We start from the raw sequence: 144179 nt of genomic DNA on the forward strand, positions 1-144179 counted from the left end.
AAAGCTAGATCCACATGTGGTATGTAATGCATAGATGGAAAGATGCCAGTCACCATTTGAATGGTTAGAAAAATACCAGCTAACAGACCAAAGCTTGACTACCCTTCTACCAGTCGATGTGCTATTCCCTCTTCTAGCACTTTAAAGTATGAGGGAATAGGGAGTCAGATAAACTAAATATTGATAAGGCCCTCTCTACCTTATTATCCACTTTGCATCACTTTTCCCCACAGAATTTTGAGGTGAGGTAGGGTAGGGAATTCTACCTACCAAATAATCAATCAAACATATTTTAGGGATGGGGCTGACCCTACAAATCTCTGGGCATGGCACCAGATTCTATATGTAACATGGGTGGTGGGTGGCCCCTAGCCCTAGCCCTACAATTTTATGGTCTATTTAGGTAGAATATTATGGTATGGTATGGGCCCTACTACTCTAAGGTCTTTAGAATAGTAGGGCCCATATGATACCTACTTAAAATGATAGCCCATAAAATGATAGGGGGCCCTATCCATACGATACCTAAATTATAGGGCCGGCCTTATCCCTATTCTAGAATTTTATGGGTATAGGCACACCTACCTAAAATTATAAGGCCTTATTATTTTAATGCATCTCATAAAATGATAGGGGGCTAGGGCCTATTATTCTACCATAAAATTCTAGTAGATAGGATAGGATAGGATTGCTATAATAGTAGGGTAGGGTAGGGTAGGGCCCATAAAAAGGGTCAAATCCCCCCCATAAAATGATAGGACATCCTATTATTTATAGGCATACCCACCATAAACCATAAAGCTATAAAATTATAGGGGTCTAGCCCCCCCATAAAATGATAGGCCATAAAATTATAGGGGGCTAGGGGTGTGTGCATAAAATTATAGGGAGGCTAGCCCATAAAATTATAGGGGGGCCACAACTTAATTAAGAGTTTGCATGTTATGTCTATATGGAAAGCCCTTGAAAACCATAAAATAGTAGGGGCTTAGAAAATAGTAGGGGCCTAGTGCAATGGGAGGGAGAACTAGAATTATTTTTGGGTCCTACCATGCCACTTATTAAGGATTTCTACTAAGGACCTACTCGAATAATGATTCGGATTGGTCCACATGCACCCATAATGATTCATATAAGAATTTCTCTCTAGATTCAATCTTAATTCATTAGTAAGGATCATTTGGACCACAAGTTGGGTCTTTTGTAGCCCATAATTGGGATTGGGTAATCATGGTACTAATTGGTGGATTTTTAGCTCGTTACTTTATAGGCTTTCTTTGTAATCGATAGGAAGGAAATTATTCTTTAGGATCTAAGGGTGCAACCACCCTAGGCCACCATTTTAGCACTCATAGTTGGATGTGAAAGAGAGGAAAATAGGTCACCCTTATCTAGGGTAGGTGGGTAGGCACTTTGAAGACTGGTTGAAGCAAGCCCTGATAATAGAATAAACTGGGCCCCCCAAATTTTTATAATTCATGCATGCATAGGTTATCACTTACCTTTTTATCCTTACCTAAATGAAATGAAGGTAAGGAATGAAATGAAGGTAAGGGAGTCCCCTATTATTATTATTGGTGATTGTAGGGCATGGGGCTTCCCACCCTAAACTAAGAGCAAGAGTTGGCATCTCCACTTGATAACAAGGAGAGAATGGCTAAATAGAACTCAACTTATGAAGAAGCTAGTGTGGTAGCTTGACTTGGTAATGTTGAGATTGCTAGTGGCAAACCTATAACAAGTAGTAGCCCTACTATTCTAAAGGGATAGCTAGTGGGAATAGTTTAGATCTTGGGAAACCCACTACCTTCCCACCACTTGGTTCTGCCAGCCACTTCCTTCTACCAAAAAGTGTCAATATCGAGAGATAGATAGGTTATGGACTATTCAAATAATGGCCCTACTATTCATGAGGGCCCTTTTTGAGATAATTGTCATTGCTCTTGTACTAGCTATTGAGTAATAAGTGCCTAGGAGGGATTTTAATATAGTTAGGGTAGGAGGGAGATGAGATAAAGGAGGGAGGGAGCTATCCATCTCCACAACCCTACCACCTACAAGAAGAGTTGGGAATTATTATTATTATTTTCAAGCCCTACTATTCTATGGTTGATAGTGTTATAATAGCCATAAGGTAGGCACATGTTTTACCCCAAAATTTTATAGCCTAAAATTTTATGGCTAGTTCATCAAAACTATAGTTTCCATAGAGACCTCCTACTTAGTTGGGGGGTTCGCTAGTAATAGAATAATATCCCTCTACATGAACTAGAATTGGAGTTTCCATAGAGCCCCCCTACTATTCTAATGGGTGACTATTTATTGGGGGGGGTAGGGGGTATGAGGGGCTTTCATCCCTACTATTCACAATTCTAGTTATAGTAGGCTAGGCATGTTACCCCACACTATATAGGGAATCTAGGGAGTGGAGTAGAGTGAAGAATAATCCCCCCATAGCCCATAAATTTTAGGGTAGGGCACCTCTGATGAATTCTCAAACTAGCCCTTTATAAGTTATAATTTTCCTTTGAGTCCTTGAACATTAACTTGAATTGTAGAATCCTCAAGATCTCCCCCTAAAATAATAGGCCACAATCATCAGACTAATCTCCCACCCAAACTGCCAAATCTCCCACTCGATGAAATATAGGTAGGGGCCCAATGCTAAGCTCTTGATACCCACTCTAATGATATACCATTAATAATAGTTTGTGGTGATCCCTACTATTTTATGGGACCTTCCTATTTTTGAAAAATGAAAAGATCGATTAGATCTAAACTAATCATGGGACCTAGATGGAGGGAAGGAAGAATAAACTAGAATGAGATTTTTGGCCCCACAATTCAATTTTAGGGATCAACAGGGCCTACTATAATTTCCCCATCCAAATTCAAATTAAATCACTCAATTCTTTATGGTAGGATTAAAAATATGGATGTTTCTAATTAGACCATAAATGGAGTTAGGAGAGGGACAAAATAGAGTGAAAAGCTAGCTATTGTCAAGTTGCATAGACAATATCTCAAGAAAAGGATGAGGAGCTCCTAGCACCCATTCACCATAGATAAAGTGGGCTCGCAATAGGTGGGAAAGGATTCCAGTGTCAGAATAGTGCCCTTCCTTCATATTATGAAGGCATTCGACCAAGAGTGCCCTCTCCTCTATAATCAACTAGGTAGGGATTATGTTTCAAGGATATATTCTCTCACACCTATGTGAGTTTCTATCTAACCACTTCCTATAAGCTCGTAAAATTTATGACTAACTTTTTCTTTCTGTCTTGGAAGGAAAAAGAAAGATGATGCTCACTTGAATGGATGCCTATAAAATGGTAGGGGATTAGAACTGGATGTCAAAAATGAGATCATTGACCCAACAGGGGTTGAGACGAACCAAAAGGGCTCATGGGCCTATAGCCTATAGAAATAATGGTGTGGCCCTATTATTTTAAAGGGATCTATTTAGGGGGACCTATAGCCTATAGAAACAATCTCACTACTAGTGTAGACGAAATTAGGAGAGAATAACATCACTGGGCCCACTATTCTAAGGGGATTCTAAGACTAGATTCTAGAAAGCATGCTCTACCCATTAGAATTGTAAGGTACTGTGTTTCCTAATCTAGTAAAGGGAACTCGAGAGTCTGCATCCATAATTAGATAATTGTTAATCTTAGTGGGGCTATACAAAAATGGGAGGGGCCATCTGAAAGATAAAAAAATGTGCCCCTTCCCCTTCCCCTTCTAATTATAGTTATAGTTATAGTTATAGTTGCTAGTTGAATTCTAACTAGATGGCCTAATGAGTTGACAATCGGGAGCTCCCATGTTCTTCGAGCATGTTACTAACTAAGCTATAGTTCTATCAATGGTACTAACTAGGAAATCAAAGATCCTTGAATACCATAAGAGGTGGCCAAATGAGTGAGGTGGTCCCTAGCTAGGCCTTTCCTAGAGTTTCCCACCCGTCTACCATTATATAGGCCCCTACTATTCTAAAGGGCTGGGTGGGAGGAAGATAAATGGAAGTTTCCCCACACGTAATTCTATGTAAGAAAGCTAGTAAGAATGCCCTCCTTCCAATACCCAAGAGAGTAGAACCATTAAAGGGCTTTCCCCTAAGTTCAACATTTTTAAGATAGGGAGACCATTGCTAGTTAGGCTTCAAAATTTTTATATGTGCTTAGGTAGGTTCACAAAAACCATATAGATCATAGCTAGATAGGTTAGGTGATATAGAGATAGGTATAAAGGGAAAGTCTAGGTTAGTAATAAATGGAATCTTATAGATGTGGAGATAGGTTAGGTTGCCCCAATTATAGCTTGAGATTGATACCTAGCATTAGACTTTGAATCCCCTACTATTCGGGTATGTTGAGGCAAGAAACCATAAAGGAATGCCTTTGTACAGTTTCATGATCTAATAAATTCCCTATAAATTTGAGGGGGTCTAATGGTGGGTACATCCATGGTGATAGATGAGAGGAATAATAGAATAAAGGGTAATGAATGCATGTAGAGGGCTGAACAAAGCTTATCCACTCTAGGGCCACCTTATAGTAGTAGGGCTAGTTTGAATGATGGTTAGGTTGAGACTCATTTGCTTTAGAAAATTTTCTTATTTTTAGAGCCCAAGTGGCCTCCAAATTGAGTAGTGCCCACTACCATTTTATAGGTAGTATAAGATTATCAATGCAGATAGATAAAGTGCCTATTGTAGATATGGAGACGAGGTGAGCTACAAAGCCCATTTAGTAGCCCATTTAGGAGAGCAAGTAAAAGATGTGGCTTGATAGAGGAGGACCAATTTTCAATGAGCTATTTGGTAGGAACCAAGATATTTCCTACTATTCTAAGGGACCATTTTGTTATATACATAAATTGGTGCTCATTGAGTTCTATATCTAGTTACCCGAGCAGTTTACATATGTTGTTGACTCAGCAATATGAGGTTCCACACCACTAGTCCCAACAACTTCTTCACCACCATAGGCACTTCTAGATTTCTTCATTACTGATCCTACTTCCATATCATGTTGATGAAGGGAATAATGTGGATCAATTTTCTAGACATCTGATAAAGGATTTTCCTCTCCTTAACTCAAGTACAGGAGAAAGGAAGGCATCTTCTTGGAGTGAATCATGTCAAGAATAACCTTGCATGTAGAGGTCAAGTGGATCGCATATCCTCTCCCCAGTTAATTGAAATGGATTTATTGATTCTGAGCTAGTGTAGAGAGATATTAATGAGCACAAGGGATTGGGCACAGGTTCTCATTCCAAGTTGATTTGAGTCTTGGTTCCTATCCTCTCTTGGTCAAAATGTGACTCAGGTTGAAATGCAACTAGTTCATTGGAGAACCCATAAAGTGTGAGGTGGTCATTGGAGGGGATTCTAGTTGATCTTAAAACTCTAGTTTCCAATGTAGAGGAGTAGGATTTCTGTTCGGAAATACTATATGCACTCCTCCTTCCCTACTAATCCTTCTCTACCACATTCCATGGAGAAGTTTAGTGCCTAAAATTATAGGGCCCTACTATTCTATGTGCCTCCTTCCCCCTATTATTTTGCCCCCTACTATTCTAATGGGGATTATTCCATCAACTCAAAGGCTAATGATTCTTTCTCTTCTAGGTGGATCCAATTGATAGCCTAGTTTGCTTGCCCCTCTACATGCATGCAGAGTAATTCTACCCTCATAATTAAATTAAATTATCTCATGTGGTAGAACACAAAGAAGTTGGTTGTTGGATTTCCCTGATAGTGAATACACCAGCTTGCATAGTGACAATGAAGATAGGGGCTACTTTTTGAATCATTGGCATGTTACATATATAATATGTTAAAGAACTATTCCCTATGCACCATAGTATAGGCAAGAGAAAAAAATCTCCCTCTTCATGTAGACTTAGTAGGTTAAGGGAGGAGGAGGAGGGGGTTGAGAGCTAGCTCAATTGATAAGTGGTAGTGGCATATGAGTTGGTCTTACCACCTATATTTATGCTACTGGGATATGCTAATGGATCTCTATCTAGAAATGGGACCATTTGGACCATACCAAGGTTGGGGCCCCTACAATTTGATGGTGCAGAGTTTGCTAGGATGTGTAGCCCTACTATTATAAAGGTAGGTAGAATAGTTAGGCCCTATAGACATGCAGTTCATGTGGGGATAAGAAGTATCATAGGCTTAAGAAAAATAGAACCAAAGATGTTAGATTGGAAGTAGATGCTCTCGAAGGAAAGCTACTTCACTATGGGAGATACTAGGCAAGGTGGCACCTATAAAAATGGTGGATATGTGATAGGGTCTCTACCTAAGAAAAATGGTAGTAGGTGGTAAGTCTTTTTTGCTCTTGATGAACTCTCTCATCGCTCCTATATCTAGCTTACCCTGCTCCACTACTTCTACCTACTCATTCGCTAATATAGGTAGTGCTACTCCACCATCTCTATCATTAGAAGATTTGGAATTGGGCATTATGTTGTTGGTGCTTGGGTAGGTCGCCATGGCCCCTTATAATACACAGGGGTAGGGGGAACTTATAGATAATAGGGCATGTGGGTGAGGGCCACCTAACCCCAATGAATTTGAGTGCTATAAATAATTCTAGTGCAGTGGGGGGAGAAACATACTATAGTTCCTACCACCTTATGCATTCACATGCAGGCCCCTACTATTCTATGGGTACTATCTATAGTTGTGGGTGGTTGAACCTTAGTCTACCACCCTAACTATGCATCCTCCATCCATGGGTATGTAGGGTGGGCCCCTATTATTCTAAGGGCCCTACCCCTACCCCCCTCTATATAAGTACCCCCTTTATATAAGTAAGGGTACAGGTAAAAGTAAAGGGAAAATAGTAGGGCCCTTAGTTTCCAACAATAGAATAGAGGGCCACCCAACCTTGTAGGCCCCTCCCACCTAGTCCCTATCTTTCACTCACCTTGCAAGACTGGCATTCTAGACCTGAGATTACCATGGAGATTATAAGGGACTAGCTAACAACATGCTAAAAAATAGGGCATTCCTTATAATAGTAGGCACTCCACATACTAGAGTAAGAGAGGCGCCTAACCATGCTATACACACCTCCTCTTTAGTTACTTGACTGTGGCAGGAGAGGAGAGTGGATCGATGTGAGCATGAACCAAATGGATAATGAATCAATAGGGGGCTCTATCCAATATTGCAATGTATATATAGATAAAAACAATTCCTCCACCTAATCCAATATTTATAGTTTTATTAGCAAAAAAGGCATGCCTTAGAATAGTAAGGTAGAATATTTTTGAGCAATGATAGCAAAGAGTTGGATAGGAATCTATACAAACATTGAACTCAAACTACTAGAGTTTTAGTTGATCTATTTCAATTGATGGATCAACCACTCTACCATGAACTGCTTCCACCTATGCCTCTATTACTCCTAAGATCCCCTATAGATAGTAGGGCATCATCTTGGGCAACTAGATCAACAAGTGCTTTTGCACTAGGTTAGGTAATTGAATCAATGTCTTGGCTCTACATCTAGCTCCATTGCTAGGTTAACACCAATGCCATTGCTTTATTTATCTACCTATGGAGAGTAGGGCAACTCTCACCTCTGCATCTAGATCTGCACTTTTTTGAAACATAGGCTCTAGAACTCTACATTTGCACTCATCTTAAGATAAATACCTAGCTACAACACCCTATATATCTTTGTTCACATCAACTTGTATAGTTCTAGCCCCTATAATTCTATGGGAACCCCAGACTAGATCTAGCAATATAACAAGTAGAAACTAGTGGAGGCCTTTTTCACAATAATAAGGGGAGGTCTGATATGGAGCCAGTGGTTTATCAAGTGAAACCACTACCAGTACTAGAGTAGGCAAAGGCATAGACACAAGTAAGAGGCCTATAGAAAGAATGGGTAGTAGTGGCCCCCAAAAAGATTATTATAGAGGTAGAGGCAGACATGACTAAGATGAGCATAAAAAGCATGAATTTTATTTTAGATTTATCATACAGGGTGGGCAATACCATTGAATAGTAGGGGAAATCCTATTTGTGAACAAGCAATAGCCATAGAAGCCCTCCCTATGTGTGCATGCATAGAGGGCCCTATGCATGCATAGGGAGGGTTTCTATTATATTTCCAATGTATGCATGAACTATAGAAAGTTGTAGAAAACTAATTCTTTAGAGGGGCATAGTTGGGGGCATTAGTCCACCCATGGTCCCTTTTTAGTCTTTTCCCTAAATTGGACATGTCATAATTATAGGGGGTAGGCTCCAATGCATCCTAGATGGTATAGGCGTAGGTGGTATAGGTTCCTCCCATAATCCTAAGTGATATATGACTGATAATTGTATGTTATGTAACTAGATCCAATTGCACTACCACACCTTTCACTTCTAGGTCTCAATCTAGAGCTATTAGATCTATGGCTAGATTTGGATGCATGCACCTATATTTCTTTCATGGTTTCCTTTCTCATTACCCTTTGATGAAATTTGTTACCTTCACCTTTATCACTGATGTCAGGGAAACTAGTGCTTAAAAGCTAGATCAACATACTTGGAACCACCATTTATCCCACCCAAACTGACACACATTGAAGCACTGGAAGGAAATCACCATTTATTTTCACATACCATCGCTATGGAATTTGGGTGGGTTTAGATTGATCTAATAGCTCAATTTGGAGCACCCCTACTCTATATAGCTATGAAGAGGGCTTGATCAGTCCTCAAGTAGCTTTTCATCTATCTGATCAACCCCTATCCATGCTAGCCCAACCAAGGTTGACTATGACTATTTGGTCCCCATCCCCATCTATCTATCTAGGAGGAGGGGGCCCTCTTAATACATTCTATGCTAGAAGACTAGCCATGTTGGGTGAGGGTAGTTAGGGTCTTGTTTAGTTGGGCCTAGAGTGATTCTAGTTTGCTTTATCACTACTATAATGGATGATGTGTGATGGATGCCAATCTGATCCATCTAGGACCCCCTATATAGACTCACTCTATATGGGATAGTTCTCACTGGGGGTGTTCTACTTTTAGATGTAGATAGCTAGGTGGGCATTACTGATCCTATTCCTGGGGCTGTGGGTGGGTGCTATTTTGTATAGGGGTGGGGTTTACTATGGGTAATAGGGTGAGCACTATATAGATTATATTAGAGATGGGTGGAGGCATCCTCTATTATCTATAAATGGGTGTGCACTAGGAGGAATAAATGATTGGGCACATGGAACTCTATAGACTAAGGGCCTATCTATACCCATAAAATTTTAGGCTAGGGTTGGGCCCATATACAAAATATAGGGGTAAGGTGTGCACCTTCTTTATTATTGTGGGGTGTACCTATTCTATATTATTGTGGCGTGCAGCCCTTCTATCCAACGTGCTCCAAATATCCTATTTTCTTAGAGAAATGCAAGGGTGTTGCAAAGGGTGAATGGGTTGGTAGGGTAATCAATCCTTTTGATTTTTTTCTTTCTATGAATAGATGAGATGTCTAGAAAAAATGAGGTAGGGGCCAATAGCTACTCTAACTACCTATGGATCCAGGGGTGCTATATCTTGAACTATAGATGGGGTGGAGTTTAGTATAGTTTGAGTTTCACCAGTGATTCTACATGCATCTCGACTGGTGCCCTACTATTTTGATAAGAGTGTGGGCTCTCCACTTTCTAGTCATAGTCATCATGAACCCACATAAAGGTGATTCCATAAATAGTTACATAACTATACTAGCAGCTAGGGTCAATAGCCTATACATATATAGGGCCCAGTTGATTGAGCAATCAATATGTTGGGTTGGGTTGGTCAAGCCCTATTGGTGCTATCTCTATCTCCCATCTAATTGAGTTCCTCAACCTCCTTAACTAAGTGCATTAATGTATATAGTCAGTTGAGTTCCTCTCCCCATATCCATAGTTGATAGAGGGGGAGGGGGTTAAGCCAAATCAATGAGTTCCTCTCCCCATATCTCTAGAGGGGGCACAAAGGAGCCATGTATAGATAGGGGGTCCTCTCCCCATATATTTAGAGGGGGATGAAGGATCCTATATATATAGGGGCCCTATGCATGCATCCCATCATTTCTTCTCTCACCCAATCAATAGGTCTACAAACTAAAGGCCATGAGATCTGCATAGTGCCCTCTACCTATGTCTATACCCATCAATTGGTCGAGCGGGTGGTGGTTGGCCATATATCTATATGGGGCATATCAATCCAATCTCTACTTTGATCAATAGGTTGGCTTTCCTATATACACAGTGGCACAGGGGCCCTCTCCCTTTTCTTTGATGCCCAACCAAACCACCATGAGACTATACTACATGGATGGCTCTCACCTCACTATTGGACCAAGGACTGAACTGTTCAAACTAATACACCATTGATCAAACCAAATGCATGGTGGTGTATGCAAAGGGCCCTACTATTCGTAGGGGTACTATTCTATGGGTTGGGTGGGCCCTACTATTCACCATGAGCCCCAACTATTTGCTAGGGGCCGACTTCTCCTACAGGAGAATGGTCAATAGCTTCATCTGGCATGTTCGCATGGATGTTGGTAACAAACATAACATGGGTTGCATAATCACATAAATGACCTTAGAGAACCCTATATAGTTCCCACCCACCTATTGTCTTGGCCCCGTAGGGGTATGCATGTAGGGGGTAGGTGGTAGGATAAGGAGACATGTTATGTAGATAATGGCAATTCATCTCATTGGTGAAGCAACATGTTTTGTTTAGTAAATCAGTTATTAAACTAAACAATAGATAGAAAGGGAAATCATCGTCACTTACTTGAAGGAACTAAAGGTAAGGGCTTCCCAACTTCCTTATATAATGTGGGGCCCATAAAATTCTAGGGCCTAGAATGTTTTTTTGGGGGGAGGAGGGAGTAGAAAGTCACAAGTATGCCTAAATATATTTGCATTCTTAATTCTATGGGCTTATTTTGCATGCAGGGGGGTCCCTACAACTTATCTATAGGGGTGGTATGGGGGCAGAGGGGTTAGTTGACTGGCTCTCTTCTATATGTAACATGCCCCCTACATTTTTAGTTTCATAGTAGAGCAATGGCATCATAGGTGCCCTTGGGCTAGCCAAACACCCTACCTAAAATTTTATACACTATGGGGGTGGTGTGTGATGCCCCTACTATTCTAAGGGGTAGTGTAGAGGCCCTTTACTATATAGGGTGCCCTATCTATCTTGGTAGGGGCTAGGCATAGAATAGTAGGGGTGCAAAGGCCCTACTATTCACCAAGGGTCATGATAAACACAAAGGAGAGGAGAGCTAACTATATGAATGATAAATATTTGGAAGTGCCTACTATGATTCATTGAATGCCCCTAGTTTGAGTATGATAGTGAAGGTGAGGGAAATGTCCCACCCCATTAAATTGTAGGGAAATAGAATTCATCAATATTGGAAAGGAGCCCCGTACTATTCCATGAGGAATTTGGTGAAGAAGAAGTGCCACAAGAACTATTGATAGGGTGGGGATATGGTGGGGATAGGGATAGGGATAGGTGGGTACACAACTAAGTACATGACCTATTAATAGATATGACCTAGGTACACAACTCTATATAGGTTATAGGTGGGTACATGACTATATAGTTAGGTGGGTACACTTAGGTGGGTATAATCTATGATCCCACCTACCTATTGACAAGTGGGTACGATCATTGTATCATGACTACTATAAGAGATGAGTTTTGATGATCTGATCTTCTATCTATCATTGTGGGATCATTGAGAAATGGATTGTTTTCAAAACTCTATCACTCTACTATTCTAAGGTCACTCCACCTATGGACTTAGAGAAGGATTAGGACTTGTTGGAGGGCTTATAAGCACTAGGAAGGCCTAGTACCCCACATATAGATAGGGGAAGGATTAGTACCCCATATATAGATAGAAGAAGGCTTCATAGCGCTAGAAACTCTTCATACTAGTTGGATGGCTTATAAGTAGTTCTAAGACTTACAAATAGTTGGAGGTCTTATCCATCTATATATATTGGGATGAAGGATTCATAGTAGTTGAAAGTTGAGTGTGCCCAATGACCCCCATAGAATAGATAAGCTTAATGCCAAATCACCCCCCCTTTCCTATTATTGTGTACCAAGGCCCAAATAGATATATAGGCACTCCCTACCCTAGGTATAAAAAACTGAACTAGAATTGTTGTCAAGTCACTGGTCATCATTTATACCTATCTATAAATAGTGCAAGGATTGGATACCAAGCAATATATATCTATAGGGGCTTTCATCATCAGTATGAGGATCGAGTACCTAGTATGAGGCCTACCCCTATATGTAGTGGGAGTAGGAGGATTGGGTGTTCAATTAAGAAGTTTTTGGTTAAGGCTTCAATGGTTACCCTATATATAGATGAGGATTTTGCTAGGTTGAGGCTTATTAACTTTGTTAGTAGAGGGATCAAGTTCCTAGTGATAGGCTTTCCTTATTGGTGATAGGATTGAGTGCCTAAATGGCTGACAACCTATCTATCTGGTGGTGGACACCATATTTAGTTTACAGGCATGGGGGCTTGGCCCTATACATCTAGAATAGATATATAGATGCACTCACAACTTGGGCTTGGGCCCAGATTGGGATTAGGATCACTATTCCTATTCCCATATCCTATAAATATAGGCTTTCAATTTGGGTCATTATTCACGAATTCAACTTAGCTCCCTTGGGGCCATATTTGTTAAGACTATGTCAACTATATAAAAATGGGTGATCATGCCATATTAGGGGGAAATGCCTTGCCTACCCTTGCCTACTATACCATAATCTTTGGGTCTTCCCATCCATATTGTGGTGGGTCTTAAGAATGATGGATGCCCATTATTAGGTATCTATGAGATAGAGAGAAAGGCTATCAACTATGGGGCATAGTATATAGTTGAATTGGCTGCCCCCTACATAGCTAGCTCATGATGAGTTAGTCATCAATCATTATTAGGTATCAAAGCATAAGCACAATGGTCAGTCATTATATTTGTTGAATGGTGTGAGAAGAATGATGGATGATGACTAATGACTTGAGTTAGTAGGTAGGTTGGTTCATAGGTTAGTCTGGTATCCCAATCATGGTTCATAGGTGTTGTCTCATAGGTTAGTCCAATCATAGGTGTTTGTCTGCCAATCATAAATCATAAGTTGGTCTAATGCCGGTTAGAATATTGAGTATCAATCTCAATCAATCAATCGAGTTCCCCTATTTATCTAACTAAAGAATACACCATAGGCGGCCTCCCCCTAGAAAAATAGGGGTAGGGAGTGCAATATATAGTTGAATTATATATATATATATATATATATGTGTGTGTGTGTGTGTGTGTGTGTGTGTGTGTGTGTGTGTGTGTGTGTGTGTGTGTGTGTGTGTGTGTGTTTATATTGTATTTTTTTGAGTGAGCAACTTTAGTATATAATTTGACTAGCACTATATAGAGATAGAGATAGCCCTATTCATTTAGAGTCTCATTGGCATTGGCACTCCCCACCCCTATATAGATTTAGATAGGGGGCCCTCTACATGGAGATTTCTCTTAAATATCTATCTGACCAATTGAGTCCCTATCATTTAGATAAGGGTCCTTACCCTCTCCAAATATCAATCTAGAATCTAGACATTCATTTGTATGACATAAAGAATAGAGTTGGTCAAGCATCTGAGTCATTTGATAGATTAAAGTAGGTAGTTCTATCTATCAAAGTAAGCAACACAATCTTGAAATGAGTGCACCTATCTATATCTAGCTAGTGCCAACTATTCTTATCCTTAGCATGAGTGTCTCTTTCCATCTTCTATCTTTCCATCTATCATTCTATCTTGTCATCTATGGATTTGAACCTTTACATGGATCTGATAGCTTTCTAGGCATATATATCTATCTGGAGTTGCACATTTATGTATGGAACCACACATTGAATAAGAACCATTCATTTAGGCCATAGATTGAGAACTACACCCGCACCCTATATAGATTATAGATATGGCTCTTGATTGTTTAACCCCCCCAACCCTAAGAACTACAAAAAATAACTAGAAATGCCCCCTGATGTGATAGATGATGGTATATTTTTGGTTTTATGATGTGCAATGGATGGGGTTATCAGTCTATAGTATCAGGACTATTGTAATGGATGATGCATCAAAGTATCTCAAGTCGAGAAATATTATGGTTACTGCAATATGACCAGATAGAGTTCAACTAATATATGGATAGGTTGAGTCATTCCCTAGAGTATGGTGGGCCATTTATGTAGTTATATTATCTCCTCACCCCTATGGGGTGGGGCTAGAATGGGGTTATTTTATTATCTCCCCTATCTAGACTACAATATTGCAAATGAGATTGATAGCCATAGGCCAATAGACATAGGAGACCGCATAGATGAGATGGGTAGATAGACATAGATAAAGCACATTGATAGGGTGGCTCTCCCTATATCTCTATATCTATACTCTAGCCTAGCTATAAGAGACAATAAGGAGTCCCTCCCTCTCCATTTAATCAATCTTATTGTCTCCTCAGCCAACTCTACCTGCATGAGCCAAATCCTGTAAGTATGAGTTAAGCCCTAGACTAGATGCAAAAGTGTCCTATCTCATCTCATCTCATCTCAATAAGTAAGTGCAGGTTGAGCCCTAACTAATAAAACTTCTCAATGGAGCCCTAACTGATCTATTAGATAGATAGGGGTCCCCACTCTATAGATCTCTCAAGAGAGCTATAGATGGAGCACCATAAGATATGGATAGGGCCCTTAAAATTATATACGGTTTGATCACCCATAGGTGCTATGAGAAAAAGAAAGAAATAAGATATATATCTATGGGGCCACCTCCCCCTCTACTCTCTACTATAGGTGGGTATATTGGCTATTTTCTATTGGCTATATATCAATATATTTCATATAGAGCTTCCATCACTCCACTATTCTATCTAGTTGGGCTTGCCCTACCTCAAGTCAAGTCAATGATTGACTAACTGTCTAGAATCACCAATCCAACCCCAACTTTGGAGGGAAGCTTTCTAGGAAATGAGGGTCCCTCTAGATATATGGCTAACCAAACCTCTATCTATAGTGAGTGCTAACTAGATGTATATACTACACCTGGCCCTCCTTTTCTCTCCTCCACCCCATATAGAGATTAGAGAGAGGGGGCCTATATGTCTATGGGGGCCTTAGGGCCACCTCCATTCACTAAATTTGATCTATATAGATGCAAATGTGACCTCTATTCTATATGGCACTATTCGCCAAAGGTTCATATTCATAACCCAACTGGCCCTAGGCTAGCACTACTTAGCTATGCCCATATCCCTTACCCTTATAATAGTAGGAGTAGGGGTAGAGGGTAGGATTCATTGATGTAGAGCCTAAATATAGAGAGTTCTCCTCCCCTATATATCCCTATCAGGGGGCAATGACAACCATATAATAGTAGGGGCTGCCACAAAATTGTAGGGCATAAACAACATAGATGACTATTGGTACTAGTAATGGATAAGCTAGATCAATGGCAAAGCTTGGTGCTGGTGGGAAGGATCAATGAATAGAATTGGCCCTTTAAGAATGTTAGGCAACCCTAGTTTATGCCATATATGCCTCTTTTCTATAGTAGGGGCTCTACTACTATAGGTTATTCTAGTGCTAGATCTATTACTTATGCTGGTGGTGGATCTAGGTCATAGACTAGGTCAATTAGGACTAGGTAAAATGCACTTGCTAGTATTGGATCACCCTTATGCTTGGGTATGCTATAGGTATTTCTACCCTTAAAATAGTAGGCTAGTTATGTAATAGGTGCTTATGGTACTAGCTCTAGTAATAGTGTCATTGATGGTGTTGGTCCTATCACTGGTCCTGCTATGCCCATATATTTTAGGGATGGTAGTGGTCTTGGGGAAAGATAAAATATTTTGGTTTTCTCCCCTCTGGTGCCATATCCATAGACATTATAGGTGATTATAGGGTTGTGTGCACATTTCATGAAGATTATAGTAAGGGTGAGTGGCTACAGGGATAGTTGGGGTCCCTACTATTATATAGTTGGCTGCCCAAAAAATTCTAAGTCTCTAATCCCCTAGCCCCCAGCTCCTAGCCCCTTAGAATTTTATGGTTTTATGGCCTATAATTTTATGGGGGGGAACACTGATATATGAGTATGGGGTGTCCTAGAATTTAATAAGGGAGCTAGCCCCCTATAATTTTATGACTTTATGGTTTATGGTGGGTATGGCCTATCATTTTATGGGGGGGACCTAACCCCTTTTATAGGCCCTATTATTATATTCCCTTTTATGCCTATCATTTTATGAGGGCCCCTAACCACCATAATTTTATGGGCTATAATTTTATGTTAGGTATGGTATGGGTATGGGGACCCTACATTATATAGGGAATCTACCTTTAGAACCATTCAGCCTACCCCTACCCTGCAAATCCTCTACATGTACCATTTAGAGGGTCATTGGGGCCATTGGGGCCCCCTTCAATGACTCTTGTGAATGTTACCAACCATCTATATGTAACATGTCATCTCTTCTCACATGAACACCCCCCCACCATTTGATAGGTATATAGAATATGAACCTCCCCTATGACAATCTCATGTCTAGATGCCCAATCCATTCATGCCATTGTCATGCCAAAAGCTATTGACCCTACATAAACAAGCAGTTGTAGCCCATAGCTCATAAAATTTTAGGCCCACATTTTCTACCTTTAGAAGAGTAGGGCCCATAGAATTATAGGGAAACCTATCCATGAATGATGGGCTTTCCTTCTGCATGAAAGCTTATGATGGCATTGTATAATCCTAGCTTTAGTATAGCAGTGGATGGAAAATCCCAATCACTATCACTCACTTCCCCATTTGTAGCATGCTCCTACTCCACAATGCTACCCCTAACCAAAAATAATAGGGGCTCCTTAGGTTGGAACACACCCTTGACTCATTGAATAGATACATTGATCCAAAACATTGAAGATATGACTAAATGATAGGCAGAATGCCCTAAGCTGAATCAAATTTTTGGCCTTATGATTACTTTTCATGGGAAGCTAAACATGCATATTATGTTTCCCCGCCTCACTTCTAAAGCATGGAGGTGAAATATTCACTAGTGCTAGGGGCAAGGTGGAAAGCAAGAGGTAGGTGTACTTAATATTGATATATGGGGAAGCAAGTGCATCTGGGACCTTACTTAACACCTTAGCCACCACATACCCTTATATCTAGTAGGGGGTAGGGAAATTATGTTTCAACTAGTGGATGTGCCCCAAAATGATTTCTTGTGTTGGTAATGGAAGTACTTAACATTTTCTAAAGTGCCTGTGCTTCTCTACTTACCCAAGCCAACCTTTTTTATAGCAATATTCTACCACACCATGAATGAGTGAGCTAATAGAAATGAGCTCTATACTAGATAATCCAATATAGAGATAGGGAACAATAGCTTTAGCTGAGCCCAAACATGTGCAACATGGAAAGTTCCCTACGGTTTCATTCTATTCATTTTTCCAAATAGATATATAGGTCTCTCATGCCTGGGACACAAAAAAACCAACCCAACATATATCACTCACTGCCAACTCACAAATGTTCTAGGGCCAATCTTTCATCCATTATCTAGCTTGTCCATCTCATTTCATAACATTGAATAGATAAACAATAATGCTTTATTTTGGTCCAATGTAGGGTGATGTCAGAAAGTAGGGGCATAGGGGTTCATTTTTGATGATTATGTTCTAGACCTCCCTATTATTTGGTTTCCTAGCTACACCCATTCTAGACCTTATAACAGTAGGGAAGTGAAACTAGTAGAGGGAAAATAAATAATAGGGGTTGTTCTGGCCTTGGCATTTGGTCCACGTTCGATCGGGCTTATGCAATTTTTTTAGCTGATCATTGCAGAGAATAAAAACAACACATTCTCACCTTCCACAAGGACTACATACAAATCATCACCAAGCCTAGCCATTCATTGGTAGTGACTCTTTATTCAATCTAATTGAATAAACCTATTCAACTATAGTGGTAATCCAATCATGAACCTTCCATCCATATATTCATTTTAAGTCAATTTGGTTGTCTCTATTTAGTAGTAGCAAGAGAGAAGGAAGCAGTATCAAGAACTAATCTAATCTGAGTGTGAATTCACTTGATCAATATTGATATCATTTAAAAGACCCAGTACCTATTAACCCACCTAGAACCCATTGCCTATAGAAAAAATATAGGATCCAACATCTACATTAGTTTACCTTGATTCACTTTACCCTTTAGTAGATCCATGTGGGTTGGTATACAAGTTGGGCCCTCTACTATATATCGCAAACTTGAGTAAGTCTCAAATTTGATAAAAGCACATTAGGATCGATCCCCATGCTTTGTAAACCATTAGAAACATTGTAACCACTTTACCACCTAGTGGAATTTTCTTGGACTTGCAGTGGATCTTTTTGATCAAGAAAATGACATTGATTGTGAACCAATCATACCACGATGGAAGGAATAGATGGAATCTTAGGTTCTTTCATCTATCTAAGATGCCTATGCCCTACCATTCTATAGGGATTGATAAAAGGACATAATCATTCCATTACCACATCTTGTCATCTTTTCCTTCTATAGTATCACATACACCTTTTCGATTTCATGTACTCTACATACAGGTACTACCTTTAAAGTAAGGTAAGGTAATGGATCCAAAAATATCTATTGTGCCTGGAACTGAATATACTACCCCTATAGATTATAGGCCTACTTTAGTATATGGGTGTTATTGGCAGTGATGCCCTTGCTCTTATGTCCTTTTTCATCCTTGCTACTAAAGCCTAAACTTAGTCAATTGCCCACTATTGCCTCCTATAGATTATAGGTCCAGAAAATGGGTGCTTCTACAAGATATGGATATACACCACTTGAATTGGATCTATTACATAAGCTACATTCACCTACCCTATTATTCTATGGGATAGGGTGGCCCTACTATCTATAGGCCTTTCAAATGGTAAACTACCTATGCCTATGCTGGTTTTACTATTTAAACTACTGAATCAATGGGTTCCACCCCCATATCTATGCTGGTTTCTTCTAGGTACCAATCTCCATCTACTAGACTTTTCCAAAACAACATTGGCTATCTCTATGTGTGAAGAATCCCCTCCACTACACCAAAATGATAGCTATGATAGAAAAAGGAATAGGCTCTAGATCTAGGAATGGAATTGTGCCTACAAAGTAATGCCCTTACCTATCATACTAAGGGAAACACTTCAACTATTGGATTTTGACCTTATAGGGATGTCAACTAGGATACTAACTTGAGTACTACTGCTTCTGCATGAAAATGAATGTTGCATCAACTATAGGCTAGTGGTGCCCTTATTTCCTATGATGGTAGCGAAGATGCTGCTAGGTAAGATGATAGGTATCAGAATAGGGATTTGGGGCATGATGTTGCTTCCCTTTTTGATCCTACATCCAATCAAGAAAATACAACTACTTGGGGTCCCACCTTTACTTTAGCTACTGATGATGGGACTGCATTTGGGACCAAGATAGGGCCATGTAGTTGCTTTGTGAAACTCCTATTAGGTCTAACTTGAGCTTATAGGGAGCTTCACAATGAACTATTTAGTAAATAAGAAGGAGCAAATCCAACCTAAAATTTTAGGTGCTCCCTTTTTTTTATGTGATACCAATACTATTGGGGATGAAACCACTCCTTTATCAAAACCAATTGCTATTTCTACTAGTAATACTAGTCATGCTTATAAACCATATACTACTTATGGGAGAGTGGATATATAGCTACTTCTTGCAATACTAGTACTTTCTATTATTCACTCCACTCCCCATAATACACCACCCATTCATAAGCTTAGTCAACAATAGAACAAGACATAAATTCTACTACTAGTACTAGTTAATTATAGTGTAGCTGCTATTGGGCATGATTCCTATGCCAAGTTCAAAACTCACTATGATGCTGGTTTGAAATAATGTGACACTTAAAATAGAGAAACAAATTCCTTTAAAACTAACACAACCTATTACACAACACCTACCTAGACTCTTCAACTCGGGACATAGCTTCAACTACAAGGAGGTAGTCATCTTTTTCTTCATTACCACCTAGAAGAATATGATTGACTCAACCTACAACTATAGGGATAATCCACAATGTTAGAGTAGTTGCAACTAACTCATAATACTACTATGGATTGTACAACTAGGAACCACATAAGACAAGGTAGTAGAGACAAAAGAACCACACCCAATTTTTGACCCAAGAGCAAACTGCCTCATAGGGCACTCACCACAAATGATTTATGGGACCATTCATCAATAAGTAGAATTATAGATAGTTGTACAACCTTAAAACTTAGGAACCTACATGGCCCCTCTATTCTATTGTTCATCCTACTTATTTTTAGGCTTATTGATGAATGGTCCACTTTTTAGGCCCAAGGTTACCAGTTGGGTATGACAATTACTACTTGTAGGATGATCCCACAACATATACAATAATATGAATAAGGGAAACCCTATATCCCAACCTTTACTTAGGTTATTTTTGAGAGATACCCACACCCCAAAACCTCACTATTCTAAGGCTCACTTTGATACCTTGGGGCACCCTCACCAAATCCCACCTCATTTATAGAGGAGATCAACACTTAGAAATAGTTTTGAAGCCCACCTCATACCTATAATTTAAAACCCACTTCATTATACTTGTTAGTCTATATTATTAGCTAGGAGCATGTAGTTTAGATTTGAACTCACAAAAACAACTTATATTTCATTTACCAACTGGGTCTACTTAGCAGGAAGAACAATTGGGAGCACAAAATTCAATCATCTATCACAATAGTATTTTTGTTGCTTTGGAAGGTAGAATGTTGACACCACTTCTTTCATCCATAAGTGGTAGGTCATCATCATCCATAAGTAGTAGGTCATCATAGAGATTCTATGTAGAATCTACAATATCATAAGCCATTTTTCATTGATTTGACTAATGAATTCAGGTTGCAAGTTGTTGAGACTAGTTAGTGGAGCTGTATGCCCATAGAATAGTAGGGTTCCCAACTCATTTAATTAATGTTCCTAGATAGTCAAATAGATAGTGATAGATGAATATACCTAGTCTAACTTTGATGATGGTTTCCTTGTCCCTATAATGGTATCTAATGATTGGCTCTTATTTGTGCCCTAGTAGCCCATATTTGACACCTGCAAGTGCTTGTCTATTAGCCCTACTAAGTGTTGCTCTAGTTCTTGCTTGCATAGTTTTTTCTCTCAAGGGTGGAGGTAGTGGTATAGAAGCTTAGGTAGGAAGGTTGAATAATGTTTTATATATTAATTGATGCAAGTGAAACTGACCAAAGGGAAGCTAGATGAAATTGCTATTTTTTTGGTCCAATAGTTTTTAGGTGCATCTATTGATTCATTTGGTTTTGAAGTAGAGGAAGCACCAATAAAGCTAAGCCATCTAAGCCACCATCTTGATGAACCATAAAAATGCCTGCCCACATATAAAAAAGCAAAGGTTCCAACACATAAGTCATAGCTATCAGAGCAAGCATCTAAGCTAGTTCTAGCTTTTGGCCTTGAACCATATCTATATGTAGATGTACATCCCCTATAGATAGTAGGGTAGAGCAGAGAGATAGCCACTATATTTTCTAGATAAATATGCACTAGAACTTGTTGAAGTAGTACTCTATTGGAGTAGAGGCCATTTCACCAATAATTCCTAAGTTGGTTGCTTGTAATCCCATTTACTAAGTTCTATGCAAGGTCACTATCTCACCCAACATCCTTGATAATTTGATAGCTCATAGTAAGTGAGGAAGAAACATTTGAGTCTATGTCCTCACCAGTTGATTGCCCAATATAGCCATTTTAGTAGACCTAGCATCCAAGGCAAGAGCATCAGGGGTAGAGGCAAAGTTTGAAAAGACTTTAAGGTACATATTTGGTTGACTCATTTTGTAGATGCATAATAACCTAGCTCTGGATCCCTATAGATAGTGGGGTGAATGGAACTTGAACCATGGGGTATGCTTTTTTTATTGACAGTTCTATAGGTTCAACTATTGTTGGTGTAGACTATTGCTACTTATAGGTAAACAAGTAGTGGCTCTACCTTCTTCAATGGGTAAACTCCTTATGGTATCTAGGATTGGATCCATAACTAATAAAAAAATTGCTGCTTTAACTTTCATAACCACTAGGGTTCAAATCATAACATACATTTTTTACTCAATCATGACCAATATCCTCCCCTACACTCTGGGTTTCTATTTGTTTGGCACTAGGTATTTGGATGGGGGATGGGTAGTAGTAAAGAAAATAGCTCTAATAAGGTAGTCATCCTACTATTTTATGGGCCCTACCCTATTGATCATACATCTATTAATGCGCAACCCATAGAATTGTAGGGCATAGATAGTAGCCCTTAAGAGACTATACTATAGAAGGTAGCAGATCTAGCAAAGATAGTAAGAACTGGTGGATCTAGGTCAAGTAGTGGAGGGTAGGGAAACTATATTAGGTTCCATCTTCTCAAGATGGGAATCACCCCAGCCCATGGGTATTAATCATTCATTAAATAGATATTTTATGGAACATTGCATGCAGATCCCCTAACCCTATTGAATGACCCATATACAGATATAGATGGTCCCCGGTGCATGCAAAATGCTGAGTGGCTAGAGGAACCAAACCATATGAGCTTCTACTAGCTAGAAAGTGTGTCATGAGCCCCATATAATTTTAGGGTCAAGCAATTGATAGGTTCTTTTGCTAGCATGAGAGCTCTTCAATAGTAGGGTAGGGATGTAAAGTGGCTTTGCTTATCTTAGCTACTATGCCACAATGAGACTAGTTCTAATTGACCTAAGTATCAAGAAATGTAAGGGCAAGAGTTATCAATGGGTGATTCATCAATCATAATAGTTACTTTTAGTTCCAAACAAAATATGCAATCAGATTGGATCTCACTAGAACATTGACCAAGACTTAGATAAAGCTAATGGTTATAGATATGGGCACTTGCAAGCTTCCAAAATTGTATGTAGGTATGGGCTATGAATCTCTATCTATAAAAGAATACTAGGTGCCCCATACTATTCTAAAGGGTACTAATTTCACCTTACCATAAAATGGAATTGCATCTTGATTCGTAATCTCTCTTGTGGTTGCTTTCATACTTTCTCAGTGCTCTACAATGATTAAAGAATAAGAGCCTCTGCACACACGTGAGTGATGATTAGAGTCTATAGAGATAAGAAAATCTCCACTTATACCTCTCATGCCTCTTTCTTTCACTTAATGGTTTTTTTGGTTGTTTAGTTGAAGCAATGACTACTTTTTCCCCTATAGTCTCTACTCCCCATTGTTCTCTCTTGCCATTTTTTTCCCTGATCCTTATAATATCTACACTTCTTGGAATATGTGCATATCCTATATCTACTACTTTCACTGGCATGATAAGCTATCTCTACCCCCACCTATGCCTCTACAACCTAGCAACCTTGCCTACTCTATAGGTTACTTTTCTCTTACCTTTGTGATTGGTGTTACTTCTATTGGCATTGGAGGATCCAAAATGAGTGATCAATGCCTTAATAACTTATATATTATTGCTAAAGGATGCCTAGCTTAGATGCTATCTTTGCTTCTGCAATTGGTGAATTTGTAAATATTCTTATATTATAAACTGAAACTACTAAATATGGCCTTTAACCATATAGGGTTATCTTGATCTATATCTAGGATTGACCCATATAATTTGATGGGGCAAGCTGATAGCAACCTACAATTCTATGGGTTGGACAAGGTAAAGATCCAATTTAAATGCCTCCACCAACTATATATAAGAGGGGGCCAAGAAAGTCTATTTGCTTTAATGCATCCACTAATGATGGTGGTGATGTATGTGTGAGTGTGCTGAAACCACTTCTATCTCTCTCTATGGGCTCAAATGGAAAGGATGATATGGGCTTATATTTTTTTGCAAAATAATCTAGAAGGGGGAAATTCTATCAGGCCTTTGCATTTTAAGTGGTTAGTTATCTATACAAATGGTGACAAAGAGTGATGTCCTTATGAGTCACAAAAAAAAAGTGTGTTGACAGACCTATTTGATTTGTTAACAAATACTCATGGCTATGATTCCCTCTACTATGATAGGCTTGGGGTCCTAGGTCCATCATTAGTAGAAGTAGCATCCAAGTAGGAGGCAGAGCTCTACTATTCTAACTAAAGGGAAATTCAATTTAGAAAGGCAAGTTGGATAAGTTCTAGTTTAACTTGCTAAGAGGAAGCAATGGCTAAGGTGGAGGGTGTAAAGAGAGAAGCAGACCCAGTTGAAATTGAATCAACACTCTATAAAATTGTAGAGATAGCCCTTTCTTATTGTATGAATGGGTGGTACTATTATATCCTTTAGAATAGTGGGTTTTGTCCCCTACAATAATATGAAGGGGGCCCTATTATTTTGATAGGATATAAATTACCCCCTACCCCTCCAATCTCCCCAATCAATAATAATAATCATGGATGGAGGGAACCTATCAAAATAATGGTTAGGGGAGGGCACTTATCAAAGTAATGGGATGGGTTGGATGGAGGGAAAAATAATGGTTGGATGGAGGGCCCTATCAAAATAATGGGATGGGGGGCCACCTATCAAAATAATGGGGATAGGTGGGAAAAATAATAGGGATAGAGGGAAAAATAATGGGGATAGGTGGGGAAAATAATGGATAGGTGGGAAGAATAATGGATAGGTGGGCAAAATAATGGCCCCCCTTTGTATTATTTTAGGGGGCATAGAATAGTAGGCTAGGACTATAGTTCTAGTGCATGCAAAGGGTTATATATCATTGTCAGTGAATTTAGAGGGTGAAGATAGTTTTTTTGTGGAATGTCCACTCCATGTGCGTTTGATTTGGAGGGATGAAATAACAATGGATAGAAGTAACCTTGGGGTTGATGACTCTGCACACACCAAAATAGTACAATAATTTATTTCAGGGTCGTACCTTACCTTATATTAGTAGGGGGTAGGGGGTAGAGAAATAATCTAGTAATAGGGCCTGGTTCATCACTAAAGGGCATAGAGTGAGGTAGGGATAGGACTCAACTACAACATGGTCCTCCTTTATTTGATCTAATTCAATCATAGGCTACAGATCATCTTCCATTTCTAGTTGAAGATCAATCAAGCTCATTTCTCTATAGCCATGGATTCAGTGGATCAGAAGCCTATGGAACCACATGAATGCATTGCATTTCCCATCACCAAGCTTGGTTGGGACACATCAACTAAAGTGAGTGCCCTACTACTCAGCTAGTGTGTGGTCAATTGGGTCAGTTGCTACTCTAATTGGTGTACTTGGGGGTTTCATGTTATGGATCTGCTATAGCTACTCTATCCTAAGAAATAAAATGGCTTTGGATCTATCCCTACACCTAGAGTATCTTCTATAGGATATGGAACTCAATATCAATTTGAAATTGGAGGGGGTGCTTGATTCAATAGCTTGCTATAGATATAATACTAGCTTTATTATTGATGTTGGCTCAACAATAGGCTATGGATCACATTGCCCATCATCATAAGGTGGCCATCTGCATCAGTATGGGTTGTGCGTTCTTGTTGGATCATCATTTCTTAGTGTTGATTGTTTAGTGATATGGATCCTACTAATGAGTTTTATTAGTACTTCTCTTACCATCATTGGTAGATATGCATCTCTTTTACTAGTAGATATGGATGTGTATCTATTATTGTTGGTACTAGGTAAGAGGACATGCTTCTACTTATACTGGTGCATTTGTCTCTCTATCTAGAAATCTTGAAGTTGTAGGATTTGGACCTAGCTATACAACTACTTATATCAATTACTTGGACTAGAGGATCTATATCTTGATCTATTTGGGATGCTTTTATATTTGGAACTACTCTCGTTGCTACTAAAATTCAATCTCAACCTCAAACTACATTTGGCTCTAATGCTTAGTAAAAAAGGTATACAGCCTATGCCTATGCCTATGCCTATTCGTCTACTTGCTGCTATCTCTAGAACTACTTCCTCTCACCAATAGGGCCTTCCCTAGTGTTGGTAGTTCTAGTAATTCCTCACTTATGCACCTACTACACTTGCTTATGATGCAGAAAATTTTCACTATTGTCTTTGTTCCCACTGCTTTTGATGCCTCCCCTACATCATTATTTGTCACTGATGAAATCTGCTACTAATACTAGATCTTTATTTGTATGAGATGCTAGATAGCAATATCTACTAGATATGTTGTTGGATCTACCAATTCAACTAGATCGACTAGACTTAAAAAAACTAGTGCTACCACAATATACAAAGTGGTGCTACCATTGCTTGCTTGTTGAATGCTTCTGGTTCTTTGGGTCCTATAAAATTTGAGGGGTCCCATAGAATAGTAGGGGAGGTGATGGTTGGTATGCCCTTACTTGTCACTCCACCACCCCCATAGGTCTCTGTAACATAAACTATTATTGGTATTGAATAATCTAAAGGCCCCCTCCCTACCCCCTACAATTTATATATAGGCCCTTCTCTATACCCACTAAAATATAAGGTGGGGCCATAGCCCATAAAATTTTTGGTAGGAGAGCCTTTATAATAGTAAGGCTCCCATTATAATATAAAGGTTGATACTAGGCAAGCCCTACTATTCTAATGGGAAGAATGCTTGTCCCTGAACTATCTATAATCGTGGGTGGGAGAACACTAGTCAGAATGCTCAACCTGAGAACTATTTGACATATCCTTTCTTACCAAACTCTATTATTCAAAGGGTGACCCTTTAGAATAATAGGGCTCTATTAGATAGGGTTAGACCCTACTATTCTATGGACTTTGAGGGCTAGGTGGGGATTCTCCCTACCTCCTTAATCTCCTTGGGCTATGTTCAATGTGCCACTTAGGAATCCTCCCACGACTATAGATAGTTCCCTATCAAATGTGAGAGAAAAGGCCAATTGAGTTCACTATGACCCATTTAGAATAGTAGGGGTAGATGGAGAAACTCCAACCAAAAACTATAGAAAATTTTCAACTATCTAGAATTGGTAGATAGTTGGCAATTTTCTATAGTTCACAACGTGAACTATAACTATAATTATTTCTACTCAATTATAGTTATATTTCTATTTTAAGTGGAGTGGACTCCTCAAGAATAGAAATCAATCAACAAAAATATTAGATAGACACCCTCCTCTTATTATCATTTATACACTTATTTATTCATTTTTTGAGTTATCATTTCTTATTCTTTCTAAGTTATTATTTGTATATTTTTATTAGTTCCACTTTTTTGGAGTGGTTTTCAATTGATTTTTTATATTTTAAGACCAGGGTCATGTCATGTCACACTTGTAATTTTTTTCTCTCTCCTCACCAAAACTTCCCCCTTTCTTGTCCCCTTTTTAGTGGTCTACTAGATCTACAACTCTTCATTTTTTGTTCTTCGTGTTTCTCTTGCATCTTGATGATGGATCATGTAGTATGATCCGAAACATTGATGGTAAAAAACTATACATAATCAAATCCACAAATTAAAACTCACCCTCCTCTTATTAATTTTTATGAGGCTAGGAATGCCCTCCGAATGAGAGGTCACAACTGGGGCTAGATTTAGTGAATATCTAGAATTCTTTCAACAATTACTATGGGGGGGCAGGATAATATGAAACAAAGGTACCAAAATTAGATATGTAGAAGAATACCCAATGCCATAGAATAGTAAGGCCCATACCCACCTATTATTTATAGGCCATAAAATTATAAGGGGCTATGGGGCCATACCATTCTATAGGATGGTGAGGAGAACCCCATAGAAAGATTGATAGGAGTGCAACACCACAAGGAAGGAAATAGAAAAAAATAAAATAAACGAAAAGGAAATAAATCATTTGACATGTTCTCAACTTTCTATAATTTTTGAGATTTATTTGAGTAACCAGGGCCATATCCTATCAATTCAAGGAAATAAATGAGGGGTGGGGAAACTATCTTAAAATTCTATGGGCATTGATCAATTGATTTCGAACAATAGGGGTTCAAAGGTAACCACACAACAATAGGGAGCAAGGGGAAAGAAGGTCATAGAAACATAGGGGTTATGTATTGATAATTCAACTTTCTTAACAAAATAGGGAGCACTTGATAAACACAAGCGAGGGTAGAAGAATAGGAAGCACCCCACCAATGTGCGGCCCCCCATCATATTCTATTGTAGGCATGTTACCCCACCATTTTATATGGAATCACTATCAATCTTCATTTTGATATAATTAGGATGTAAAGATTAAAAGACAACACCTATTCTATATGTAACATGGGTGGAGAATGGAAAATCAATCACCCAACTAAGCAAGACACAATAGTTTATGGTAGGGCAACTAAGCAAGGTAAGTAAGGGTAGTGTGCATACCCCACAAAGATAGGAGTGGTTGTAACACACTCCCAAAAGTCAGGATAAAAAGAAAGGGATGCAATATTCTAATTGATTCTTGGCCCCTACCTTCATTGGTTCCTATTTAGGTAAGGGCTAATATTAGAATATTAGGGCACATGGGGAGAATGTTGTAAGGGCACATATTGAACACCCACCCATGATTATATATGTCACATGTCTACAATAGAATATGATGGGGCAATGTGAGGTTGGTTACAATAAATGCACTCACTAAAACTAAGGAAGTCAATGGAGCCCTAAAATTCTATGGGAAGATTGATGGTGATTAAAAACAAGGAGAAAAATAAGGATGGGGAATTCCTCAACATACTAAGTCAACAACACACTCTTGAAATGAATGCACTAGTTGTCTAGAATAGGGAGCGAAGGTAGCTTCAAATGAAATAAAGTGAGGAAACCCTCTAATATATATCAATTCACCAACTATAAAAGGTTGGGTTCATTCATTCCCATGAAAGGTTATGAAGGCAACGAAGCACCTCATCATGTTATCCCACCGTTCTATAGGGAATCACCATCAATCTAAAAGATATCTAGAATCACAATAAGGTGGGTTAAGATTGAAAGAAAGTGATTGGTAGAATCCTAAATTCAAATTTATTCTATATCTTGGGATAGTAGAATTCTAAATAACTAATTCAAGAACTATCTAGAATTCAGCACAGAATCCTCAACAACCATGAATGTTATGGGCTAAATGACTATAGAATAAGGTTCACAAAGTGAAGATGAGGTTAGTCCTTACCTACCCTCTCTTTATAGTTGTGAAAGTGAGGGAGCTATGTCATTATAGTTTAAGGCTCACTTCTCATCTATCTCCTATAGCCTAAAATAAAATAAGCAAAGATAGGGTGGGGTGGGGGAGAGAAGGGTTGAGTGATTCCATCTTAGTTAAGCTATTGATCTCACCATAACCAATCTCATACTATTAGCCTACTTAGACCATGCCCATCTCTCCTAATAAATCAGCCATGTGACCCCTTCTTTATCAATTGTTGATCAATGCTCTCACTATCTATCCATCAATCAAGCTTTTGAGCACCCTTCAATTCTATAAGGAAAAGATTGCCATAAGAAACTATAGGTAGAAATGAGGGGGTTGTGAGAGGAAGCCTACTATTGAATGGGCATCTCCTATTCACCACATTTTCTTGAAGGAATTGGAGAAGGAATAGAGTGTTCATACATCTTCAGAGTTGAGCCCCTTTCCTCCTATTATTGTCCATATAATAGTAGGGCATTGTCCCGTAGAATTGATTTCTATGCTTTCCTAGTACTGATAAGACTTGATCAACTTCACCAATAATTTTTTGGATCATTGAAGTTGTTCTCCATCACTAGGATACTAGAGTTAGTCCTATCTAATAGCATTGTTCAACCCAGAGATATTAGAGATTCAAGTACTATTTGCAAGCCTGAAGGATTTGGGTCAATGGAAAGAGTGGAGCCTCTTCAATCTTACCATGGGTTCCTATCTCGGAAAGGATCTATTTCCAAAATTGATGTTAATTCACCAGTAGGCACCTAAAACCTCATGGGATCTATCCAAATAGACCCTTATCTTTTCCCCCCACCCTTGCTACCTCTACCCCTATTTATATCTACACCTCATTTCTCCCACACCATAGGTGCTTCTGCTTAGTTTTTGAAGGTATACTAGGTGCTCCATTGTTGGTCCCACTAGATAAATAGCTAGGTCAACTACTGAATGCCCTACTATTTTAGGTAGGCAATCGATGCTAGATCAAAAAATTCCACTCCTCTTCTAGATCTAACTAGGGCAGCAAGGTGGGCCCCTACTATTCTTGAATGGGGTAGTGAAATAGATCAATCTCCCCTCACTCTATTTATTCCTACCAAATAATGTTCTAGCCTATAGAATTGTAGGGCCCCTTATTTATATGATTATAGGGCCTCCCCATAGCCTATAGCCTATAAAATAGTAGGGGGCATTGGTGGGACCTCTTGTAGTGTTTTGGGGGTTAGGGAAGGATCAACTACCAAGTAAACTATGAATTTCTGCATACCCCCTATTTCATTATGTTGTAGCGATGGCACAAAACCCCCTAACCCTACCCCTATATTTCTAAGGCTAACAAGGAGAGACACTATTTTAATTCATGTGGGTGATATTAACTACTCATAATCCTTCTAATGCACTAGAAGAGCTGAGTTGCCTATAGTATTGTAGGGTATCCCCTACCATTCTAAAGGCAGGGGTGTTCATGAAAAGATAGTTGGTAAGATTGTCCTCCCATCCTACTTAATGCCTTTTTATCTTTGAATAGACCTTATGATTCCCACCTATAGAACTTTCTTGGAGGTGAAGGGCACTACTATTATTGAAACAAGAGATGGGCCTAGTAACACTATGTTGAGTATTGTCCAGCTAAAATACTATGTTTGCATTCATGTAGGGTTTCTCAACCCTTACACATCATGGGGGGCTACCTCTACTCTCTTCCTAGGTTATCAAATTATAAATTAAAACTATTCATTCATTGGGGCCCTACTATGGCACTGGCTCTATTTTCTATGGGGGCCCTAGAATTCTATGTGCACTAGTAGGAACCCATGTAGCCAGAGTAGTTTTCCTTTTTTTAGAGTATAGGCCCTAAAGAAGTGAGATAAATTTCATTTCCCCCTCCATGCTATACTAGAAAATTCTAGGCTAGGCTATGACTCTATGGGGCATCCTTGTAGGGCCCCTAGAATTCTATGACATGAGGAGATGGGGTTCCACTAGAATTGGAAGCTATTAAAGCTATTTAGTTCTGTTCACCCTACTATTTTAATATTAGAATTATATTCTATTTCATGATGTTCAAGGACCATAGGCCCTTTACTACCCCTACTATTTTAGTACCTAAATTGGTGGGCATGTTATGGGGGGTGGGCATGTTATGTATAGAATATCAAGAGAACCCTACCCTCTGCTAGCCCTCGTGTTTGGTTTGGTTCAAAAGGAAGATTCCCTTTACCCTTTACCCTTTACCTTACCTTACCTTACCTTAACCTTACAATAACAGGTGAAGGGGGCCCTTACCCTTATAATAATAGGTGAAGGGGGCAATAATAAGTGAAGGGAGCCTATCCTTAGAATGATAGGCTAGGGGCTAGGTGAATGGGAAATAATAGGCTAGGAGAAGGGGCCCACCCTGCCTTGCCCCTAAAATAGATAGATTGATTATTTTAGGCAGCAAGGTCTTAGAATAGTAGGGGCCCACCCAACCCTTGGCAATCGAATCAGCTAGGCATAGCTCTTGGACAATTCAAACTCTACTAACTTGGACCCCTACTCAATGTAAGGGTAGTGGGAAGTAAGGTTGAATCAATCTCCCACTATAGAGGATAGGTTGGTTAGGAATTGATTGCCTATATAATGATAGCATCATCAGCCTCTAAAATAGATTATTGTATAATCAATCTCTTAAAAAGGGGGGTAAGGGTAGAATTGATCTCTAGTCTTGGCACTAGGGCAAACAAAAGACAATGACCTACTATTCTAAGGGGCCCCTACTATTCTAAAGCTATTATATTTAGGGAACTCTAGTTGGGTGTAGTTAGCCATTGAGAAAAGATTATGGGGTTTATGGACCCCTGATATTATAAGGTCTCTATGTATTTATAAAATACCATTCATTAGTCAATGAACAAACAACATCAGGTGTAGTGACCAGTCCTTAACTATGATTGTGAGGCACTAAACCTAGAGCGATCAATTCTATTGAATTTAGATATAGTTAGGGTGGGCCTCCATCCTTGTCTTTCTTATCATTGATCAAATCCAAGCTATCTAAAGCCCAAGATCTAATCAAAGAAATTAGAGTAGAGGGGGTCCAACCAATGGAGTTGAAGAGATCTTCTTCTACACTATGAGATCAAGTTTTCCATAGTTCCTAAAAAACAAGTTCCAATCCAAAGAATCAGGAACTTACTTTATTACATGATCACTACATGAATGGAATACTTTCATGGAGTTGCAATCATTTCTGTAACCTGAAGTCTTCTGATACATTGTTGTTTGCAAAGCTACTGGGTTAGAGGTATGAAGTAAGTCCCTTATCATTGTACATTTTGATAAACATGGAACAAAGTGCCCTTCTCCCCTATTCCTTTTGACAAACAACATCATGGGGTTCCATATTAATGGGATATGATAGATATCCAATAGTGTAGTCTCATAGGGATTTCTTGATTGATTAGTGAAAATCACCCTACTATTCTATGGGGGACCCTACTATTATTATTTTGCATCTAGCCAGGATTAATATGAGTAAAAAATATAATTATATGGGAAGCAAGCTACATGGGTACACATCTACTGGGATCTCACTCTGATTCCTATCTAAGCCACAACCTATACTTAGTTCAACCAGTGGCTAGTGGTTGTGTCTAGTAGTTGTTACACAAAAGATGGCTATGTAGCATCCCTGTATAGCATCATATCACAACATGTGTCATTAATCACATCTAATTGGAGATAAAGTTGTTGGACCAATTGAGAAGTTGCTAACATATCATTGTTCTCAAACATTCTCCAAAAGTTTCAATCTCACATAAAGAAACCTCTGGTCCTTTATTTTTATCCTTGCTCTACAACTTATTATAAGGGGGGTTGGCAAGACCAAATAGATAATATAACCCTCCACTGCACCAGAAGGCCATATCACTTCTCTTCTAGCTTTCTCAACCTATCTCCAACACTGGTTCTAGGGATACTTCTAGCCACTAGGGCACGCCTAAATTATCTAGAAAAAAAGGGTGATAGAAAAACATGATTACTCATTTCATGATACCCCCTACTATTTTGTGAGCCCTAATCTTCTATGGAACTTGGCTATCTTCATGTAAATACATGAGAGATCAACCACTCAATCATTGGATCTAACCCCTACTATTTGAAAGTCCTACCATTCTATAGGTGGATTCTTTGGACTTGACACATGTGTACTCAACTATTGGGATAACTATTTGTCCCACTATTCCTATTTAGATGCCTTTCTAGGTCTTTTCTACTATGATTCCCTGGGTACTTCTGTATCTATGGTAGTAACATATCCAACTATTTGATCTAGGTAGATTTGAATCTTGAAGCAAACCACCAACTTAAACTATATACAAATTGTGTGAGTGATAGAATAGGTTTTAGAATTGAGTTTTAGCTCAGATAGCATACATAAGCTTTTGAGATGTTATGATGAGTAGTTGATCTTGTTGAAGGGTAACCGTGATCTCGATAGAATGTCCCTTTCCCTTTGTGCTGCAAACATTGAGCCCCTACTATTCTAAAGGGGGTAGTAGGGTGGGGGAAGTTAGAGGTTGCAGAAGAGGAAGGGAAAAGAGCCAACTTAGTGTGGTAGGGGTAGTAGGAAAACCATTGCTTCTCATGCTGAAGAGGGATTTGCTGGAGTAATGAACTAACTAGGTTTGGTTAGGGTTCTTAGTTCCACCCTTCCTAGGGGGTTTGGTCTTAATCCCTATTTGAGTCATAGCTCAAGAAAACCAAGGTCTTCTTTTGGGATGATAATTGGCACTTCTAGAGAATTGGTCTCTTGCTCCTGATCAATCCATTTGTAGAGGAGACAACTTGCTTACCTCTTCTTATCAAGGTGGTTTTCTCATCAGGCTAAAAATTAATGCTCACCCCTTTCCCTTCTCTTAGAAGACCCTTACCTTACCCTTATAATAGTAGGGGTGGCGGGGTGGGGCAAGGGCCCTAAAATAGATTATTGTTGGGGCCTTGCCCCACCCCTAAAATAGATAGATAGATAGATTATTATAGGGGTGGGGGGCCAATAATCTATTTATTCATGTAGGGGCAATAGTAGGGGTATGCATGTGAATGCACATGAATGTATGGGGTCCACTTTGAAGCATTATATTATCCTTAATTTAGAATAACCCAATTAGATAGTGCTAGTGTGTTGATGACCAGCTATCCATAGCTCTATAGTAGCAGATCAAAACCTCTATCCCACTACATCAGCACAAGAACTACTAAAATGTGGTAAAGAAAGGAATGAGGAAAATATATATATCTTGGGTGGGTAGGTCATGAATGCCTTCTTCCCTGCCCCATGGGCCTCTACTTGGTTCCTTCCCTCATTCTCTTGTCCAATGATGCCCTATTTGATCCAATAGTCAATTCAATACCCCACCCTCACTTTAGTCACTGAACTACCTTGATCTTGCCACTAATTCAAGAGAGCACTCCCTCATGCATAGGGAGGTAGATTATTTGTAGGGATCTCACATGCCCTTTCAATATTTTTTCAATTATAGTTTAGTGATCATGAATATTTTTAGTAACCACATTTATGGTTGGGCCATGAAGAGAGTGATCATGTAATCCTAGGTTTGAGGGGGGACCAATAAATGCATTTGAGTGGAGCTGCTATAGAAACAAGTGAAGCTAAACCATGCTAGTTGAAATAGAACCTCTCTCTCCTTAGAGATGTAGTTGGGGGGCCATTGAATTGGAATGTTCAACTTTCATTCGATAGACTTCGATTCCATCAAACTCGACATGGTGCTAATTCATCTAACCTAAAGAGAGGGGTCTAGGTTTGGCATTTGCATATGCCTCTCATCCACATGCACCATGGATGTATTATCAGATGGAGATGGGGGGTACAAACCCCAATAGTTATTATTAATGATACCTAATAGAATAATATGCCCTCTTTTATATACTTGAGGCTTCAAATAGTTATTAGGGGTAGGAGGAATCTACCTCTTTTAAGGGTAACATCAGCCCCTTATAATAGTAGAGACCATAGAATAGTAGGGTCCATAGAAGCTGGGGTCGTTGGGAGTTAGTAGTTCTTCCAACCTACCCCACCCCTTCATTACCCCCAGTAAATGATGGGATTAGTAGGCCACCACATGACTCCGCCTTCTCTGTAAACCAACTACTTAAGGGGGCCACCTTATACACATGTAGGTTCTCCCTACCCTAATCCAATTCATGTAAGGAAGCCCCTACTCTTTGCCACCTATCCACCCCCAGTCCCCCTAGAAATTGCCACTCTATAAATTCTATGGGAATGAATGGGTATGGATTGAGTTGAAGGCTAAGGGATGGGGGGTGGGAATGTTACATATAGAATTGAGCCTTTATAATAGGGTGGGATATCACCCTACCTTTGATGAAGTTTGGGGTGGGAGGAGATGGCACTTTTTCACCCTATAGAATTTTAGAGTGGTGGCAACATTATATACATAACATGTTGCCCAGTGATGAGGTAGGGGTGTGCTTGAGGATATATTTTACTTCCTCACCCAGAATGGATATGCCATATGTTCCTGCATATCATGAGAGATAGGGATTCAACTGCTACCTAGGTTAATGTTGTTTCAAATATGGAAGGGGGTTTTCTTGAAGAGAAGGGGATAATTGTTTCCTAATCATAGACTAACTATAGAATAATCTCTATGTTCCACTCTCATTCTTGTGGGTGGGTGGGGGAACCAGAGATACCAGTGATGGAATGAAACTTTTGTGGCCTTTGCTATAAGATCTTACTAGAATTGTCTATAATCTAATATGAGAAAGATATATGAAGGAGGGAATGATGTTTCATCAATTTAATCTACCTTTTCATTATTACAATAGATGGATAACTGCTTGCTAGCCCCCTACTAACTATAGGGCATAAAGATTAGTAAGTATAAAAAAAGAGCTCCCTCTACCTTAAATAAGATAGGGCCAATTTCATACTCACTATTAATAGATATTCTCACTCATAGCTATGTTACACTATAATTAATATAGAGTTTAAGTTTACATTAGCTTGGATTATTCCACCTTATCTCAAGTAGTGGTGAGAGGAATATATGAATAATAGATCACATCTTCCCTCTGGGTGAAACACATGAAAGAACATTGTAAACCAATAATAGGTGCTAAATGGAGGGATACAAAGGTGGGATATCAAACCTAGTTAGGTGAAACTAGTGTTCTTCCATTCTATATAATTTATATACGAGGGAAAATACTTCTATTTCTCTAGTAAGAGGTCCCTTACTTTCATGAAATTTAGGTAAGGGCTAACCTCATGAGGGTCTTTATCTTATCAACACCATCCCAAGAATGAGTAATAAACCTTATTACTAACTTCTTGCTTGCTTCATTTCCACCCATAAGTCCCCTTGTTCCAATGTGATAGGAATTTATATCTTCCTTTGTTGGCTTTATTTCAACCCCAGTGGCTACCAAAATACATCAATGCCCCCCTCCCCTATAGGGGGGTAGGGGGTTCTAGAGCTTGGTGGGATTGAAATAAATGGTTTGGATATTATATCATATATAAAAAGTTGATAAGATTCTAAACAATTTTTATAGAGTTAATTCTGGTAGGGGACTTTGTTTGTTTGCTTGTCAATCTCTAGAGAATCCCTTATAATAGTAGGACCTAGCTAGATAGGATATATTTTCATTAGAATGAGACTGATAGGAGTCACTTGACCCACCCCCTGAATGATATACTAAAGACTTGGCCCACCTTTAAGTGAGGGCTCCTTTTTCTTGCTAGAAGAGCTCCAATTGTCTGTATAACCATAACCAAGCTTTGGGACAACACAAGAAATAGGGATTTTGACCCTCTCTTATATATAGCTCAAATGACTTACTAGAGGTGTGGGTCAAGCCAAGACTCACCAATCCCCCCCACTAGGCTCTTAAGACCTAGCTCAAGGGAGAGGGAACTTGACTATCATCTCAAGGAGAGGGATTCTTATGGAACATATGGGGGTGACCTTTAGCTAAATACTTACTTTCAAGTTGACACCATTGCACACACCTTTTCTCAATCAAATCCCCTAGGGCCTAGTAGAGCTCTACAAAAGTTATTGATTTCTGAGTGGGTTAGATATAAACCTTAACTATATTGGAGGGTGGAGGGTATGGGGCTATGGGAGGTGAAAAGTGGGGTATTCATAGGGATAATTTCATGGTTTAGGAGAGGGATTTAGAGGAGGAGGTTTCTTGAAAGGATGGGTGGAAGTTTAGAGTGTTTTTTTTAGTTCTAATCCTCATAACCAAGATCAACAATAGCAAATAATGCTTTGACAAAGCCAGGGTCATTGGCCCAAAAAAAAACCTTTGTGAAGCTAGGAAAAGTGACTCTTGGTAGAGAACAAAGGCATTAATGATAGTAGACATAGGAAGAATCAAATAAATTATCTCCTTACTGGGCATAACAATGAACCCATGAACCTAGGCTAGGGGCTTTCTTGGCCAAGATATGAAATAGTTCTTCTCCTCTCCTCTAAGGCAAACAAGATGACTTGAAGACAATAATATAATAATAGGGCATAAAATTTCTATTATAAAAAAAGGGCAACTAGATAAAACCTAGATGGAGTTTGCTACTAGGCTAGCTTTAAGCTTGTTCCAACATTGGTGGTTTTTAGAGAAAGGAAGGCCTTTGATCTGAAGCCTTGGTAGCTCCAGATCCAAGCAAGCTTGCTCCACAATTCTAATGGGGCTTCTTTCTCTTGCTTTCAAGGATCCATAAAGTCTTTAAAGAAGAGAACCCATGGAAAGGATTCAAGCATGTTGGTTAGATCAATTTGGCTTGGGTTAAGGAGTTCACCCAACAGTTAACTAAGTAAGGGAGAAGAGTAGAAAGAAAGAATGTTAGAATTTGGACAACACTCAATGAATGCTAAGGGCCCTACTATCTATAGGCAAGAGTAGGGGAAGAGTAAGTCAGAGTTTAGAAAACTCTAGTTTTGTAAGCAAGCTATATGAAATGCCACTTTTCACATTTTGAGGTCAATCTTACTAGTCCCCTTCAAATAGTAGGGCCCTTAGAATAGTGGGGCTAGATTTTCTAGATTGGGAAGTAATTATCATGATAAGTAGGGAGTTTTCTTAGGCAAATTCCAATCCTAGATTTCACATATATATGGAAAGCATGAGCTCAACCACTAATCCAAGGAAGGAAGTATAGTGAAAGCTCCAATCATGGTCAACAACCCCATAGAATTTAAGGCAATCACAATATCTATTGGTTTTCTAGAGGAAGGTGGGGTGCTTCCTAATTAATCCTTTTGACCTCTCCTAATAAGAAGAAATCAATCCCTATATATGTATGGTAATTGGAGGGAAGCACTTGTGTTTATTGGATCTTGGATGAGAAGTCATGCAGGCCCTAAGGAATGAATAGATTTACTACACATCTCCCTATTTCATTCCTTTGAGTTTAGTCCAAAGCAAATCATTGAGGCCCCCCATCTCTATGTAGGCAACTTTAAGGGTTTGAGTGCTGGTTCATTGGGCTAGAGTTTTGAGTACTGGTTCACCCCTTTTAATGTAAGGAATTTTAATCTCCATCCATATGTGGAAAATCAAGCTACTAACAACATCAGATCTAAAGCCTTCCCTTAATCAATAATGATAGAAAGAAATCAATAAAGACACAAACTCTATCCTTCAAACCCTTTGATTGAATGCTTGAATCTGAGGGGCCCTGAGGCATGGGCATATGTCCCAAGAAGTTTCCCTTGAAAGTGTACACTCGAAAGTGTCCCACTCTAAACCCTTCTATCCAAATGATTCCATGAGTTCAGAATGCTTGGATGCCGGCTTAGAGCTCCCTATCCATGGAGTGCAAGAGAGTGTATTTCAAGTTCAAAGGATCTTAGATGAGCCTTAGAGATACTCTTCTTGCTAGTAAACCATGCAATGGGAGGTTCCAAAGACAAGATGCAAGAATGCAAATGTTCCAAGGAGTTCCTCAAGAATGCAATGCAAATGAAAATTAAGTTAGAATGAGATGCAAAGTGAAGCTATGCTAAAACATGTATGAGAGTGTTACAATACCATTATTAAGCTATGTGAGATTAAGGTACATGTAAAGATGAAAGCTAAGCTAAGCTAGAATGCCATGGATGAGAGAATGTAGACAAGAAAGAGAAGTTCTCCACAAAGCTCCAAAGAAACCTGTTAGAAAACTTGCAGCATAACAACATTCAAATGATGGATGGATTGAGGGGGAAAGCTCTCTCCCTTTTAAAGATGTATGGACAATGGAGATCAAGATGAAGATGGTGGATGATCAACGGTGGAATTCAAAAAGAGGAGTGATCCATGTGCACACACAAGTCAACCAATAGAATATAAGTTGACTTGTCATATAAGACAAAAGTCACAAAGCCTTTTCTTTTAATTGCAAAATAGAAAAAGGACTTTATGTGTGCACTTTAAGTGGGTTAGAACAATGGGGTCTTTTATTTAATTAAAAGGGGACATGTTCTTTTAATCAAATAATGAACTTTTGATAGCATAGTCAAACTATAGGTTATAATCAAATAAATTGATTATTAGCAATTTGGTCTAGGTAAATGATTAAATTAATTTAGCCAAAATGTTGAAAAGGGGGCTAATAGTCTAGATGACCATTTTTAGGTGATTACAGAAAGAACTCTAGAAAGATAGGTGGGCATAGTCCAATTCTTGTTTGCTAGTGGTTAATTCCTTTATTCTTAAGATAGTTATCCCCTTCCCTCTTGGTTCTTCAAACCTCTCCTTGGAAAAGAACTAATAGAGTCTCCCAATTGACTAGCTCAATTCCTCCCTCTATGCACCCACTCATTACTACTTATTTAGTATCATGATCCTTCATTCATAAGCCTTGGTTACTCGTAACACAATATTTCAAGTCACTTTATAGTCATGTCTGGCATTAGTCTTGAGTGAGGAAGTTTATGGATTTCCCTACTATTCTATTGATTGGTGCCAAAATGTAGGTTTGGAAGGAATTTTCCATGTTTGGATACAACTTTCCCTAGTCAAATGGCTTTGCATACACCTACTAGTTATGTGTTGATAAATCTTCTTGATGTTTCTTATGACTGAGTCCCCTATGGGGTAGAGGCATCAATATATTATAGAATTATTACTTGGAAAATGTAGAAGTAGTTTAGTCAAGTGCCTATTATTTCTTTAGGCATCCCATGCTTAAAGCTAGATCAAATCAAATAAGTGTTTTTTGGTTTTGCTCTAACCCAATAAATGAAAACCAAAAAGAGAATTTTTTTTTCCAAAGTAGAGAGGTCTTCTAGGATACTCATGAGAATTGAATGGATGTCAAGTCCCTAGGGCCCACCTTAAAATAGTAGGGGGACCACATATATATATCCTATTTTGATCAATTGATTCTTCTACAATGGTTGGATATGGGTGGAACTTGGCTAAAGAAAGCACCGATGAATAAGGTTGCCCTCTTCTCATCCCTCTCCTAATGTGTTAAAATAGTTAGCCTCAAATTATATTGGTGGGTCCATGTTAAAAAAAAAACCAATAAATTGGAAGTAGAATTGTTAGTCGAGGAGCTAGAGGATAGGTTCCATAGTGAGTACCCTCTCTAGTTTGATTTGATCATTGATCAAGAGGAAGTATCAGAGCCAGGAAGAACACAGTTAATATTAAGTAAATAGATGGATAGACAGATATGAGCTCAGGGATAGGGATTTAAAAGCATTTCTATTACTAATTGTAGCTACCTACCCCATTGTTTCCCCCTAAATAGATTATTGTAAGGTTTTTTCTTTATTGATTTATTCTCTCTATTCCATAGGCTTAACTATGCATGTAGAGGATTGATATCAATATAGAAAACTATGAATAGATATCCGATCATTCACATCCCCTTCCAAATACCAAAAGAAAGCCCTTGCTCTTTGAACTCTCCAAAAGGTAAACTCTCAAGATTGACCAATTGGAAACAACCAAACAAAAAAACACAAATAGTTTCCTTGATAGCAAGAAATCAATCACCATAGAATTGTAGGGGCTAATTAGACTTTTCTCTTCATAGTAACTCAAAATCTTCCCTTGTACCCCCACTTCAGGCTGTAATTGAGAGTTTCAATTGATGTCAATTCTTGTAAGAAAGCAATTGGATCAAAGCACTTCCTCTTAACCCCATAGCCATTAGATTGAAGGGAGGTAGGTCATTTCAATTCCCAAAGACATTCTTGCATGCTTGGGTATCATAGACAACTTGATTTGTTGGAGAAGCTAAAGACCTACATTTAAATGCTTCACCTATTGCCCTCTCCTAGCTACCCCAGGGCTTTAGCCCATTCTTCACAATAGATAGTAGGTGCAAAAGTAGGAAAAGAAGTAGCCTTAAAATTCTATGGCTCCCAATGGATCATAGTAGATGAGCTTCATTCTCTTTGGGTAGCCCATAGCCTGGTTGATCAATATAGAGAAGAAGGCCATTTGTGCACCCTACCCTTCACCCCCAATGGAGAAATCAATGCAATGAGAGTGTGGAGAACCTAAAATTATATAGGAACAAAAGTAGGAGGCCCTATGGGCAGCATAGGCCCTCTATCTATATGGGGATCCATAGCCTACCCTATAATTCTATGGGCATATCCTTGTTCAAGGTACAATTCTAGATACATTTGAATTTGTTTGAGATTGATACCTAGTAGTGGATTTTGTTGCCTTAGCTGATGAACTTGAACCAATTTACTATATAAAGAAACATCCCTAGCCAACATCATTCCATATCCATTACTAGGTTACCCTATAGGCATAAGCACCCATTGATTAAGTAGCAACACCCCCACCATGTACATTAGCTAGTGGTGGTATTTTGGTATTATCATTTCACTATTGTTTTGCCCACCCATTGAAGCATATAATTTTCCCTATGACTCATTGAGTTTGTTAAGAGTGCACACATGCTTGAACCCTACAATTATATGGGCACACCACATGATATAATCAATCATGGACCCTATGGGGACTAGTGTAGATGCAAGGTTATCTCTATCTACAATTCTAATGGCTCCTCCAAACCTAGCCCTACAATTTTATAGTATGGTATGGTTCTATGGATCAAAGAAGACTTTAAAGGGAGATCTCACCTTACCTTCCACCACCATATATGGTGAGATCAATGACCAAAGAGAAGGAAATAATTTACCCCTACATGTGCATTCATATGCATACCCCCTACTATTGTGTTGTGTTAGGCTATGGGCTATGGGTGTGTGGTGTTTCAACAAGCACTTTGGGATGGAGGGTCAAGGCTAACCATTCGAAGAGTATGGAAACACCACCCTAGAAAGGGTAGGTTCTTTCTAGTTCAAATAATGAAAGTACATGTCTATTTGGTAACAACATTGCCCCTAAACTAGTTGGATTGGCTAGAAGGAGAGTAGTTGAGTAAAGAAGGTTTCAACATTGGGGTTAATAATGGTTAGGGCTATCAAGGATGAGGAAAGATAGTTAGGGAGGCCCTACTATTCTAATGGGTGATGCTCTCCTACCATTCTATAGGATTTGGTCAAGTCTTCTCTATCTGAAACTATAGTTGGGTGTCTACAACATATTTGAGGGTGCATGCAAGGTGGTGCATACAGAGGAAGATTGGCATCCATAAAATAGTAGGGGCCTAGCTTGGAATCTTAGAATAGTAGGGGTAGGGCATTTATCTCTATACACAACATGGCCCCTACTATTCTATTCTATGGTAGGTGGGAGGCTGAATCTTGATTCACCCTTAATGAAGAGGTATATTAGTTTCTATAGTGTGGCATGTTATGTATATAATTTCCTATAGGGACCTTACTGTACATGCACCCTCAAATATGTTGTAGTCTCTGATAGTCAATTGGATCCCTTAAAATAGTAGGGCCAACTCAAACTATAAAATAGTACATGGAGCATAACAAACCTAACTTTCTATAGTGTGAGTAGTGGGCCATAGAGTGGTTATCAACCTATCTTTCATGGTGGCCCTACTATTATAAAGGCTAGTGCTTCCCTACTATTATATGGCATGTGACTCTAACTAGAGTTCAAAGGGCCATTATTCTAGAGTGTAGGGAGGCTCCCCTACAATTACAAGCTAGGTTGGGGCTCCTACTATTCTATGACTATAGTTGAATGATTCCAAACCCCAATTTAGCCTAAAGAAACAACCATCATCCTCACAAAGTGCATATGAGTGCCTATTGTTTCTTTAGGAGGGCATAATTTGAGGAGTGCCCCCTACTATTCTAAGGGAATTTCCCCTCCCTTTTTTAGAATTAGCAATTATAGATTACACATGGTTGGGCCCCTACAATTCTAGTTCCCCTACCCATTGAAATTTGGCATTAGATTTCACTTCATTATTTATTAGGAAAGCATTTCATTCACTAGTAATTTCATCTAATTGTTCCACCATCATTGCTCAAGCCCTACCCCACTCTTTTTGTAAGCTATAGGCCCTCCCCTATAGAATGGTAGGGTGCACTTGATAATGAAGGTGACAAGACTCACCTAAAAAATAGTGAATGTTACAAGATAACCTAGCCCTACTTTCAAATTATAGCCCCCCCCCACCCCCCCCCCCCCCCCCCCCCCCAAAATAATTTTATGGGAAGATTATTATACGGCTTATTGCCATGGTAGGGAACTGTAGGACTAGAAAATGGGTTAAAAGAATAACACGCTATGAGCAAATCACAAAACTCAATAATCATATATTAGTACCCACTAGTCTACCATGAAAGCCAAACTGATAAAGAAAGCAATAAAAACCCCCTCTTTCATTTGTAGCTCCCATGTCCTTCTTTCTTATCCAAATGATTGTAGCTCAAATTTTCCTATAGTGCACACAAGATTGAAAAAAAAGCCTATGATATGGATAATGCCATGAGAATGATAGAAGTGTGATTTTAGTGTGAGAGAAAGAAGTGTAAATGCAAAGAAGTGGGGACTCAAAGACTCATAAATTTGGATTTTCAAGACTTAAGCATTCAAGGATTCAAGGACTCAAGGACTTAAGAAGTTCCAAGGGCCCAAAATGAGGGAAAGAGTGTCCATTTTATAATTGACATGGAGGATGAGAACATTGGATTTTTCACCCATAGATATATGATGTGGCAAGAGATTCCTTTGAGAATCCATGACACAAATGAAAAAATATGCCAATTGTGAGATTCTATGATGCATGGAAGTCAAACATCACTAAATGTGGAAGAGAATCTATGACATGTCATAAGACACCTCAAACCACTTAAAGCCAAGAATCTATGATAGATAAGCCAAATAGGGACATGTGTAAGAGATAAGAATATTTGATTATGACAAATCTCAGCCAAGTGTCAAAGGAGAATCCACGAGGTGTCATATCCAAGTCATGATGATGCAATATTTTATGGAATATTCAAATTAAAAATCCTTTTATTCCACAAAATAAGAATTAGTAGAAAATGGAATTAATGATTGAAAATGGGGCTTAGGAAATTTAAAATTTCCATAGTTTGGAAATGATCAATCAATTAATAAATAAAATTAATTAATTGAGGATGATAATTAGGAAGAATAATTAGAAGGAATAATAGAATTAAATTATGGGTTATTTAATCCTATAGAAAAAATTAGTAGATAATTGGCCAAATTGATTAAATGAATGCGACCGTATCCTTTGATGAAAATGTGACAATGATGGATATTGAATAAGATGATGAAAAGTAGACCAAATCCATGGTTAGATTGATTGATTGAAGTTGATAACATTCCAAGGACACATGACATGAATTGGTTGATATGTAACATTTAACCAACATTGTAAATGCTACAGGATTGAAATTGATTGATAATGTTTGATCACAATAACATGGATGGACATTGTCAATGTTATTAAAATGGTTGATGATGCCATGATCTGACATTGAAAGCCTCCACAATGTCAAAGATTGAATGACATGAATGATAGTTTGACCTAGCACTGAGAGCCACGACAGTACTAAGGTCAGATTGATAAGATTGATAGGTTGATAGATTTCCAAGGCATTGAAAGCCGCAACAATACCTAGGATAAGATAAATGATGATTGATTTGAGATGTTTGATATGTTTTAGGTTGATTAGGACTGATTTTGAGTTGATTTGGGGTGATTTTGAGTTGATTTGAAATGGTTTTGAGTTGATTTGATATGATTTTGAGTTGATATGAAATTGATGTGAAAGGGGATACAAATGACAAAATATGGCTAGTTTGGCCAAAAGATCAGAGTTAGTAGAATGAGAAAATGGGACAAATTAGTATGAAGAAGTGATGAAATCATAGATGTGAACCATTTTTGAGCGTCTACATTTTTCCCCTCTTTGATACAATGTGATTTAGAGCGTTGTATTAGAGAATAACTGATGAGAAAGCCACAACATGCCCCAGTAGGGATGATATATATGGGTTCCCCCTCAAGAAATTACTAAGATAAGCATATGATAAGTGAATTTTTTGACAAGAAGAAGACAAAACCATAGCAACTGACAGAATGAAAATAAGAGCTAAAATGTGAAAGTTATGAGGCCCAAAGTGCAAAACAGGGTCAATCGGGAGCCCAAGAGTAATTGCATGGGTTACCACTCAAGAATGACACAAAATGATGAAAATGATAGTTCAGTTTTTCCACAAAAAATATACAAATCCAAAACAACTAATGGATTACAAATCTGAGTTAAAATGCAAAAGTTATGGGGTCCGGAGTGCAACCAAGAGGCTCTGGGAGCAGTTCTGGGTATCCTAGGTCCCCAACTGTGCCCAAAACTCAACCAAGTGCATAATTGATGCAATTGGTAAGCCCAAGTGCATCATGATAGTACCAAGTACGTGAATGATGCACTTGGGAAGCCCAAGTGGTCTCAGAAAGTGCAAAATGTACCCAAGAAGGCTCTAGGGGCCAAAATCAACATGACAAGGGACAAACAGGAGGCCAAGAGTAATATCAAGAATTACCACTCCATACAGTGACAAAATAATGAAAATTATACCTCATTTTTTTCACAAGAAAGATATGAGTCCAACACAATTGACAGTTTGTAAATCAAAGTTGAAACGCAAAAGTTATGGCCTCCAGAGTGCAACCTAGGGGTTTCGGGAGCAGTTCTGGATAACCTATGTCCCCAAGTGCACCCAAAATCTACCAATTATATCAATGACGTATTTGGCATGACCAAGTGTGTCAATGATGTAGTTGGGAACCCCAAATATGCCCTAAAAGTGTAGATTGCACCCTAAAAGGCTCTAGGGCCCAGAATCTGCCTGATTGGACTCAGAATGACCTAAAACTATGCGTGCATGCCCAAAATGATGGAAAGATGTCATAACATGAGGGAAATAATAAAAAATGGTTGTATTTGGTCAAAGATGATGAGAAAAATGTCAGACTGAGGTTGAACCAAGTGGAAAGCCATAGAAAATTGATTGACAGTATAGGATGATGTAAGAATGCATGAATGCAAGATGAAGATGATTTGGTGAATTAGAAGAAATGATTATGGTGATGGAGAATGAGATGAAAAATAAAGATGAGATGAGGAGATGTTAGTATGATGGAAATAATTTTTCTTCTAGAAAGTGCACTATATGTCAAATGGAGCTTTATTTTGATATGGCAAATGGAATGCAATGCATCATGGCATAAAGGGCTAGAGCGCAAATGCAAGCCTTTTGCATAAACAAGCATGATGCAGACAAAAATTGACCTTGTCCTTCCTAAGGCATATGTACATGCCCCATACTCTCAAAGGTACATTGGAACAAATAGAAATAGAAAAAGATGACCATGAACCATCCTGGCCACTCTCATAGATCAATTTTATATCATCAAGTGGTATAGGAACATGATAAAAAAGAAAATAAAGCAAAAATAAATCACTCACTAAATAGCGTGAGCCAACAACCATTCTTGTCCATTATTGCTCTCTTTTTAGTGTTTTAGGTGTTTAGATGGTGTTTGATATGTTGATAATGTGGTAGCTCTGTTCATGGATTTAGTTGATAGGTTCATATTGATATGTTGGGTTGATTGCTGGTTCATGTTGCTTAGATATTTTTGATTGGCATTGAAGTGCAGTGCTTTGAGTTTTAGTCTACAAAGTGCAAGTGTTTACACAAAAGGGGTGGTTATCGACAGTGAATATGTACAAAGTTTATTGCAAATTTTTGATGGGTTTTGTGATTTTTAGGGTTTTTGGGGATATTTGATTTTTTTGCATTTTTTCAGGATCATATTTGAATGTTTAGGATTTTTTCAAGACATTATGTGATTTTTATAGATTTTCTCAAGATATTTTATGATTTTTAGGGATTTTTTAGGATCATATAAGCATATACAAGTATTACCTCCAATCCATTATGTGATAGGTCCAATGGATAAAAAGTGCTTAGGGATATGCCCCTAGTTCAAGTTCAAACTCATGCACCATGTAGGTAATATGTCCCCAGACAAGACACAAACTAGTTACAAAGGCCAATGGTAGAGTGTGTGTACATAGACTGGTGATGCGTAGGAAAGATAAAAAAGAACATTAACCAATTCGTGAGCCATGATAAGAGACCAATGATGTCTTGCAATATGAAGGATATGATCAAGGAATGATAGAGGGGGAAAAGTCTAGATGGAATCTCGATAGATGGAGGAGCAATAACTGATTACACATGGCACTTGTTTGCCAGGTTTTCACCATGGTACTTGCTCAAAGTGCCTGTTTGCTAGGTTTTCACTTTTGGACCGAATTTTTCTCTTGACTCAAATTTTCATGCCAAGACACCTATTTGCTAGGTTTTCATCAAGGCATCCATTTTTTCATGACTTTTTTCACTTTTTTCTTTGCTTTTTTTATGACTTTTTGCTATTTTTTTGATATTTTTTTCAAGACTTTTAGATGGAATCAAGAATGTCACTAATAAATGCTGAGAATATATCTATTGTTGGTGCTGCTAGTTGATGAGCTCTAGATCCATGACTGACCATAACTATGGAGGATTTATTATGAGTTTGTAGCTAAAATCAAACTACTAGAAAGGCCTCGAGATATACCATCATGTATCATATGTAAGACAATGTCTGTCTCTTGTGAATCAAGGCATCTAAGGATAATTGGGTCAATAGAAATGTCATGTGGGATGTCACTGATGATGAAATATGCAAAAGCTTGTTGGATAAAGGACTAATTTTGGTTATTGGACAAATTAGGTAGCTGGATTTGGGGATAAACAAAGGGATATAAGGGAGGGTTGGGAGGGTTGAGACCAATGACCTTCTGCATGAACGCTGATTGAGAGAGCTCCAAAAGACTTTGGGGCATGTTGAACACTAGCACATTGATATTCATGGCATCATATTTTTCATTTTGTATCCTTGGGAGCTTCTTAGCTTTTGATTTTTTATGGTCTAATGGTACCTTTTGGTTTTCACCAAGAGACCTATGCTTGTTATTTCTTTCTCTTTTTGCTTTGTAACTAGAAGGTGGAGAAGGCTCCCCAAAGTATGCCAATGTGTTCTCTTTAGAATAAATTGCTTCTTTATGATCTTCAGTCATAATACCTTCAAAGTCTATTATGAGAGTGTCATCATTATCGAATTGATCAAAAATTGGCGATCCACATTGGTCCCAATCCAAAGGTTCAGGATAAATTGAGGGAGTGTCATCATCAGTGCTGAATAGGCTTTAGTTAAAGCTATGGATATGGACATTAGATTCAGTTGTATCATTGGGGTTATGCTCAAAAGGGAGAGGATTGTTGGTTTTAGGTGGGATATCCTCAAATGCCTTTTCATCGTTCAAAACATCCATAGTCTTACATGTAGGTACTATGGTACTAGGAGGACCTATTCATAATGGTTTAAATCCAAGCCCCAAACTAGGAGGTTGTCCTTTTGTAGTGATGGGTTAAATTATACCTTGTTTCTGAGATCCAAGACTGCTATAGCCATCATAGCCTTGTTTTTTCATGATAGTAAACCCAAGTCCATACTTGCTAGGATATATCAAAGTGGGTTCTCATTCTGATTTTTCTTTCTCAATACATACAGATGTATTCTCATTGATAGAAGTATCATTCTTTGTACTGATCTCTAAATGTTGTGCTTGAAGTGGTTGTGATTTATCATGAGATTAGGGAGAAACTAGTTACTCCCTAGTGTGAGAGACTTGAGACATAAAGTACTCTCCACACCCATTGTCTTCAATCTTCATCTTTTCCTTGGCTTTAATGAGTAGTATATCAACATCCACATACTTAGAGGAATTTGTGGGTTGTGCTTCATTGTTTGTTGGGATTTGGAATGTAGTAGCATCTCCTAGATTAGCACAAAATTGGAAAGGATCTAGATCACCAGGGATGGTAACCCCTACATTGTGATAGGAAAAATTTAGACATTGATGATATGTAGAAGGGACTGCTTTCATAGTATGAAGCCAAGGGCATCCTAGTATCATGTTGCAATTCATTTCTATATCTAGGAAATGGAACAATGTATCTTTAGTAGCTGGACCAACTCTGACAAGTAATGTGATGAAGCCCTTGGAGAAGCATTCACCATCATCATAAGCTTTTATTGTGATTCTTCAAGAGGGATCTACATCATCTTTAGAATAACCCAAATTGTTGACAACCTTAAGAGTACAGATGTTGAGTCCTGCTCCTCCATCTACTAAGACACGTCTAACTTTGGCATTATGGATGAAGACTTTGAGATAAAGGGGATCATTATGGTTAGGTTTGTCCTTAGGAATATCTTGAGGGGAAAAGGTGATATGCTATGAGGCAGATAGGTTCCCAACCATGGCTTGGAACTGGGCAACATCGATGTTATTTGGGATGATTGACTCTTTAAGGGCTTGATCCAAGATCTTCTAATGTTGGGGAGATGCACGCAGTAGGTCCAAAATGGATATTTGTGCAGGGATTGTTCCGAGTTGTTCAAAAAGGCTATAATTAGATGAAGTAGGAGTAGTAGGTCTACTTGGGGGTGTAGGTCTAGTAGAAGCAGTAGGTCTAGATGGGGCTCCAGGTAGGGTGATCTTGTTACGACATGTAGTGACAGTACAATGAGGGTCTTCAGCCTTCAATGTGAATGTGGATATGCAAAAGTTAGACTCATTAAAGCAATTGATGGTGTAGTCATAGCTGGTGCATGTGTAATTCACATTACCTTGTGAGTTTGAGTTTGAACTTGAGGGTTTCTCTTTGTCATGATTACCCAAAGGATCTTTAAAAATAGTGTGATCAGAGTTGGATGCTAACAGTGATGGATCAACAATGATTACACCATCATCAATAAGGTCTTGTATTGCATGTTTCAGTTGGAAGTATGATGAAGTCTTATGTCCTTTGGTGCGATGGTAATCACAATACCTTTTGTCATCCCACCAATCTGCTTTAGTTAATGGTTCATCTTTGATTGGGGGTAGCTATAGGAAGTTATTACTCAGTAACTATTGTAATGCAGTCTCAAGTGGTATTCCCAATGGTGTGAATTTCCTATCTTTGGTTCTAGGATGTCTTCGAGATTTGTCTTGCATGGAAGTCTCAATTTTTTGTTGTGGATCTGATGTTGATTAGAGGTTTGTGAATTTTTAGGGTTTGCACCTTTCAAAGTTAGTTGAGGTTGTGATGTGCTAATCATGCGGGCATCCACAATGCCATCATTAGTCACATTCTTATTTTTGGAGAAAATTTTTGGCTTATCATTAGACGAGTTGGTATTGGTGTTTTCCTTGTTTGTCTTGAGGATTCCCTTACGGATAAGAGCATCTTCAATACTAGCCCCTTTTTTCATTAGTTTAGAAATGGTTCTTGGACTCTTGATTTTGAGTTCATACATTAAGTTCGAGACTAAGTTTTCAATGCACAAGTTTACTTGTTGTTCTTCAGGAATGTCTAGTGAGCATTGACTAACTAAGCTTCTCCAACGCAGTAAGAATGTGATGAATGATTCTCTTGTCTTCTATTTAGTTGAGCAAAAATCAGAAAGTGTCACCTCATTTGTAATGTTAAAGGAAAAGTGGGAGATAAACTTGTCTGCTAGCTTTGACCAAGATTTGATATTACCAAGAAGTTTAGAGTACCATTCAAGTGCAGGCACACCTAGAGAGTGAGGGAACAATCTCATAAGATAAGTGGGCTCATCACTGAGTTTGGTACATGAAGCACAAAATTCTCTGATATGATCAATAGGGTTTCATTTTCCTCAATATTTTTTAAACCTTGGAGCCTCAAAGTGTTTTGGGAATGGAGGCATATATAGACCTTTATCAAATGGGTTAGGACATAGGTCTCTTTCTATATATAGAGCCTATTTCTTTTGGACTCCCAATGCCTTGACTTGTTTGGAAATTTGTTTGAATTGTTTTAATAGTTCTTCATTGGGGTTTTGTATGACGGTCTTTCCTTCAAGTATTTTGTGTTTGTGAGTAGATCATTTACTATGGCAGGAACTATGTCTACTTGGTTCTGACATTTCTATGTTTGATGAGTCTGGTGAAGTGTCACTAGGTGGTGGAGGTATGTTGGCACCTTGAAGATAGAAGGGTCCCTATTGTTGTGGTACTTGTTGTGGTATTTGATGTGGCACTTGTTGTGGGATTCACTACGATTGTTGTACCTTGTGTTGTTGTTGTGCCATGTGTTGTGGTTGTTGTTGGGATACCTCTATTGGTTGTATGTGAGACCATGCACATGCTTGTTGTTGTAGAGGTATTTGTTGAGGTTTTTGTGACACCTATTGTTATTGTAAAAAATGTTGCTGGTATGTGATTTGTTTCTCAAGGTGTCTTTGGTATTCCATTTGTCATTTGAGTTGTTCTTGTTGTTTAGCAAACATTGCTTGTTGTTTAGCAAACATTGCTTGTTGTTGTTGGAATTGTTGCTGAAATTGTTGTTGATAAATTGTGTGTAAGTCAAGTGGGTTCACATGGGACTGCGTATTAGGAATGTTGGATGTTTGCCCCACTTGAGGTTGTTGTCATTGTGGTTGATGTTGTTGTTGATATGTGGGATGTGTGTTAAGTGGATGTAGACTTGGTTGCACCTTGGAAGTGTTGAGTCCTTGTACCACTGTAGGCTGTTGTTGTCATGGGGGTTGACTAAGTCCTTGAGAATTGAACATCATGTTTGGATTGTTGTTTTGGTACCTTTATGTGTTAGATGTTCCTACTATGCAAGGACCTAGGTTCTAAATGCAAGTTATGAGAGGATCAAAATGAGGACTAAGGACTAAGAGATGAAAAATGAAAGTACAGGATAAGCCATGCAAGATGTCCTAAGTGCACTAGAATGATGATTATGCAAGATGAACATGAGTCTTAAGGGTCATGACAATGAACACTTAGGCTACAAGTTTCCATGTTTGTAATTGTTTCACATGTCAACAAGCATATGCTCACAAGAATGTTTGAAATGTCTCAATATTTTTTTGTGAGAGTGTACAATTTTTTTATAGTTATCTTCATTAATGAAAACACTCATGCAAGACAAAATAGACATAATGGTTGTTTTTCAAAATGAAAAAAATACACCACAACCTAGTCTAAAAGGGATATATCCACTGAATTCTCACTTGAACTGAAGTTCATCCATGCTTATCTAGAGTGGAAAACCTAGAATCTTGGTAGCACGGGCTACCCCTTATAGTACACTCACTTCTTGGGTATATCGAGATCTTCTTCCCAAGGGGCATCACTTCCCAAGGGATTTTTGTCTCTACTAAGGATCATGAAAGTGCGAGATGTCTTCATGAGCATGGGTGACCCCTTGAGCCAGTGGATAAGAGGATTTTTGCCACTACAACAAAGGTTTTTAGTTTGGGACACTCTCTTTAGTAGGTGGATGATAAACTCCCACTGAAGGTCTCCCAACCTTGAGAACCAGGGTTTGAAACACCTTTAAGGGTACTAGAGGAGAGCTATCACCCAACCATACTATCAATTGGTCACTACCCACAATTGAGCCTTTATATAGTGGTTAGAGTGGAGACCCAACTTTGGCCTATTACCACTCCAAAGTCATCCCTTGGCATACCCAATAGTAGATATCTTGGTCCATGGTAGGCTTCTCTAAAAGAATTATACAAATTTCTCTTACATCTAAGATCCACAAAGGTGAGAGGAGAGGATACATCTATATAAACCTTTGGGATTTTTTTAACACTTCTAAAATGCTAAACTAAATATAAAGTTTTATTTTAGAGCACCAAAACTAGGCATTTGCTAATCTACTAAAAACCACACATAATGTTTTGACAAACACACAAGGTCTTCGTCATATGTTCTGCATCAAATGCATTAGTAGTTTTTAGTATTTTTCTCTATAAAATGAAATATGGACATCTCCTCCTTCTTGCATAAAATAAATAAACAAAAATTAGTCTGTAAATGTTAAAAATTAGTTTCTAAAAGACAAGTCAAATCTATTTTTAAAAAAAAAACAAAACAAACCTAAAGTTAAGTTATATTAAAAGAAAAATAAAAATAAAATCCAAACTAAACTAAAAATTAGATTTAAATTAAAATTAAAATTAATATCTAATCTAAGTTAGAAAACTAAAAATTTATTTTAAACTAAAAACTAAATTAGAATTAACAAAAAAATTCAGCCTACTTATTTAAATCTAATTTAAACATAAATTAAAACTAAATCTACATCTATTCTAATTACTTCAACTAAATTAAGAATTAAGAAATAAATCTACTTTAATAACTTAAAAAAATCTGAAATATAAAAATAAAAAAAACTTAAATTCTAAGTCTCATGTGCCATATCTAAAGTTAAAGTGAATTTGTTAAAAGATCTAAAGCTCAAAAATCAAACAAAAAATCTGCAATGAAAGAGGTTATCAATGCTCAAAATCAAGAAATATTAGATGCTGAAAATGGAGGGTTTATAAAATGATATGAACACAACCCATTCTTTCAATCCAATTCAAATAAAATGAGGGCTATTCAATTAATGGAATGCAGACCCGAGTTGTAAAATAGTGCAGAAAAAATATGTAGTAACAAATTTAATGTGTTTGATGATGAGAAACTTCCAAAACAGTAATAGATTTCTGATTTTTAAAATTTTTTTCAGCACCACCAATAATGAAGATAGTCTATTATATATTGCAAGGAAAAAATGCAGCATTAAGAAATGAGATATAATATATTAATAAAGATATGCTGCAAATAGAAAAACATTCCAGAAAATTGTTTTTCTTTTATCCTCCTAATTAGGCTTAGATTAGATGACATCATTAAGGTAGGTGACTTTGTTGTTCCTTTTGGATCCAAAAGTAAGAGATCATGCAAGTAAACTAGGTCAGACTCCAAAGAATGTAGATCTTCCTCCTTGTACTTACACAAGAAGTAATATGTATTAGAATGCATGTTTCACATTGGGTTCACGAAATGTAAGACTAGAAAAAGAGGAAATTTGCATAATGAAAGAAACCACAAATTTTCAAAGAAATGCAAATAAATCTAATCTTTCATTGAAGCCAATGAAATGAAGGTGCATAAATAAATATGAAAAACTCATAAAAAAACTCCCTTCACATGATGCACCAATGTTATCCTTTCTTCTTCATAGAGTTGATGTTGATGTAGCTCCAATTGACAAGATACACCTACAATTGAAAGCAAGATAATGATATGATAGCAAGATGATATGATAGCAAGAATAATTGGATTGTGGTTAGCCAAAATAAGTGCATAATGGCTCAATTTATAGGATTTCAAAGTCAAATGCAAGAAATGGAAAGAAAGAATGCAAAAGAGAAATATCTCATAATCATGTCTATGAATTTTGGAAATTGCTATGAAAAAGAAATTAAATCTGGAAAATTATGACACAATATGACAAATTATGACAATGTGAAAGAATTATGCATAGAAAAGTGTAAGAAAAATGCATAGAAAGATGTAAGAGGTGTAAGTTAAAAATTAGGAATGTGTAAGAATGGAAAACTTTTGAATCTTAAAAACTCATAATTCCCTCTAAAGTGAAAATTATAAATTACAGAATTAGGAAAATAAAAAATGGGAAATTAGGATTTAGGAATTTAGGAAATTAGGAATTCCCATAATGTTAGATTGTGGCGAATGATCACAAAAGTACTATACATACTTCATAAATTCTTTGGGGCTCAAGATTTTGGACCGACATTTAATTATTAATTATAACCCTAAAGTGGTAAAAATACTTGTATAAAAGAGCTTAGGGTTAGGGATTGTTTCATTGTTGTGATGCAAAATTGGTTCTTGTGACTATATTGAGCTATAAGGGATTATAGATTGTAATCAGGTTATAATCACTAGATCGTAATAATATTAGACTTGTTGTTTGGTGGACATAGCCTAGGGATTGGGTGAACCATGTTAAATATTGGTGTCTTGTGTTCTTTTCTGTGTGATCTATTATTTTTTGATATTGGTTATATTTGCATGTAATTGTTATTTCTATATGTGGTTTAATCCTAACAAGTGGTATCAAAGCCTAGTTTTTTTTTGGTTATCCTCTATAAGAAAATCTCACGATTGAGTGGAAGTGATAGAAGATGAGGTTAAGCTAAGGGTTGATAGGTTTAATGGGTAGAACTTTTGGTCATGAAAAATGCAAATGGAAGACTATTTTTATTATAAGGATTTATGGAGGCCGTTGGAAGGCAAAGCCAAGAATCAAGGATCTATGTCAAATGATGAATGAGATCTTTTAGATAGAAAGACACTTAGAAGAATTCGATTATTCATGGCACCATCAATGGTATTTAATATTACAAAAGTGAAGAAAACAAAAGAATTGATGCAAAACCTAGTGAAACTATATGAAAACCCTTTACTTCAAACATGGTATTTCTCATGAAGTGTTTATTTAATATGAAAATGGTAGAAGGTGGATCTATTCCATATCATTTAAATGAGTTTAATACTATTACTAGTTAGTTATCTTCTGTGGGTATCAATTTTGAGAAGGAAATTAGGGCTCTCTTAATTTTATGTTCTTTGCCTAAAAGCTAGAATGGTTGTAAGTAATTCTATTCCTAGATCTAGTACCCTAAAATATGGTGATGTGACCGGTGTTGTTTTGAGTGAGAAAACTCGTAAGAAAATCTTAGGTGGATCTGCATTAGGAAGTTCTTTGAATGCACAAAGTAGGGGTCGAATTATTGAGAAAGGAAGCAATTCTAGAAATCATTTGAAATTAGGAGGAAAGTCAAAGGGGAGGAGGTCTCAATCAAGAGGGCTAAATGACTACTGGTATTGTGGGAAACTAGGTCATAAAAAGAAAGATTGTTGGAATCAAAAAAAAAATAAAGGAGATAAATTAGATGGAGACAAGGAGACAAATGTGGTAAGTAACAAATCCAAAGAGGATGCTTTGATTCTATCTTTATAAAGTGTTGATGATTCATGGGTTTTAGATTCTAGTGCTTCATTTCATGCTACACCTCATAGAGGTTATTTCATTGATTGTGTCCTAGGGGATTTTGGACTTTTTTATTCAGGGGATAATGAACCCTATCAGATTGTTGGAAAGGGAAAAATTAAGACTAAGTTGCACAATGGAAATCATTGGCTACTACATGAGATAAAACATGTTCCAAGGCTAAGTAGGAATTTAATTTCAGCAAGGCAACTCAGTGATGAGGGTTGTGTAGTTACTTTTAACAATAAAAATTGGAAGGTTTCAAAAGGTTCCCTTGTATTAGAAAAAGGTGTGAAAGTAGGCACCTTATATCTTTGTATGGTCATATTGTTCCTTCAACTTTAATTGTTTTAGAAAAAAATGAATGTTCAAGAACAATTGTTACAATTGAGCAAGGAGAACAAATAGCTGTTGTAGATTCTAATACAACGCTATGGCACAATAGACTTGGGCACATGAGTGTGATAGGTATGAGATTAATTCATTCAAAAAAAAAATTATTAGGTCTAAAATGTGTTAATATGGATTTCTACGAAAGTTGTGTGCATGGAAAACAAAAGAGAGTGAGTTTTGTAAAGACTGGGAAGGAAAACAAAAAGGAGAAATTAGAGTTTGTGCATATCAATGTATGGGGACCAGCTCAGGTATCTTCCCTTGGAGGCTCTCATTATTATGTTACATTTATTGATGATGCAACTAGAAAGGTATGGATTTATTTCCTTAGATATCAATTTGATGTATTTCAAACTTTTAAGAAATGAAAGTGCTTGGTTGAGAATGAGATTAGTAAGAAATTAAAATGTCTCAGATCTGATAATGGTGGTGATTATTGCAGCCATGAATTTGAAGATTATTGCTCCATTAATGGTATTCATATATATAAAACTATTCTAAGGACTCCATAATAAAATAGAGTGGCTGAATGCATGAATAGGACTATAATGGAGTGTGCAAGGAGCATGAGGTTGCATGTTGGATTACCCTTATACATGTAGGTGGAGGCTATCAATACTACTATATATTTGATTAATAGAAGGTCCCTCTACTCCTTTTGGTTATAGTATTCTAGAGAGAGCATGGAATGGTAAGAGGGTGAGTTATTCTTTTCTCAAGACCTTCAGTTGTGAAGCTTTTTCTCATACAGATTCTAAAAATAGAACCAAGTTGGAAGCTAAGTCAAAGAAATGTGTATTTTTTGGATATGGCATTAATGAATTTGGTTACAGGCTTTGGGATTTTGAAAATCATAAAATTGTAAGAAGCAGGGATGTCATATTCAATGAGAAAGTGTTGTACAAAGATCCATTGTAGCAACATGAGAAGAAAGAAGATGATTATGTAGTGTTGGATGATACTCCAAAAGTTGATGTTCTAGCCATTCTTGATGATGTGTAACAACTGCAATAGCAAATACCACACACATTGGTGAATGTTAGATGGTCAACAAGGAAAATTAGAGCTCCAAAAAGATTATCTCCCTCTTTCTATTCAATTTTACTTACTGATGTTGGTGAACCTGAATGTGATGATGAAGCTATGCAGGTGGATACTAATATTTAGTGAGAGTGAAAAGTTGGGTTAGTTGTGAAAGGATTTGCATAGAAAAAGGGCATTGATTTTGATGAGATATTTTCTCCTATTGTTAAGATGATTTCTATCCGTACTATTTTAAGTCTTGTGGCTACTGAAGATTTTCATTTAGAGTAGCTTGATATTAAAATAGCCTTCCTTCATGGTGATTTGGATGAAGAGATATATATGGATTAGCCATAGGGATTTGCAGTCAAGGTAAGGAGAACTTAGTGTGCAAATTGAAGAAAAGTTTATATGGCTTGAAGCAAGCACCTTGGCAATGGTATCTAAAATTTGACAATTTTATGCATGAGAATGGATACAATAGGTGTCATTCAGATCATTATGTTTATTTTAAGAGGTTAGATGATGACAACTACATTATTTTATGTTTATACGTTGATGATATGCTTGTAGCTGGGTCTAACATGGATCACATTAAGGGGCTAAAATTTCAATTAGCACATGCATTTTCTATGAAGGAATTGGGGGCAGAAAAACAAGTAGAGATAGGAAAAATAGAAAATTGATGCTATCTCAGGCTGATTATGTTGAGAAGGTGTTGCAACATTTCTATATGGAGAATGCTAAAGTTGTCAACACACCTTTACTTGATCATTTGAAGTTGACTAAGGAGATGTGTCCTAAGACACAAGAAGAAGAGGATAAGATGTCCAAGGTACCCTATGCTTCAACTATAGAAAGCTTGATGTATGCTATGGTATGTACCAGGCTAGATATTGCACATGTAGTGGGAGTTGTTAGCACATATATGAGTCGTGCAGGAATTGAGTATTGGAATGTAGTCAAATGGATTCTAAAATATTTGAGAGGAATATCCAATAAGTGTCTACACTTTGGGGGCTCTACTACTAATTTACATAGCTATGTTGACTCAAATTCGGTAGGGGATATTGATACTAGGCAGAGTACTATAGGTTATGTCTTTACTATTGGTGGGGCAATTGTCAGCTGGGTTTCTAGGTTATAAAAGGTTAATGCTTTATCCACTATAGAGGCAGAGTATGTAGCTACTATAGAGGTAGACAAGGAGATGATATGGCTTCATTCTTCTTGGAAGAATTGGGACACCCTCAGAAGGATAATTATTTGTTTACAGATAGTTAAAGTGCCATTCATCTTGCAAAGAATTCAGCTCTACATTCAAAGACCAAACACATACAATTGCAGTACTATTTCATTCAGTAAATTTTGGAGGATGGATAGTTAAAGCTGGAGAAGATACATACAAATGAAAATATAGTAGATATGTTGACAAAGGTAGTAACAAGGGAGAAGTTGAACTCCTTTTTAGCTTCAGTTGGTCTTCTAGACTGAACATGAATAAAAGAATAATAGAGTCCAAGGTGGTTTGATCTAGTGGGAGCCTCATGGAGTAGCAGCATAGCTATAGGATTAGTCTCCAAGTGGGAGATTGCTATTTAGTGTGGAGCCTAATCAATCTCCAAGTAGGAGATTGTTAGATTGTGGTGACTGATAAGGAAAGTACGGTAAATACTTCATATATTCTTTGGGGCTTGGGGCATCACCCCAAAAAAGATTTTTGGGCCCTATTTTATTGAGATCTTGGGTTGACATGTAATTATTAATTATAACCCTAAAGTAGTAAAAATACTTGTATAAAAGTGCTAAGGGTTTGAGATTATTTCATTATTGTGATGTGAAATTAGTTCTTGTGGTAGTATTGAGTTGTAAGGGATTATGAATTGTAATCAGGTTATAATCATTGGATTGTAATAATATTAGACTTGTTGTTTGGTGGACGTAGTCCAGGGATTGGATGAGCCACGTTAAATCTTAGTGTCTTGTGTTCTTTTCTATGTGATCTATTATTTTCTAATATTGGTTATATTTGCATGTAATTGTTATTTCTGTCTGTGGTTTAATCCTAACACATAATTCATGAAAATAGAATCAATTAATTAATAAAGATTAATTAATTGATAAAGGTTAATAAAGATAAATAATTAATAAGAAGGGGATAAAATCAAATGATCTAAGAAATAGGAACAAACTATGGGTTATCTAATCCTATAGGAGAAATTAACAAATTAATTGGCCAAGATGATGAAATAAATGCAAGATAACCCTATTAAAGGATTGTGATGAAAATACAAATCAAATGTGATGATATTGGATTGAACCAAAGAAATGATCAAATGAAATAAATGATGCTAGATGAATGATAGGAAATGATGACTTTTCTTGGAAACATGACAAGGGTTGATGACATATGACATTTAATGAACATTGTAAATGACACAAGATGGATAGAAATTGATTGAAAGGATTGATCATAATAACATCAATAGACATAGTCAATGCTATTAAATTGATTGAATAAGGACATGATTAGACATTGAAGGAATCAACAATGTCAAGGATCAAATTGATGAAAAATGATGATATGCAAAGGACACATGACATATATTAATGAATGTTGATAAGGAACTAAAGGACATAACAATGCCTAAAGGGTCGATGATGATAAGATGATATCAAAATGGTTTTGAATTGATTATGAAATTATTTCCATTTTGATTGAATGATGATCAAGTTGGACAAAAGATCCAAGTTAGTGAAATGATAAAATGAGACAAGTTAGGATGCAAAGGTGATAAAAGAGTAGGCACAACCCATTTTTGAGCATCTACAATTGTATGTGTTGCTGACACTCAGTCTCTACTATGCTCGATACCTTTTGTGTGACAAGGGTTGATGACATATGACATTTAATGAACATTGTAAATACCACAAGATGGATAGAAATTGATTGAATAAAGAAATGATTAGGCATTGAAGGAATCAACAATGTTAAGGATCAAATTGATGAAAAATGATGATATGCCAAGGACACATGACATATATTAATGAATGTTGATAAGGCACTGAAGGACATAAAAATACCTAAAGGGTCGATGATGATAACATGATAGTGAAATAGTTTTGAATTGATTATGAGATTATCTGCATTTTGATTGAATGATGATCAAGTTGGCCATGTTGAATAAGAACATGATTAGATATTGAAGGAATCAACAATATCAAGGATCAAATTGATGAAAAATGATGATATGTGAAGGACACATGACATATATTAATGAATGTTGATAAGGAATTGAAGGACATAACAATGCCTAAAGGGTCGATGATGATAAGATGATATTGAAATGGTTTTGAATTGATTATGAGATTATTTTCATTTTGATTGAATGATGATCAAGTTGGCCAAAAGATCCAAGTTAGGATGCAAAGGTGATAAAAGAGTAGGCACAAACCATTTTTGAGCATCTACAACTGTATGTGTTGCTGACATTCAATCTCTACTATGCTAGATACCTTTTGTGTGACAAGGGTTGATGACATATGACATTTAATGAACATTATAAATGCCACAAGATGGATATAAATTGATTGAAAGGATTGGTCATAATAACATCAATAGACATAGTCAATGCTATTAAATTGATTGAATAAGGACATGATTAGAGATTGAAGGAATCAACAATGTCAAGGATCAAATTGATGAAAAATGATGATATGCCAAGTATACATGAAATATATTAATGAATGTTTATAAGGCACTAAAGGACATAACAATGCATAAAGGGTCAATGATGATAAGATGATATTTAAATGGTTTTGAATTGATTATGAGATTATCTACATTTTGATTGAATGATGATCAAGTTGGCCAAAAGATCCAAGCTAGTGAAATGATAAAATGAGAGAAGTTAGGATGCAAAGGTGATAAAAGAGTAGGCACAAACCATTTTTGAGCATCTACAACTATATATGTTGTTGACACTCAGTCTCTATTATGCACGGTACCCTTTGTGTGACTCAATTTGTATATGATCAAACTACTTGGTTAACATTAGACTTGACTTACATTGAGAATAATTAGTGACCATTTACTTACTTAGGTCCTATAGAGCTTGGTATATACATGCTTATATAATTCTTTACATGACTCAACCTATATAGAATAGTTTGGTTGTAGTGATGAACATCTCACTTTGCCTAGTAAAGGACTAAGTGTTTAATAGACAACAATAGTTAGAAAGACCAAAAATCTCTCCCTTTGACATTAGTGGAAAAAATATGATATGATTACATTATTACAAATATGAGTACTCCCCCTAATCCTATTACTTAGTTCATATAGAACTAAAAAACTTGGACTTATACCAAGTAAATAAATAATGAACAATGTATACACATGACTCTAAGTAGGCAGATTGTTTCAATGTCATACCATGTTTGCCTTCTACATTTTGATTGCCTTCTGGACTTTGATTTCCTTCTAAATTCTTTTGATCATCATTATATTCCCTTTTGACTTCTCTTATGTTCTCCATTCAAAATATGTAATCACTATTACAATTCCCTTTTCTTTTTGTCACTCATGCCTATTACTAGGGTTGAATGAGTGGAATCAAAGCATAATTTTTAATAAAAGTTTTTTGAACTTGGTTGATCATAGAAAGTGAATGATCCTAAGTGGTTATTTATAATTCCAAAATGTGATTTTTCAATTGTAACCTATCCTCCAAATCAATCAGACTCTTAGCCACTGAGAGATTATGATCTTCATTAATAAGATCTTGTGTTGATTTGATTTCTCTCTGTGTAACCTCCAAATGAGGTATCAACTTTGATTGAATGGAGATAAACTATGATCTCATGCTATTGTTAGCTGCCTGAAGCTTGAACAATTTTCCTTGAGCATTCAATAATTTATTATAGTGTAGGGAGCTAGATTCATCTGATTACAAAATAGTGTTTGCTTGTCATCCTCATATCAGCCTAAATTTGCTAGATATTTTCCTAAAGATCACTAGTGAATCCTAACACATCACATAAAATATTGTACAAATGTTGTACTTTCTAAATTAGATTTGTTATGTACACATTCCTATCATTGAAATTCATGCTCAAATTTTTTTGCAAAAACTTTATCCACAACCTTATTCTTGAATTTTCTTGCCGATTCACAATATTTACAATCTAGGAAATTATTGGGGCTCTCCAATCAAAATTTTGTATATCATGTCTCAAAAAAAATTTCTTTAACATCATGCAATACTTGCTTCTATTGGTGTTCTATTCTTAGCTCTGCCAACCTTTTCTTCTTAGCCAAAATTTCTTGCAACAATTTTTTTTGTTCAAGAGTGAGATTTTTCAAATCCAATTATGACATCTCAATAACTTTGTCCTGACTAACTTCAATATCTAGAGATGGGTCCTTTATTTATTTCCTTGTATGAGGTGTAGAAGTGTTATTTATTGACACTACTTTGGGAGATGGTGAGGGGGTATCACCACTCAGTTGTGTTTATACATTAGTGATAGAGACAACAATAGGTGCACTTGGTATTGTCTTATTTTCATCCTCATCTACCTCAATTTGAGGTTCTGACATATTTGGTCCTCCTTTTTCTTTGGTAGGGATATCTACATTAGTGTCCTCATTAGTTTCTTCTGCCACTTGCTCCTCCTTGTCTTCATTTGAAGGCTTCTCTCAAGTATTAGGCATGTCAACATGAGCTGGTGACATGCTGCCATGTGGACTCAGGACACCCGAAATCATTTCATCACTCTCATCATCTTAAATAGTAACAATCTCTATATCCTTCTCTTCTTTTGTTATGAGACCAAATGTTTTTCCAAAGTAGCTCATTCTATTGAATTACAACTTTAGTATTATTTTGAAATATCATAATTTTTTTGAATTTAGCAATAAATTTGTTCTTGTATCTCTCAAAAAATGTATCTTTCTATTCTTGTGATAGATCAGGCATAAACTTGGCTAATGTGTAAGTTCTAAAGTTTTTCTCTTCTTCTGCTTCCTTTTTCCACCTTCTAACAAGTCTATTGTACAAATCTATAGGTATCTTCTTCTCTACTTCATTTGGAGTTAACTGATGATTTTCCATCATATCTATCATGACCTCCTCAACTTTTGTTCTATCAGTATTATCCAATGTTTCATATTTCAAAAATCTAAAACTGGATAACCCTAAAGATCTTCTTAGGTCAACACATAGATTTTTTTCCCTTTTGGGTGGTCCTTTAACCAATCTTCCTCTCTTTTTTTTTGATCCACTAGACTTGATGGTACTCACTACTCTTTTCTTTGTAGACTACTTTGAACTTGTTGCTGCCCTGGTCCTTGGTTTGGTAGGTGGTGGAGGAGAGAGGAGATTTACCACTGGCTTATTTGTAGTTCCTTTAGCCCTTTTACTAAGTGATGTGAAAACAATTGGGGATTTACCCTTGGCTCCTTCTTCTTCTTCCTCTTCTTCTCCACCACTACCCTTTTCTTCATCTTCTCCCAGATCTTGTGTAATCTACAGAGATTCATTGCTATTGCCTTGGGTGCCTAGCTTTGCCTGTAGGTCTTCAATCATTTTCTTCATTTTCTTCTCCTTAGAAGCTATCTTGATATCTATAGTAATTCTTTCCTTAGCTTCTTCATATTTCCCAAAAGATTCATCTTTTGTATCAATTTCTTCTTTCAACAATGCAACAATATTTTCATTAGTTGTATTACTATCAATCACTTAATCAAATGTTGTTAGCCATGACTTTCTTGGCTTAAATGCCTACATAAATGTGTTATCTGTATCTACTAGAACATATATATCATTATAATGTTTCATTACCAACTCTTCTAGTATTCTCATCCTTATTCTCATTCTCTATTTGAATTCTTCAAAATATGTATCCATGATATTTTTAGAATTCTCTCCTAATTGAGTTATATACTCATTGATTTCTTTATTACTAGTTTTCCTTGTTCCCAAATAATATTACCAATATCAAGAAAATGTTTTTGAATGTAAACTAAAATACACATGATAAGTGATTTGAACTTACACATTGAGTTATTTTCCTCTATGATGGCTATCAAGTATTCTGCTAATTGTAGTCTCTACAACTCAACAAGATCATATTCGTGATATTTCACGACTATCTTTCATGCTTGATCTATTTCCATACATGGAACATTGTTCAATCTTCTAGATTGATATAATTTGTGAGAAATAACTTGCATTGCATATTCAATCAATGGATTAAGAATGTTTGTGATGGACAATCCTCATCCATTCCACTTAACTCTTGTATTGGCTTCAATTTCCTCATGACTCAAACTTTGCATTGTCTTCTTCTTATAAAGTATTGGATAATCAATAACCGTATGAATCATCTTCTTGGTTATTTCAATTGGTCCATTTTCTAGCCAAAACTTCATGTCATGGATCCTGTTGGTGTTTTAACACTACTAAGCAATAAAATACTTAATATCCAGATAATGAAGATAAAAATAACCTAAGGATTAGCTACTTCCTATAAACAACTATATGTTCTTCAGATCTGGACCCAACTTCAACAAAATCATGATAGATTTTCTACTCTTTTGGCTGTACAAAACCAAGGTGGGTGCACCTGAGGGATAAAAAGATTCACAACCTGATACTATTTTCACATTTCACTCATTCCATGACAATTTACAATAATATTTCATCGCTTATAGAAGATTGGTCACAATTCTTCTTAGATCTACAAATAATTATGAGCAATAATAGCTAACTAAGTCTCAGAGGTTAGATGTAAATAAGTTTTAACCAGATTTGGCATTCTTCAAACATTTAAAATAAAATTGATTTTTATTTTCAAAATTGTACTTGATGCTTATCCATGATTTCTTCATATACAAATTGGACTAATTGATTAATGCCTCATCCATTGAGATTCAGAGTCTATCCAATTTCTTGACCTAACTGACTACATTACAATCAATATTATCAACAATTCTCATTAAAACTCATTCTTACATGTATCCTTATTACTACCTAGAGATCCTATCATATTCACTAAAGCATTTAATTAATTCATTGAATTAAAAGAAATAGTGAAAAGATATACAACCTATCCTGGCTAAATTCAATTGGACAAGCTTTGCTCATGAAATCTCAAAATAACTAGATAATAAAAATGGAGACAAGATTTAGAGAGAAAAGATATGAGGACAATTCATCTTTGTATTAATTCTCTTTGAAAATTATGTAACAATTGGATAATACTCAAAAAAATTCAAGACAAAACACCATGATCCTTGAATAATAATGTATTCTCAGATTTTGCAAAGAAGTATATCATAAAATTTACATCAAGGACTGGACCAAATAAAGCTTAGCAAAACTAAAATTATACAATGACTCGAACCCTTTCTCTAGCCTTGGGATCTCACTTATATAGTGTGAGATGCAACAAGCTTAAGGCATAGAGAATACTGATAGTTGTCCTTGAGATATAAAAATATTTACATTGTTATTGTCATAAAAGACAAAAAATTGCATAATAAAAAAGATTTACATGATTTCATGATTGGATTTGATGTTGTTGCAGCTCCTCTAAAGATGTAGCCAATGGAACTACATGTGATGGACCTAGCTCAGATGTCTGTAGAGTTACTTCAACTCGAGAGTCTCCATCCATGTCATCACATATTGCCAAAATTGTAGTTACATCTAATTCTTTTATTCTCATGTTATCAATTTAGATCTCAATTCTAGTAGTTGAAGTTGGTTATTTATTCTTGTCTACTTCTACTTGTATTGATGTATCAATTATTTGAATTTCATCTTAATCATCATCAATTTCATCAATTTCTAATTGTTTAGCATGAAAAAAATCTACCATCCACTTGTCAAATAATGTGTCATTTGGCCAATTAAAGCTTAGAATATCCTGCTACTTTTTAATTACATATTCTCCAACTTTGTCAATTTCGAGAAAATCTTGCCTCAAAGAATCATAAAATAGTTACACTTTTACAACTTCTTCAATTGTAGTTGCCTACCATGCATTTCCCTTTTCATTTATGACCTTATTCATTCAAAGGCATAATAGGTCATTCAATTCCTAGCCCCCTTCTTATTTTTCAACTTATCCTTTTTATCTATGGCATGTGGGAAGAGTTCAAAATTAATACTTTTATACTTGTCAAGATAACTTATGATCCTTTTTTGTAATACAAATCTCTTATCATCAAACTCTAATAGATCATTGGTTAAATTATAAGTCTTTTCTATATACTCACAGGATAAACTGATAATAGAAAAACATAAAAGAGTAACATTTTTTGTCCTTCTGCTCCATTTGTTAACAACTAGCTTTAGGGCATCATCATTTTCTTTTAGCTCATCCCATATATTTATTACCTTTTCTAGTTGTTCATAAAAAGTTGGCCAATCAATATTATTAAGTAAATACATGATGGATTTCCTTAACCTATCCTCATATTGGATCTCTAATTCTGCATGCAATGCCCACAATTTAATTTTTTTCATATAGAATCCTCTGCAGTGTAATACTAAGGTATCTGTGGAGTGTCTAGAATCTCAATAGGAGGAGTGGATTTAAAAGGTTCCACTGGTGGATAAGGGTAAGATATCCTAAGCCTACTAGATTTCCCTTGGTGTCCCATCAATTTATTTTCCAGTTCAATCCTCTTTTGAACTTCTTTATTATAGGCAGCCAAAAATTTCTCATATTTATCCTGCAACTCTAACCTTTCTCTTTTATCCCTCAGAGTTGTGGCTATGGTGAAGTTGGATGATACAACACCTAACTCTATAGCCTCTTTACTAGTATTTTCTTCAATTCTCTTCACAATTATTCCAGTGTCAACAGGTTGGGAAGAACTAGTTCTAGATCCTTTTCTCATTGACCTGATTACTAGTGTATCATGATCCTCACCAAACTTGGCACCTTTCATTTCTTTCTTTTCCTTATCAGCTACACTTAATTTCTTGGTAACAAAATTAAATACCATTGCATCTACAATATCCCAATTTGGTAGTAGTAGCACCCCAAACAATTTCACCATTTTCCTTCCTTCTTCTGGAGTCAAGCTTTTAAACTCATGCATCATTTTCTCCTTTATTTGGTTCTATAGATCTACCTCCTCCATTTAAGGATTCTTTGTCTTCATTTTATTACATTTCTCTTCAAAAATTCTTGTGTTTATCCTCCAAGTAAATTGATAGAAGGCTCTAGACTTAACAAAATTGTCATCAAAAATGAACACTTGGTTGGCCTATTCCACCACAGGGTCCAACTCCCTTCCTCTATAATCAACAATAGTTAAATCAAAACTTGGCATAGGAGGTTCCTAAATATTTCCCTCCTCCAATTTTGATGTAGTAATGAAAATTCCCCCTCGGGACCACAATTATTTCACCTGCTCCTTAGTGAGCTATTCATCTCCTATGTGTAATGAGGATTGAGTGGGTGAATACTCCTTTATTTGAGGCACTTGCTCCTTTTCTACCTTTCAACTCTTGAGTGTAGGCTCATCAGGTCTCTCCTGTAGAATAACACTAGTTGACCCTATTTTTTTTTTTTCATTTATCCACTATGTCCCTTTTATTCTAAATTATATTGTAGCTAGGTTTTCTTTGAACAACTAATTGCCCTGATCCTACTACAAGGGTGAAAGAAAACCTTCCCATGACCTCTCGAGCCTCATTAGGATAAGAATTAATAAAAAATATTTTTTTCTCATTCATGACTTCCATAATCTCAGGAAAATTAGTCAACAATTTATTTAATTTATATGCCTATGTTTTTGCATCATCTAGAGGCTTATACTTATTATAAAAAATGGTTAATGAATTCCAAAACCCTAGAGTAAACTCTCCACTTCTCCTTTTTGATCTCTTGCTCTTACAGAGAGAACTCATTCCTTATTATGCCTTCAAGGAAGTAGGGTTGATGATCCTTTATACCAGTCTTGGCCCTTCATCTGAATATGTCAAAAAATCCCTCACTATCACAAAAATGAGCATGGGAGGCAACCATTTTATGCTGGTCCAAAAATTTATATAGGAACAACCAACCACCCTTAGTAATTATGAACTAGTGAGCAATAGTACAAGTGGGGAAAATTGATCCCCTAGACCTACTAGCCAACTATGCTTCCTCCAATGCACCTATCTACCATAGCATTTCAGCTATCCCTACATTCAGAGGCACTTGGTAAGGAAGTACATGGGGAGTCCCTTGGAAACCATATACTCTAAAAATTGTAGAAACAAGGTATGGTATAATATCTACCCAATTGTGGGATACCTTCAAACTAGAAGGGTTATCCATAGGTTTGATAAAATCTACTAGTGCCTGGGGAATTTTGAGATTGTCCCTTAATATGAGGCTTCTCAACTTAGATGCAAAGTATCTATCAAATCTTACAAGACTGGCCTCCTCTACATCCCAAGTCATATTTGTACTCCACAACTGGATATGTAGAGTTTCTCCTTCATATTCTCTATTTAGAACCATCTACTTTTTGAAGTAGGTAACCCCTTTAAATAAGAACATGTGCATCAATAATGAATAATGGCCAAAAATATTTTCCACCTTCCTCTTTGCAATCCCATTTAATCCTATATGAATATCCTCTACTATATAAGATGCAAAATTAACGATGATGTCCACACCAAAAGTAGAGATCTCTCATCATATACATGAACTTTATTGGCATAACATTTTGATCATCCTCATCAAAAACCCTACACAAAGTCATGTAAATATTTATGGCCCTGCTACTGAAAAATTCCTTCTTAAAGGGCTCTTTAATCGACATTGTAACAAAGGTAAAATTCCTAATTGTGGCTAGGTGTTCTCTCAATACACATTGCCTAACCTGATCTTTTTTGGACAAGTATTCCTTCTCCAAACCCTAAAAATCTATGGGTTCATGGTAATCTATAACTAGCTCCAAACCAAAAACCTCTCAGATTTCTTTAGCATTAATCCTTATCAGAGGTTCCCCATCTACTTTCCTTACTATCCTAGCTATGGGGTCATAATTTTGGGCTATGGCTATAAGAAGGTTTGAGTCCATGAAAACCCCAAGGACTAGAGTTTACCCAAATCAAAATTCCAAACAATCCCATTGGGGGCAAACAAATTCCTCTCTGAGAACCATTTCCTAAAATGTTGGAGTCTTGTTTTTGAGGTAATGGCATCCCTAACCCAATTCCCTTTATCATATAGACCATCTGCAATTTTAAGCCTAGGGTTCACAATGATTTTTTAATTTGAGTTGACTCAGCTAGTTGTTCCAAAAAATCATCATGTATGTTCCTACTGGCATGTTCTAGTTTTCCAGAGAAACCCTTCTTTGGAGGCATATTTGATAATAATGTAGAATACCAAAATTATTTGAACTATTTAATAGATTAAGATGCTTACTTGGCTCTCTACTATTCTTTTCGGGGTTCTTCAACAAACAAAAAATACAAAAAACTCTTTTACAATTCAACTAGGTGAGAAAAACTCTTCAACAAGTTCTTTTCTCTCTGAAATTTTGAAATTTGTTTGCATGGAGAAGAATTTGTGAGATCCTGCAATATATCTCTGATTTTACTTTGCAAGGGGAACCTTAATTTTCATAAATGGATCATAAGGAAAATAAGGTGGCACCACCTTCTAATTTTAAAAACAAGTCATCAATTTTTAAAATTTGACCATTGAGGAATAAAATTGTTAATGACTCAATTTCAATCATCTAGGTTGGTAGTCAACCCAATTAAAACTTTCCACATAGGCCTTTCCTTTCACTACTGGTGACTTACACTGGATCCAATTGCACTTTTGGACACATGTCACCCTCTCACTATGTTGCTAAGCATAACATCGAGAAAATTCTCATAGCGACATAGCGACCACCATTGATGCTGCATTGATCAAATGATGAACACTCCATGACCATTCCATTGCAAATGTGGTGGGTCTGCCTAACTTTCCTTTGGTTTCCATGTTGCAAACAGTAAAAATTGAACAAGTTCTCATAATGACATAGCGACCACCATCGATCTTGAAGAAATTTGATGGCACATATCAACAAGTATATTTTTGTGAGTGTGGATCCATAGTGGCATATGACATTATACCATTCTAACATGTTGACATGGCCATTAATGATATGTCATCTTTATGGTGTTGCTTTTAAAATCTAGTCCTATTATATTTCATTTTTAGAATGGTCACCATGTCGCTAGCAGTAAAGTTTGAAAAAAAATTCATAGTGACAAGGTGACCATAATTGATCTTAAAGAGATATGATGGTGTGGATCAACAATACCTTCTTGTTAATATGTATTTTTAATTGCATTTGACACTTCTAAGAAGCTATCATGCTGACAAGGCTTATTATGGAAATTAAAATCATGGTGCTAGGTTTGGTTCCTTTGTATTTCATTTTTGTAATATTCACTATGTCACTAAGGGTAAAAACCCTATGATTTTTAGTAGTGACAACACCCCCACTGTTGATCTTAAAGAGATCTAACGGTGTAGGAAATTCACTCTGAAACCATGCTTATTTACCAGCTAGGTTCCACATGCAATAGTTTCTTGGTTGCCATGTCACTAGCAATAAAATGTATGTAATTTCTTATAATGACATGGTGACCACCATAGATTTTGAAGAGATATGATGGTAAAGATAATTTTGGCAACTTTATGGAACACAATGAATAATATTTTAAAAGGTTCTCAAAAAAGGGTATTTCAAAATGATTTTCCCACTTGATTATAAGGAAAAGGAATATAACCTATAAAGCTTTCTTAGGGAAACAATTTTGCAAAACAATAATTAGGGTTTTCTTAGGGTTAATTTTTTTAAAAAGAGATCGAACCCTAATTTGCACAAAAAGAATGAGGAACATTCACTATGAAACATGTTCTGAAAAGCATGAAGTGAAAACATGACCAACAGATCCTCCTCAACACAAACTTGATCCATTCAATCTTCAAATTTCTTGGGAAATCTAGGGCATGAATTAACCATTTCCTTTCAATAATTTTGAATTCCTCCAAAACTCCTTCATCACATAATTTCTCATATGCTTCCTAAATCTTGTAATCACCTAATTCTCAAATCTTATACATGTAGCAAATTTGACCATCATGTATCATGATTACCTTGGGTGGAATCAAGTATAACACACCCATTGAGTCTCATTTCATCATGATTTCAAAAATAGCATGAAATTTAGGTAGAGGACAAGCATTACTCGTTACCAATTGGACATTACTAACCTCTACTCCTTGACTCTTTCCTTTGAATGATGAAGCTTCCATTTTTCTTGTTGTTAGGGTCCGTAAGCTTTCTTTCTTTGGATCACTCAACACTACTCAGATATTCACTCAATCAATCTTCTTGTATTAGATTTTCTCTTAAATTGCCTTAGAATCTCTTTTCTCTCAAATCACTGTGTGCTCTCAAATTCTATATGCAAGGTATGATATATTGTATTGAAAATTTGATATATACTTCCTTTTGCTCATTTTAGGGTCTCCATTAATGGTTTGTACTCTAGTAGGTGGAAGCTACCTATCTTGGTCCACATTATTCCTTTGAACTAAGCCTTTACTATACAACCCAATCTCTTCCATCTAACTTGGCCTATACATCAGTTTAGCTTCTAAAGTTCTTGGTCCATGTTGTGATGTTTGATCAATATAGACAATTTTATTGATGTTGGACACTAACTATATACATGATTCTTTTGCACTGGTCCTTTCATAGATATGTTCTTATGCATCTTTACTTATGAAAATATGAATTTTAGCACACTTTATGTTAGAGAATGAAGTATGATATATCATTAGATATACAATTCTATACATACCTTTCTTACTTAGTTTGAGGTGACGTGATCACCTTCTCCATTAGATTGCATGATCTCCACTCCATTTTTTCCACTACTTCCATATTCTACCTTTTTCTTCCATGTTTAATCCATCTCCTTCCTTGTTTGATCAATTTCCACTTTACCTTTTCCCTTAGTGTGTTGTGATTTTCTATTGGTACTTAAAATTTGCAACATTTTCTCAAATGTCCAAACTTATGACATTTGAAACATACATTATTAGGTGCCTAGTTCTGCCTTAGATTAGTCTAGTAGGGTTTTTTCTATTATCTGTAATCATATGCTTTATGTCCATACTTTAAATAATTTTAGCAATAGCCTTCAAATTTGGTGTGGTAGAGACATTCTTCTTTCTTGACTTACACTCATGTATTTGATATCCTTACTTCTTGTAGTAAAAATAATAACCAACAAACTTAGGTTTACAATTTTGGATACCAATTTTTCTTCAGAAAATGTTTGTAGTATGACCAAGTTTTCCACAATGATAGCATGTTGGTTTGCCTTTAGATTTTGCATTTCTTAGTTTCACACTCTTGGATGATTCTCCTTTCTTGGTAGATGAATGTCCCAAACTAATAGTCTTACCAAATGACCTCATAATCTCTTCAAAGTATTTCATTGCTTTATTTAGCTTGTTGAATCTCTCCACAAGTTCTTTCTCATTTTTCAGTTCATTCTTTAGTAATTCCTTTTGTGATATCAGATTTTCTATTTCCACATCCTTTCTATTCAACTTGATTTGCAAGCATAAGTTGATTCATCATGTTAAGTTGAGTTTTTGTAAGCTTTTTTACATCTAATATCCTTTCTTCAAATCTTGTTTCCACTAGCCTTTTTTCTTCCTCAACAACAACCTTATCTTCCTCAACTTTCTTCTTTTGCTCAGTTACTTCACATAGCCTTACATATTGAATCTCATGTTCCCTTTTTAGTCCTCTATCTTCTTTTAGGATCATGTTCTTATCTAGTAGTTTTGTAGATGTTATGTCAGTTGAATTTACTATTTCAAATAGTCCTTTAGTTTCAAATTCTTCATAATGAAGTTGTTTATCTTGAATAGCCAATTCCTTTCTCCTTTTTAGGGATTTTTCCAACTCTTTTCTAGCTATCTCAAGTTCCTACAGTATGAGCTAGATGTCAATCACCTGCTTGTCAATAGCTTTGTCCAATTTAAAAGCCTCCATCTCCAAGATCTAAACTCCAAGTTGTTAAACTCCTCCAAGAGAACTTAGCTTTGATACCAATTGTTGGAAGTCTAATTAAACCAAGATACCGGCGGGTGGGGAGTGAATAAGGATCTATAATACTTTAACCTTTTTAACAATTCTATAATGCATTCACCATATTTACCATCTCATATCCAATTGTCTATGCATGCATACCTTATAAAATAAAACTATAATAGTATATAGATCTAATCTATCATTCATATGCATGAAAAGTAATCACATGACACAATCATTTTGGTTACCTAGAAATACTTCATGGTGAAGGTAAAACTGGGGTGGGGATGACACCCACAAATCTTTACCATTACAGTAATAAAGTTAACCTATTAAGGTTACAATGTTTGACCATATCCAATGATCTACCCTATGAGGAGTCTACCCAATTAAAATAGTTTGAGGTTGTTAGATCTCACCCTATTAGAGGATTTTACACTTACTAAAAGTAAGGACACTATTAGGAGATTTACAAAGATATGTTAAGATCACTCTATTAAGAGACTTACCTTGACTCTGTCTATTAATACCAATTCAATACATGATTCTTGATTTTCTATATTAAGATGATGTTGGATCTTCTCTTTCCAATCTGATCTGATCTTTTGATCTAATATGACTATTTTCTCCTTCACTACTTGACTAGGTTGCTTGCCATGTTCTAGAATAACATAACTCTTTGCCTCTTCTATAATATTCACACATTCAAAATTGAATCACATGAATAGTCTATTTGCTCCTTGATATTACCATACACATCACCATACCATACAAAACTATGTTAAGTTCTGCCCTATTTAAAGATTTCATGAATTTTTTTCTAGATGCTTCATTGTTTTGCCCCTCCATTTGATTCATTCATCATAGATCATAGGGATCTGTGATCCATGTCATAAAATGAATACAAATCTCTATTAAAAACTCTAAAAATATTAAATATCTTAAGCATGTTAGCTTAAAATGGTTTACCTCACATTTTGTATCATTCCTGACTTGAATGTAAATTCTACATTGCTCAACACTTGCTATTTTTGACAAGTGTGCTTAGTACTTCCTATGTGAATTAGCTTGTATATGCTTGAACTACTTGGTTAAAATTAGACTCAACTTACATTGAGAATACTTGGTGACCATAAACTTACTCATCTCCTATAGAACTCAGTATATACATGCTTATATAAGTCTTTACATGACTCAGCCTATATAGAGTAGCTCAGTTGCAGTGATGACCATTTGACTCTACCTAGTAAATGACTAAGATTTTGACACTAATAGACAACAATAATTAGAGAGACCAACAATTATTTTGTAATACCACATTTCTCACATAGTTTTTTTAATTCATGAGAAGTTAAATCTCTTCCTCTATTAAATCTTAAACACTTGAATATGTTATCAACTTTATCTTGATTCTTTCCTTGAATATTTTTATTTTTTCTATCACCTCTAATTTTTCTCTTAAAAATGCTACCCAATTTGATTTGGAATAATCATGAATTTAAATAGTGAAATATCTTTGACTTAGTAACCTTCTTGATCTTGTTAAACCACATAGGTGAGTATTTACTAGGTCAAATATTCTTTACATTTAAATGGTTCCTATTAGTTTTAGACAACTATTGCAAATGTATTGTCATTGCCTTCTTTATATTTGTTTTTGATTTACAACGACAATTTATATTTATAAGAGAGTGAGAGAATAGACATGTCCCTTTATGGGACATGTCTATTCATTAACATAATTAGAATATATATATATATAGTTTTTTGAATCTTGCCACTCAAGGCAATCTTAAGGAGCTACTAATATATAGTATTTCTTAGTATAATAGATTCATACATACATACATACATAAACATATATATACATGCATACATACATACATATCTTGATGTTATTTATTCAAGTAAAGCTACAAAATATCTACACTCCCTCTTAACTAGGGTTGATAAACACATACATTATATTACCTCAATTTAATATAATAATATCTTTGATAAGAAGATATTCAACATTTTAATATCACATTTAATATCACAAGTATTGGCCTCCAGAATATTAACATATAATATTGACTGAATACTCCAAGTAACATTTTGGTAGCATGGGTATTGGCCTTCAGAATATCAACATATGATATTCACTAATTAATCAATAAGGCTTGATATCACATTTGATATCATGTGTATTGGCCTTCCAAAATATCAACTCATGACATTCACTAAGTACTCAAAAAGGTTTGTTACCACATCTGATATAATGAGTATTGGCCTTCTAGAATATTAGCACATGATATTCACCAAGTAATAAAAAAGTATTGATATCACATCTGATATCATGAGTATTGGCCTTCTATAATATTGACACATGATATTCACAAGGTACTCAAAATGTATTGATATCACATCTGATATCATGAGTATTGGTCTTCCAGAATATTGACACATGATATTCACCAAGTACTAAAAATGTTTATAAAGTATGTATTCTCATAATGTGTATCATATAAACATCCGCCATGCAAAGTTTGTTGGAAAAAATTGATTAATTATGTATTGTCTTTGATGTTACACAAAATGTCATATCATTGCTAGTTAGTGTATGTCAAGCTCACTGGAGCGATGAAGATAGTTTCCTTGTCTGTCGAGCATTCCTAATTTTTCCTAGTTCAAAAGAGTGTGTCTACCAAGTTCACTTGATCATCAAAGGAAAGTTTGTAGAAGTTGAGTATTAACTTAGCTCATTTGGCTAATGAAGGAAATGTTGGATAGAACTAGTGCTAACCAAGCTCACTTAGTTATCAAAGGAACTTTGTGAATATGCAATGTTAAATGAGTTCACTTGGTTAACATAGGAAAATCTCTTTGAGTTATTGTCTACCGAGCATGTTCTTGTTTTGGCATATTGAGTTCAATTGATTTAGTTGTTGGTTCTATCTGACTAAGAAAATGAATATTAAGTATTCTAAGTTGTATTCAAGCCAATTTGACAATGTGTAAGATATAAATATAAGGTCAAGTTGAGGATTGAATGAAGGTGTAATATAATAGAAGATTTCAAGATGCTTAGAGGAATCAAATTAGAAGGATAAGCGTAATATCCTTATTGAGCTGAAAACATATATTTGATCAAGAAGGATCAAGTATAAAAGATAGAATTGAGATTTGTAATCAGCAATTCAGTTGCATCAGAAATTAGGTCATCTCATTGTTACTTTCTAACCATTGTAGTAGTGATCTAAATCTCTTAATAGAGTCAGCTTAAAAAATATTTTTAAATCCTCTAACAAGGTGGAATTTCTAGATTGAATTTTCTAAAGACCTCTAACAAGGTCACTTCTAATAGGGTGATCAATCCTCTAATAGGGTCACACCTAACAGTGTGTTTTATAAAATTTAACAAGGTTTTCTCCTAATAGGGATCGCTTTAGAAGAGTAAAAATTAGTAACTAGCTACAATTGGTGGTTTTTCCCAAATTGGGTTTCCACCTTAAATCTTGGTGTTTCTTATATTCATGCTATTTCTTTTATAAGTATGCAACTAAGTTAAAGTTAAGGTTAATCACATTAGGATTGGTATATTTAGTTATTGCCAAGTTAAAGTTGATTCTCAGTGTTTACCAAGTTACTACATTTGCTAGTATAAACCAAGTGAATGTGTGGTTGCCAAGTAACAACATAATATAGTTTAATCAGAGTTTTGATTTGTATTGACATATAAGGGATCTATGATTTGTTTTAGTGATAATTGATTCACCCCTCAACTTAGTTACTCTTCTTATATTTCCAACAATAGGTATTAGAGCTTCTTGGTTCTTGCAGACAAGGTTTGAAGGACCTAAGCTAAAGATCAAGATGTCTTACAAAAGAGAGATTCCCAAATTGAATAGAGACAACTTTGTAGCATTGCATGAACTTATGAAGTTGCCTTTGACAACCATCAGTGATTTAGGTTTGAAATTCTTAAACACTACTTACACAACTCCTACTGGTACAATAACTATAGAAGAAATTATTGAAAAGAAAAATCATGATATCATGATGATTGACATAGCATGAGCTCTTAACAATGTTGAATTTGATGGAGTCAAAGGATGTGCTACTGCTCATGAAATGTGAACCAAATTGAAGGATATCTATGGAGGTGATGATAATGTAAAAAGAGCTAAGATAGAAAGATTGAGAGGTTTGTTTGATTAAATGAAAATTAGTGATGATGAAAACATTGCAAAATATGTTGAAAGAATCAAAGCTAGTGTTAGTGCTATTAAATTCTCTAGAGGAACAATTGAAGATGTAATAGTGGTAAGCAAGGTACTCAAAACCCTTCTTCCTATCTATGCAATCAAAGTGTATTCTATTCAAGAGATGAGATGTGATCCAAATAACAATATAACTTTGGATACTCTAGTTGGAAGGTTGACATCATTTGAACTAGATAACTACAGTAATTATATTCCTAGTTCTAGAAATCTCGAGTCTACATTTGAATCCAAGGTATCACTCAAGAAGAAAGCTAAAAGGTCTAAAAGAAAACAATCTAAAAGTGAAGAGGAAGATAGTTCTAATAGTGATCTTGAAGCCATTGAAGCATTACTTATAAGAAGGTATCCAAAAGGAAAAGGAAAGTATAAAGGCAAGATTCCTCAAATATGTTTCTCTTGTGAAGAAGTTGGACACATTGTTGCAAGATGTCCAAATAGAGAAGAAAAAGATGAAAAGAAGCACAACAAGTACAAAGGCAAGAATGACTTCAAAAACTTCAAGAATTTCAAGGACTACAAGGAAAAAGGTAAGAAATCTTGTTTTATAGCTAAAGATTCAAATAGTAGTGAAGATGATGAAATGGTGTATATTGTTGTAAAAGATGAATTTGATGATGAAGGAGATAAAATGACACTTATTTCTCATGTTAGAAAAAATGATACATGGATTATTGATAGTGGCTGCCCACATCATAAGATTGGTGATTAAAAAAAATTTGAACACATGGAAAATTATGATGGTGTTAGTGTGAGATTTGGAAACAATGAACCTTTGTTTCATAAAGGGAAAAGGTTATATCTCACTAACCAATGAACTTAGATGTGATAATGCTTATTGGGTTGAAGGACTAAAGCATAATCTACTGAGTGTGGCATAGTTGAATAACATTGGATTCAAGGTAGAATAAATGAATGGGAAGGCCAAACTATTGGATGGAAAAGGAAATTTGGTTAGGTCTAGCAAACAAACAAAAGGTAATCTATTCTACCTAGATATTAGTTAAAGTTCATGTTTTATTGCTCAAGTAAAAGAAAGCTAGTTATGGTACAAAAGATTATGTCATGTAAACTTTAATAATATAATCAAGATAAGCAAGAAGAAAAGAGTAAGAGGTATTCCTAGCCTAAAGAAACCTAATATGGGCCTATGAAAAATTGTCAAATTGGTAAGATGGGAAAGACAAATTTTAGAAGTAAGGACTATCATTCTAAAGAAGTCCTAGAGCTAGATCATATAGACTCATGTGGACCTATTGGAATAGAGAGTTATAGTAGAGATAAGTATTTTATTCTATTTGTTGATGATTATTCTAGAATGATGACTGTAATGTATTGAAAATAAAAATATGAAGCTTTCCAAAAATGATGATTCCAAAGAGGTAGATCAAACCACATAAAAATCGATGATTGGAAAATTTCAATATGTAGTACATACAAGGCCTGATATTGCATTAGTAGTTCGTATGGTGGCAAGATTCTCAATAAATCTCAAAGAAAATCATATGATGGTGATCAAGAGAATCATGAGGTATCTAAAAGGTACTGAAGAATATGAATTATGGTACAAAAAAGGAGGCAATTCAAATTTGAAAGAATTTACAGATGCTGATTGGGCAAGAAGTGTTGATGACAGAAAGAGCACTAGTGATGAAGAATTCTTTCTTAGTAAAAGACTAGTCTCTTGGACAAGCAAGAAGTAAAATTGTATTTCTTAGTCCACAGCAGAGGAAAAATATGTGGCACCAATAGTTAATTGTTCAAATGTTGTTTGGTTCCAAAAACTATTGGTAGGTATGAAGATAGAGACCAAGGATCCAGTGGTTATATTTTGTGATAGCACTAGTGCAATTAATATATCAAAAAATCATGTGATGCATAGCAAAACCAATCACATTGCTATAAAATATTATTTTTTGAGAGAATTGGTACAAGATAAAGAGGTAAGATTGGAATATGTGAATACTAAAGAGAAAATTGTAGATATATTCACTAAGCCATTACCTAAGGATGAATTTTTGTATCTAAGAGGTAAGTATCAACTAGAGCATGCTAGAGATCAATCAATTGATGTAGTATTGACAAGGGCACATTGCAAATGAATCAATACATGAGGTACATTGATATTTATGAAATATTGTCTTTGGCATGAGATTTCAAAGAGGGAGAAGTTTACTTTCATACCTCACAAAAATTTTATAAAGAGGAAGAGTATATATTTCTAGAGATGTCAAAGAGGAAGAACTTGGTTTGATATAAATGACAAAATTTTGCTGACAGAGGGAGAAATGGAAGGCAGAAGGAGTTCACACTGATAGAGGGAGTTTTCATGGATGAGAATTAGAATAAAACTAAGGATATGTTCCTTACCTCATTCTTGCTCTAAAAATTTCATTGTATTATGACATGTTGTGTTTCCATCAATGCCAAAGAGGGAGATTGTTGGAAAAAATTGATTAATTGTGTATTGTCTTTGATGTTACACAAAATGTCATATCATTGCTAGTCAGTGCATGTCAAGATCACTTAGGAAATGAAGATAGTTTCCTATGTCTAATGAACATTTTAAAGTTTTCCTAGTTTAGAAGACAATGTCTACCAAGTTCACTCGGTCATCAAAGGAAAGTTTATAGAAGTTGAGTGTTAATCGAGATCATTGGCTAATGAAGGAGATGTTGGATAGAACCAGTGTTAACAAAGTTCACTTGGTTACCAAAGGAACTTTGTGAATATGCAATCTTAATCAAGTTTAATTGATTAGCATAGGAAAATCACTTTGAGTTAGTGTCTACAGAGCATGGTCGACTAATGAAGGATTTTCTTATTTTGGTATATTGAGTTCAATTGACTTAGTTGTTGGTTCTAACTAATTGAAAAGATGAATATTAAGTATTCTAAGTTGTATTCAAGCCAATTTGAAAATTTGTAAGATATAAATATAAGGTCAAGTTGAGGATTGAATGAAGGTGGAACATAATAGAAGATTTGAAGATTCTTAGAGGAAGCAAATTAGAAGGATAAGCAGAATATCCTTTTTGAGATGCAAAGATACATTTGATTAGGAAGGATCAAGTATAAAAGCTAGAATTGAGATCTATAATTAGTAATTTAATTGCATCAAAAATCAAGTCATCTCATTTTTACTTTCTAACCATTGTAGCAATTATCTAAATCTCTTAACAGAGTTGGATTAACAACTATTTGTAGATTGAATTTTCTAAAGACTTCTAACAAGGCCACTCCTAATAGGGTGATCAAATCCCCTAATAGGGTTATACCTAATAGTGTGTTTTGTAACTTTTAATAGGGTTCTCTCCTAATAGGGATCACTTCAGAAGAGTGAAAATTAGTAACTAGTTGCAATTGGTGGGTTTTCCCAAATTGGGTTTCCACGTTAAATCCTAGTGTCACTTGTGTTCATGCTATTTCTTTTATGTGTATGCAACTAAATTAAAGTTAAAGTTAATCAAATTAAGATCAGTATATTCAGTTATTTTCAATTTAAATTTGATTCTTAGTGTTTATTGAGTTACCATATTTGCTAGTATAAACTAAGTGCACGTATATTTGCTAAGTAACAACTAAATATTGTGTAATTAGAGTTTTGATTTGTATTGACATCTAAGGGATCTTGGATTTATTTAGTGGAAAATGATTCACCCCTCCCCTCTTAGTTACTCCTCTTATATTTCCAACAAATTATACTCCATCATGATCTGAATAAACATTGTAAGATATCAGTCAGAATATAAAATTAAGTTATTATAAGATTGTCACCTTCTGATAACTTCTGCAAATAAAAGTAATAATCCTTTAGAAAGTTGTCACTTACTCATGATGTACATAGGGGGTAGGCCCATTAAATCATGCAACCACACACATGATGCAAATTTTTTACATGAAGTTAAAACTTCCTGTCATTATGATATTATCAAAATATTCAAGGATCAACTAAAACATGCTCTCTATCTGTTGCTTTAGATGGATGTATCAAACTCCCTTTGAACATGAATCTTCTAAGATCATTTACCTTTTAAGAAGTGTTAGTCTCCCTCTGAATATGATATTAATCTCCCTTTTGCTACAAGAACATTCTCAAAGGAAAAGATAAAGGAAAATAACTCTTATAGTACATATTGAAATAATAAGATAAGAGGGAGACTAATATAATACTAAAGGATAATCTGCATAAGAAGATCATTCCTATAATTATCTAACCATTTTGTCAATTTTGAGTATTTATTAAACATTATAATTTATCTCCTTGTATTGACAAATATTTCAAAATGATAATTGTCTAATTTAAATATATACATTGATCATATATGCATATATTCCATCTTCTATAGATATACATTAATCTATATTTTTGATATATTATTTCCTTATTAATACTACATAATAATCTAAGTGGAAAATTTCCCATTCTATATCCATGTGTATTCATAAGAAATAAATAATTAATACTTATCTCCAACCTTGGTAACATTATTGGCTTATTTGGTGAATTATCTAATGCTTTATTGATAGACATCACTAATCTCTTGTGGTGGGTTGGTGTTTGTTTCATGGAAGGGACAAAACAAAAATTAACTCTCTTTCTATGTGTGATCATTTGAAAGTTCAACATGTCCATTATATTGGAAAGCCTTGTAGAGCTGATGATCACATAGTAATGGTTGGAATAAAACATTTCCAACATACTAAATTTGGAAGATGTGAAAAATTACCACACAAGCCTTGAATAGGAAATTTTTGCACCTTTATGTATATGTCCACACCTCTTCATCTCATTAGCAAGTACACGCATTTCAAAATAATTGTATGCAAGATAGCTAGGAAGGTGCAGGTCTTGATGTCTCTTCAATTTAGGCTCAATTAATCTCCAACATATTTGATTAGAGCACGTGGGTTCATTTTTATACTTCTCTTGTAGATAGATTTTCTTGTCTAACCTTTGTGTTCAATCCTTATTATTTAATAGTGGCAATTTATCAAGTGCATCTAATAAAACAATTTTCCCAACATTTAACATCACTGTAGTTTTTATAAATTGAACTCAATAGGAACCATGTTCTTTACCCCAATTAAAAATTGAAGATACAAAGGAATTCTTGTTTACATGATAAAAAATCCCTTAGACTTCTATCTTTCTACTATGACCCAATTTGGTTGGAGTATGGAGAATAAATTCAAATATAGCCTAAGGTACACAAGATTTTATCCCCATCAATAGGTTGTATGAAGTTTTCTAACAAGAACTTGATCGAAAATCCCTCCACAACTTGGAGTTACTTGCAATTTTCTCACAAGTTATTTCATAGGTTCGATTCTAGAGAACATAGCATGACAACCTACTTTATCATAACCAAATTAATTGGTATTTCATTACCACTTGGATTTTTGTTTAAAAAGAATTATAATCTCTTATGAAATTATTGAATGGGGATATAGTTGTTGAAAATAATGATGATTCAGTGACACAACTAAGTAAATAATCTTACAACCACTCTAATGGATTTGGAATAATAAGAAGATTTCTTAGATAGGGAAAAAGGGTCCAAACTTTACTCAATTGTGTTTTCTACACCTTATATGGGATACCATTGTTAAGTTTCGGGTATGAGGACATAGAAGACACTATTGGCAATGGGTGTTTGGGGGGGAAAAATAGGACACACTAGAGAGTTGAAGGGGAACTCAAGGCATAGGAAGGAGTGAGAGGAGAAAACAACATTCGAGAAAGGAACATCACTATATACCAGGTTTTTCTTTATTCATACTATTCACTAATTTGAATTCTTTAAGTGTGATAAAATACAAAAGATTAGATTAGATATACTAGAGATAGTCTTTGATTATTGGTATGAGCATCATTACATTTTAAATGGATGGCTTGTCAAGCATTGTTTCATCCGGTTAAATTTATTTATAGATTATCTATTTTAACCACCATTATGAACCCTTGGTCATAAGTTTATGCATTTTCATAGATGTGGTATGGTAATGATGGTTAGTAACATCTCATAGTAGTTTGATGGTTTGGATATGTATTAAGATTGAAAAACTTGTGTGGTTACACCACCACATGCTTTTGGAGTTCCTAGATGTTAGAGTGGGGTTGTCATTGCACCAAAAGACTGATATGTCAATGCTCAATACAACTATTCAACTTATATTACATAGGAGGCAGTTAAGCCCTTGTAAAAATCTTGAGGGGAGTGCTAAATAAATTTCCAACAATCTCCCCCTCAATTTTACCTGAGGGTCTGAGGATTCAAACCTATGACCAAGCTTTGATACCACTTTTTAATCAAGGAAAATACTTTCCTCTATACCAAGTCCTCAAAAAAATTCCTTGAGTCAGCCTTGAGGCTTTCCCAAATAATTATAATAGGACCACATTAAGATAATTAATTATTTTGTAATCACACAACACTATTGGCTCACATTCTTTACAAATTCTCATATGTGTGATTCTAGACCTTGTGCACTTGTTGGCATCATCACTAGACTATCCTCTATCACTATATAAATTCACACATTACTATTTTATCTCTGTTAGGAGATACAATCCAATCGTGAAAAATTTCTTATCAAGTACTCCATCTCTATACTACTCTTTGTAAATCAAACACATCTTCTATATGGCTTCGACTTGCTTTACGCACACTTAGCCATGACATTAGAACATTTTTTAGAATATGTCCTTAACCATGCTTCACCTGAACATCAAACTCCCATCCATATGACCTTGATCTCTATCTATTACTCTACCAGTCTTCACATAAACCATACTATGTTGACATCAATGACAAACACAATAATGAATGTGACATGTCAATCATGCTACATTTTTTCCAATACTTTAGGATACTCCCCCAAAGGAATACCATTAGAATTCATACTAACACCAAATTCTTATGAGGGAGGCTATACTTGCAAAGTCTAGACTCTTCCATATTTAGGAGAACATCCAAATCAAGATTATATACTAGCTAAATAAACCATGCATGTAGATCCCAAGTTCATTAATGTGTGATTCTTTACTACTCTTTCTATAAATTTATTGTGTGTTACATGAGAATTGGGTTGTAATGCCTTATAATTTTGGTGTCTCTCCTTTACTCACATGCATTGTAATTTTGAACCCATACATTAAACTACAACTTGGTGAATGTCTTCTCCTATAATATTGTAAGGATTATGATATAAATACTGCTAATTGGAATGATAAAAGATAAAGTCCATTTACAAGACAAAATTTGTTATTATGATTGTTGTCATGCATTATCATAACTTGATCTGAAAAATCTCTAGGGATCTTGTGCATTGATTTGTTTTATTTATTATGTTTTGTATATCAAGTGGTTGTAAATTTAGTAAGCTTGTGAATTGTTACTAAATTATGTTGATGGAACCTTAAGGATTGCTTTTTACTTTGATATTATCACATATTGTTATTATGGAAATAGGATAAAATATCTAAAGGGAATGGATGCTTGATTAGAATAACTTATGAATGCCTATGTGTAGATAGTGCATATGAAATCCTAATGCACATGGAAAATTATGGTTAAACTTTGAAATGATTTCTATTTCCTTGTGGAGTATGTTTACTTCCTCATGAAATATATGAATTTCCTTATTGGACTTGGAGTTTGATATTTGAAAAATTATTTCATACACATGCACTACTACTTTAAATTGGAAAATATTTTAGAAATACCAGTACTCATTATGTCTCTTGCAATGTTGTCACTAACCTTGAAACATACTAGTGATCAAATGTGAATAACTACAACTAGGTGATGATATAAAAGCTTTACCTTGTGCTTGTGAACAATCCTTGTGAGCTAAAGATGTTGTGTTTTATTAGCCATGATAGAGGTTATTACATGGTTATATAATTAAATGTAGGTATGAGTGGTGTTCATAAATTTCTTAATATTTACTACATTCTCCCTGAATCCATTACCTAGAATGTAGGAAATTGGGAGTCAATTGAGATGGGTCATATTTTAGTTAGAAACCATAACTTAATAATCATAATCATTTAAATTGAATTCACTAATGGTGGAAATAAAATGTGCTTATAAATTGGGAATCCCTCAAGGCCCAAGTTTTAATATGTTATTAGTGACACATATTACAATTATTTTCTTGAGACTATTATTGAATTCTTGTGTATGCAATGGCTTAAATAGTACATGGTTAGTAAAGCCATACTTCTTTTGATTTTATTAAGAAAAGTAAATTATATTAATTTCTAGTTGTTTGAAAATTAAAATGATAGATGAAATTACTTCCTTAAAACTTATAGTAGCCTTAGCGTTGTTTGAAGTAATCAGATGTAGACTTTTTAGTCAATGTTTTTCTTTCATACATTTGATTATGTAGCCATATGATCTTATGATTATATGTTTTAATATATAATTAAATATATGTCTTATACTAATTGAATGATAGTTCTACATTACCTGTTTGATGAAGCCACATTAAGAATTTCTTATGATGCTTATCTCATATAATTCACATGAAATTATGATGATTATGGTGTGAGTTGGAAAGTAAGGACAACAAATTTGCTTAATTGTAATAAGCTATATGTTGACCTAATTATGTGATTTTGTGAATGATTGAATAGTTGTGAATGGTTTTAGAACATGACTCCTTTTAACCACATTATAATTCCATTACCACTCTTGGTTTTACCTGTATAGACTTCCTCAATCATGGGCTAGGTATCTTTCATTTTGAAAAAGATTCTTGGGAAATTTAATAGCTTCATGGTAGGGTGGTAAAGGACCCCTACAATATTCTTGCCCTTATGTTTCCTAAGCAAGTTTTGGAGCTCCTTTCAAATTGATTGTCTTGTTCATACCATCTTAGTATTCTGGTATCCAACTTTTGGTATTTGTATTTCTTTTAAATTTAATGATAATTAAGAATTAATGTAGACTAGTCAATATTGAAAGGACCTTGATTCTCATTGAATTTTCCACATTTTATAGAGGATATTGATGTGGCATTGATTTTGCAAGGGGATTCATTAAACATAGGGTCATTGAATCTAGAAAGACTACATAATATGAAAGATCATGATATTTTATCTTGTCAAATTCATATTCTAGATCACTTGATTTTATAATCAAATTGCTCCTTTATAACTGAAACATTCTTTGATACCATATTAGTTCTAGAGGACTGTTGCAAATGTATTAACACTACCTTCTTGGTATGTATTTTCAGACTGCATGCACTTCTTATATTTATAAGAGAGTAAGAGAACATACATTTATGTTCATTACCATAATTAAAACATTATATATATATATATATATATATATATATATATATATATATAGATGTAATTTATCCAAGTAAAGCTACAAAACATCAATAATTTTATTTTATTCTTTCCTTCTTGACATCCTTTAAAGTTAATGTTGTCTCTTAGAAAATATCTAATTGCACATATTGAACTTACCCTTAGAAAATTGTTGAAGTTGACATGACACATCCTCCAGTGGTAGAGATATCTATCTTTGAATTGCAATAAGAAGTATCTATTTGATAATCCTTCTAGTTGATACTTGTTCTCACTTTTCCTTTTCCCAATTCCAAAAATAGTTCTAGGTTCTTTTGGATCTCACAACCATCTTCCTTAAATACAATATTGCAACCATTTTTGCACATTTACCTAAAATGAAAAATATTATGATATAATCCCTTTATGTAGTACATATTATCAATGTTATATTTTTTAATAAAAATCATAAAATCAAACAAAAATAATTTGTGTTTTTTGGTCATCTCCAAACCTAATAAAACCAATTACATTGCATTTCTCAAGTTTCAAAAACTTACTTTTATCATCAATCATATGATTTGAACATCCACTATCAATCACCCATTCATCTCTATTTGTTAGAACATGAAATATATCTTTAGTGTGAGCATTATATTGAAAAATTTAACAAAATCAATTCTAGGTTCATATTTTTTCTCCAAGATAGAAAATCTTCTTGATCTAAGTCATTATATGATACACTGACATTTTAATTGAGATAATATGAATTCTTATTGAATATATTAAACTTTTATATTGTTCCTTTTTTCAAACACCTAGTAGCTTAATGACCAATATTTCCATACCTAAAATATTTAAGAGGTAACAACCTTCGTATTTGTCAATACCTTTCTTTATATTTATTATAAAGTTTGCTTCCAACTTGCTTGAACCACCACTATCTGGATCTTCTTTTGTCTTTATGGTTTAAAAGGATATGATTTGATCTTTCCAATCATTTACCCAATTAAATTCAAACCTAAATTCTTATGGACACACACTAAAACATCTTTTAAATGTTCCCTTGAAACAACATTGTTCTATTCCTCTGATCTACCATACCATTCTGTTGAAGAGTCATTGGCTCTAACATTGATGTAAGTTGGATTGCTTGCGAGCCCTTTTCTTTACTAATGTCTCACCTAGATTCTCTCCTATCTTATTTGGGTTATCCTTAGTCACCCTAACCTCAAGATTATTTATATCTTATCCTCTACACTTTCCTATCCAACTACACCAAGGTTTTTCCAACTTGCTTCCTTCCTAGAGACATATTCCCTTGTCCTTCAAACTTGGTCATTTTGCCTTTAACATGGACTGAGGGATGCAAATTGATAGTTTTTAGACTCCCCCTATCCTTCTAGTCTAAAATTCCATAGGTCTCCTTATCAATTCCTTCAAACTTGACAAAACTGTCTTAATTAGACCTAGTAGAATTAGGCCTCCAAAGTTAGTTTTTGGGCTACAAATGAAAATTTCCATTAACAAGGTAGTAAAATAACCTTAGATATGGATACCCTTTTGAGAACACTTCAATATTTTTTGGGTTTAAGGTCCTCAATCTATCTATACACCCCTTTTCTATTTTATGCCTAAAACCAAGGGTTTCCAACATTTCTAATTAGCATCCACTAGGGTCTAATGAAATGCATAACAAAACTTGTCTTGGGAACTTATCCTTCTACATATAGTTCCCTCATATATCCCTCCTCCATCTAAAACTCTTGGATTGAAATATCTGATACATTCAATCCATAAAAATCCTCTTGCAAGAATTGTGATCACCTAGCCATGTAATGAAAGCTTGTCTAGGGCATCACTTGAAAATAGAAAATTAGTTTGTCCAAAACTCTCCCTTACTATAATAATTTTACAAGGACTCCATTTCCATGTCCCTCAAAGCCATAATTATTCCATGGTAAGGATTCAAGGGGGAGCCATTCTTCACAAAAATCTCTAAAATAGAACAAAAGACTATATAATAGCAAAAAAAATTTCAAACTGTGAACAAAAGAACTCCTACCAAATTGCAATAGATAAAAAAAATTATTGTAAGAGCATGAAATAAAAATATAAAGTTAAAATATAAGTCCACTAATACATTAAGATGCTCATGCAATCACAAACCCATAAATTGGCAATTCAAGGACAATATTGTATTGGTTTTCAGTTTTACAATTCACTCCTTACAAACTCCAACCCTTGGAATGGGTCTCCTTTTTTATTTTATAGTTTCCTTAAGAGGTTTTAGATAGTTATCCTAAATATTAACATTATTCACCCAAAAATGCAACATTTTGTCAAAATCTTGTCAAGCAACTTTTTTAAGTTGTTGACAACTTTTGCAACTATTAGCAATTTTGACATCTAGCCTTTAGGAACATCCAAATTGGTCTAGTATGGTCTCTTTATGATGTCTATGCATGATTTATCCTTAAAAGAATCAACTTACATGATTTTGACTAATTTTACCTAATTGATAACTTTGCAACAATTTACATCTTTTTGACATCTTTCCCATCTTTGTGCCAAATGACAATGTGTGACCTCCAACCTATGCAAAAATGATGTAAAAACATCATAGAGGCCAAAATAAGTTTAAAATAATACCTTCCTCAAAGTTCTAGGGCATAAGACCCATGTTCCTAATCTTCCTAACAACCAAAACACAAGGTAAGAAAAAGCAACTTAAAAACAACTAGAATGGATTGGGCCTAGTCAAATACACCTAGGAGAAAACACACATGACTTTCTTAGGTCCAAACACAAGAAACTGACTTGGATAAGGTTAGTACAAGCCTAAAACCAAAAATGTGAAACTAGGACTAGGAGTTAACCTAGGTGCTCCTGCACCAAACATTTGTCTCTTGATTCCATTCTCGTCACAATAATCAAAAAATTACCAAGAAGTGTACTAATCACCTCTATCAAATTTTAAGAATTTAAGGTTCTTTCCACTTTCCTTTTCTATCAAATCTTTAAATATTTTTAACTTATTAGAAGATACTAATTTTTCCCTCAAGAAAGTAACCCACGTCATTCTAGAATAGTAAAAAATAAATAAAAATGAAATACTTGTCACCATAATTACTTCTAGTTCTCATTGGCCCAACAAATATCTCTATGGAAAAGATTTGATATTGAAAGTATTATTTTTTAACTTACCCTATCGACATTCCTTACACATATTATTTTATTGTTTGACTAAAGCAATGAATCCTCTAAATGTATTATTCTTACTTATCTTTACCAAAGCAACCCCCCTCAAAAAAGAAATATAAAAATATTGCTGAATCTTACATTATTTTGAAAAATAAAAATAATTTCTATTATTTAATTGGTGAATCTTACACTATTTAAATATTTTTATAACTAAATTTTATAAAAATGTCGTGATTTTAAATATTTTTAAGAACTAAATTATTACCCAAAATTTCCTAAAATTAGCCAATAACGAATATTAGCCACTAAAAAATACCTTGGTAAACCTTGATTAAAGGATTTAAAATACTATTTACAATGATTAGAAAGTAACAATAGGTTTTGATCTATCAAGTACAACTCACTTGCATGTACAAATCCTAGTTTGGCTCATAAGTTGATTCACTATTTGGCCACCATTATCATCTCAGTCTCTAATTCACTTGGCAACCCATCAAGAAATTACTCTCCTTCTCTTCTCAACTCTTCTCATCCTTCTTCTTAAATTCTCTAGTCAATAATATCAACAACTACTCCAACTTTCAAAAATACATTAGAACACTCTCTAAGGTTTTCCCTTGTACCTCCTAAAATAGGTAATTCTGATCTTTTGTCACTTATTTGTCATCATAGATCTTAGGGTTTATGATTAGATCCACCACATATAATTAATCTGATTTCCATCTTGTTTATCCTATTCTTTTCTAAAAACTTCTCTTGGAATCCATTCCTTGGGTCATTTACCCAATCCTCTTCTGGAACTAAATGATCCAAATCATTGATCCTTATCTTCAACACACTTTCCATATCCCAAGAAATCAACTTAGCTGGCTAGAAGTTACACTTTCTCATAAAGTATTAAAATATTGTTCCTCCACCAACACTGTGTTCTAACACTCAATCATCATTGGGTTACACGTTCTCTACTAAGCACACATAAACTATCATTTGGTCGATATTGATCCTTGATCAACACTAATTTTGTTTAGCTTGTTCTGGCGCTTGATTGACACTAGCATCACTTGGCATATACTTTGAGCTTCTTAATCTTCTTCTTTGTTGCCCAATAAATCCTATGCCTCTAATCTATCTTTGATTTCTCCTTCTAGGCTTCAATATAACTATCTTCTCCACTTGAAACATGATTTAAAAAATTACTTTATCTTGTCAAAATCCAAGTAATCAAGTTCCCATTCATGGTTTCCTCTTCATAACTCAACCTTTCCTATAGATAATTTTTTTTATGAAAAACTTCTTAGATCCTCTTCATTAATCAAATAGATATGAAACTTAGATCAAATAGAAAACTATCTCACCAATAGGTTTGACCTCAATCACAACAAAACAATTGTAGTTTCTAACACTATCTCTCTTTTTGGCATTGATGGAAACACCCCTAGTTACCATGCAATTCAAAACATTTATTGTCTCAAGAAACATCTTCAATGTATTAGATCTTTATTAATATCCCTAGTTTCATTTGGATTCTCATCCATACAATTCTATGTGCAACACATAAGATCTTTCCATTATATTAGATCTGTCAACACCTCTAGTAAGTCTTATAAACTCCTTCTTAGTAATCTCTCCCTCTTGCATGGATATCTTAATTTCATTTTCTCCCTCTAGATACCTCTTCCCTTTTTCTTATGGTAACAACTTTCTCTATCTCCCTCTTTGACAATAATTCCAAAGATATTTCAACTCATGCATCTTTTCATGTAGATATCTTTATGTTAGTTATGAATTCATCTTCAATCACATGTTCTACTTCTTCACTACTACCTTAGGAAACTCCCAAGGTAGAACTATCTACATTAATCTATAATATAGTCTTATCATTGCATTTGATGCAAAACACCATCTTTGTCTAGGGGAATCACCGCTAGTTTACCTCTAAGATATTCATGAGTATCTTTAGGTAAAGCTTTAGTGAATATGTCATCTATTTTCTCTTTAGTGTTCACACACTCCAATTTCACTTCTTTTTCTTGAACTAGCTCTCTCAAGTAATGATACTTGATAGGAATATGATTTGTCTTTGTATGTATTACAAGTTTCTTTGATATGTTAATAGCACTAGTGTTATCACAATAGATAACCAATGGATCTATAATCTCTTTGTTCATACCTTTCAAAAATTACTTGATCCATATGATATTTGAGCATTTCAATACTGCTGCAACATATTGATCTTTAGTTTTTGATTGGGAAATGGAATTCTACTTCTTGTTTGTCCATGAAATTAATCCTTTTCCTAGAAATAATACACCTCCACTTCTGCTTTTTCTATCATCAACATTTCCTATCTAATCAAAATTAGTAAATACCTTCAGTTCCAATTTATTGTTCTTCTTGTAATACAATTTATAGTCTTTTTTTCCTTTTAGACATATCAGTATCCTTTTTACTGCCATCATGTGATTTTATTTAAGACTTGCATAAAATATTACAACTATCCCAACTGCTAATGCAATATTAGGTCTTCTATGAACAACATGTTGCAGTTTTCTAATCATTTATATCTATAATGTCTGGTTCACATTAGAAGAATCCTCATTCTAAGATAATTTGTGTCAAGTGACCATAGGTGTTCTAACTAGTCTTGAATCTTCCCTTCTAAAAGCTTTTCGTATCTTCTTGATATATTTGGATTGAGTAATGAAGATACCTTGCTTCATTTGATATACTTGTAAGCCAAAAAAGAATTTGATCTCACCAAACATTGACGTTTGGGATTCCTTTTTCATTTCATTAGCAAATGATTTGCATAATTCTTCCTTGCCTCCAAATATGATATCATAAAAAAAAAATTTAGATAGTAGAACCTCATTGTTCTTACTAGTCTTCAAGTACATATTGTTGTTATGATTTGTTCTTACAAAACCAATCTTCACCAAATAGTTATGCAACCTTTCATGCCATGCTCTAGGAGCTTATTTCAAACCATATAAAGTGTTGTGCGTCTTGCACACCATATTTTTATTGCTAGGATCTACAAATCCTTTAGGATGTTCTATGTATATTTCTTCAAGTATGCCATTTAGAAATGCAAATTTGACATCCATTTGATATACCTTAAATCCTTTATGGAAAGAATATCAAAGAAGTGTTCTAAATCCTTCTAGTCTTGCTACAAGGGAAAATGTTTCCCCATAATCATCACCTTCTTCTTGTGCATATCCTTTGCATACCAATCTAGCCTTGTTTTTTGTGACTTCACCATTTTCATTCAGCTTGTTCCTAAATACCTACTTTGTTCCAATATCATTTTTGTCTTTGGGTTTAGGTAATAGTGTCCACATTTTGTTCTTTTCAATCTATTCAATTTTTTCATTCATTGCTTGTATCTAATCCTCATATTTGGGCTCACACTCACAAAGTAAGCATGTATCACTTGTGAGTCTCTTTCTTTTCATAACACCAAATTATTTATCTCCAATGATTTAATTCAGGTGCATGATGTCTTCACTCATATTTTGTTAATACAAAATCTTTTCTTCTTTGTTCTTCAATAGGTTCATCTTGATAAATGATTTCAAGCTCATTATCTCTCTCTAGTCAAGTTTGGGTTCATGTTTTGCATGCTCAACATTATCTTCGTAATGTTTGGCTTCCTCTATCTATGACTCAATATCATTTCCCTATTTCTTAGCACCCATAGTTTGTTGCTCGACAATTGGCTTTTGTAACTTGACATTCCTAGTTTGTTGTAGATTTGCAGCTTTTTTCTCTTATTTAGGTGGGGTGCTAGGATCACTATCATTCACATATATTATTGAACTATAGTCTTCAGGTTCTCTTTTTCATTCAACTTCATTCTTTTTGTATACTCATCAACATTTACATTTGTACTTTCCTCAAATTTTTTAGTGTTAGAGTTCAAATGCTTGTAAGCTTTTCTCTTAGTGGAATAACCTAGGAATATACCTTCAACACTTTTACCATCAAGTTTTCCATTTCTATTATCTTTAAGTGGATAAAATTTGCTTCCAAAAATTTTAAAATACTTTACATTAGGTGCATACCCATACCATAATTCAAAAGGTGTAACATTTGTACCTTTCTTGACTTGTACCCTATTCATGGTATAAATAGTTCTACTTATAGCTTCTCTCTAGTATTATAGTGACACATTTTTCTCCATCATCAATGTTCTAGCATAATCCATGATTGATCTATTTATTCTTTTAGATATTCCATTTTAAGGAGGGGTCCTTGGTGCTACCATCTATATTTTGATTCCTCTATTGTTGTACAATATGTTGAATTTATTGGAAATGAATTCACCACCTCTAATAGATCTCAACCAATTTAGACTCTTTTTTATCTCCTTTTCAACTTTGACCAAATACCACTTAAATAACTTAAAAGCATCATATTTTTCTTTAAGAAACATCACAGTAATCATTCTAGAGTAGTCATCAACAAATAGAATGAAATATTTGTCTCCACAATAGATTTGAACACTAATAGGTCCACACAAATCAATATGAACCAATTCAAAAATATCATTAGATGAGTATGCCTTTCTCTTGAAACTAGACTTTGTCATTCTTCCCTACTGACATTGTTCACACATAGTATTATCAGGTTTCTTTAGTTTTGGAAATCTTTTACTCTTTTCATTTTACTAATGCTAACTAAATTGTCAAAATTTACATGACATAACCTCTTATTCCACAACCAAATATCTTCATGTTGTGCAAAAAAACATGTATCATCAGATAAATCTAGATAGTACAAGTTACCTCTTGTTTGATTGCCACTTCCAATCAGTTTACCATCAACATCAAATATTTTGGCCTTTCTATGATGGAATTCAATTCTGTAACCTAATTTTCTTAACTATGAAACACTCAACAGAATATAGTTAAGTCCTTCAACCCAATAAAAATCATCACATTTGATCTTATCAATTAGTTGTATTGATCCTTTACCTTTCACAAGACATTAAACATCATTAGAAAATTTAACACATCTACCCTTGTATGGTCCAATGTTCTCAAATCTTCTTCTATCACCAGCCATGTGATTGGAATAAGCACTATCAATTATCCATCTATCACTTTTATTCACATAAGAGATTAATAAAATTTTCTTATATTCATTAGAATATTCTTTCATATAAACATATATTACTTCTTCGTCATTACTTTTAGATTCAGTATCATTTTCTTCTTCAACAATAGAAAAATATTTCTTACCTTTGTCTTTGTAGTCCTTATTCTTCTTAATGTCTCAATCATCTCTTCTTCCTTTGTACTTTCTTTCCTTTCTCTCATCCTTGTCTTCTCTATTAGGACATCTTGCAACAATATGACCAACTTTGCTACATGAAAAATAGATTATGGGAAGTTTACCTTTGTATTTTCCTTTGCCTCTTCCAAGCCTTCTAGCAATTAGTGCCTCAAGTTCATCAAGTTCATCATTAGAAGTATCAATGTCACTTTTTGCATGCTTTACTTTTCCTTTCTTGCTAAGAACTAGTTGTGATTTAAAATTAGATTCAAAAATAGTAGGAGTATAATTATCAAAATTTAACATCTCAAAAGCAACAAGTCTACCAATCACACTTTCCAGAGTTAGGGTATGACTTGGAGTACATCTCAATTCTTGTATTGAAAAAACCCTAATAGTATGAATAAGAAGTAGAGTTCTTAATACCTTGCTTATTACTAGTTCATACTCAATATTTCTATTGACACCTCTAGTAGCATTGACAATCTCTTTGATTCTTGCATAGTACTGAACTATGTCCTCACCTTTTTTCATTCTCATTTCATCAAATTTTCCTCTCAAGCTAACTAATTTTTCTCTCATGATCTTATCATCTCCTCCATATATGGTCTTCAGTTTATCCCACATTATCATCAAACTCAACATTGCTTAGGGCTGAAGCAATCTCCAATATTGCTTGATTATGTTCTTGATTTTCTTTTAGTTATTGAGCAATCAGAGGGACTATTGTTATTTCCACATATGAATTATCCAAAAAATCTAGTGTAACATCACAAATACTAGATATATGTATCCTCATCAATATTTTCCATGTAGAAATATTCTACTTGTTCAAATTTGGTACCTCCTTTTTGTACATCATGATATTTAGCTTTGAGTACCTTCAAACTTTTTTTTTACAAGCATCAATTCTCTAATAACAATTGTTAGAATATTTAAAATAACTAATAGGTGGGGTGGGGGGGGGTTGATTTAGTTATCCAAGGTCTAGATGTACAAATTGAAAAAAAATTACTTAATCAACTTCAAATCTTATCATTCTATAGCTTGATCTCTTTAATAAACTTTTAGTAACATTAATTAGTTGTTCACTATCCTAAATATAACATACTTCTAGAATGTAAAGTTAAATTAGTAAAACACCATAACTAACATCCACATAAATTTGACACTAGTATTTAATGTGGAAACCCAATTTGGAAAAAACTACCATTAACATGTCACCAATTTTTCACTCTTCTGAAGTGAGCTCTATTAGGAGCCAACCCTGTTAAAGGTTAGAAAACACATTGTTAAATGTGACCTTGTTATTGGATTTAATCACCCTATTAGGAGTGGCCTTTTTAGAGAACTTTAGAACATTCCATTAGAATTTCATCTTGCTAAAGGATTTACATATGACTGTTAGGTCAACCTTGAATACAATATTTTAAATACTATTTATGATGATTATAAAGTAACAATAGGTTTTGATCTATCAAGTACAACTCACTTTGCATGTACATATATTAGTTAATCTTATAAGATGACTCTCTATCTAGCCTCCATTGTTATCTTTATCTTTGATTCACTTGGAAACCCTTCAAGAAATCACTCTCTTTCTCTTCTCAACTCTTCTCAACCTTCTGCTCAAATTCATTAGTTAATAACATCAACAACTACTCCAACTTTCAACAATACTCTAGAAAACTCTCTAAAGTTTTCCATTTTACCTCCTTAAATAGGTAATTTTAATATTTTTCCACTTATTCATCACCATATATCTTAGGTTCTATGATTAGATCCACCACATACAATGAATCCAATCACCATCTTGTTTATCCTCTTCTTTTCTAGAAACTTATCTTGGGATCTATTGCTTGGGTCATTTACTTAATCCTCTTCTAGCATTAAATGATCCAACTCATCAATCCTTATCTTTAACACACTTTCCATATCCTAACAAATTAACTTAGTTGACTGGAAGTTACGATTTCTCATAAACTATTAAAATATTGTTCCTTAGCCAATACTGTGTTCTGACACTCGGTCATCACTAGGTTACTTGATCACTACTAATTTTTAGGCTCAACACATAAAATATCACTTGTTCAATATTGATTCTTGGTCAACACTAATTTTTCTCATCTTGTTCTGGCACTCAGTTGACACTAGCATCACTTGGCATATACTTTGAGTTTCTTAATTGTGTTCTTTGTTGCTCAATCAATCTTATGCATTTGATCTATCTTTGATTTCTTCTCCCAGGCTTCAGTGTAACTATCTTCTCCACTTGCAACATGATAGAAATAAATTTATCTTGTCAAAGTCCAACTAATAAAGTGTCCCTTTATGGTTTCCTCTTCATAACTCAACCTTTCCTCTAGATACTTTTTTTATGATCAACTTCTTAAATCCTCTTCATTAATAAAATAGATATGACACTTAGATTAGATAACAAACTATCTCACCAATAGATTTGACATCAATGAAAATATAGTAATTGTTCCAATTTTAGTTTCCAAAAACATTTACTTCCAAGATTCAATGACAATGAGGCTCTAAAAGAAACTTCAACCTTAGGAATACTATTGTCATAATTATTCATCATGAAAGCACTAAGCTTATTGATTAGCCCATCAATAGAGACTTTCTCAAAAAGTTCTTAGCTAATGAATTACAAAAACTTTGATTGCATAAAAAGAAAACAAGGTTCAAGATTTTACTTACTACAACTTTATCTTCATTATTTCGACCAAAATTTCTTATTGCAAAAGCTTTCTCTTTAAATCTACAATAATATTGAGTAGCATTTTCACCTTCCACCATCTTTATGTCATCATACTTTCCTTAGTATTTTGAACATGAATAGATACACCATAGACTAACTTAAGTTGAGCCAAAATATTATGTACATTATTAAGTCTACAGACATTAAAAACACATGCATTGGATAGAGTACTTACAATTATGTTTAGGGCTTGTATGCTTTCTGTCTCCACCTCTAACCCATCTATACTTAGAGTCCCATTAGGTCTTATATAATTTTTCTCCCCATGTGTTCAATATTGTGGCCCTATTCCTTTTACGTAAAGCTCCATCTTATCACATAGGCTTAGAAGTTCTCCTTGGAGAATTGAGGACCTTCCTTGTTTAACATCCTAATCTTTTCCTCAATCTGTAAGAATTTCCACAAAGAGGACCAAATCTCTCATACCAATCGCTAATAAATCCAAGGTCCAATTATTTTTTAATTTTTAATTTTGTGGGGGGGGGGGATGGGGTAGGGGGGCTAGGGGGACTTAGCAATCCTCTAACCTTGGACTTTAATTACAACTTCAAAAAATTGATCAATCGATAGCAAATCTAACATCTCATCATTTATTCATCCACTCCATGTTAACTTGTCAAATTTACTATTAAATTTTTATAAAAGCATTCACACAAGTTACACAATAATAATTTTTTAAAAATTGTCAAAACCCTTGGCCAAAGGAAAAGAAAACATGGCAAGAATTGATACCTATAAGTATTTTGCACTCTTGTAAAATATAATGTTAAAGGTTTGGTCCTATTAGGAGCTTACAATGATGCTCAATTAGGGGTGTAGAAGTTATCAAAACCAACTTCATAGGGTCCAAGAATCACATGCATGCAAAATAACCTATCACAAGGAACAATGGAGCAAAAGGAAAGAAGATGGCTTTGAAAATACGAGAGATATATTTCTTAGAGAATGGAATTGGATTACAAAATAGAAAGGAACAATCCTTATAAAAGGAGATCATGAAACCCTAAGGGCCCGTTTGACTATAAGAATCATTGAATGCAACATTCATTTATGCTAGAATGGGCACTCTTCTGGTACTTGTACATTCTTAAAATAATTTTTGGAATATCATTTGGACCTATTTGGTTGACCCAGAAGAGAAGTCAAAAGAAGCATATTCTGTGTATGGTTGCAACAATTCAAATAGGAATTGGAAAAAGTTATTTTCAAAGAAATTTAATAATTTTTTAAAATTTGGTAATATTTTAAATAAAAAAGATTTTTTTATTTATAAAAACCATATTTTTTATTTATTTTTTAAAATCCAAATTATTTAAGTAGCATGCATTTTATTTTTAAAATTGACTTTATAGTGAAAGGTATACCACAACCTTTGAAATTCAAAGGACATTACATTGTAAATTTTAATTTTAAATCTAAATTAAATAAAAATTTATTAAAATCATATTCAATATTATTTATAGCTACTTAAATTATAAGTGAGATTTTTACATATTCATGTTTATTATTTAAAAAATGAAAAGGTAATATTTTAAATTATAAATATTTGATAACATTTTCTAAAAATTATTTTATTTTAAAATATATTAAAGAAATTAAAAAGAATAGATAAATCAAGGTCATTATATGATATTTAAATGATCTTTCAACATAGTTTTAATTATAAGACTAAACACAAGATTTATTTGTAAAGATAATTTTATGAAAGTTGATGTAAGATATTGAATCAGATATCAGCCTTTTTTAAATTTAAAAAACAAAATCACATAGTAAACTTTAAATAGTGTTGACCTAGTTTATATCTTATTATGAATGGAGGAAATAGTCCAAAAATGCATTCGAGCGATAAGATGCAATTGAGTGGCAAAGTCATGGACCTGACAACACATCAAATTGAGTTTATTACAAAATGGTAAAAGAATAACCTATTCGTATTCCACCTTTTTTAGGAATCCGACTATGCTCATTTTGGGATCAAATTAGGATAGACAAATTCTAATTCTAATTTTTTATTTTGCAAACAAATTTTAGATTGATGAATATGAGTATTTAGATTTTCTATTCTTGTCCAATTCCTACAACCAAATGAGGCCTAAAGGTAAAACATTTAATAATTAATATAATTATTAAATGTGAACAATGCATAAAGTGAAATCTTAAGAAGGCATAAAAGGTAACATAATAAAATAATTAAGTTAAAACCTGTAAGCCCTAGTTTTTGAGTCACCATAGTTTATCCTTTATTTTTCGGTTCTCTTTGTGAAATCTACCTTTTTGAGTTATGTAGATTCCCCCTCCCAAGATATTGTTCTATCTTAGCCATAAAATTTGAATCTCATTGTGAAATCCTTATTAAAGTTCTTTTGAACCACTTTGAACCTCTTTGAACCTTGGTTCAAGATATTTTAAAGTAGTTCAACCAAAGGTTTCTTTTTGGCCTAACTTTTGATCTTGTAGGTGGGACCTATCAAGTGTGTTGTAGGATTTCTTTTGAACCACTTTAAACTTCTTTAAACCGTGGTTCAAAGTAGTTTGAAGTAGTTCTGACACTAGGAATTGACACTCGGGAATGTCATTGATGTTTGACAAGATAAATGTTCCTAAGATGTGAGAAATGACATCATGATGATGATGAAAGTGTCTTCTCTAAGTCATTATCAAAGGTACGAGTGATGAGCTAGCAGTATAATCATGTTGTCAGGAGAATAATAATGATTGTGAGGACATTTTCCTCAAGTGAACATTTAATGAAGAAGCATCATACCTCCTTAAAGCCTGTGTACTGCCCCATCATTTATTAGTACTTTTCTGATATGCTAATCTCTTTTTAAACCAAGTCTAAAACTCATTTGTTTTAATTCTACTCTATGGTAAATTGAGAACTAAATAGCTAGAAAAGAAGGGAAGTGTTCTAATTTTTTTCAGCAGAATACAGGTGAGAGTTTAAAAATATCTCCTTTCTCCTTCTATATTGTCATTTTTTTGGGAGAAAGGTTTGGAATTTTTTTTCTTGTTAAAATGAAGTCTATCATGCATTTTTTCAGAAATGCCTCTAGTCTTGAGTGTAAGAAGCCTACAATTTTTTATACTAATTTGATGGGGTGAGAAATTACAAGAAAAATTCCTAGATCAAGTTGAAGTTAAGAGATGTTTGGAAGTCCTAAAAGTGATCTCCTTGAAGTAGTCACTTTTTGATGCAAAATCATCATGGCCGTTGCATTATCCCATTGATTTTGTTAGTTGCTACCGAGTTATAATAATTGTCGAGTGCAAGTATTTAAGTCAATTTGAGGTTATCCCACATCATGTTAACACTTGGGTTAGCATGTTATCCCATCTCACTTTTTAGTGTGTGCCAAGTTCTACAATGTGTGGCATGTTCTTCAGTGGGTGCTGAGTTATCTAGTGTGTCGAGCATTTCTTCATGTGCCAAGTTTTCCTGTTGATGTTGAATGTTAGCATATTGGACACATTTTTTCATTTTTGGTGTGAGCTAACTTGTGGGATTTATTTTGACTGTGATTTTTATGATTAGATCTTCTCTTGAGATGTGTGCAAACCATTTTTGGGTTGGCCTTTTTGTTTTGTAATGTTCTAGAATGTTCTATAAGCCATTTTGGCAAGTATAAATAAGATGTTTTGGCTTAAAGTTAAAGTATCTTTAGAGAAGCAAGTTTGTGAGAAAAGCTAGGGCTACAACTTGAGAACCAAAGAATAACTTAGTGGACCTAAGGGTACAAGTGTGGAATCTTCTTGGTGTTCTTATCTAGTTGTGGATTTGGACTAGCTAGGGTTTGGATTGGATCTCAAGGGATTCATTGGAGGGAGTGATTCATTCATTTCGAAAGAGTGAGTCTAGAGAGTAGCTGAAGGGTAATTTTTTCTAAGTCTGTGGACAAAGTGCCAAATGTGAGGTAGTTTACAATAGGATTTTGGTAGAGTTGCAAGTTTGTGAGAAGAGCTAGTAGTTTTGTCTTGGAAAACAAGGAGATTGCTTGGTGGGCTTGTGAGCACAAGTTAAGATTTTCCTTTGAGGTTTCTACCAGAGTGTAGATCTAGACTAGATAGGATTAGTGTTGCAATTTGAATCATATGGGATCTTGTAGAACTATTTTTGTATTTGTTGTTGTATTTGGCTCTAACCCAAAAGGCCTTAAAGTTGGGCATATTGCATGTAATCAATTATATCTATGAATAAAGAGTTGTGATTTAGTATTAGATCTTGCATTTTTTTTATTTCTATTGTGTTTTTATTGTGTGGTTAATTATTGGGGGCTGGGAAATCTCCTTTGGGGATTCTCCTTCCTTACACTGCATCAAGTGGTATTAGAGTGCAGTTATTCCTGAGTGTGTAGATAGATCATCAAATTTGTGGTAGTTTACACTAGGACTTGGGCTCAAAGATGTTTATCTAAGTTGATCTTGATATGGTAGTGGATTTTCTTTTTAAAGTCCTAGATCTCTTGGTTGTGAGGTGGCAAATTATGGTTTTGACTTGCAATTACAGAGGGCTTATAGATGGATCAATGGATGCAAAGATGGAAGACTAATCTTGTTGAGGCATGATCATAGAGAGTTTTTTGTATTATAGATCTATGTTCCTAGACTTGTGATGTGGTTCCTAATTGTTCATGTAAGGTGATAGGTTGCGATCTAACTTGCAAACAATTTAGTTTTGTCACAAGAAGCATGGGAAGGATTTTTTGCAAAGGGTTTATGAAGATCTTGGTAGATGGATCTAAGAGGATTGGACCTGAGATGATTGTGAATCTCCATAATGTGGTGGAGAGGAGGTTTTCTAGGATAGCTACTTGGTTGGAAGCTAGTTTGGTTGATCAAACTAAGGAGGAGGTTGCTCAGTTTGAAACTAGTTTGGCTGATCGAGATGAGGATAGGATGAGGAAGGCATTCACTATATATTTGTGGAGTTGGAGTCCACTGATTTGGAAGAGAGTTGTCTAGCTAGTTAAGAGACTTGTTCATGAGAGAAGATGGCACAAGAAGGTCAAGGTAGAAGAGATTGGTTTTGTTGATCAATTTGTGGAATCTGATAGAGAACTTGCAAAGCAACTTGAGGCTATTGCTAAGGATATTCCTAACCTTTTTGATGCTTGCATGGAGGTTGGTTTTCATGATTAGTTGGTTGGATCTAACATGGAAATTGTAGAGCACTTGGTTATTGATGATCCAGTTGCTATTGGTGGTGAGTTATGTGTTGCAAAGCATCTTGTTGCAAGCAATGAGATTGTCGGTCTTGTAAGTTTGGCATGTGTTGATAGAGATATACATATTGCTGGTAATGTGGAGTTTTTTTTTGCTAGTGTGGATTCATTAGTTGTTGATGTGGAGCATTATGTTCAGTTTGCTCCTAGGAATTGAGATTTTGGTTTTTGAGAGATGATGCAGATGTGGATGATGTGCAAATTGGTTTTCTTGTCTCTATTGGAGTGGAAGCCTTTGATGAAGATGAATATGGTTGTTGCTCTTTCTTTGGGCATCAAAGTGTGGGACACACTTTTTCTATTTACTAGGGGAGTCTGACGCAGGAGCATCCTAGCCATCACGTTATCCCGTTGATTCAGTTGGTTGCTATCGAGTTACAACAATTGTTGAGTTCCAATAATTTTTCAATTTAAGCTAAGTTGTATCCCACATCATATTAACACTTAGCTTAGCATGTTATCCCATCTCACTCTATATTGTGTGCCAAGTTTTGTAGTGTGTGTCACGTTCTTTAGTGGGTGTCGAGTTATCTAGTGTGTGCTGAGAATTCCTTCATGTGCTAAGTTTTCCTATTGATGTTGAGTGTCAATATTTTGGATGCATTTTCTACATTTTTGGTTTGAGCTGACTTGTGGGATTTATTTTGACCTTGAGATTTATGATTAGATCTTGTCTTGGGATGTGTGTAGTCCATTTTTAGGTTAGGCCTTTTGTTTTGTAATGTTCTAGAATGTTCTGTAAGCCATTTTGGAAAGTATAAATAGGGTGTTTTGGATTAGAGTTAGAAAAACTTTGGAGAAGTAAGTTTGTGAGTAGAGATAGGGCTATGTCTTGAGAACTAGAGAATAGCTTGGTGGACCTAAGGGTACAAGTGTGGACTCTTCTTGGTGTTCTTATCCAATTTGGATCTAGACTAGCTAGGGTTTGGATTGGATCTTGAGGGATTAATTGGAGGGAATGATTCATTCATTCATGTAGTGATTCATTCATTTCAAAAGAGTGTGTATAAAGAGTAGCTAAAGGGTGAGTTTTCTTGAGTCTATGGATAGAGCACCAAATGTGAGATATTTTATAGTAGGATTGTGGTAGAGTTGCAAGTTTGTGAGAAGAGCTAGCAGTTGTGGCTTCGAAAAAAAGGAAATTGCTTGGTGGGCTTGTGAGCACAAATTAAGATCTTCCTTGGAGGTTTCTACTAGAGTGTATATTTGGACTAGTTGGGATTAGTGTTGTGAGTTGGATCTTGTAGGATCTTGTAGAACTATTTTTGTAATTGTTGTTATATTTGGTCCTAACCCAGAAGACCTTAGAGTTGGACATATTGCATGTAATTAATTATATCTATGAATAAAGAGTTGTGATTTGGTATCAGATCTTGCATTATTTCTTCTTGCTGTTGTGTTTTTATTGTGTGGTTAATTGTTGGGGGCTAGGACATCTCCTTTCAGGATTCTCCTACCATGTACTACATCAATTTCCCTCCTACATTCCTAAGTCCAAAATTACTCCAATTTTGTATAGACCACTATGATGCAAAAACCAAGAGCATACTGAATAAAAATGGGGAACCCATGCTATCGATTACTAGAGAAACTATCTTGTCTATCTTGAAGTTGCTAGAATTTGCCTTTTCTAGTTTAGGCCCTACCCAATAATTTATTCAATAATGATAAATCATTCAAAATACTATAACCAAATGGCCAAGAAGTGGACAATTTTTTTTTATATGGGGCATTCAAGACTGCCCAAAATACTTAATAAGGATCATATGAAACCCCATATACGTGACCTGATGATTTTATTGCACTAAGCTAAGGGGTTAGCTAATGTTTCAATTTTTGAATAATGGATGTTTCATTTTATAGATATTTTTCTAACTTGTAAATAATTTCTAGACTAGGAAGAGTTGATAGCTAGTTCATTAGAAGTTAGCTCAAATACTCACAAGCTTCTAAATAAGAGTTTTATTTATCTTCTTATCTAAATTATTTCCTTGCATGTGTAAGTGATCTTACCTCTATCCCTCATGATCCCTAGAGAAAGGATATAATGATATACCAACATTGTCCCTTATTAAGGAAAGGTAGAGTGTTAGAAGATCTTAGAAGAGTACATGATGTTTTTCTAGGAAATATACATCTTAGTCTTGTGAAAGAACCTATGTAGAGGATATCCCCAAAAGCTCAAAGTTTTATTCAAACTCATGGAAGTTTCTACAACTAGTTCTCTAGGTTCACCTATTTGAGAGTAAGAGGATTTGAAGAAGATCCCATTAAGTTGCCTCGGTATGATCTGGATTGTTTTATCATAGCTAAAATATGTAGACAAATATTCTCTATAATTAAATACAACCTTCCTAAAGAGAGGTGGGATTTTTTTTCCCCACTAAGCTAGACTCTCTATCCTATGATAAAATGATTAATTCTTCAGCAATTGGAAGCGACCTATTGAACTTCAATTTTGGGTTCTATTAAGGAAGGATAGATTTTGATAATAAAAAGTTTGTAAGACTATTTCTCAACATAAAAGACCAACTTCAACCAGTATCTCACCTTAAATATCTGTGGGAATATTGTAACAAAGAACATGAAGTTATTAAAAGAGATTACTCAAGTTTAACATTCTCCTAGATCACCTCATTGAAGCTAAAGTTAAAACTAGAAGGAAAGATAGAAGATAATTTAGAAGTTGTTGAACTTGGTTGCGAAGAAGTGAATGAACAAGTTCAACTTGAAGTTGATTGGAATAGAGATGAGGAGGGTGACATAAGCCTTAGGACTAGATCTATATTGACTTGAATAGATAATTGGTTAAGAAGGAAAAGTATGAAATCACTTAGTGAGAAATAAATTGCAAAAGCCACAAAGGCAGTTTCTTTCTCTAAATCTTTAACTTCACACATCCTGCTTTCATCCAATGTTGCAATTTTTGTTTTAATGACTAAGATAAAGAAATATGTAGTGCCACAAAAATGGTTGATGAATCCTAGAATAAGGTCTAAAACTAAGTCTATAGTGCTGGCTCAAAATAAAATTCAAGGGATTAACACTACGGATCAAGAAGAAAATAAAAGAGAAGATCTTTCTCTATCAAAAAATCAAGAGATGGATGTGGAGGTGATAGGATCTATGATTTTTTTTCTGTCAAACTTCATGAAACCTTCTAGAATCAAACAAGGAATAAGAGTTGCTAGTACCATCCTACCTTGGTTGTCAAATTTTGTGAATAAGAAATGTATCTTTCAATCGATGTCTATGTTGATCAAAGACATAGTCACCAAGTATACACTCACACTCAAAAGAACAAAAATATAAAGAATGATGCACATCTAACTAAGGATCCTATCACAGGGAAGGTGACAACTAAAGTGGCCACATATAGGCAAAAAGAGGGTTCAATTAAATTGGAAGCTAAATACTTTAAGGTTACCACTATGGATTTGGGAGTTCTTACCAGAGACATTGGCAAGCACATCTTCAAGTTCTTAGTTGACCATATGTTGAGTCAATAAAAAAAGGATAGCAAGGAAAAGAGATAACTAAAAAAATTGGTCACCACCATGACCAAATATATTTATTCTTTTATGAATATTGGTGCTCTCCCCTTAATCCATGTACTGCATTATTTCGATCCCAACTCCTCCAACAATCAATAGTTAGTTAGATAGATGCAAAGGGGGAGAGTTCTTTCAGAATCAATGAATGAATGGATTGGATTTGTTATGAAGGAGATAAATTTATTTTGGATTTTATTGCTATACATGTAGAAGGAGAAGTGTTACTAGGGGAAGTCCATACTCTCATTCCTATATGGGGAACATACGAAGGTTGATGTCCAATAGTTGTCTTCTAGGTGCATGAGGTGAAGAAGTATGGTGTGATAAAATTCCTAAATGAAAATCCTATGATGGCTATAGATCCTTTCATGCTCTTCAATTTAAAAAGTAATATGAATTGGAAAGAATCTATTTAAAAGGTTGTCATAGAAGAGATGCATGAAATAGAGTGTGAGGTCACTGAGATGCATAAATAGATACTAAAAGGAATGCAAATAATAAATCCTACTGATATTCTATAGTTTGAAGATGGGAGCACATATTTTAGAGACCTTTTTTAATAATTTTAATGACATCATTTTTAAGATTAAAGGCAACAACAATCCTACTGCTCAAGATTTTACTACCATGGCTAACATAGAATTAATGTTGTATCTAAATAGGGAGCTCATGCCCAGGTAAAGTAGGATAATCAAAGAATTGAGGTGGCAGAAAGATGCTTGTAGGTCAAAGATGCTCAACCTAAAGAATCTGCACTCCTGCATAGTCTAGGAATTCACAAGTGCCTTTTGGAGCTAGAAATTGGTAAGGGAAACCATGATGGATGATGATAATATTGGAAAGGAATTTTAGTTGCAAATAGTTTCTCTTTAGTTTCTTGTTTTCAAAACTATTTTAAACTATTTATGCTTGATAACCGTTTGTAACCGAGATGACTGGGTTTTGATGGAGGTCTATCATATTTTATAAAAATATATATGTTGGGACATAAAACTAATAAAGGGTTAGATTTTAGGCATATACATGACCATTTAGAAGTACTAGTATTTGAAGGCTTTTTGAGTAGTGGTCAATTAAAAGTAAGGATAATATGTGAATGTTGTTTCTTTCTAGATTTTGTGCTTTGAAATTTGCACTAATATATCTATCAGTACTTGTTATAGTTCAAGACTTTGAGTTTGAACTTAGTTACATATAGTTAGTTTGTAAACTATTATGTTGATTATTGATGACATTGATTGCTATCTTAAATCACTGCACCTAACCTTTTAGCTTTTATTCTATTTCATGTTGTCGAAGAAATTTAGTTTTTCCTAAGTTCTACTTAGTTTGAAGAAGCTTTCTTCTTTTTTAGTTACTTCCCATTTTTGAGAATTGCATATTGTACCTCTAGACCCAAGAGTATGTCTATTGATACAAAAGTCTACACCCTTTCTTGAGAAACTACTTCTTAGACAACCTTGTGTAACATGGAAACAACTTCAAAGTGTGGAAATTGTACTCTGAGGTTGAATCTTTGGAGAAGATCAACTTCCTTTCTCTTAGGGTGCACCTAACTACTCTTTTGAGAGGAAAAGGGAGAAGGAATGCATGAAAGAAAAATTACCTAATCTAATCTAGAAGAGGTGATACACCAAATAGTATAAAGGTCTACTTCCTTTCAAATGAATGCACTAGAATCTAATAGATTTCCCAAAATATACCATCATATACATTTTTCAATCTCAATATCTTAGATAAGCCAAAAAGATAACATAATCAAAGAAGGAATACAATGGATTTAGTTAACCAAAATAGTTATTAGGTATGAACATAATCATATGATATTATAATTATTGAAATACATTCAGCAAGTGAGGGCACAAGAATGCACACACACCTAGCTAACAGAGAATGGATACAACAGAGAAGATTTCTACTAAGAAAAGGAAAAATTATAGAGTAGCTCTAAAAATTAGAAAAGATAGAACCCCTAAGAGGGAAACAAAACTTTATTTTATAGTTCAAGCATAACTCAAATAGCTTCTACCCTAAGAAAAATATCAACTATTATAATTAAAGTTGCAAAGAATAGTCATCTACAATTCTAGAGAAAATCTAATCCTATTACACATCTAGATGCATGGAAATCTAATATTTTTCCAAAAGAACAACCCTAAGAAGACATGAACAATGACCATTAATGCATAGGGTGATGGAGGATAAAACTATATTAAATAGGCATGGAGAATGAAAAAGGGGGTTGTAAACAATCAAGAAGATCACATTTTTCCATTAAAGAGCTGTCTTTCCTTGTTCTTAGCATGCCAAGTTAGATAAATTGACAATTCAATTGAAGTCAAACCCTATGCTATACCTTCCATGTAATTTTATTAGTTGGAGACCCTTTTATTTTTGAGCTCAACAAATGAGAAAAGTCACTTTATATTTAACCTGAGCCTTTACAATTTATAATAGCCATCTAAGCTTGCAAGGACACATGTCCTCACATTACTTCCCCACATTATTTAAAGACCTTGAATCTCTAGAAAGTGGGGATGTGGAAATCATTGATCTTGAAGAATTAGATAGCCTAGAAACATGAAATCACTTATTCCTCCATGTTATTGCCTTAGTGAATCAGAACTACATTCGTATGCCAACTCACTCTAACATCCTATTTGCATCCCTAAGGTTGAAACAGGACCCACCAACCTCTACATGTTGGCATGTTGCTTCCCCACATTTTTTAAAGGCCTTGTCTCTTTGGAAAGCAAGAATGGAACAATCATTGATCAAGGAAGATCTGATAGATGTGATGAAAATTAAAGAAATGACTATTTGTTGCATGGTCACAATTTGAGCCATTTGAAGATATTGATAAAATACATTGATTGTAATAATTAAACCTTATTCTATGAATGAAAATGATAGCTATGATGACACAACCAACCTTGACCCACTGAACTTAGCCCACTAGGACACATGGCACTTCCTCACTTCCCTACATTCATTAAAGATCATTCATTTTAGAAATGTGAGCATATACTGACTGTAGATAATCTAAAATTAATGGTTGAGATCAAACTAGAAACTATTCATCTATCTTATGTTTGACCTTTGACTTACATGTGGTCATAGTTTCACAACCCAACCTTCAATTAGCATCAAATGTTGGTGGCTTTTTGAATGAAGGATGATGTGACCTTGCCATACTAATTATGGGTTAAGCATAACCCTCTACGATCAAGTGATCAAAGTGATGGCTACATCACCCTCTTCATTTTATCTTATCATTTTAGACTAGTGACCCTATACTAACTATGAGAAGACCACCATTGCACCTTCACACATCTATAAACGGTTAAGCCACAAACTAAGTTGGCTGGGCAAGGGAAGGGTAGTCACATGGTTATGACTTAAAACTTCAAGGGATAAAGTATGAAAGGTAGAAGACTTAGATATAAAGGTTAACCCAAGGTTATAAATATATTCTCGTGACATATGGACATTTGAATATTTGAAAATATGATCGTTGGGAATGTTGGGCATTTGAATTCAATTTTTTGGTAGGAGAGCATTTTTGGCTAACAATCTTGGTGACTCAGGGGCAATGCAAGCCTACTATGCATTGACCAGTGACCATTATGCATTCATTGGGCTATAGAGTCAAAAAAACATGGATCCTATTAATTGTAAAACCATCATAACTTTGCCCCTGCTTCTTTGCAACTATAAAACTTCAAAAACTACCATCTCTAGAAGACATCTTGTGCTCATGCACTTCTTGGAAAAATAGGAAACAAGTGAAAGGAAAAACTACTCTAATATATACATGAAAACCTTAACCCTCTTTAGAAGTAGATCTTGAGATAAATTCCATTGACTTAAATTGGTAGGACATCACCATTAGGCCTAGATAATTAAAAGGCATTGGCCTCCTTGTAATTGGTGATGACATAGGGTCCATTCCAAATAGCCCTTATTTATTTGTCTATATCCCATTTGAGTACAAGGTCCCCTTCTCTAAAAGTTCTAGCTTTATCCTTTTTATCAAAACTCCTTTTGACATGTTGTTGATGAGCCTCAAGTGTATGCATAGCTTGTTGCCTCTTTCTTCTAATTCAATCAACTCTACCAAACTAATTTTCATGGGATCATGCTCTTCTAGCTCCAATTGATGAGATAACTCAAGGGAGGGAAACTCTAGTGAAATAGGAATATTTTCTTCTCTTCCATAGACTAGCATGCATGGGGAGTTTCCAATGACCATCTTGGGTGTAATTGTGTCAGCCTATTTGTTCTTGATCCTAGGAACACTTTAAATATTGAATGCCTAGAATCCTTCAAGAAGATCCCATACTTTGTGTTTGTGTAGCTTGAGGTTGTTCTTTGTGGCATTCTAGTTCTTAACTTGATTGACAACCATCTGACTATCCCCATATACCTTTAAGAGCCTGACACTTCTCCTTTGTGCCAATTGGAGACCTTGGATCAAGGTTTCATATTTTGCCACATTATTAGTGTAGGTGAATTAGAGCCTATAAGAAAAGTAATACTTCTCCATTTCAAGAGAAATCAGCATAACACTAGTCCTAAACAATTTTTTTTTCTTGAGCCATCAAAGAATATCTCCCACAATCCATTTGTATCTTCTTGTATTTTCATGAGACTAGGAATAGGAGCACTCTTCTCCAATATGCAATATGTCCCAAAATCTGTCTCTAGAACATCTGGTGTTGGATCAAATTGGTAAGTAGTGGCCCATTCATCCAAAATAAAATTAGGCACCTCTTCTAAATAATTAGTAGGCTCATGGAATATGTTCCCCTCATCCTCCTCCCTAATTTTATAATTTATATTTATAGGGCTTAGAATGTAGGTATCTATGTGCTTAAGAGCTAAAGACTCTGCCCTTAAAGAAGCTCTTGCCCCATATCTTGTCCTAAAGAACATATAGGACCCATATGTTGTAATGTGGCCCCCTATTTGTGTAGTGAAGTCTCTAGAAAGACATAGAAAAATAAAGTTCTACCTTTACCACTAATATATCTTAGGTCACAGTACAACCAGGACAAGCATGCAATATCATCTCCACATTTTTTAGGATCCTTATAGTTTTGACAGAACTACCATCTAGCTAAAGTACATCCCAAACTATGGGTTCATATTTTATGCCAAGGAGATTTGCTACACTTCTAGGTATTACAGAGCTACTAGCCCTTGAATCTATCATGTAGTTATGGACTAGTTTATCTCCTATGATCAAGGAAACATAAAAGGGAGGAGGTCTTACTTTCTTACCTTTTTCTCCTTCCTTTTCTAGTTGCATTAAACTTGTGGCATTCTCCTTTCTGGATGGCTGATCCTTTACTTCAATGCCCTCCAATTCTTACTACAATAACATCCTCTATGATGGCATAGCTATAGCAATATCCCATATGGAAATATTGATAGCAGTCCTCTTAATCTAATCTATAGTATTGAAAGGGGAACTTACTATCTTGGTGGACACTTTAGGAGCTACATGAATTGGTGGCTAAAATGGAATATAGATTGAGGGTTAGCAACATCCTTGTTGCTAGTATTTTGCTTCTACTAAGGAGAAACATTAGATTTGGCATTCATCATTGGCACATGAGGAACAACATCTAAAGTTGAAACTTGATTAGGTGAGGGAGATGTAGCATCCTCAACAAATCTTCTTCAACTTCTAGTATTATGAGCTATGGCATCATGGTTGGCATGACAATGTTCCTCTAGTTGATGATTCATGAAGGAAAAACCACCTTGATGTTGTGGATGAGAGGAATTAGTTGGTTGGCTCACATTATACTAATGTCTTATTTCTTTCTCTTGCATATTCAATGCTAAGTAATACTCAACCTTTTGGCACATATAATAAGCATAGGAATAATTCAAGAAGGACAAATATATTGATCTTGAGAAAAATTGTTTTGAGAGACCAAAGCTTTGTTTTGGTTTGTATTGGCAACAAGGGCATTACCACTAGGTCTATTTTGATTATATGGAATATGACCTTGATTTTGATTTGGGGGCATACTCTACATAGGGGCTTGGTAATGAGGTTGTGGAGGCTTATTTCTTTGATCTTTTTGTCTCTTAATGGTCACCAACTCATTACCCATCTTTTGCATCACTATAGTTTTGTCCTCCATCTTCTTCTCTATATTTTGCATCATCAGTTGCATCATAGCTTCGATCTTATCTACTCCATTAGAAGATGTAGAGGCTATTGGGGCTATTAAAAGGGATTGACTTGTGGAAGTGATGGGAATAGGAGCAATTATAGGTTGATGGTTAGGCAAGTTAGGAAAAAAGGGCATTGAAGGCCTTGGAGCTAACTTCCCTCCCTATATTAGGATATTCTTTGCCTTGATAGTAGTTTCATAGGCATTTGGTAAAGTATCCCCTCCCATAGTTTACAATGTGATGGCTATATCATTGTTAAGGGCTCTAAGGTATCCCCACCCTGCCCATCCATTTACCATTCCTTGGATCTCCCTTGCGAATGGTCCCAATCTAGTCATTTTCATCAATTCTATCAATTCATTTCCCCTCTAATTTAATCACATTCCATTCTTCCAATCATTTCATACAAATCAACTTCAAGCTTATCCCATTATTCATCCCATCCATGATCTTATCCAAATTCTTTTATTTATCTGATGACATTGAGCTTTAACCCATCAAACTGAGCTTATCAAATAGTGATTGCAAAAAAACTTACACAAATTCACACTAAGACTAAATGATTTAAGAACATTGTTCCTTTCACACTATTGCCAATGAAACAATCAATTTTTGCCTTATAGGATGAATCCTTCCTACACAGGCTTAACAAATTTCATCATCAAAATCAAGTTCATGACAAGAACTATGAACCGAATGACTACTTGGTCATAAGGTCTTTTTGTTGATTTTATCTTTGTGTGTCAGTGATATCCTTCCCAAGTGTGCCACGATCTTCAATATCTTGGTATCATGTGAATGAATTAACTTGATTACACATGTCATTTTTCATTATGATCTATTTTCATGATTCTTTAGCACATCTATGTTGGTTTCAAGTTATGGTTATGCATTGCTCACTAGGGGCAATGGGTAAGCACACTTTCCACCAAGATCCCTAACAAGACTTTGGGTGTACCTAGACCTCTCCAGTGCATATATGTCACTTGTTCCATCATGATTCTAAAACCTGCATCTATTGTTTTGAGAGTCTAGTCCACACAAAGGAATCTTTTCGTCTATGCTACTATAGCATTTGATGCATAATTACTCTTGCAATATCAAACTAAGGTATGCTCTCCCATACGAACATAACTGAATCTCATGCATTCATTTAGTTAAGTTGCATTTAGATTAATGATTATCCAATTCACCCTACTTCATCCACTCTTACCAACAAGTCATGCAAGACCTTCTTTTTAAGCCTTTTTCCTTCCCTTTTCCTTCTTGTGTCTATTTTCAAGAAAATGGAGAAAAATATATTCCTTTTTCACCCCATTTCCTCAAGGGGGCACCCTCCTCCCTTGTCCTCATCATGACACAACTCCTAGACTTCTATCCTCTCTGAGGCAACCTATATTTTCTTTTATTTGATATAATGTCATCCTGACATCACATCAAAGAGACGCAAAATGTAGACACTTAAAATTTTCCTAAACACTATATTAATTTATTTAATATTTCCCTTGACATTATAATTAATTATATTTTTCATATTCTTCTACCTATTTAATTAAATTTATTTAATTGTATAGGCTCATTTTCCTAAGGTATTTAAATTTAATTTAAATACCTCCAACCTTAATGTGTTAAATTTACTTAATACATGATCCTTCATAATTCCATTTTTAAATAAATTATATTTATTTAAATCCCTCCATCTCATTAATTCCTCTAAACCTATGATTAAATTAAATCTTATTTAATTAATCTTAAACTGAGCCTAAAACCTAGTCTACACCTATCACTTTTATCCTCCTAAGCCTATCCACCTTTTAACCCCACTTAATTACCTTAATCATCTTTCTAAACCCTTCTTAAGCCTAAGTGTGTGCTCACACGTGTGAGACCACTCCCTTTTGCAAGCTTTGTCCCCCAGTCTTCTCTCCAAGTTTTCTCACACATGTGTGAGCAAACTTTGAATGTTGACCACTTGAATGGCTTGCTTATATGTCTCCTTGTGGCACTATGTGGATGCCACATAGATGCCACCTCACCCAGGGTCTCTCTCAAGCGTATAAATAGAGCCCTTCTCTCAAGCATTTTCATCTCCTCCACATGCATTGTTATCATGTTAGTTTGAGTTTTGATCTTTCATAGTGATTTTATGCTAGTTTGAGCTTTCATAGTGATTTTCATATTTCATACTAACCCTTGGTAGCTAATTTTAGATTGCATTTCCATTGTTAGATTTAGCTTATTCATTCATTTAGATCTTAATTTCACTTGCATACTAGTTTAGCTTGCACATTAGCTTGGTTTCTTTATTGCATTCCATCTCCATATCCTTGAATGCTTTCAAACATGGCTTCCTCCACAACCATTTTTTGAGGTGTTCTTCATCTCATATAACATAGTTTCATAGTTTCATCAATCAAACTTGCACCTTCACATCAAGAGATTCAAACATAGTTGTGTTTGGGAGAGCACAAAAAACATCCCTCCAATCCAACACACCAAGAAGGCCTCCCATGGGTGCCCTTTTTGAGTTGTTTGAGGTTGATTGAGGACTTGAGTTGTTGGTTGCTTTGAGTTGCAAAACTCAAGAAAATGTATGTTAGTTTCATTTCATTATTGAATCTTTAATGCATGCACATCAACTAACATTTGTTTGTTAACCCTTGCTCCCAACAGGTCAATTTCTTTAGTATACACTTCAAAAATTGCCATCTCCAGAAGACATCTTGTGCTCGTACACTTCTTGGAAAATAGGAAATGATTGAAAGGAAAAAATATTCTAATATTTACATGAAAACCTTAACCCTCTTTAGAAGTGTGTCTTGAGATAATTTCCATTGAATGGAATTGGTAGGACATCACCATTAGGCCTGGATAACTAAAAGGAATTGGCCTCCTTGCAATTGGTGATGACATAGCGTCCACTCCAAATACCATCAAACTTAGAACGCCTCCCTAGTTTATCTATCTGAATCCCATTTGAGGGCAAGGTCCCCTTCTCTAAAATTTTTGGCTTTATCCTTTTTATAAAAAACTCCTTTTGACATGTCATTGATGAGCCTCAAGTGTATGCATAGCTTGTTGCCTCTTTTCTTCTAATTCAATCAGCTCTGCCAACCTAATTGGCATGGGATCATGTTCTTCTATCTCCAATTGATGAGATAACTCAAGGGAGGGAAACTCTAATGAAATAGGAAGCTTTTCTTCTCTTCCATAGACTAGCATGAATGGGGGGTTTCTAATGGCCCTTCGAGGTGTAATTTTAAAAGCCTATTTTTTCTTGCTCCTATGAACACTTTGAATATTGAATGCCTAAAATACTTCAAGGAGATCCCATAATCTATGTTTGTGTGGCTTGAGAAGGTTGTTATTTGTGACATTCTAGTTCTTAACTTTATTTACAACCATCTCACTATCACCATATACCTTTAAGAGCCTAACACCTCTCATTTGTGCCTGTTGGAGACCTTGGATCAAGGCTTCATATTCTACTACATTATTAGTGTAGCTAAATTGTAGCTTACAAGAAAAGTAATGCATTTCAAGAGAAATTAGTGAATGGTTGGGATTTAAAATTGGATTTTAAAAACACAAATAATACTATGGAATACAAAGCCCTATTGTTGGGATTGCAAGAGGCCCAAGCCAAAGGAATAAAGAGATTGATAGCAAAGGGTGATGTTGAGATGATCATAAAACACATAAGAAATCTATTCTCTATCAAAAATAATAGATTAAAGCATTATAGGAACTTGTTTTGGGATGATTTAGAGTCTTCTCAATTGAGTTTGTTTGTCAATCTCAAAATTCTAGAGCTGACTCCTTGGTAGTCTCTGCTTGATTGCTCCTACACATCCTACTTTAAAACTATTGCTTATAGAATAGAAATGATATATAGGAAAAGTGTACCATAAAATGTGGATCACTAGAAAGTCTTTGATAATGATTTGTAGCTAAAAGAATTTATTGGATGTGCTCAAAACTTTGTTGATATGTTTTTTGAAGTTTAGAGAAAGATGACAAAAAAGTGGGTCAAGAACTAAGTGAATCTAGTTAAGTAATTCAATTTAAAGGAAAAAAATTCCCATAAGGTTTATATTCTCTTAAAAGCCTTTTTTGGTGGAGGGATGACAATATCATTAAAAGGGATGCAACTCGTAATGAAGTTTTGAAAGAGTATGATAAATTTGATATTGGTGATGAGGGCAATCCAAGATGGATCTTGATAAGGAGAACCTACTTCAAAAGAGAGAAGGAAAATCTATAGAGGCTGCTTGTAAAATAAAGAGATGTCTCTTCTTGGGCAAATGGTGTGGAGAGAGAGTCAATTCTGCGGATCAGATGGTCATATCTTGCTCTTGAAGAAGTGTTAAGAGGTTATATTTTATTATTATGTGTTATTGGGGCCTACATGTTATAATTTTAAGTTGAGTTGCACTTTTTATTTTATAAAATTACTTTATTATAAAAAGTGCATTATAATGAGATTTTATAAAGGATGTTTCTAGAAGTTCTAGAAAAAGTGCATTATAATGAGATTTTATAAAGGATGTTTCTAGAAGTTCTAGCAACTTCTTAGAAAAGTGAATAAATAGAGGGTTGGGCCTCTCATTTTGGACATGCTTGGATTTGAGATTTCTTCTACTTCTTCCATTGTGGAGAAAATTTGTAGTCTCTTGGGTCTGCAAATTATTTGATCTTTGGGAACGAATCACTCCCTTGGATTGGCGACTTTGAGGGTGTGAAATATCACCTGAATTGTTGCATTTGAGGAGTTGGTAATTCAGCCATCTCATTTGGACTTCATTGAGATTCAGTTATAAGGGTTTAATTTGGTTGGAATAAGGGTTTCAGTTGTGCCCTAGCCTTTGTGGATTGATTAACAGGGTTTGAAGACACAGTTGTGCATTATTTTCAGACTGCCAGTCCAGGGTTTGGACCCACATTTTTGCTCATAACTCCTAATTGGTTTGACGGATGAATTTCATATTTTAGGGGGTTATTCAGAAACCCTAGGCATCTAGATTTATTGCTTTTGGAGTGACAAAAATGCTGCAATATTTTTATCTAGCAGCCGTACTAGGCCGTACCTGTACGGCCTTGTCAGTTGGGCAGCAACAACAATTTTGTGAGTCGGTTTGGGGCAGATTGTGAGGTCTTTGTGTGGCATTAATTCAGCATTTATATCCGGCAAAATTGGAGCTATTCCAGGTGCACAAACTGAAGTTTTGATTGCCAAAATATTGCATGTTATGGATTAGAACAGTCAGCATTGCCATTGCATAAATAGTTATTTCCAGTCATTAATGACTGTTGTAAAAGTTTCATCATTTGCATTCCAAATCTGAACTGGGTTATTGTTCATGTCATAACATTGCATTGTCAAGAGCTTGATGTATTAGAAGTGCATAGTTGTGATAGTCTCTCATTGTAATCAGTTCTATTTGCTGTCATAAAATCAGAATTGCATTGGACTTCATATTTGAGTTTCATATTGTCATCTATCTCTTAGATTGGTAGTGTTATAATCTGGAAATTGTTGTTCATACATTATTGGCATCATATATTGAGGTTTTGTTGTACAAAAATTAGTAATATTGCAGCCTTATTCGGTTACATGCCAACTGTTTGACAAAATTCCTAAGTCCAGTTTGAGGGTTTCAGTGGCCTTTATAGTAAGGGTCATTACAGTGGTATCAGAGCTATAAGTCCTGCCATCCTGTGGAGGTCTTATAGGGAATTTGGAACAGCTGGATAGAAGGGAAAGTGTTTGACGAAATGTCAAAACACTAAAATCAGAACATTTATGTTTGAGCATGAGATAGAGGCTTTATAATTTCCACAATACCAAAGCAAGACAAGATAGGATTTCAGACCTGCAGAGCGAACAGTCTAGCTCATATGTACAGGTGGACATAGAATCCAGTCATACAGACACAGGGGAGGTATTCTTTGATCAAGACTATGACTAAAATATGGATAGAGGTGGGAATGCTGGTCTAGATCAGCAAGAGGAAAGATTTTTACAGTTATTAGACACCTTGGTACAGGGACAACGATTAGACGAACAAAGAGCACAGGAATAGAATCAGAGAATGGAGCTTATGATGCAGATGATGGCTCATCAAATGGGGTTGAACACTAACATAGGTGGAGGAAACAATTAGAATGGGAATAATCAGGATGGGATACATAATGGAGGTGAACAAATTGGGAACAATTTCGGTCATGCACCCCAGCAAGCTAGGACAGTGAGTTCGAGACCTATGATTCCCACGTTCCTTCCTAGAGTTCTAGAGAAGCCAGTACCAGAACCCTAGATCACTAACATACAGGATCAGCTGAGGAGAGATTGGGAAGCAGGAGGTCTATATTTTACAGCTGTAATCACCTTTAGAGAGTACATGGATGTGCGGATGAAGCATATGCCCCGTGGACATGACAGGACTCAGAGCTATGAGCTACAAAAGAAAGTAGGGAAACTTTAGTTACCATATTATGATGGCTCGGGGAAGTCTATAGCAAGAGCTTGGGTTCAAAAACTTGACACATACTTTCAATTGAACCCTATGTCTGAGGAAGAAGCTATTAAGTATGCAGCAATTCACCTGGATGGGTTAGCACACGAGTGGTGGCATCATGGTATGATCTCTATGGGTCATGCACACATTACCTCATATGTGGAGTTTACAGAGAGACTAATTGAATGTTTTGATAAGAAGGATCCAGAACTCCATTTCAAGGAGTTAGCTCAGCTTAAACAATGGGGATCGTTGGAAACATACATTTCAGAATTTCAGAAACTTGTAGTGTTAGTAACAGATGTATCTGAACGGAGGCTATTGGTTTTATTTATGGATGGGCTAGTTGATCCGTTGAGAGGGTGGATTAAAGCTCTCAACCCTCCCACTTTGCAGGAAGCCATTAAGAAAGCTCATGACATGGATTCCTCTTCAGCTTCTAAAAATAAATTCCAGGCAAAGAGTTTCCCTTCAGGAAAAGATAGGGACAGGAAACCCTTTCATAGAGAGGCACAGCTACCTAAGGAGGAAAGTAAGAGGTTGGACAAGGAGACACTTAATGACTTGCATAGGAAGAAGCTATGCTTCTATTGCAAAGGCCCGTATGAGTATGGCCATGACTGTCCTATGAGGCCAAAAGGGAAGACCAACCGAGCAATGTGGGCTTATTACTAAGGCTCAGATTCAGATAGTTCAAAACATCATGATGAGGATCCTAATTAAGCATAGGGAGAGCAGGAGATAGACAGTGCAGGGCAACAACAGGGAACAGAGCTACATTTACAGGAAGCACGACTATCTAGTATCCAGAGAGAGGGATCTTTCAGACTTTGGGGAGTTTTGGCTGGGTAGAAGGTTATTACATTATTAGACACAAGTGCCACACATAATTTCATTGATGCACGATTTGTGGAGAAGCGTGGACTCATTACTGAGGAGTTTGTGGGACTAAGAGTCAAGGTAGCTGATGGATACACTCTTCGTTGTGACAGAATGGTACGAGACCTACCTTTGTGCCTGAACAACTATGAGTTTGAGGCGGACTATCATGTGGTCAACATGGGTGACATGGATATAGTACTTGGAATGCAGTGGCTACATTCATTGAAGGTGGTTACCCTGAGACTAGAGGATATGGATATACAATTCAAAGTGAATGGTAGGACTCATGTGCTTAAGGCTATCCGTAATGGAGACATCAGGACTATCTCATTTAGGTGGCTGGAGAGATTAACTAGGCATAATGATATAGAGTGGGCAGCAGTTTGTACTTTGACACCTACACAGGAGGAGCAACATAAGATGAAATATCATCCTGATATTCAGAAATTGAGGATTAAGTATGAAAAGGTATTTAGTGAGATTCCACCAGGCAGGCCACCGGACAGAGGCATTGAGCATGTTATTGAGCTGGAGGAAGGTGTTAAGCCTATCATGATCACACCATATTGACACCCAAAATGACTCAAGGATGAGATCGAAAGGACCATTGAGGAGTTGCTAGCTATGGGGCACATCCGACCAAGTAAGTCACCTTTTGCATCTTCTGTTGTTTTGGTACAAAAGAAGGATGGAACTCTTCGGATGTGTGTTGATTACAAGGAATTAAATAAGAGAACCATTAAGAATAGGTATCCCATTCCTCGCATTGATGAGTTGATAGATGAATTACATGGGGCTTGTTATTTCACGAAAATTGATTTGAGATCAGGATATCACTAGATCAGAGTCCGTGAATAGGATATTGAGAAAACTGCTTTCAAATGTCATTGTGGGCACTTTGACTTTGTAGTCATGCCTTTCGGCCTGACCAATGCACCTGCCACTTTCTAGTCCACTATGAACAGAGTTTTCCACCATCAGTTGAGGAAATTCGTGCTGGTGTTTTTTGATGACATTTTGATCTATAGCCGATCATGGCAGGAGCATCTAGAGCATTTGGAGACAGTGTTGAGCATTTTACAGAAGGAGTCCTTGTATGCAAAAGAGTCCAAATGTGACTTAGGGATGACCAAGCTATTATATTTGGGACACATTATTAGTGCAGATCGAGTGCGGATGGATCCTGAAAAGATTCGCACTATTGTTGATTGGCCTCCACCAGAGAACCTTACACAGTTGAGGGGGTTCCTTGGTTTATGTGGTTTCTATCGCAGGTTTGTCAATGGCTACTCATGACATGCAGCTCCCATGACAGATCTACTAAAAAAAGGGGAATTTGTGTGGACTCAAAAGGCACAGGACTATTTTATGAGATTTAAGGAGATAATGACTACGTGCCCAGTTCTAGCATTACCTGATTTCACGAAGCCATTTGAGCTTCAATGTGATGCATCTAGAGAGGGAGTAGGTGTTGTACTTATGCAGAATAAGCACCCCATAGCTTATGAGAGCAGGAAGCTCAAAGGCCCTGAGCATTCATTCAGTATATATGATAAGGAGATGTTGGCCATCATGCATGCTTTAGCCAAATTCAGACAATATCTTGTGGGTAGCAAGTTTTGTATTAAAACTGATCATAACAGTTTGAGGCATTTCTTGGGATAGCAGGACCTGAATGATTGCCAACAAAGGTGGGTAAGTAAGTTGCAGGCATATGATTTTGACATCTCATATGTCAAGGGAACTCAGAATGTTGTTGCAGATGCTCTTTCTCGAAGGCCACACCTCACTCTTATGGTTCAGATATCAGAGGATTGGCGACACTTGATTATAGCAGAGTATGCCAGGGATACATGGGCCTCCGATATAGTGGAGGGAACAGTGATTGATACCAGATACACACTTGTAGATGATTTAATCATTTATAAGAACAGGATTTACCTAGTCCCAGGATCGAAGGTTAAGCAACTAATTTTGAGAGCATTTCATGACTCACCGACATCAGGCCATCCCGAGTACTTCAAGACTTACAGGTCAGTTCAAGAGCGATTCACTTGGAAGGGGCTGAAAGCTGATGTTTTGTAGTACGTTCGAGAGTGTCTTGTTTGCCAGCAAAACAAACAAGAACACACCTATCCGACAGGGTTCCTACAGCCACTTCCGATTCCTGATAGGAAGTGGGAGTGCATCTCCATGGACTTTATCATAGGTTTTCCCAAGGTACAAGGATAGGATTGTATTTGTGTGGTGGTAGATAGATTAACAAAATATGCTCATTTCTTTCCTATCACCACTACCCACTCAGTAGCTCAAGTGGTAGAGGTTTTCTTTCGGGAGGTTTTCAAATTGCACGGATTGCCTTGAAACATTGTGAGTGATAGGGATAGCCATTTCATGAGTCATTTTTGGCAGGAGGTATTCCGGTTATGTGGCACGGAGCTTACACCTAGCACTAGCTATCATCCACAAACTGATGGTCAGACGGAGATTGTGAACAAATGGGTGGAAGGGTATTTAAGGAATTATGTGGCAGCTCAGCAGCAAGCTTGGGTCAGATGGATATATCTCTGTGAGTATTGTTACAATACTACATATCACATCACTATATAGATGACACCCTTCATGGCACTTTACGATTATGAAGCACCTAGTTTCTTGGATTTGTTGTTGGGTGACAGCCAGGTACCTAGTGCCAGAGAATTATTATAGGAGAGTAAGGATATAGTTGCTACTCTCAAAGATAATATTGCGAGAGCTCAAAACCAGCAGAAGCAGTATCCAGACCAAAAGAGGACTGAGCATAGTTTTGAGGTGGATGATATGGTTTACCTCATGTTGTAGCCATACAGGCAATCTACTGTTAAGAAGAGTGGTGCAGAGAAACTCAAGCCACACTATTATGGACCATTCAGGGTTATCAAGTGAATTGGTGAGGTGGCTTATGAGTTGGAGCTTCCGGCAGACAGTAGGGTGCACAATGTGTTTCATGTGTCCCACCTCAAGAAGGCATTGGGTCAGAATGTGGTGCCTTCCGCAGTATTACCTCCTTTAGAAGATGAGGGAAAATTGATTTTAGTGCCAGAATCCATCCTGGAGAGCAGAGAAAAGTAGCTTCGCAGAAGAGTGATCAGAGAATAGTTGGTTAAGTGGAAATATCTACCTATTGAGGATGCTACTTGGGAGGAGGAAGCTATTTTGCAGCACCCGGTGTTGAGATTTCTTGAGGCCAAGCAATTTCAGGAGGGGCAGACTGTAATGTCCCCTCTTTAGTTCGACATGACATTGATCATGGATTTTGCCTATTCCAGACTCTCGTAGGCAAATGGTGTGGAGAGAGAGTCAATTCTGCGAATCAGATGGTCATATCTTGCTCTTGAAGAAGTGTTAAGAGGTTATATTTTATTATTATGTGTTATTGGGGCCTACATGTTATAATTTTAAGTTGAGTTGCACTTTTTATTTTATAAAATTACTTTATTATAAAAAGTGCATTATAATGAGATTTCATAAAGGATGTTTCTAGAAGTTCTAGAAAAAGTGCATTATAATGAGATTTTATAAAGGATGTTTCTAGAAGTTCTAGCAACTTCTTAGAAAAGTGAATAAATAGAGGGTTGGGCCTCTCATTTTGGACATGCTTGGATTTGAGATTTCTTCTACTTCTTCCATTGTGGAGAAAATTTGTAGTCTCTTGGGTCTGCAAATTATTTGATCTTTGGGAACGAATCACTCCCTTGGATTGGCGACTTTGAGGGTGTGAAATATCACCTGAATTGTTGCATTTGAGGAGTTGGTAATTCAGCCATCTCATTTGGACTTCATTGAGATTCAGTTATAAGGGTTTACTTTGGTTGGAATAAGGGTTTCAGTTGTGCCCTAGCCTTTGTGGATTGATTAACAGGGTTTGAAGACACAGTTGTGCATTATTTTCAGACTGTCAGTCTAGGGTTTGGACCCACGTTTTTGCTCATAACTCCTAATTGGTTTGATGGATGAATTTCATATTTTAGGGGGTTATTCAGCAACCCTAGGTGCCCAGATTTATTGCTTTTAGAGTGACAAAAACACTACAATATTTTTATCTAGCAGCCGTACCAGGCCGTACCTGTACGGCCCTGTCAGTTGGGCAGTAGGAGCAATTTTGTGAGTTGGTTTGGGGCAGATTGTGAGGTCTTCATGTGGCATTAATTCAGCATTTATATCCAGAAAAATTGGAGCTATTCCAGGTGCACAAACTGAAGTTTTAATTGCCAAAATATTGCATTTTATGGATTAGAACAGTTAGCACTGTCATTGCATAAATAGTTATTTCCAGTCATTAATAATTGTTGTAAAAGTTTCGTCATTTGCATTCCAAATCTAAACTGGGTTATTGTTCATGTCATAACATTGCATTGTCAAGAGCTTGATGTATTAGAAGTCCATAGTTGTGACAGTCTCTCATTGTAATTAGTTCTATTTGCTGTCATAAAATCAGAATTGCATTGGACTTCATATTTGAGTTTCATATTGTCATCTATCTCTTAGATTGGTAGTGTTATAATTTGGAAATTGTTGTTCATACATTATTGGCATCATATATTGAGGTTTCGTTGTACAACAATTAGTAATATTGCAGCCTTATTCGGTTACATGCCAACTATTTGACAAAATTCCTAAGTCCATTTTGAGGGTTTCAGTGGCCTTTATAGTAAGGGTCATTACATTATGGGCTAACATAATCACATCAAAGAGAGCTATTGGAATGAACCCTTTTGAGTTAGTTTATGGAGTGGGGGCACAAGTATCCCTAACTCTAGAATTATCTACTACAAAGTTACAAGTAGTGATCAAAGGTCCATTCTTTCAACACTCTTTAGAGAAGAGAGTGATGTACTTAAATAAACTTGAAGAAGAATGGGATAATTTGGTGGATCACATCACTGAGCACCAAATGAAGGTTAAGCAAATCTTTTACATGAAAGCCAAAGCTCACAACTTCATAAAAGGTAGTTTAGTTTTGGGATAGAAGAAGGAAATCAAAGGGAGCACACAAAAAGTTTGATCCCCTATATAAAGACCCCTTTTTCATCATAGAGGTCATTGGTTCAAGTGCATTTTTCCTTAGTTACCCAAATGGTACTAATTTTCCCTTTACTTACAATGGGTAGGATCTAAAATTTGTCAAGTCATAGTTCCTCTATGTGCCTTTCCCTTTGTACATTTTCTTTGTTTTCTTTTCTCTTTTGCTTCTCCTTTTTGTTTCTTGTTCCTTCCTTTTTAGTTAGTTTATGTTCCTAGTATTCTAAGTTCTTTGTGCATTCCACATACATAGATCCTAGTCAGAACCCCTATTAGCCCTAGTTTTTGAGTTGCCATGGTTAAACCTTTATTTTTGTGTTCTCTTTCTGAAATCTACCTTTTTGAGTTATGTGTATTCCCCCTCCCAAAATATTATTCTATCTTAGCCATAAAAGTTGAACCTCATTGTGAAATCCTTATGAAAGCTATTTTCAACCACTTTGAACCTCTTTGAACCTTGGTTCAAAGTAGTTCAAAGTAGTTCAACCAAAGGTTTTTTTTTTTTTGGCCTAACCTTTTATCTTGCAGGTGGGACCTATCAAGTGTGCTATAGGATTTCTTTTTAACCACTTCAAACTTCCTTGAACCTTGATTCAAAGTAGTTTGAAGTAGTTCTGACACTAGGAATTGACACTCAGGAATGTTATTGATGATTGAAAATATAGATGTCCCTAATATGTGAGAAATTATGTTATGAGGATGATGTAAGAATCTTCTCCAAGTCATTATCACTGAGTACAAGTGATGACATGGCAACATAAGTGGAAAAGGGTAAATCTTTCACCTGGAAGCTAAATTGTGTTGTTAGAAGAAAACATAATGATTGTGAGGATACTCTACTCAAGTGAGCATTTAATGAAGAAGCATTGCAACTCCTTAAAGCATATGTACTAGTCCACAAGAATCTTTCCATAAAAACTCCATCATTCATCAATACTTTCTCTGGTATGCTAACCTCTTTTTAAAATCAAGTCTAAAACTCATTTGTTTTTATTCTACTCTATGGTAAATTGAGAACTAAGAAGCTGGAAAAGAAGGGAAATGTTCTAATTTTTTCTATGGAATATAGGTGAGAGTTGAAAAATCTCTCCTTTCTCCTTTTGTATTGTCATTTTTATTTTGAGAGAAAGGTGTGCAAATATTTTTTCTTGTTAAAATGCCTGTCATGCATTTTTTTAGAAATGCCTCTAGTCTTGAGTGCAAGAAGCCTATAATTTTTTATACTAACTTGATGGGGGTTGACGTTGAGAAATTAAAAGAAAAATTCTTAGATAAAGTTGAAGTTAAGGGATGTCTAGAAGTCCTGACAAGAGATCTCCTTGAAGTATCCACTTTTCTAATTCCAAAATTACTCCAGTTCTGTATAGACTACTATGATGCAAAAACCAATATCATACTAAATAAAAATAAGGAACTTGTGTTGTCTATTACCAAAGAAACCATCTTGTCTATCTTGAAGTTGCTAGAATGTGCCTTTGTTGGTTTTGGCTCTACCTTGTCCTTGGTTCAATACTAATAAAATCCTTCAAAATACCATAACCAAATGGCCAAGAAGTGGACAAAAACTTTTTATAGGGGACATTCAAGATTTCCCAAAATACTTACTAAGGATCATATGAAACCCCATATACATGACTTGATGATTTTATTGCACCGAACTAAGTGTTCATCTAATGTTTTTATTTTTGAAGAATGGATGTTTCATTTTATAGATATTGTTCTAACTGGTAAACAAATTCTAGACTCGGTAGAGTTGATAGCCAGTTCATTAAGAAGTCAACTCAAATACTCACAAGCCTCTAAACAAGAATTTATATGTCTTCTTATCTAACTTATTGCCTTGCATGTGTGAGTGATCTTACCTCTAACCCTCATGATCCATTGAGTGAGGATATAATGATATACCTATATTATCTCTTATTAAGGAAAGATAGAGTGTTAGAAGATTTTAGAAGAGTACATGATGTTTTTCTAGGAAATGTATATCTTAGTCTTGTGAAAGAACCTATGCAAAGGATATCCCAAGAAGCTCAAATATTGATTCAAACTTATGGAGGTTTCTACATCTAATTCCCTAGGTTCACCTATTTGAGAGTATGAGGATTTAAAGAAGAACCCATTAAATTGCCTTGGTGTGCTCTGGATTGTTTTTGTCATAGTTGAAATGTGTAGACAAATGTTCTCTATAATTAAAGACAACCTTCCTAAAGAGAGGTCAGAGTCTATTTTCCACATTAAGCTTAGCTCTCTATCCTTTAATATAATGATTAATTCTTTAGCAATTGGAAGTGACCTATTGAACTTTAATTTTGGGTTCTATCAAGGAAGGAGAGATTTTGATAATAAAAAGTTTGCAAGACTAGTACTTAGCATAAAAGACCAACTTCAATAAGTACCTCACCTCAAGTATTTTTTGGAATATTGTAACAAAAAATGTGAGGTCATTAAAAGAGATCACTCAATTTTAACATTCTCCTAGATCACTTCATTGAACTTGAAGTTCAAACTAGAAGGAATGACTGAAGATAGTTTAGATGTTGTTGAACTAGGTTGGGAGGAAGTGAATGAACTAGTTTAACTTGAATTTGATTGGAATAGAGATGAGGAGGATGACATTAACCTTAGGACTAGATCCATATTGGCTTACCTAAATAATTGGTTAAGAAAGAAAAGTATGAAATCACTCAGTAAGAAATAAATTGCAAAACCCACAAAGGAAATTTCTTTCTCTAAATCATTAACTTCTAACATCCTTCTTTCATTTGATATTACAAGTTGTATTTTAATAGCTAAGAGAAAGAAAGACATAGTGCCACAAAATTGACTTATTATTCCCACAACTATCTATAACACTGATTCAAGATACAATTCAAGGGATCAACACTATGGATGAAGAATAAAATAAAGGAGATCTTGCTCCATTGGACAATCAAGAGATGGATGTGGAGGTGATAGGCACTATGAATGTAGTTTAGTAAAGTTTCATGACTCCTCCTAGAACCAACCAAGGAGTAAGAGTTTCTAATAGTACCATCCCACCCTGTTTGTTTAATTCCATGAATAAGAAACACAACTTTTAGCTAGTGTCTATGTCAGTCAAAGACATAATCACCAAGTATGTCACTTGTACTCCAAAGAACAAAAAGATAAATAATGATGCACATCTAAAAAAGGATACTATCATAGGGAATGTGATAGAAAAAGTGTCCACATATAGGAAAAAAGAGGGTTCAAGTGAAGTTGAAGCTAAAGAGTTTAAGGTTACCACTATGGATTTGGTAGTTCTTACTAGAGACACCAACAACCACATCTTCAGATTCTTAGCTGACCATATGTTGAGTCAATTGAAAACTGATAGCAAGGAAAAGAGGGAATTAAAAAAATTGTCCATCACCATGGCCAAACATATTAATTATTTGATGAACGTTGGTGCTCTCCCCTCAATCTAAGTATTGTAGTCTTTCAACCCCAACTCCTCTAAGAGTAAACAAATAGTTAGATAGATACAAAAGGGCAGACTTCTTTCTGAAGCAATGAATGAATGGATTGGATCTATTGAAAATGAAGGAGGTAAATTCATTTTGGATTTTACCATTACATATGTAGAAGGAGAAGTGTTACTAGGGGAAGTCTAGACTCTCATTCCTGTATGGGAAATAGACCAAAGTTGATGCTAGGTGCTTGTCTTCTAGGTGCATGAGATGGAGAAGTATGGTGTGATAAAATTCCTAAATGAAAATCCTATGAAGGCTATAGATCCTTTCCTACTTTTCATTTTAAAGAGTAATATGAATTGGAAATAATCTCTTTATAAGGCTACAATAGAAGTGATGCATGAAATTGAGCATGAGGTCACTGTTATGCATAAAGAGATACTAAAAGACATGCAAATAATAAATCCTTCTAGAATTTTATATTTGAAGACATGAGCACAGATTTAGAGACCTTAACAAAGATTTTTCTTGACACCATGTTTAATATTAAAGACAACAACAATCCTACTTGTCAGGATTTTACTATCATGGGTAATGTAGAATCAATGTTGTATCTAAATAGGGAGCTCATGCCTAGGCAAAGGAGGATCAAAGAATTGAGGTGGTAGAAAGATGGTTGTAGATCAAGCCTACTTAGGATAAATAATCCACACTCCCATGTAGCCCAAGAATTCACAAGTGCTTTCCAAATATGGAAATTGGTAAAGAAAACTATGATGGATGATTATAAGCTTGGTGAGGAATTTTAGTTGCAAATGGTTACTCTTTATTTTCTTGTTTTCAAAACTATTTTTAACTATTTATGCTTGATAACTGTTAGTAACTAAGACAACTAGGTTTTGATGGAGGCCTATCAGGTTTTAAAAAACTATATATGTTGGGGCATAAAACTAATAAAGGGTTAGATTTTAGGTAGATATAAGACAATTTTAGTAGTAGTAGTATTCAAAGGCTTTTTGAATAGTGATCGATGAAATGTAAGGATAATATGTGAATGTTATTTCTTTGCAGACTTTGTGCTTAGAAATTTACACTAATATATCTATTAGTACTTGTTATAGTTCAAGACTTTGAGTTTGAACTTAGTTTATTATAGTTACTTTGTGAATTTTTATGTTGATTATTGATGACATTGACTGCTATCTTAAATTGCTACACCTAACTTTTTAGTTTTTATTTTGTTTCATGTTGTTGAAGAAATTTAGTTTTTCCTTAGTTCTACTCAGTTTGAAGAGACTTTGTTCTTTTTCAATTACTTCCCATTTCCAAGAATTGCATATTGTACCTCTATATATAACCCAAGAATATGTGAGTGATCCTTAAGAAATTTTTGGTAAAAGTGCATATACATGTTTATTTTATTATTAAGTTAAATTCATTCAAATCTATAAAAGGGAGTTATACCTTTTAAAACTCAGAGGGAAATGGTTAGTAGAACGTTTATCCAACTGTGATGAGAATCATTGATTTCCTACTTTGGGCATAGATTAAGTTATTTAACTTTTAGAGGGAAAATAATATGTTCACCAACAAAACCTTTTACTCTAACACCCTCCCTTAAGATGAGAAACAATGCAACTATAAAAAATGTATGAAAAATAAAGGAAACTACAATGTAGATAGAAAATTTGGGTCCCAATAATATGGCTTAATGAGGTACCCAATCACAACCAAATATCTATAAAGTGGAGAAGGATAATCACATGGGAAAAAATATACTTAAAAAATAGATGGAAAGAATGTTGAAAACTAGCAAAGGACTACAAAAACATCCAAACTAGAGAATGTCTTAGAAAATCAGAACTAAAGAATGATCATGAAGAACATCATTGAAGCATAGGGAAGTTGTAAACTTTGTTGAAAGGTGTTGATGATCTGAAGAACTTCAACAAAAATAAAATCTAATAAAGAAGAGATGACTATAATATGCATGATTTCACTTAAATGACACTACTTGAATCAAGAGGCAAACAACTAATCTTCAAGTTACAAATGACATAAAACATTGAATTCTAAAGAGTTGATCAATCAAACATGGAAGGATGCCTCCAAAATAGGAATGAAATAAAATGTGTCCATATGGTAAATGATCCATCTCTTTAAAATGCATAGGTACCCTATCATTGCATTCAGGCCTGGTACATAGGAACAAATACTATATACATAGTTCACTCCATTGAACCAAAAAAGCATAAGAACCAATAGGAGTTACCCCCTAATATAGACAAGGATGGGGTAATAGAAAACTAAAAAGGTGGCCAATAGTTACTAGACATAAAAGGACCAAGATCAAAATGCATAAAAAATACATAATAGAGTCATGAGGTGATTAATCTCAGACATGTCATGGGGCTAATGTCAAGAAATGAACACTCAAGTGTTAAAGGTAGATGGAAATCAAAGACAAACATCAACCCCCCATAGAACTTAATCAAAATAGTGCATGTATAATAAGGTACAAGATATTGTAGATCCCAAGAAGGAAATAATCTATATGATTTCCCTTAGATGACACTACTTGAATTAGAAGGAAAAATAAGGCAAACAAGTAAATTAAAAAATAAAGATGTAAAATGACACTTTATCTTAGTGCGTTTACATAAATGCTTACAAAAGATGTAAAAAAATATTAGAAGAGACAAGGCTAGTACAACCCAAGATGAGTCATCCCCATGAAACAAAAATGATCCCCAAACCTAAAATAACCAAGATATTCACTATAGTGCAAAAATACAAAAAATTGAATAGAATGTACTTGGAGAAAAACTTAGAAGAAAAAATAGCATCCCTAAAAAGAACATAGAACAAGCTTTCCAATCATATATTTTTTTCAAATAGAGTCTAGATGGTCAAGATATGTCTCCCAAAGTGAAAAATAGAACCTCTAATTTTGACAAGAAAAAAATGTAACATAGAAAAATTAAAAAATAAAAATACTTGCACCATTGTAATGGGTTCAAAATTGACTTTCTGATGATATCTTGTTTGCAAAATATAGAGTATGTATGAGAAATATATGACCAAAAAAACCATAGGTAGGTCTAGACAGAAGAGCTAGCTATGCTGATGAAATGATGGAATCAACAATGACAAGCCCAAATTTGATGGTCATATGGTTGACAAGGTAAAAATCTATCCCTGCTAGAAAACCTCTATTGTCAGAAAACATGTCTTTATTGGTGGTAAAAATTAAGTCACTAGTAAAAATTCCACATGCCAAAAAAACATGAAAAATATGGGGCTAAACCTAGGAAAGAGCCTGGTGGCCATAAAAACATTGATGGTAGCCAAAAAACTGATTTGCATGTCAAAAATTGATAAAGTACCTTGAAAAAAGATGAAACTGCATGGAAAGGAGGCAAAGCCACTAGCAACATGCTAGAAAATATTGTTGTCTTACAAGAAACCACCAAAAAAGGGTTCATTCCACTATGTCAAAATATTGAAAAATGTCAAACCACCCAAAATTATCATGAATCACTAATGTAACCCTAAAAAACTATGGGGAAAGGCAAAAGACTATTGAAAGAAGCTTGATAGTAGTGACTGGGAGGAGCTACTAGAGGTGAAGTCTACAACTAGAGGTTTGACTCAAAGCAAGATGATAATGTAGAGAAGGTTGACGATGTCAAGTGGACAAAGCTAAGTGGGTGAATCATAGGTGACTAGGATGCATTGACTAGTTGGTGGCAGGCAGTGTTGAACCAACTAGTAGAGGGCTTGTTGCTCGAAATAAACCTCTACGTTTCCTGTGGTGGAGCTTAGTAGGTAGAATACTACCCCAAAGAATATGTCATCACTAACATAGAAACTGACACAAGGGGCCATAGGCCATGACATTAGTGCTCATAGGCCCACATAAACAACTTTTTAAAAAGCACTAAGCACTTGTAAAAAAATACATGCTTCAAGTTTTTTTATTGAATTTGTTTTAAAAAAACTTAATTAAAACCAATTTTTTTTCTAAATTTTATTTTAAATGTTTTTTTTTAATAAAAAATATCATCACTTCTTGGGATGTGTTCCCATGTCATATGGCCTAGGGGACAAAAAATATGCCTAACTAGTCAACTATGCCCAAACTTGATATGCCTTATATGAAAATTAGTATTCCATCCATAAGGTTTGTTTGCACCCAAAGTTCTCTAAGAATAGGCTCACCTCCATATCCAAACAAAACACTCTAAAACCTTCAAATTGTTGAAGCTCCAAAATTCTTCAAAAAATAAGAACAAATAATGACAAGTATTATGCTTTGATACCATGTAGAAGTCATTAAAACCAACTTCATAGAGCCCAAGAATCACCAACATGTGAAATTGTGTGTCTCAAGGAAGATTGGAGCAAAAGGAAAGAGGATGACTCTAAAAATATGAAAGATCTATTTTTCAAAGAATGGAATTAGATTACAAAATACAAAGGAACAATCCTTATAAATAGAGATCACCAAACCCTAAAGGGAAACTGTTTAATAATTAATATAATTATTAAATGTGAATAATGCATAAATTTAAATCTCTTAAGAAGGCATACAAGGTAACTCAATAAAATAATAAAGTTAAAATCTTTTATTCTAGCAAGGAGTACACCCTCCCAGGAGTCCCCCAATTAAATAGATTTTCCTCAAACCTATTAGGATCATTACTATGTTAGGAGTAACTTTGTAAAATTATGTTCAAACTTAAATTAATAATCCACCAATTAAAGAAATCAACTTCATATCCATCTAAGGATCCTATTCATCCCATTAGAAGTGACCTTATTAAAGGGTTCTCACTTGATAACCTATTATGATGAACTAGCTATAATGATCTAGGAAATAATGCTACAATATTACTTGAAAAAATCCTTTTCAATTCACCATCTATATCTTGCAACAAACATTAAGCTACCATCTTGATTAACAACCCTTATCTATCGCAACCACCGATCTCTTCAACTAGTACTTGAAAATAATGTTCAACCATATACATATACTTTTCATCATTAGGTAAATCTATTCCTAATTGTGTTACCCCATTAAGTCCATCATTTTTTTACTAAATAATATTACCAAACCCTAATTTATTAGTACCAGGTAGCGCATGTGGTGCATGAGCACTTTGGTAAGGCTATCTAACAACCTGGGGTTCCTAGTTGAGTTTTAGCTTGTAGTGGCCTTAGCCAAGCCACTAGGATAATAAAGGGGCTCATGAGTTATGTAGTGTTTCTTATCCATTAGGAGGTCAAGTTGGGTCCTTAGGACCATTCAAGATTACTTATTTGTCCAAATTTTCTAGGTGAAATGCAAGTGTTGTCATTCTGGCTAGAAGTGACATTTGTGCACCTGGAGGGCTATATTGGAAAAGGAAGAGGTGGAATAGTGGTTTCATGTCCTAGATGACATATTAAAACATATTTCAAATTTTTGGAATGCTTTCACCAAGCTTGGTCCATGTAGACAAAAAAGTTGTCAAGTTGCATGACAAGTTTGCAAAAATTGCAAAGTTGTCATGGCAACTTTTGTTGCAAAAAGTGCAATTTTGAGAAAGAGATTGCATAGCCCCCTAAAAGTAGTTGGAACATGGACAATTATTCCATTTAATTATTCCCTCAACCTTGAACAAGTTTTGGATGACATTGTGGGATATTTTTGTGTAATGAGAAAGCATATTATAGTGTTATTTTGAACACAATACCACATTTTGACTTCTTGAGAGTATTAGATGGATTGATTGTTATACTATAAATTATTCATTTATTGGGAGATTTTATTATGAATTTTTGTGTGTGATTAGGTAAGTTATTGAATCCATTTCTTTTCTTTCTTGTAAGTATTTTTGTTTTTTCTTAGTTGTTGTCCTAAACTAAACAGTTTGGAATTATGGAGTCTTAACTCACCTTTCCACTATGGAAATGGTACAATCTCTTGGAATGTGTGAGAAGAATACTTTTACTATAGGCATGCAAGTTCATGGGCCTTGGAAATAAAAATTTTCCAAGTTTTAGTGATGCCCTAGGCAAGCCAAGTGAGCATGGTTAGGGATCATAGAATTTTCAACAACAGATAAGGGGATTGAATGCAATGAATGCTTTAGTCCAAGTGGATGGAGAGAAGAACATGAGAATGGAGAAGCCATTTCCCAAAGGAGACCTCCTGGTGATATGTTATAATGGGGATTTGAACAAACCCTTGATTTTAGGCTTAAAATTAGCATTCCACTATACAGACAGGACAAGGAAGTTGGACCAGGTGAATCTCAAAAGTCTCCCAAAAGGGTATCTAGATATGAAGCTAGTTTTCCACCTCATTAATCATTTTTCTAAGTTAAAAGCCAAAAGGTGAGTTTGGAGACCTAATTCCTTGTATCCCTTTTAGGCCTAAATTGAAGCAACTCCTTAAAATCAATATAGGTTTCAATGGATTTTTGGTGGATAAGCATTAGAATGGCCTCAAAGCCCTAGGGAAAATCTTCTCACTCCATTTTGAGTATATTGTGACCATATGTGGGTGTTTGGTGTAGGTGAGCCATTAAAGCATCTAAGGGGAAATGCTAGGATAAAACTAAGAGTTGAAAGAGGAAGGGATTGGGAGTGTGATCCTCCTAAGATATGGTTAGTGCAAGAACCCTGTTAGGCTAGAGAATACCTTAGGAGAGATTAGGGTTAAGGAGAGAGACTTGTCCCTACATCAGAGTGGTATCATAACCCCAAAATATTTGGGATTTTGGATAGATATTTCAAACTATAGAAGAGTTAGTAGGTGAAACAAACATGGTGGCTAATGCAAGGTTAGCCAAGAAGATGGGTGAGCAAAATGGGAAAAATAGGATCCTTGAAGAACCCTTAGAAGAAATGAAGACTAAAGATGAAGAAGGTGGAAATAGTGAAAAAGGAAAGGAAAAGGTTGATGAGGAGGACATCAGAGCTAAACTAAACCTTCCATTAAATGAAGAGCCATTATTGAAGGCCATCAAATAATTAGGAGGAAAATACCTAGAAGAAATTCCATTGTTTAATGGAAAGATGGACAATAATACAGTGATGGAATGGATTGAGGGGATGGAGAATTATTTTGAATGTGAAGGTGTCATAGAGCTACAAAAAGTGAAGGTTTCCAAATCAAGACTCAGAGGATCAGAATAAACATGGTGGAAATACTTGCAAGATGAAAGGGTCAGTATGGGCAAGAAGCCTATAGCCAATTGGAATGCTATGGTGACCAAAGTGAAAGAGAGTTATCTACCAAAAGATTATGAGGTAAATTTAAAGAAGAAATATCTAGATGTAACCTATTACATAGAGGAATTCCCAAAAATATGCCTTAGGTCCAAGATTCAAGAAGAGGAACCCATTAAGGTAGCAAGATACTTTAGTGGACTTAAATGGAGTATCTAAGAAGAGATAAGCCTATAGACCCCTACCACTATTTAGAAATGTCATCAGTTGGCTCTTAGGGTGGAAGAAAATAATAGGAAGAAGGGATATTCAAACTTCAATGGTAGAGGTAGATGCAGAGACCAAAGAGGGAATAAAGGGGGATACCAAGGTAGAGACAATGATCAGAGAAGCCAAGGTGAGTCCAAACTTGTAGAGCATGGTGGTGAAACTACTCTAAGGGGAGGTTATTCAAGAGGAAGAGGTAAAGGTAGAAACAACTCATATTTTGCAAGTATGAAGTATTATACTTGTGGTTAATTGGGCCACCTTGCTTATAGATGTCTTGACAAGCCTACTTCTTCAAGTGGTGATAAAAGGGTTTCCTATGATCATGAGGACAACATGAGTTCTAATGTATATGAGGTAGATCATATTGAGTAAGAAGGAGGAGATAACTTAATGTTCAAGAGTGTGTTGATTAGATAACCATCCAAGGATCACTACTTCATTATAGGTCAAATTTTGACCTAAATTTTTGACCAACATATGAAGAGACTTGTTCAATACATTTTTTTTTAATGCTCGTGTTGGTCAAAATTTTGACAAACTTAGTGTTTCCCAATTTGTTCAAAATTTAAACCAACTCAGGTTGTATTAAAAAAATAGAATTTTTTTTGAATTTTTTATTCTATCTTCACACACTATTGGAGGTATTGGTGCTCAAGATTGTGGGAGCTAAATAATCATATCTTGTGGGAGATGAGTATCATGGGAGCTGAGGATTTTAGGATTGTAGGAGTTAAGGATTTCAAGATTGTGGGAGTTGTTGTCACAAAATTTTGCACCCTTGTCCAAAGTTTTTACCTCAGGATAACCTTGTGAAACATGGAAACAACTTCCAAGCTATGGGACTTGAACTATGAGGTTGAGTCTCTAGAGAAGGTTAGATTCCTTTACCATCAAGATGCACCTAACTACTCTTGGAAAGGAAAAGGGAGAAGGAATGCATAGAAAGAAACTCTACCTAATTCTAACCTAAGGGGGTGATGCACCAAAATAAATGACACAAGGAAGATGAGAGTTCACTTAAATATCATTCATAGGCCAAAAGGAGATACAGTCATGCAAGATTGCAGATATCCACAATACACTAATGATAGGCAATTAGGTCTTGCATAAAACATCAATGGCTAGAAGAGATAAGGTAGAATTTCATATAAGTTTAGAGGAAGAGGGAATTTATAGTGAACTTGCAAAGTAATATTAGAGAAAATAGAGAAGAGTCGACCTTAACAAAATTTATAAAAGATGCCTTTATGGATTAGGCATAATTGAGATATTTTTCTATGCTAAACCAAACTCAACCACTACCATTTAAGATTATAGAGAATAATCATGAAGATCTAGAGAAAATATGATCTTAGTACATATTCAAATACAAAGAAGTCTAATATTTTGCCAAAATAGAGCCTCAAGAAGATAGAACAGTGTCATTTAAGTCACTCTGACCAAGTAGATGGATAAACTAGAGGTGGTGGAGTGTTTTCCTCCATTCACTAGGCATGGAATTCATTAGAAAGTGGTTGGAAATGATCATGAAGATCAGATTATGTAAGAAACCCTATCTTTCTCACTTTTGGCTTTACAAATTGGCAAAGTCAAAAAGTCAACTAAATTTTGCAACCAAGATGGGCCACATGGGCCAATAATCTTATTTCTATTTGCCACCCTAGCAAAGTCTTCATGCAGTTAACTATATCACTTACTCATTGTGCCAACTTTTCAACTTAATCGTGATGTCACATAATAGTTAGCTTTAACTATGATTGCCTTTATTAACTACACCTGCCAAACTAGGCTCATCAAGACACATGGAAAGACCTCACCATGTTGCTATAGCCAAAGGTTGATCATTTTCCCCTAGTGAAAAAGAGAGAGATGTTGATCTTTCTCCATCTAATAGCCTTAAAGGTACACCCACCCTATTAGTGCACCAACCAATAGAAACATGGCCCCCTACCAACCTATCTAACACTGACCCACCACACCATGGCCCACCAAACTAAACAAACCCCCCCATCATGTGGAAACTCATCACTTTGTCACTATAACTAAATATCAAGAAACTTCTCAAAGCAACAAAGAGACTGCCCTTGATCTATTTACATAAGATGGTAGAAGGTAGAACATGGAAAATGTGGCCCACAACCTTGACATGCTAGAGGCTCAACCAATGAAAATCCCACGATATGCCAACATACTCTGACAACTTGTCTACCCTATTTGAAATGGCCTATTGAAGAAACTAGACCCACATGCCATGCATCACAATTTCAATATGTCACATGAAATAAATCTCTTGCACCTCTACATAGTGACATAATGACAATCATTGATGATGAAATATTTGATGATGGGGAAGTTGTGGGAAGGAACTAGCCCATACACCTTGCATAGTCATACCATGGCCAATGAGAAACCAACAAAATACTAACATGCTCTAACAACTGCATGGCTATTCTAACAAGAAAGGGGGTCCACCAAGCTATTGCTATGTCACATGAAATAAAGGTCGTGCAACTCTGCATAGTGACAAAGTGACCACCATGGATGATGAAGGATCTGAACATGAGTAAGATGCACCAAAGGAACTGGCCCATAAAAGGAAAGAACCCACCTTGCATAGTCATACCTTAACCAATCAGAAACCAATGAAATGCCAAAGTGCTCTGAAAACTGTCTGGCTGTTTTGGTAGGTAGGGTCCACCAAAAATCAAAGTCAAACCATTGCTATGTTGCATGAAATAAATCCCTTGAATCTTTGCATAGCTACATAATGATGATCATTGATGATGAGGAAGTTGCAAGGGTCCAAAAATATAACTTAGGAAAAAATAGGAAATACAATAAGGTTTTATTTTCATTCATTTTAATATTTCTATTGGTATTTAAATATTTAAAAGTGGGAAGTGACCATTGGTTTGGCTTAGACATTTAAATTCTATTTTTTGGTAGGAGGAAAATATGGTTAATAGGAGCTATTTTTGAAGTTGAATATTTTGTGCATATCTCATGGGAGGTATGTGGACTTCTAGTTGTGGATACACATATACTTTGATACCCTAGTTCTAGCCTATCCAAATTTGACCATCTTATTAGCTTTCATAGTTAGTAGGGGTTATTTTTTATAAGTTGTTATGTGGATTGACACTATGGATGATTGTTCCTAGAAAGATCATCAAATCTTTTGGTGATTAGGATTTGAGATTGTGAGACTATTTGTATGAATTTTTAAGCTAGGAGTAGAGGTAGGACAAGTAGCATCAAGATAGTGAGAGCTAGGTTTTCAATGAAAAACTTTTATACCACAAGATGCACTAGTAGCACCCCATATAATTTAGGGAACCCTCATTTCTCTTCTTTAGTAGTGAAGTTCCCCTTCAATGATGGCATTTTTCTTTGGGAAGGAGGCATTCAAAGAAATTTATCTTGCAATGTACGAGAAGCTCAAAGTTTAGAAAGATTTCATCTATGTTTAGTGGCAGAAAGATTTCAAGCAATATAATTTTCTTGTGCTCTTTAAATATGCCTATATATTTGTGGGATTATGATTTGTATTTAATAACAAGTGAGATTGATCTCTTCTTTCTATAGATTGTTTCTTGTGGACTAGTAGTTAGGACATACAATTTTGGTGTAACGAACTTTAAAGATACAACTTTATACAAGGAAGCTATTGAGTCTCAAGGATTGTTTGAAGAGGCACCCAAAACACCTGAAACTCTATAAGAGGTATGTAACTCAAAATTGAAATAATATAAACTGATTTTACTATCTACATTTGTGATTATAGATTGCTAGAGAGTGGGCATTGAGATTATTTTTAGTTTACTTATCAGTGATAAGATCTAGGCAAAAATGAAGTCACTTGAGTGTCATGAATAAGGATAGTGTTGGTGTAAATACGTACTTTACTACACTTAAGTTTACTTAGGTTAATGCATTATTTTATTATTTTTATTATGAGACACTTAGGAGTTTGTGCAACCTTCTAAATTATCATGTTGACAACATAGGAGTACGCAACTCTATTTGAGCACATGGTGTCTACAACACTCTATTGTGTGTCCCACCCTTGTAGGCTTATCCTCACATCACCACACTTACTTTCGTGCTTAATGGAGGATAATCCATATCTGGTGGACATGTGCTTGGTTGTGTGACACTTCATGGTGCTAACTTCTATGCATTCTAGAAGCTCTCCTATAGCCTTTATAATCAGACACTCCTAGTGTACTCTTGAATCAAGTTATTGAATACATTGTTATTCTGATCATACTCTCTCCATTTTTGGTCTACAATTGTGCTTGTGTTTGAGTTCTTAGTTCTTGGGTGAATTTTTCCCTTAGAAAAATTCTTACATGGTATTAGAGCTTGGAGACTTTCTCATCACATAGCCGTTCAAGACCTCTTGCTTGCTTCATCACCTCAGCCTGAATTCAGAGTGCTGCAAAAATTGAGAGTATCTAGAGCCAGATCTGACCTCTCCGTTGCATCTGGAGTGCTGAATCGGTGAAGATTGACTATAAATTCACCTATCTTTGGTGAAAGTTGATCATTTTTATTTGATCTAATTATTTAATGTTTAGATCTGTATTTAATTTCCTCTCTGCAATACTGGACAATTTTTGAATTTTATTTTCGGAATAATTTTTTTTTAGTTCAGACAGAGGAAATTTTTTTTTGCCAAACCAGGCCATCACATCTTGGCTCGGCTCTGTTATTGTTGGTGGCATTTTATTATATTTTGTAGGGCTTATTTAATTTTTCTGTAGACCTTTATTTAACCGGGCATTACCATCTAATTCTGGCATTGAAATTACTACCGGCAGTTTCAATTTCATTCCAAACAATGACGGATCAATTTTTTGACCACACAGCTACTAACAGGCGAATTCCAAATATTACTGGCATGATAACCAGATTGGCCCTCAACTCTAGTGGAAGTCCTTCATACTACACTCTGTAGAATGCCCTTTATAAAGGGCAAAGACTTCCACAACATTGTCAATGTGGGATTAATATTCCCAACATTTCAGTGGCTCACAAAATGAACTCAGCATCAGCATTTTTTTTTACGCCCACTACATCCACAGTTAGGCATCTGCTCCTGTCTGCCATGTGGTAGAAATTTGAAAGCCACTTTAGCGCCACGCAACATTCCAACAGCGGCCCATTCAGCAAGACAGGCCTCTGCCACATGGGCAAACACATCAACCTGTACACATAAGCAGTGACTCATCAGTCCCAGTCCGCAAGACCCAATCTTCTAGTGACATGTGGACATTAGCCAATGCAATGCCACATCATCTCTATACTGCCCTTCTAAATTTTTTTGTATGATCGTACAGATCCGTACAGTACAGACACACAGTCATCTACCACGTCAGCCAAGGCATATTTTTTGCTGCTGTCATCAATTTCACGAGTCTAAAATTGATGCCCATCTAAACATCATTCCTAGGCATATTTGAACTACTTTGATGACTATTTGACCATCAAATTTAACTTCATAGTTTCTCCTCCAAACCCCTCTCCAGATTTCTTTTTAGTTTGGTAGCCTGACTTTGCAAGCTCATAACTTGGACATTCAGACTCTTATTCAGGTGCAATTTTTTTTGAAATAAGGTAAAATTTCCTAAATTTTCTAGTGGTGGTGTTTTTTGCTAGTTTTGGTGCACATATTTTGTAGAAATTGCATTTTTTGGTGATTGTACCTACATAATCCTACCTTTTGCAACTTCAAAAGCTCCTTACGGGCACATCTGTTCACTTTTTTAGGTTCCATTTTTTTTTGAAAGTGCGTGGTTTTTTGTCTACTTTCTAGATCTGAAGTCAGATTCTAGGGTTGTGTGGACCAATTTCTCACCTTTAGAATTAAGCCTTCTTTGGCATTGTAAAGCTTTGATTCTTTTTCAAAATTGTTATAAAACTAAGCTACAGTGCTTAAGTGACAGATTTCAGCCTTATAAGGTAGTTGTAATAGCCAAATCAAAAAGTCCACTTTGTTCATTTTGACAAGTGGCTCATTGTAAATGCACTACTTATAAAGTGCCAACAGTATTTCTTTTGGAGGGGTCTTTTGATTGAGTGAAAGGGGGGGGGGGGGGGGGGGGGGGTGTATTGTGTTTTTGTGTCTCTATTTTGTGCTCTTTCATTTCTGCATCATGGGTTTTAAATGTCCTCCTTTAACTTCACGCAACTATTCTACATGGAAAGATATTACATGGAGTAGATTAATGGAAAAAGGATATAGCTTATATGTAGATGGTACAATTACCAAACCTACTGATGCTAGAGAACTCATTTATTGGACAAGTCAAGACTGACAAGGTCTAGGTGTAATTAGGAGTTGTGTACATAGCGATCTACTCTTCCACATTAAAAATTATTTAGAATCTAAGGAAGCTTGGGATAAACTTGAATAGTTGTATGGTAAAGTGGATGAAGAAAAGGGATTTCAGATTGAGGATGATTTACTTCTCTTAGATCCTAAGAATTATGACACAATTCAGGATTATATCATTAAGCTCAATGAGTATAGGAAACTTCTTAAAGATTATGGAAATCCCATGAAGGATGATAGGTTGATACATCACATCCTGAAGCGGCTGCCTTCTGAGTATGCCAACTTTGTTTTGATTTTTAATACTCA

This window comes from Cupressus sempervirens, chromosome 6 (genome assembly GCF_028749045.1).
Source record: "Cupressus sempervirens isolate cs-2001-9-10 chromosome 6, ASM2874904v1, whole genome shotgun sequence".
In the NCBI taxonomy this organism is placed as follows: domain Eukaryota; kingdom Viridiplantae; phylum Streptophyta; class Pinopsida; order Cupressales; family Cupressaceae; genus Cupressus; species Cupressus sempervirens.